Below are 144,179 nucleotides of genomic sequence, written 5' to 3' on the forward strand. Positions count from 1 at the left end.
GGATTATTTTTACTACCGGTTCGGCTCAGAGACGCGCTACACACACATACGCAGTAGTGAAAGATTGCTTCTGCGCATGCACAGAAGCAAAAAGCAAGATGGCAGCACCTACGACACCACTGATAGAACTGGTCCAGAGGCGTGGACAGCCGAGTTACTATCTCCTCAGCCGAACCAGTTTGAACTAGTAGTAACCCACCTCTGGTTCTGCTTAAAAGACATTGCCTCTTCCCCAGTTCCACTCATGTGCAAGAACATCCAGACACTTGAACTACTTAACAGCCTTCCCCAGAGCTGCCTAACATCTTCTACAGCCATGACACACCTAGATTTTCAGTGGAGACTGACTGCGTATTTTAAAGTGTTGTTTTTGTCTATTTATCCCCTTTCCCTTGTTTATTGTGAGCCACCCGGAGTCCTTCGGGAGTGGGCGGTATACAAGACAAATAAACTACAAACTACTACAACTACTACTATTCAGTAGAATAATATGAGTAGAGAAGCATACAAAGAAACATATTTTCACTGGCTTCAAGCAGGGAAACAAGCCATTACAAATAGGTCTTTTCTGGGTTGGCTTATTTTTTTATGAATGATAAGACTTAAAAAAATGCTGGTAAGCTAGACAGAATCTAACAACCGCAACATCCTTGTTAAGATATTTCAGTTTAGTAGCTGGAGCAGTGGGGTTGTGCAGTGAGCCAGAACACATAGTTGTGATTGATTGGTACCAGAGTACTGGCTCCTGTGTGAGGCAATCTGTGCTGTGATTGGTTGCTATGGGTGTGGAGGAGGAGTTTCCCCCTTTCCTGCCTTTTTTTTCTGTGTTCCCTGTGCTCTGTGATTTTCCAACGGTGCTTCGGTTGCCTGATTATCTACTTTGCTTGCTGTATATACAGATGTTAAATATATTTATTTATATAAAACTACAAGTTTCAGTCAGCATCTATGACTTCATTTGTACACCTGCTGCACAATTTCACAACCCAACCCCCCCATGACCTGACTTTCACTCCTTTTACAGCATGTAAGGAATCATACAATAAAAAATTGTGCAGGAGAGAGAGCCTATGTTCATGCTTCTTCTGGTCAGAGCACATGGCTTTGTTATTATCCTCAGACCTGCAAGATGAATTCATGGCAGAATGTCTATGGCTTCAGCCTTGCAGATGTCTGAGACTTCAAAAATCTGCTGGGGCTCTTTAACCCTTCAGCCAGCTCCTATGGAGATGGTGGACCTCACAATATAGATCCCGACTGTCTGTATGAGACTTTTAACTGTCTTTGGAATGCTATAGAGACAGGTTTGCTCGTATTTTAATAGGAGAAACTCCAGAGCTCTCCAAGGTACTGTTTTTATTCATTTGTGCTGTGTGGGCTACCTGTAGAGAGCTTTAGATATTCAAATTGGTTTGGGGCATACGCTGAGTTCATCACTCCAGATAAATGTGTTTAAAAAGGGACAAACTTTAACAAGTGAATTCAGATTTTGAGGGGATATTTTATAAAGCTTATAAAGGTACTTTATATCTGCTCCTAAATGCCCTTTTCATAGTGCCCTGGACATTAATTGGCAATCATAAAGAGTCGATGTAGTGCAGTGGTTAGAGTGTAGTATTGCAGGCTACTGCAGCTGACTGCTAGCTGCAGTTTGGCAGTTCAAATCTCACGGCTCAAGGCTGACTCAGTCTTCCATCCTTCTGAAGTGGGTAAAATGAGGACCCAGATTGTAATATACTGACTCTGTAAACCACTTAGAGAGGGCTGTAAAAGTACTACAAAGCACTATATAAGTCTAAGTGTGATTGCTTTATAAAGGGGGATATTTTCCCCCTTGTGATTTAGACCAAAACCTGCCAACAAACTGCAATAAATCTGATAAAGCTATTCCTTCTTTGAAAAAGATAAATATTTCCCAATGTTTGTACATTAATTTTAGAATCAACAAATAGAACAATTACTCAGGAAGTGTGCTCAGGGTTCAGATTTTCTTCCATATATATGTTTCCTAACTGGAAAGAGACTCACACCAATTTCCCCCCCTGTAATATTAAATCACACACCAAGTTGAAATCTTAACTGACTAAAAGATAAACAGCAGTCTAAATTTATCAACGTCAGAAAAAGTATGCCAAATAAATACTTAAATGGAATCTAAACATATTTGCAAGTTGATATTATGGAGATCCCAAGCTTCTTTCAGGTAGCTCATGGTCTGCTCTATTATTTTATCCTTGCAACTTCTTTCTAAAGTGAGTTTGAAGGCGATAATGAGTGAGTCAATCTTGTTCAGTGAGTTTAATTACTGAATTTAATTAATATGAAGGGTGATTTGAGCCCAGAATTCTTGTGTAAATCCATCTAATTATAACAATTATTAGAAATTTAAAACTCTTGCAACTTTTTCAGGTAACAAATATAAATCATTTCATTTCCAATGTTGAGGAAACTGTCCCCCCCCCCCACATATGGGTATTTGCTTTTACCAAAAACAATTTTTGTCCTGAAGTTTTGACCATATATTGTTTTGTGTAAGCAAGTTCTATGAATAGAATGCCTTTTATAATTTCACATGATAAATACTTTAATGTGCCCTTTTATCAATACATTGTTATGTATCATTTGGTGCTACATCATTCAGGAACAGAAATTTTTCAAAGAATAATTGAGTTTGACTGCATTTATTGGTCTAAAAGTGCAACATTAGATTAATTTCCATTAAAATGAGAAACCAATGATTTCCAGCTGATGTCTTGTAAGTGAGCCAAATGGCATTCAAAAGATGCATAGATGAAGCCACATGGGGTAAAAAGTAAACAAAACTTCATAACAAGCTCTTCATAACTCTACCCACTACATGAAATGACTTTACAATTTTGGGTTGTTTTAATCAATTTCTGGAACGGATGAACTGCTCAATTGGATTTTTAAAATCAGTTTCCTAGAATGCAGTTTAATCAGTTTCCTATTGAGGTAGACATAGTTAAGAATGTTAGTTTTTAATCTTGATGGTTGCGTCACAGGATGCAGAGTTATAAAATGTGAAGAAATTCCAATTTTCTATCTTGCGATTTTTGGATATGAGTCTTTGGATTGGAAAATGTAATTTTATACTCAAAAAAGAAATTCTAACCCCCAGTTCTGATTTCTATCCTACAAAGATCTTGCATGCCTAAAGTATCTCATCATTAGTCACATAAAATAATTTGCCATTCCAAACTTAAACTTGGAATGAGTTCCTATGCAGTTAAAAAAATAAAACAATTAAAAATTAAAAGATACAAAATGAAAAAAAAATGAAAAAAATCCTTAGGTCTCCGTTATCTTAATTTTTGCTTAAAAATGTGTTTGTCCCTGTCTCCATCTCCATCTCTGTATGTGTTCACACACCCACACCCACACCCACAGAGAGAGAGAGAGAGAGAGAGAGAGAGAAAGAGAGAGAGAGAGAGAGAGAGAGAGACTTTTGACTTTGTCCATGGTATTTCTCTTTTATTTGTATTGCTATGACTGATTTGCTTGCTTTATAATATGATGGTTTTAAATTTCCTGGAATAAGGATCAAGTTTATAATCTAATTTGAAATTTATCTGTTATGTATTCTGGTCCAAATCAGATAGAAGATAACATTTGATTTTACATTTGTCATAATGATATGAAAGTCTTAAAAAACAACAACAACCCTAACCTACTTTTTTAAGTTTTACAAGTTATTTTTAAATAAATATAATGGGACTCTTGGGGCTGTCAATTCCATGAGAATGCCTGAATAGGAAAACCCGATTTGTCATATTTCTCCACTGTCACTTGTTTTTTTTTTCTACATTTGCATATTATATTTTGAATTTCTAATGTCACAAAAACAAAGGAAACTGTTGGATTCTCATCATCATAATCTTGCAGCTTGGACCTGGGATAGTTGATGTTATTGCTATCTTATTGCTGAAATTATATCGTCTTAGTACCAAAATACCTTTTTGTACCCCGTCTGCCTCTAGTTGAACATTTCATTTCCTGGTTGCTGCAAACCATTTAGTTGTGAGGTTTGTATAATATAGTTCTTTTATCAGTGAAACAGTTATAGAATGTTCAACTGCCTGATTACAGTAAGAATTACTTCCTGCTCTTTGGCCTTTATTTGAAGGCATGTAGCAAGACCTCTTGAGGAAAAGCTCTAAGAGGATTAATTGAAGAAACTTGGTCTATTCAGCCTGAGGAAAAGAAGACTGAGAATTTTCCAAGGAACATGTCAGGGACTATTTCTATTGCCATAGAAACTAACTAATAGATATAAGTTACAGGGCCCTTAATTTAGCCTGAAGGTAAGATCTGTACAACAGTGAACACTCTACTATCAAAGCTGCAAGCTCTCCATTTCTGGAAGTTTTAAGAAAAAGCTGAACAAATACTAATGGTGAATGCTAATAAATATCTAGAGAGAAAATATTTTGACAAAATCAAGGGTGGCACCCAAAGCTATTATGTTACAATAGTATTGAAAAATTGGAAGTACTATAAAAATCAGAATAAAGGTAAAGTTTCCCCTTGCACACACATATGTGCTAGATATTCCTGACTCTAGGAGGCAGTGCTCATCTCCATTTCAAAGCCAAAGAGCCACTGCTGTCTGAAGACTTCTCCGTGGTCATGTGGCTGACATGACTAAATGCCGAAGGCACACTTAACGCTTTTACCTTCCCATCAAAGGTGGTACGTATTTTTCTACTTGCATTTTACGTGGTTCCGAACTACTAGGTTGGCAGAAGCTGGGACAAGTAACAGGAGCTCACTCCATTACCCGACACTAGGGATTCGAACCGCCAAACTGCCGACTTTTCTGATCGACAAGCTCAGTGTCTTAGCCACTGAGCCACCACATTCCCTAAAGATCAACATAGTTATTACCTAAAAAATAGCAAAATGAATAATAACAAAACATGGCAAAGGCTTTTGATTGCATTCCTCAAGAAAGAAACAGGAGGATTAATATTTGCAGCACCAAAGCAAACACTAGCAACAAATGCCACAAAAAAATCAAACAGCAATCCAGATAAATGAAAATGAAAAAATTGTGGCATGCTATTCTAAAAATGGTTGGTTGGTTAGTAGGTTGCGTATCACCCTCAGTCCTATTTTCAGTTACGAAGCATCAATTTTCAGTAACATGACTTTGGTGTATTCCTAGGAAAAGATGGTAAATGTGTTTTAACTGATGAAGGTATTTCCCCATTTTTTAAAAAAAAAAAACTTTAAAAATCTTATGGAAAGAAATGGTCATTGAACATTTTTGACATTACATCACTTTCCTATCCCACAACATATTGTCACCGTATAACTATCTCAGGTCTGATGATCTCAGAAGATTTTTTTCCCCAGTTCATTTGAAAAAGGAAAAGTGTAAGGACTAAGCCACAGCTTCTTGTCTCTAACTAAAACTTTAGCGGACTTGTTTGGGCTACAGGTTTTGCAGGGTCCTAAGAGCCTCCAGATTTTTATGGTCAGTCCAGACTTCGAACGGTCTCTTCCTCCCTTCCAGCAGGTGGTACTAGGTTAGCAATACCCATCTCACCGTGAAAGCCTCTTTTCCTGATGTGGCCTATCGCCTCTCTGTGTCCGTGGTGTAGGCGCAAGGCTGTAGGTTTCCTTGGCTGTCTCTTTGGAGTAGCGCTGCTCCCACTGCCACACCGCTGGCATCTGCTTAGATAACAAAGGGTTGCCCGGGGCCAGGAGGCTTCAGCACCGGTTCCTTTGTGAACAGTTCTTTTGATGTTTTGGTTTTAGTTTAGTGCTTAATGTTTTAGTGTTTCTCGTTTTTTCATCTGCTTCAATGGAATTGTTTAAAATGACAACTTTTTATGTCATAACATCTATTTCCTCACTTTCAGGAATGGTTAGGGTTAAGCTTTCATTCAGATATCTTTTTTTAAACCTTAATTTCAAAGTCAGCTTGGCTAAATAATGAAGAAAAGCACATGTCTTGTTAAGTATGTTTGCTAAGCCCATCCTCCAGCTTAGTAAGAAATTTTACTCTGAAAGGAGTATAAAATTTCCGTTTTAAGCAACTTTACTAATAAAGGGTCCTCATCTTTGTCTTAGGCGCTATTTGCAACAGACTGTAGCACACTGAGAAGTAAGAGGAGCTATTTCTTTGCTTGTAACGTAAGCTATCACATTAGCACCACATTCCTCCAATTTTATGAAGCATTCCTCTGCAGATTTAGCCCTCATTTGGTTTGACTAGTTAGTTCCCTGTTTTTTGTCATGGCTTAGCTATGTTTTGAAAGTGGTGCTAAGCTGGCTAAAAACCAAAACCTTGTTTTCTTAAGCACTCTGTGCTTGCATTGAAGAGCTGCAGAAGCTAAAAATTGTGTCTGTTTCTTCGTTCTAATGTCTCAATCAATCAGAGCAAAGCTGGAAGGGACCTTGGAGGTCCAATTCCCTGCTCAAGAAGGAGACCCTATTCAATTTAAGGCAAGTGGCTGTCCAGTCTCTTCTTAAAAACCTCCAGTGATGATGCACCCATAATTTCTCAATGCAATCTGTTCCACTGGTTAATTGTATTCAGCGTTAGGAAGTTTCTTCTTAATTCCAGGTTGCTTTTCTCCTTTATTATTTTCCACCTATTGTTTCTAGTCTTCTGAAGCTTTGGAAAATAGGTTGACCCCCCTCTTCTTTGTGGCAGTCCTTTAAATGTTGGAATACTATAGTCATGTCAGGCTTAGTCCTTATTTTCTCTAGATTAGCCATGCCTAGTTCCTGCAGCCATTCTTCAAATGTTTAGTCTCCAGGCCTTTAATCATCTCTTGATTAAATTTAAATTTAGGTTGATGCATGTCTGTTACATGCATCAACATATATAATTATTAGTCATATCGGAATCCACAAAAAATCCCAATGATCACTAGATGCTTGTCTCTCTGCTGTCATCTAGAGGTTATCTGGGTACCCCCTAGAGCTGTGATGGCAAAACTATGGGACACATGCCATAATTGGCACACAGAGGCCTCCCTACCGGCACGTGAGCTGTTGCCCCAGCTGAGCTCCAACACACATGTGTGCATGCCTCCTGCCGGTCAACTGATTTTTGGGTCTCTGCATGATGTGCTGTTTAATCAAAATGCAGTTAAAACACTATACAAGCCATCAAGAATATCACTATACATTCAACAAGAATAGGAAGTGCCTCACAGGAGCAGATAGAGGTAAATCCTAGAGAGGCAGAAAATGGATCACTGAACAATGGAGATGAATGCTAGAGAGGAATAAATCTGCATACAAGACCGACAAAAAACCTGTAATAGTGTGTGCATGCACAGGGCGGGGGGAGCACAGGATGGAGGAGCTCCCCCCGAGCTCAATTTTTGGTCCAGGAGGCTTTAGGGAGGCCTGCTAGGCCCAAAATGGGGTGGGGTTTTTTACACATGCATTGTATTATGGGTGTGGGCATGCGCATGTGCACTGTCGCCCATGCCAGCACGCTTTCGGAACGCGAGGACAAACAGGTTATGATTTCCTTGGAACCATCTGAATTTACCAATTTAAAGATCACATTATTAAATTCTGTACTCTTTCTTTCCTAGACTCATAAATCCCTTTATTATTAAATTCAAATTATAAGGAACTAATTATTTGGAGTATAATAAACATAGACAGTGTAGAAGTATTTACTAGAGAGTGAGGCTGAGGGTAGAATTATCTTACTTACACATTTCATTTATTTCTTCCCTCTAGGAGCTCGAGGCATCATTTGTAGTATTCCTTTCTCCAATTTTGTTCCAGTAACAACAATTATATGACATATCTTAATCTTACATATAATTAGGCTATTGGAATGAAAAATAGGGACCAGCACACAGTCAACCAATGAGCGTACTTGACTGAGTGCGATGAATTTGGTCATAGTCCACAAATATTAAATAGACAGTTGGGTCTTCTGTTTATTTCAAGCTACCTTGATTGACTCACAGATGTATGCATGCACGTTTATTACTGATCAGTTTTGGCTGTACCAAAAAGATAAGGTAGAATGTGGTTATAGAAGAACATGAAATCAAAGAGCTAGCAGCAAGACTGGGAAGAAAAAAAATCTTGGAAAAGAGAAATAGCAACCAAATCTTTCTATATTATTGTTAAGAAACACACATCTGTCATGAAGGAAGGAAGCACAGTTTAAAGGACTTTTTAAAATTTATTGTCTTAGAATAAATGTGCATCTTGTCAGGCCTGCAGCGGTTCCTTTAAGATTCTTTGGCCCGCCACACTCTCATTAAGGGAGGGAATTAGCAAGGGGTAGAATGTGTTGTTTTCAAAATAAAAAAATCCTCTCTAGAAGCTCAAGGTCATCTTTTGTCTCCCAAACCTTTGCACCTGATCGGAAGCAGTTGGGCGTAGGTGCTAGCGTGGAAGAAGAAGATTGGACCATGTGATGGACTGTGGGTGTGGGGACAAGATCATGAACTTTTAACTGGGTGGGATTCTGATGTAACTTCCAGAATTGGGATCCCATAGCACGATGCCAACATGCCTGTCTTATTAAATTGGAATTTTAAGGATAGTTTTGCCTTTGACTCTGATTTAATTCTGCATGATATTTGGAACCCTGACACATCTCTCACAATATGCTGTAAGCATATTCATTCAATAAATGTAAGCCAAAGTCCTTGACAGCACTCCATATTGTTTTAATTGGAACACTTCTGCTTTATACAGAACTCACAAATATAAATAACTATAGCAGCAACAGCGACAATGACTGCCTGTTTAAACTAAAATGTTATTTTTTATGTGTTAGTAGTTTGTCCTTGATGAATTCCCAGTAACTCCAATAACAGTTGGGTATTCAAAAATCACATAAGGCTAAAACATACTGGATGTACATGTTCAGTATCGAATGCAACAAACAAATTCCAACTTCTCATATGACCCCTTGCGTATGTGTCCATGTGTTTGTGTATTTGTGAAATTGCCCAAGACTAAATTTAGTTTCAGAACATGAATGTAATGTGTTCCAATGCAAACCAATTCATGGTTTGGATCAATAAAAGGCTCAGCGATAAGCTTTAATGGAGGAGACGTCTACTGTTAAATGTCTGTGGAGATTCTCAGTCAACCAGCTCCTAGTTGTCTCAAAGATGCTTTTTTTTTCTTCAAAAGGCAACTGGATTGTTTTTATTCTTGAGGAAAAAAAAGATGAAAATGTTTTGCTTCTCATCCAAGAAGCTTCATCAGTTCTGATGGTGGGGGGATGGGGTGGGTGGGGGACGGAAGGATAGGTACAGTGGTGGGTTCCGGATCCTGTTGCAACCCGTATGGTGAAATGGGGCTGGTGTCCACCACATGAACATGCACAGCACTCACGCACATGCATGCAGCACACGCATGTATACTTACCACCTGCAATGCTCCGCGACACCTCCGCGATGCTTCAGCTGCTCGGCAGAGCATCGCACTGGCGCCATATGCTCTGTGCATGTGTGGGGAAGCCCTGAACAGCTCAAATACCAGTAAGGGGTGCAGGTGGGCGGGTCAGCCTTCCAGAGCTCTGTACCAGAACGGTACCTGGTGCTCCTGGCAAGCACCGGTACCCCCGTACTGGGGTGTACTATTCATAACCCACCACTGTATAGGTAGGTACTGACAGTTGAGACTGGAAGGTGGGGGGATAGAAGGATAGGTTCTGAATGGATGGGGGGGGATGATGGAAGGATTCTACTTCTTTGCAGTTATTTGGTCATTAGCAGTCTCTGAGAGCTGTTGACACCATTTGGTGGTTTATCTGTGGTCTCAGAGTCACCTAAATCAGGGTGCAATTGGTTGTGGAATCTTCTTGGACTTACTGCAAGGGCTGTGTTGTCGACTGCAGACAGGTGATGTCTTATTCCTCACCCTCGGTTGAGGGAGCGGTGTTCAATTCTAACATAGATGGATTCTTTTACCCCTCTTTCAAACCAATGGTCCTCTCTATCCAAATGTTACTGTCAGCCCTGCAGCCATCTTTTCTTTTGGGTCTTTGGCCTGCTACACTTCCTATTATTCTGCTTTGCATTTTCTATTGTGGGAAAATGGGAGGGGGGATTATATGGAGTTGGGTGATAGGTAGCCACAACAAAATACTTTCTAGAAAGCCAAGGTCATCCTTTGTCTCTGCACCTGGCCAGAACTGGATGGGTGGAACTGCCAGCATGGCAGTGGGAGATTGGACCATGTGATGGACTTGTGGGTGTGGGGGAAAGATCTTGAACTTTCAACTAGGTGGGGAAAACTTGGAAGCTTTCAGATTCCGTTTTTTCCAGATGTGCCAACATGGATCTCTTAATAAATTGGAACTTTTAGCAATACTTTGCCTTGGACTCTGATTTACTTTTGGATGCTATTTGGAAACCTGACAGTTACTTGCCTACTGTTACTTGCAGATTTTCAGCTAGATTTATTTAAGTTTCACCACAATACATTTTTGCAATAAACTGCATTTGAATCAGGAAGTGTATTACTCAAGTTAAAAGCTTTCCCCATTTAAAAAGTAAACTCCCACTGAAAAGTAGAGAGTCCATTATCCTCAGACCCTTTACTTTTCTGTCAGGCTGGCCTCTTGGCATGAAACATTGGCCACTTACTTATGTCATTATTAAAGACTCCTTTGCATAATTCAACTGTTTCTCAGTATGTCTAAATATGGAAGGAAATTGCAACAGTTTGAGATCTGTAAGTTCAGATCTGCACCAGAAAGTCCATTAATCTTCAAATTTCCTTTCAATTTCTCAGAAACGTTTGGGTGACACCTGAACTGACTCCATGAATTATTTCAAAAATTCAAGTCAAATATTTGTTCAAAGAGGTGGTTTGATTGATTCTCTTTTGAATCAAACCACCCCTTCAATCTTTTTCTCTGTGTGAGAATGAGTGAGTGTGGGAAAGAGAAAGCGTCAGCTAGATACTAGTTATTGCATGACTGTCACCCCGTTGATAGATAGCCCACAAATTGACTGCACTGCTGTATCTTAATTGATTTGATAAACTTGCTCCATGGAAGATTAAATCAATCTCATTTCTGCTTTATTAAATGCATTCATCACTTACTGCCACTCTTTTTTGATTTAAAGTATCACACAAATTTGTTCTTCCCTGTCGTATCATAATTCTCTTAAGGATGCGTGTCTTTTTTTGTTATTCCACTTCAGTCACTAGTTATTAATTAAGAGTTCCCTACTGATATTCATTCAGCTTGGAAGCATTATATAGGTGACAAGATATAAGTGAGGTATGGTAAATGTAAGTTCCTCTCTACCATGCATGACAGGGCTGAGAGAGATTTTATCAGAGCCCTTGTCATCATCTTCCTCCATATAAGATAGCTTAGGAATTATATAAGGGAGGAAAGGAATGAATCTTCATTAAATGTTACTTTTCCCAATGTCCTGTTAGAAGAAATGTCCATCTGGGTTTAGTTCCAAGTGGGGAGAAAAACACTGGAAACATGGTGGCTGTTTGGAAAGATGGTTAAATGGTGGACAGGATCACAGGCCTTGGAGCTCGTGGATTAAAAAGAGGATCACTTGCTTCAAGATGTTGAGTGAAGAAAGAAAAAAAGGGGTGAGATGCTGTGAGTGCCTGAGTTTTATACCCTCTCCTGGGCCCCAACTTAGATCTTCTTGTCCCGGTGTAAGCAATGTATTCTGATTGGTTGTCAGACTACCAGGGGGCGTGGGGTGGGTGCTTTAGCTAACTTTGTATGCTGTCCTGAGACTCGAGCTTGTTTGAGCCTTTCTGATGGATGTAATATTTTCAGCTGCCATGTGATGAGATGAGTGGAGGGCTAATCCTGTGTTATGTAGAATAGACTGACTCGGGCCTTAATGCTCCACTGACAAAGGGGTGGGGAAGCTGCAGAGCTGCTTTGTCTTTAAAAACACATTTCTCCTTTCCTCAACCAGGGAAATATAATATTCTGCCTTTTTAATATTTCCTAAAATATTTCATTTTTCTAGGAGAGGGAAGGGTGGGTGCTAACCTCCTACAGTACAAACCTGGAAGAAGGAATTATGGAATAAAAAAGGGTATGGAAACTAGTCAAGTGGATCTTGAAAGCAAAATAATGTTCCCCTTGAAATCATGAGACTTAGCCCAAAATGTAGAAGAGTGGACACATCACACCTTTTGTTCTGGAACCTCTCCAATATCCACACATACCCTCTTAAAAATACCTGCCTTAATTTTATTATTATATTTTTGGCCCGGTCTTAGCATAGTTCTTGCTGGGTAAAGAACTGCATGTGTGCTCCAACTATATCAAATGGATTGCATTCTCAAACAAAGTCTATAAATCATGTTGACCAACTGAATATTTAAAGGAGCTATTTATATATTGGTATATATTGAGTTGAGGTGGCATGGTAGCTTAGCAGTTAAGATACTGTACTTGTTGGCTGGAAAGCTGGAAGCCCAGGTTTGAGGCCTGAGCACCACGCAACACGGTGAGCTGTCCTCACCCCAGCTCCCGTCGTAGTTCAAAAGCATGTAAGTGCGAGTAGATAAATACGTACCACTTCGGTGGGAAGGTAACAGTGCTCCATGATGTCAGCCATATGATTGTGGAAATGTCTTTGGACAGGGCTGGCTCAATGGCCTTGAAATGGATATGAGCACCGCCCCCTACAGTCAACAATGATTAGCAGAGTAAAATATGCAAAGACTCCTCTTTTTTATATATATTGAGTTAGAATCAAAATTCTCTCTCTTCCTTAAGTCTTCAAAAGAGTCAGATGGTCTTGGGAAGTCAACAAGAAGTGAACATAATATTCATCATGTTCTCTATTTCCTCCAGCATCTTTTTCTAAATATGAAAGTTGGATGTTTGGTTATTGTGAATTCTAAACTTCCACCAGCTTCTCTGTTTGTTAAAATCCACTTGTTGCAATAGGTTCCAAATAAGTATTTTTATGGCACTAAACATATATTTCCATATATGCCTAAGGTACACAAGTTAATTTTTGCATGTTAAAGCTGTTTCAACTTGAGATGTGACAGCTTAATGAACTATACTCCAAGTGATTTTTTTTTCTTCTTTTAAGGTATGGAGATATAAACCTGGACTTTCCCCAAAACTATTAACCATGCAAATATAATTTTAGGTATCATACATCTGGAATGGATCAAAGTGACTGAGGTTAAAAGAATGCACACAATCAAACCCAGATGTTAAAATACGGCAGTGCCTCATAGGCTCAACAGATCTCAATGGGTAACAAATGAAAGATAAATGTTTGAATGTAAAAGGTCTAAGTGGCTTTAAATTTAGATGGCTTGGAGGTGATGGGGATGGTGAATAGCTTTATATCAAAGTAGGTGTGAGGTCCAAGAATTTTAAAAACTCCAGTCAAGGTCTTTTTTTAAAAACAGACTTCTTTTTCTAAAGGCAGGATATTAAGTAAACTTTCCATAAGGACAACGACTAGCAATCTCAGCTGAACCTATGTGGTTTAGCAAATTAATTTATTCTGTATTTATCACATTCCATTCCTGTTCTTCGGCTGAGGATTTCAAAGTCTTGTGTGTAAGGTTATCTTCGCAACAACCCTATCAAGTAAATTAGGGTAAGAACTATGATTGATTTAAGGCCACCCTGTGTGCTTCATAGCAGAGGGGGAATTTGAACCCAATGTGCTATCTGCTACATCATCTTAAGTCTCAACAAAATTGCTTTTGTAGTTTGGTAAAAACAATTATGCCACTTTTTAAAACTGCTTTTCACATCATAATAACTTGGACAGGACCAAGAGGTATTTTTGTCAGGAATTTATAGCTAATCCATCCAATCTGTCCCACAGGTTTGGTAAACATAGATATCAGATGGATATAATGCCAAATAAACTTTTCTGAACCTGAGTTGCTTAAATATGTTAGACCTTCACCTTCCAGAATTATCAACCAGAGTTAGAGTTGCAATATACCCACTAGTTCCCAAATAGACCTGCGTCATTGGATGAAAGTTGGTTAAAGTTTTCTTAGATAATAAAGCTAATTAGATCACCATCTTCATCACTGATATGATTATTGACCATTTGCTTTGCTGGGAGTACTTCTACTCCATGGCATTCTATTTTAGAAGTAGAAGTAGAAGCTTAAAGAGGGCTGTAAAAGTGCTATGAAGCGGTATATACCATAAGTCTAAGTGCTATTGCTATTGATATACATATACACATACCCTACGTACATGCATACATGCATACATAACTATATATCAGGGGTGGGTTTCTCGCCCCGTTCCAACCGGTTCGGTTGCAATCAAGCTCAGAGACCACCAAGGACTCCTTATTTCACTACAGCATTTAAGGACATAAGCAACAATAACTTGTACTAACTACTTAGCCCTGAAGGGGGGAAAAATGAAATGCAAGTGCAAATATAAAAAAAGCAGAAAAAATCCCCAGAGGAAAATGGGAAGAAAACAGAGACTGAGGATATGATGAAAAAAAATTACATGGAATTTTTCTGTCCTATGTTTTCCTCAGTTCCTCAAACAAGATTGTCTGCAAAATTACTTGTGGGTAACAGACTATGAAAACATGACACCAGCAAGCTAGAGAATGAAAATTATTTTATGAAGCTATTTTAGTATCATGTGGATTACTTTAATATCTTATGGTAAGGAAGAATGTTGAGAGTTGAGATGAAAGATCTAATGTCCAGTATAGCGGGGATATTCAACAGAGGAGAAGAAGGCAAAAAGGTCAGTTGCGGTTCTCTGCTAAACATAGATTCTTGGACAATGGAAATAGGTTTAACATTCACATCTCCTTCTTGTTTACCATAGCCTATCACCTGAAAGTTCAAAAATCAAATGGTTATTTAAGATCAGCAAACATCCGGAATAAAGAAATGTAAGCAGAGTCTGTTGTCCAGCAATCACAATGATTTTTTTTTATTTTAATATTGACTTCCATAATTTTCTAGCAAAGGATATATATATATATATATATATATATATATATATATATATATATATATATATATATATATATATATATATATATATATAGATAGATAGATAGATAGATAGATAGATAGATAGATAGATAGATAGATATAGATATAGATATAGATATAGATATAGATATAGATATAGATATAGATATAGATATAGATATAGATATAGATATAGAAAGATAGAAAGATAGAAAGATAGATAGATAGATAGATAGATAGATAGATAGATAGATAGATAGATAGATAGATAGAGATAGAGATAGAGATAGATAGATAGATAGATAGATAGATAGATAGATAGATAGATAGATAGATAGATAGATAGATAGATAGATATAGGTATAGGTATAGGTATAGGTATAGGTATAGGTATAGGTATAGGTATAGGTATAGGTATAGGTATAGGTATAGGTATAGGTATAGGTATAGGTATAGGTATAGATAGATATAGATATAGATATAGATATAGATATAGATATAGATATAGATATAGATATAGATATAGATATAGATATAGATATAGATATAGATATAGATATAGATATAGATATAGATAGATAGAGATAGAGAGAGAGAGAGAGAGAGAGAGAGAGAGAGAGAGAGAGAGATAGAGATAGATAGATAGAAAGACAGATACAGATACAGATACAGATACAGATATAGATATAGATATAGATCTGGACGACTTAGAACTACGCCACCTACGGTTGGACTTAAGAGTAGTACAAAAAATTATCCACTACAACTTCCTACCAGTCAATGACTACTTATGTTTCAACCGCAATAATACAAGACCACACAACAGTTACAAACTCAATGTAAACTGCTCCAAACTTGATTGCAGAAAATACGACTTAAGCAACAGAGTGATCAATGCTTGGAATGCACTACCTGACTCTGTTGTTGCATCTTCAAATCCCCATAACTTTAACCTTACACTGTCTACTATTGACCTCACCCCATTCCTAAGAGGTCTGTAAGGGGCGTGCATAAGTACACCATTGTGCCTACCAACCCTGTCCTAGTGTCCCCATTTATTCGTATCCATTTCATTCATACTCATGTTTATTCTTATATCTATTATCTTGTAAACGGTTGACAAATCAAAATAAATAAATAAAATAAAATAAATTTCTCTTTCTGCTTCTCCCTCAGTGCATGTAAGTGTTTTTGGGAATACTTACATGGACGCTCAGCACTCTCCTATGCTTCCTCCTGAAATGTAGGAACCAGTCGATCAACTGGGATCTAGTAAGGCTTTTCAGTGCTACAATCTATAAAGCCACAGAGAACAGAATTCCTTAGAATCATCCAGCAAAGATATGCAAGTTTTACAGTATAACCACTTTGACTCAATGCTGTTATTTTATAAGAACTAAAAGCATGCTTCACACAAAAGTCCAGAAGATGGTCATTTTAAACTGTTTTACAGGAAAAAAAATGAAAGCAGGAAGCCCTCAGCAGTGAGATTTTCACACTGGAATATTTGAAAAAGGAAACACTCTTGGCACCCCAGTCCCATTAGTTTGTTCTAATTAGAACAACTAGCCATGCATATATGCTCTGTACTAAATTTAAGAGGGCAACCTTACAAGACTTTCTTTAGCATAGGTTTCCAATGAAGTTGTTTCCTCCCCCTCCTCCTCCCCCTCCCCCTGCCCTTCCCCCTCCTCCTCCTCCTGCAGGACACCCTGTGCCATTCTGGCCAAATGGCTGCCGAATCTCTTCTTAAAAACCTCCAGTGTTGAGCACCCACAACTTGGCAATTTGTTCCATTGATTAATTGTTCTTACTGTTATAAAATTTCTCCTTAATTCTAAGTTGGCCCTCTCTTTGATAATTTTCCTGTTACATTTTGTCTTATCCTCAGGCACTTTGGAGAATAGGCTGACCCCGTTTTTCTTTGTAAAAGCCTCTCAAATATTGGAATATTGGTATCATGTCACCCCTAGTCCTTCTCTTCATTAGACTTGACCAACCTCTCTCCCTCCCGCTCTCCCTCCCCCTCTCTCTCTTTCTTCCCTCCCTCCCTCACACCCTCTTTCTCTCTCTCTTTCCTCCCCTCCCTCCCTCCCTCCCTCCCTTCTTTCTTTCTTTTCTTTCTTTCTTTTCTTTCTTTCTTTCTTTCTTTCTTTCTTTCTTTCTTTCTTTCTTTCTTTCTTTCTTAAAAAGAAGCTCACAGTCTCCCTTGGACTGAAAAATGGTCCAAGGCTCATAAAGCTTTGCTTGCTGTTAAGGAGGAAAGATGTCCAAAACAGTATCATGTCTGTCTAGTGAAGTTAAAAAGCTTGGACCAGTCAGATCCCGAGCGGCAAATGCCTAAGAATGTCATGTTTTTTTATCTGTAATTTCATAGCAGAGGGAAGGATGGAAGCTCAAGTTACTTAATAACTTTTTATCAGAACCCAAATCTGCTATTGTTCTATTTTGTCACATTTTGAATACTACAATAAATCTCTTCTTTATTGCATGTTATGCCTCACCTTGGAGTTGAAGTCCTAAGCATGACCATTAAGGGGACACTTCCAAGTGAAAACCTATAATTTGAATAATCAAAATATACTACAGACACAATTTCCTGGTACAGGAATTGTCTTTTGAAATCCCTGCTCTGCAACAATTATATCTTTGCAATACCCTGGAGACTGAGAATTGGCTCTCACAAATGCATAGTTTTGACATATAACAAAAAGAGGAAAAAAGAAACATGTGAGGATTAGAAGCATAATGGATCAGAAGACACTCTTCTGAGTTAAGAGTAAAAAGGCAGACTCGATGTTTATTTTCACTAATCCCTGACTAAAAAAAAAGATACAGCAGTGAAGGCTGCGTTTAAGACTTTTTCCCCCCATTAACCGCTTTTTGAGATTTTGAAGGCTTCAGTTGCTGCTGTCTCACACATGACCTACAACGAGATAATATTCATGTGGAAAACAAGCTGTTCGTTGACACTTATGATGAGTTGTGTATTTATTTTTCTCTCAGAACATGATTTTAAGAAGCCTAGATCTCCTATCTTTCCATTTTACCATGCTTTCACCATTTGTCGGGAACCACTTAAATTCCAACTCTGTCCCTTCAGGCCAGCAAAACAAAATGTCTCAGTTTTCCATTTCTGCTCATTTATGAACCAGATTGCCTTTATGGTTTAATTATAAAAAGTGTGTGTGAAAGTACGCATGCATATTTGCCTACTTAAAGCTTTACAAATTTCGAAAGAATGAAACTAGTAATGCTTTCCATTTATTACCTCTCGGGCAAGCCTGTCAAAGACATATTGTTGAGTAATCACTTCATTCCAGTTTCTGTCGACTTCTTCTCCAAGATGGGAGTCATCTGTGCGCTTAAGCTTGATTAGAGCAGAGACCTGTGAAATATATGATTCCTTACAGCAGTGGTTCCCAAACTTGGCAACTTTAAGACTTGTGGACTTCAACTCCCAGAATTCTCCAGCCAGCAGAGCAGAGCTGGCTGGAGAATTCTGGGAGTTGAAGTCCACAAGTCTTAAAGTTGCCAAGTTTGGGAACCACTGCCTTACAGTTTACAAAAGCAAATATTTATTTAGCCAATTGCTAGATTGCCCAGCTTCAAAAATGACTCTGAGCAACCTAGAGAAACTAAAACCAAAATATGTATATTCTTCTCTCTCAATTGCCACTCAGGGCAGGGGCAAGACAGCTAAGCAGACAGGAGTGGATGCCCCATTGTCATTAGTCCTCTCTAGGACATTGTGTCAATATCAGAATAAGAAACTCAACCAATACCTATTGAACAAGATCTGCTTGGAATTAAATTTAAGTCATTAATTGGTGCAGATTAGAGCGCTCTTATGACAACCCAGGGTGACTCCTACAAATTCCTTGAAAATAACATGCCATTTAAATTGGGGGCAGGTATCTTAATGTCCTCCAGATGTTTTGGATTAGGGTTTCTACAATCCCTTGCTATTAAGTAAACCTAAGACTAATGAGATTTGAACTACAAGTATCTGACGATCATAAGGTTACCTTTCTATACTCTAAATCATACATTTATATAATCTGTACCTGAGCAAGAAATTCTTCTTCAGACAAATTCCGGAGTCTTTCCTCAAAGTGGGCGAAGAATTCTTCTATTTTTTTGTCAACATATTCAGAGCTAAAAACATTTAAAAGAGATAATATGATCTTCAATGTTTTTAATGCTACTTATACAGTATTTAATCTTGCCTAGGTTCAGTTATGGATTTTAGTGCAGTGGATCAAAGTTCTGTTGACTGCTAGCAAGTATTTTATTTATTTATTTATTCATTTATTTTTGTCAAGCGTGGATTAGATAACAGATATAAGTGTAGACATGATTATGAATACATGAAATGAATACGAATACAAGGGAATACTAGGACAGAGATGGTTGGCGCGCTGGTGCGCTTATGCACGCCCCTTAAAGACCCCTTAGGAATGGAGTGAGGTTGACAGCAGACAGTCTAAGGCTAAAGTTTTGGGGGTTTGGGATAGAAACCACAGAGCCAGGTAGTAAATTCCAGGCATTGACAACTCTGTTCCTGAAGTTGTATTTTTGGCAATCAAGTTTGGAGCAGTTTACTATAAGTTTGTATCTATTGTGAGCTCGTGTGTTGTTGTGGTTGAAGCTGAAGTATTCATTGACAGGTAGGACATTGTAGCAGATAATTATATGTACTACACTTAGGTCAGATTGAAGACAGTGAAGTTCTAAACTGTCTAAGCCCAAAAATTTCAAGTCTGGTGGCATAAAGTATTTTGTTGCGAGCACTCTTCTCATGAAATATCTCTGGACTTGTTCAATTGTATTTGTGTCTCATGTGCAGTGCAGGTTCCAGACAGATGAGCTATATTCAAGAATTGATCTAGCAAGTTTTGTATGCCCTAGTTTGCAGTTCAATATTACCAGAGAAGAAGTTATGCAAGATTAGGTTAACAACTCTTAATGCCTTTTTGGCAATGCTGTTACAGTGAGCTCTGGCACTTAGATCATTTGAGATGAGTACTCCAAGGTCCTTGACAGAGTGGGGTTCATCTACGAGGTCATATCCACCCAGCTAGTATTTTGTGTTCTGATTTTTCCTGCCAATGTATAAGACAGAGCATTTGTTGGTTGAGATTTGAAGTTGCCAATTGTTTCCCCATTCTGACACATAGTCAAGGTCTTTTTGTAGGGTAGCAGCATTGTTGGTGGTGTTCAATAGTTTTACATTATCAGTAAAGAGAACACAGTTGCTTATAATATGATCGCAAAGGTCATTTATGCAAAGTATAAATAAAGTATAAAGTAAAGTCATTTATGTAAAGTATAAAGTATAAAGTCAGGAGATGCTAAAAGCTAGATCCCCCACCCCCAGCATTAACCAATAAACATACACAGTAGTGATCCTGGAAAAAAATTGGAATCCAAGCAATAGATTGATTTGTATTTAGGTGGTCCAATTGTATTAAAGGAGGTAAGCCATGATGGGCATCAGATACTCATCAGAGTCAAATTAAAATTACAGTAGGTTTCAGCAATTTTTCCCAGTGAAATAATTCCATCCATCTGTTGAGAGGGCAGGGAATGTGACCATCTCTACTAAACTGGTTACCCATCTCCCCCCCCCCCCGAATCTAAATAGAGGTAGAATATTATGAAATTTGAAACAAAATGTATCAATGGTTGGAAAGGAGGAAAATGAGTCCGAACAGAATATACTGAGGATTTGCAAAATTGGAACTGGATAAAACATAAACAAATATACAAAGGTGGACAAGGGATATATTTATAAGATCAAAGTAGCTATGTATGATAAGTAGAAACTGTATTTGTTGTTATATTAAAACATATATGGAAATGGCAAAGCCAGAAAGGTCCAATGTTTTAATATATATATATATATATATATATATATATATATATATATATATATATATATATATATATATATATATATATATATATATATATATATATATATATATATATATATATATATAGATAGTGTCACAACCCCTGGTAAGCCCCAATTATGGGAGGAAGCTAACTGCTTCCATCATCTGTCAATCGGCTCGTCACAAGAGTCCATCACGATGCCTAAGATGCAATACAGCACAGGTTCGAATCCCAGTAAGGATATGGCTAGCCGATGAGAGCTAAATAGCTTGAAATAGATCTATACTAGTCTCCCTTTATTTATTTATCAGCACAAATAAAACAAACACACACACACACACACACACACACAGACACACACACACACACACACACACACACACACACATATATATATATATATATATATATATATATATATATATATATATATATATGTATATATGTTGCATTTGTGCTGATAAATAAATAAAGGGAGACTAGTATAGATCTATTTCAAGCTATTTAGCTATCATCATACCCTTACTGGGAATCGAACGAATACACACACACACACACACACACAAAAACAGACACACACATACATATATATACACATGCATACATACATACATACTCCTTGACTTAGACCACAACTGAGCCCAAAATTTATGCAAAGTGAGACATTTGTTAAGTGCATTTTCTCCTATCTTAATGACCTTCCTTGCCATACTTGTTAAGTGAATCACTGCAGTTGTTAAGTTAGTATCACAGTTGTGAAGTAACTCTGGCTTCCCCATTGACTTTGTTTGTCAGATCACATGATTCCTGGGCACTGCAACCATCATAACTATAAACCTGTTGCCAAGCGGCTGAATTTTGATTACATGACCCCGGGGATGCTGTAACAGTCTTAAATGTGAAAAATTTTCATAAATAACTTTTGTCAATGCCATAGTAATTTTGAACAGTCACTATAAATGAATTATTCTGAGACTACTTGTATTCTTGTTTTCCCTTTTGTGTTGCTACATTATGTATCAAGACTAAAAATAGGGGAAAAAATAGTTTACTTTTAGAAAATAATATCCAGCCAAGAGACCAATAATTATTTGCCTGTCTCTTCTTGACAAGTTTTAAGTCCTTGGCAACTCTTATGTTCTTAATATAATCCAATTAGCATATTGAAAAGCTGCGTGTCTAAGGCTGCAGTTTAGCACATTTCTAAACAAGACTCATATATTTGTCTTTCTTTTTCTGGCGAATGTTCAACTCTCTTTCATGAAGCATTTATTTTTAAAAACCTTGGGTTGTCCTTAAATGGACACCTCTCTGTGTGTTTTTGTGTGTGTATGCACATTACACAATTATGCATATATAAAGATCCTTCTTTATTTAAAAAAGAGAGTGGTAAAAGTAGTGAATTTTATCTGAAAGATTTGCCATCTCCCTAATTCAAATTCAAGTTCTATGCAATATGCTTGGTCTTTGTGTAGATAAGATAGAAATATGCTACCCTCAGATCTTCTAAATTGATGATGTAAAAAAAATTAAGGCTGACATGTGGATTCAAAAGTAATTTATGAAGCATAGGACTGTATAAGATTATGTTAAACTAAAGTCAATTTTCATTTTTAGAAAAAATCCTAATCCAGCTAAAATTCAGTGAAGGTATGTTGTGGAGTTTAATTTAGTAGCTGCTATGAATCGGTAACTTTCGTTTTAATGTACCTGAATCTGAGCCATAAATTTGATACACATTCCTGTCTCTTATAGGTCAGACAATTAAGTAGGTAGGCTTGTTTTGGAAATATATCTCAGCAAATACATTAAACCTCTCAGTTTTAAAAGAAAGTAGCAGAAACATTTGTAATGGAGAATTAGCAGTTTTAAACATCTCAGAGTTTTTCAAGAATGATTAGCTATTAAGACTTCCAGAACTCATAGTGTTGTAGGATGGAAACAATAATATGACATTTACTTGGTATGAGAAAAAGAGAGACTTACTTATATTTGGTTGCCTGTGTTGTTACGGTAACAGAAAAACCCAGGATCCCAGAAGTATTTCTTGTAGCAGGGTAGACATGGTAACTAAATCAAATGAAAAGAACAATATTCAGAATCAAAAGTCATTTTATGCAGACTATTAATTAGGGTGTATTAATATACATTCATTTTCCTATTAAACTCATTCTTCCATATGCTTATTGAAACTTCATGGAAGCCAACAGTCAGTGATTTACTAGAGTTACAGCTTTGAACCAGAGATTTAAACAAAGGCTTTCTATCTCCTAGACTTCAAGGGAGAGGAAAAAGACAGGGATGGTCCACTCCATCAGTAGGGTTAAGTCCAGCTGTCCCTGATTCTTTTTCCAATGTTAGATCATTCCCATTGAGGCTGCAACATCAAACATCTAAAAGGTACCAGATTAGAAGACACTTTGTTAGGTATTTCGTCTTCTGGGCTAATATCCATGATGGTAAACTTATTCATTTAAAGACCTAATTCATAGAAGGGATGGTGGAATGCCCAAAGCCAAAATTATGGCATTTTTTAAAATCTGCCTTTTCAAAAGCGGGAGTAGGGAAATACTCTATAGCAGTGTTTTCAATCTTGGTAGCTTTAGGATGTGTGGACTTCAGCTTCCAGAATTTCACAGCCAACAAGGCTTCAAACTGACAAGATTGAAGGAACAATGATCTTATAGACTTGTTTGATGTTTAAAAGCAGTTATTTCAGATGAACAGGTACTTTTAAGTTAAACATGGATAGATTACAGTTTAGGAAGGGAATAATTAGGTTTTTCACATTGTTTCCTAATTAATAACGATTATTTTGGGGTTTTCCCACTATTCTTATAAAAAAAGTTTTCCTTCCTTCCTTCCTTCCTTCCCTTCCTCTCTCCCAGAAAGAATACCAGAGACAAAAGTCTGTTGGTTGCAAGTATCTATTGAAATGTCTACATTGGCTTGAGGTTTGTCCATCTATAAAGGAACATGGTGGCTCAGTGGCTAAGACACTGAACTTGTCAATCAGAAAGGTCGGCAGTTCGGCAGTTCGAATCCCCAGAGCCGAATAATGGAGTGAGCTCCCGTTACTTGTCCCAGCTTCTGCCAATCTAGCAGTTCGAAAGCAGGTAAAAATGCAAGAAGAAAAATAAGAACCACTTTTGGTGGGAAGGTAACAGCATTCCATGCATCTTGGTCATGTTGGCCACATGACCATGGAGACGTTTTCCGACAGCGCTGGCTCTTTGATTTTGAAACAGAGATGAGCACCGCCCCCTAGAGTTGGGAACGACTAGCACATACTGTATGTGTGAGGGGAACCTTTACCTTTTGTCCATGTTTTAAAACATTTTTAAAATTTCTGTCAATTATATACTAATGCTAGATCTTGATAATTTTTTTTGCCTCCAAAGGTATTATCTGGAGAGTGGAAAAACTTGCAAATCTTTACAGAAATACATCACATTTAATATAAAAGGCTGTTCTGTTTGTTTATATTTAAATACAAAGATACAGGAGCAAGAGAGAGGAACCAATCCTATAGACATAAAAACTATAAAAACTATAGTCTTTGATACTTCCACAGGACTAGAAGTGGAGAACTCACCCCAGTGTATTCTTGGTCCTCAGGAAATCAAAGCATGGCTCCTCCATGTGCATCTGAAATTCCAGAGATTTAGAAGTTAAATAATGTAGTTTGCTTAACTCATACATTTATAAAATTATACATGCCGCTGTATGATTCTATTTTTTGTCCTTATAAAGAGGATAAGATGTTAAAAGCTTTACAATTGTGACTTTCTTCTGAAATGTATCTAGAATTAAATGAAGAATCTGATAGCACTTTTGCTAAGTAACACATTTTTATTAAAAGGGATAAGCTTCTGCTTCATTTGATGAAGTGAATTTCAGCTCACGGTATGTTGTTCAAAATTTGCTAGTAGAAACAAATGCTATCAAACTCCTGAACTCCTATTTCTCCATAGATTGACAGATTTGCTTCTCTAATGTTTTGAATTAGAGCTATAAGGATGAGGATAAGTACACTTTTTAATAACAAAGAAGTGGTGAGAAAGCTTACAAAGCAGTTGAAAAAAATACAATAGTTCTTCAGCCTATGAATTAAAAATTAAGCACACCAGGGGGAGTATGAGGAGCCATGTTGCGATGTTACAACGTGCGGTCTTGATACTCTGAGACCACCATTGACACTTTTTTGCTGGGGAGTCCATTGAGACCTAAACCGTCCCGTAGAGATGGTGATCAGGAAGACAAAGCCTTGCTGGTCTCAGGGATATCGCAAAATCCCTGATAGACCCAAGGGAAGTGCTTCAAGCCCGCGGTGAACAGGCAGCCCCAAGGCTGATGAAGTTGGGACGTTCCGGAAGGAAGGAAGTGAAAAGAGAAAGTGAGTCCATCTGGTGAGGTATTTTTTCCATTTTGCAAAAGACTGCCCAAAGAAATTTTTCTTTAAAACCAAATTTGATCCTTAAGCAAAAGAATTGAGTGGCAAAATTAACCCTAATTGGATTGCTTTGGAAAGCTTTTTTTTCTTTGTAACTATTCTTTGTGGATTGAAGTGCTCGCAAGGTTTCTCATTTCTCCTCTTAAAGTGAACGGATTGATCTTTTTTCTTCTGCTTCTTGTTGCTTTATTTTTTGACTTCTGGATTAAAACCTTCCTTTTTATTTTAACAATTCTTCCTACTATTTGTTATTAAATCACACTAAAAGCAATCTAAAGAACTTTGTTTCCTACAGAAGGTTAAAATTAACTGCCAGTCGGAGTTTTTTTGAAACAACGTATCTCTTTCTTTCTTTGACTTCACTAACTTTGCAGCTGAAGGGTTTGCAACTTGTTTACAGAAACTGATAAAAAACCAAGGGCAGGAAGGAAGGAAGGAAGGAAGGAAGGAAGAAAGAAAGAAAGAAAGAAAGAAAGGGAGGGAACAGAACCCTTCCCCTTTGAAGAGCATAAAAGAACTTGTGTTTAAGTCAACTTAAAATAAAAGCTAAGAGAGGCCTGGAAGACTAGACTGGCAGTCATTATTAGTTGTTTTTTTTCTTTTTTTCTCTCTCTTCTGTTTTGGAAACACGGGTCAATACTTAGATGAGGAAACCTTAAAATTCCAAAATATCTTGGCTGGAATTCAAAATCTATTGGAAGGATATGGGAGAATTGAGAAGAAGCTAGAAAGACTAGTCTTCGTCACAGCAAAAGATGATGGGGTTGGAGCCCCCCAAAATAAAGGGGAGAATGAAGATATAGAAGATAAAGATAAGACAATAGATGAATTTATTAATGGGGCCCTAATGAGAGGAGATGGGGCATAAATAGTAAATGATTTTTAGCCAATTATAATAACAACAAAGAAATGTTAATGTTCATTGTTTAACAATATATACATGCTATAGTATTGGCCAAAGTAACTTAGATATAACTTTTAGTCAGTGAGTTGGAAAAAAAGGGGGGGAAAGACTTAGAAATCTTATTTATTGGCATTTACTTAAAAGATGCTATAAAGGTGTAATGTTATTGGACGATTTTTTGAAATAACTAATGAATGCCATTATGTGGTTGTGTCTTTAAGTATGAATGATTTGAGGTAAAAGCATGTTCAAATAACTGTAGTCAAATAAGAATTGTGGTACATTGATAGTAAGATATACGAAGATTTTTGACTTAAAGTGTATAATCTAATACGAACTATAAGTAATGACTGTGAAAGAAATGCACGAAAGTTATCTGTAACCAATCGACACGTTTTCTGCAAGATGTAATGAAGGATGATTTTTTTTTGTTCAATTAAAATAAAAAATTCAAAAAAAATTAAGCACACCAGGACAGAGAGTGAAGAGCAGGGATGAAATTCAGCAGGTTCTGGAGAATCAGTAACAGAAATTTTGAGTAGTTCAGAGAACTGGCAAATACCACCTCTGGCTGGCGGCAGAGTGGGGAGGGAATGGAGATTTTACAATTTCCTTTCCCCAGAAGTGGAGAGGGAATGGGGATTTTGCAGTATCCTTCCCCTGGAGTGAGGAGGGAATGGAAATTTTACAATATCCTTCCACTAGGAGTGGGGTGGAAATGGAGATTTTGAATATCCTTTCCCCAGGAGTGGGAAGGGAATGGGGATTTTGCAGTATCCTTCCCCTGACACACCCACCAAGCCACGCCCACAGACCAGTAGTAAAAAAAAAATGAATTTCAGCACTGGTGAAGAGGAAGCAGAAAGAACAAACTTGGGCATTAGTTTTTAAAGTTACAGCACTAGAACTCACCACAAGCAGTTCTGTGAGTGTATAGTCTTTTAATTTCTTAGCTCCGGTCTAAAAAAATAGATAATAGTAGATTAATTATTTGTCTAGGTATATGGTATACCTTTCAAAATGAAAGTGTACCATAAGAATGCTTTTAATTTGTTCTTGCTCTACATTTTGCTAAAGAACTCAGGTCTCTGGATCATCAAAGCCTACAATCAACTTGGGTAAACTATTACTATTTTTTCCCTGCAGTGCTCAAATTGCCCATTTGAAGGAAGGGTTTGGGAGAAAAACACTGGCAGTGTTTGACAAGAGTGATGTCAAGAGATATCCAACAGGCAGGTTGAGAAAGTCACATTGATGGTCATAAATGTTGGACCAAAGACACATTTTTTTTGCAGATAATAAATGTAAAAAAAAAGATATGAAGTCTTGATTACTTCTGATTATCTATCAACCTTATTTTTCACTCCATAAGATGCACTCCCTCCTAAAAAAAAGTAAGTAGAAATGTCTGTGCGTTGGTGCCGTTCCTTTGGTGAATAGCAGCCGGGGTGCGGTAGTGAGGTCCTTTAACAGTGCTGAACCCCATCTTTTCTGTCTTTGTCATTGCCTGCCTCTTCTGTCTCTTTTCCACAGTGCAGGAGTCAATAGGCAGAGCTGGCACATGAGAGGACACCTATCTGTGGTCCTCTCAGGCTCCGCCTGATATTTTTGTTCTTATTTTCCTTCTCTAAATCTAGGTGCATCTTATGGTCAGGTGCATCATAATAGTGCAAAAAATATGCCAATCTATTACTACTGATTTCTATCACCATCATGGTTTTGGGGCAGTGGTGGGTTTCAAAATTTTTTAGAAACTCTTCTGTAGGTGCGGCCTGCTTTGTGGGAGTGGCTTGCCAGCCTTGTGACTGAGTGGGCATGGCCAACTTGTAGAATGTGATGAAACTCACTTAACAACGCTCTTGCTTAGCAACCAAAATGTTGGCTCAGAAACTCTGGCATTTGAAGCACACAAGTCTTAAAGCTGTCAAGTTACAAGACACTTGCACCCCTAACCCTTTAGAAAAAAAAACCCAGGGGTGTTCAAACTTGACAGCTTTAAGACTTGTGGACTTCAACTCCCAGAATTCCTCTTCTCGTTCTTCATCTTGATGTGCGGACGGGCGGGGGAAGGGAGCTGGAACCAGTTCTAAACGGCACTGTAGATTTGTGGAACCTCTTCTATAGAAGAGGTTAGAACTGGCAGGAACCCACCCGTGTTTTGGGGGCTCTTTTTTCTGATAACCCCTTCTTGCTCTATTTGATAATCACTCATTCAAAAAGCTTATTTTCTACCCTTTCCTTAATAATGCCATTTTATGCTTGAAAAGAAATAGAAAAAAGACACTTCCAATTTCCTTTGCAACAAACATAAGCACAATTACAAAATGATCTCTTATTTTATGATTGCAAACAAAATCATTTTTTGTACTATCCATTTTTTAAAATAATCAAACCCACAAATTATAAAGTGCATTTTTTCCTGCCTCATGTAAATCTATAAGGAGTTTCCAGTTGTAAATTATTCCAGTAATAGACTAAGAAATGTGGGATAGGTATATGGAATAAGTAAAAGATGACTATTATGTTAAAAAGTTTCTCCTTAAAAACTCAATCATAGAGTAGAATCATAGGATAAATTATTATATAAACTTATTATTTTCATATGATGCAACCATTTTAATTTATGACTAAAAGACAAAACATAAAAAGGTACAAGTGTCATTTTAAAAAATTGTCACATGATAAAATAGCTTAACAAGTGCAATAACTTGATATAAATCATTAAACACTTTAACATCTATTTCAAATCCTGAGGTAAAATTCACCTGGTAATAGACTGTGACATCAGTGTTTGCATCCCCAACGTGAAGAGATTTCACTTTACATAGGATGTGACTATTAGGCAACTCCATCACTCGAAACTGAATGGGACATGGGTGTATTAAAGGATGGAACTGCAATTTTCTGGAGAAGGAAGGAGACCAAATAAATAAATAATAAAGCAGCTCATATGGAAAAATTATTCTACCATGTTTCCCTGAAAATAAGACAGGGTCTTATTTTCTTTTGACCCCCAAAATAAGCACTTTGCCTTATTTTTTGGGGGGAGGGGTGTCATTATTTTTGAGGTGCAGGAGGCAGTGAGTATGGTCACCTCATGGCTGCTGCTGTGTTGCAATATTTTTGGGAAGGGCTTATTTTAGCCCATGCGCTCAAAAGTCCGATTGGGCTTATTATCTGGGGAGATCTTATTTTTGGAGAAACAGGGCACATACTAAAATCTCCCTAAAAACAGCAGTCCAACTCCCTGATTATGATTTTTGATATCTCATTTTTTTCATTGGCAGGTGGATAATCACAGCAGCATCAAGAAGATGAGGGGGCCTTGGTACTATCTGAGCTTAGTTGGTTTTCTTGCAGATGTTTCATTACCCAAACTAGATTAATCATCAATGCACTAGTTACCTAGTTTGGGCAATGAAATGTTTGCAAGAAAACAACCAAGCTCAGAGAGCACAAAGGACACTTCAACCTTCATCTACAAATATTTCCCTGTATCGGTATAGGAGATTGTAGCACTTTGAAAGCATCTTTTTCCTGCCAAAGAGTCAGCACATTGGTAGGTAAAGAAAACCTGCTCAGCTTTCCTTTGAAAATGCAACCAAGGAATGAGGCAGAAGTCAGATGCATTGTAGGCAGTCAAAGCAGCAGAAAAATACAAACCTCTTTGACTCCAAGTAGTTGTAGATACAGGGAAAAGTTCTAACAGAGGAGAATTCCTATTATACATAGTATTTCTAGCAGTGGGTTGTTTTCTAATGGCAAGCTATAGCATTCAGTCTGCCACACTTATTTAGAATCTCAGAAATCTGGTTTATTCAGCAGCAGTTCTAAAAACACCTAAGTTTCCATTCCCAAGGAAGAAAGACTGAACTTTCCTACAGTCTCATGCTTCTCCATCTTTCAGTACTCTGGCTTTTGACCTGCTGTCACTCTTTTGGACTGAGATGGTGCTTGGGGGTTTCCTGTATACAACCTAAGGCTTCAGCTACATTGGCAGAAAAGACCAGTTTTTCTCCATCTGCTCTGTTGGGTTCTGTCTCTTAGTCCATATCAGTCTTCAAATGACCCTGCCCTACAATTGCATTACTATGTCGTCTGACAAAGGCCATAGTCGAAGATATGTTTATGTAAAAAAAAATCCACAATGCCCTTTGAAGTTCTACGCAATGAAATCTCCTTGCTTCCAAATATTAGAATGGGATGACTGCACCATCTCTTCTGTATAATAAATGTAGTGCAGGATTTGATTGAGGCTTATACCACCCAGGGAGCAAAGCTCCCTGCTATGGTGATACGGAATTTACTTTGCTGGTGTATAGTATAAGCTCATGGAAACCAAAGGTGGGTTGCTGCCAGTTTGGCCCGGATCGGCCGAACCGGTAGTCGCGGTGGCAGGAGGCTCCACCCACCGGCCCAGACACTTCTACGCATGTGCAGAAGTGGTGCATGTGCAAGCACACACAGGAGCGCACCCAAACCAGTAATAAAGAAATTGGCAACCCACCTCTGATGGAAACAGTAGATGGCTTTACAATTAATATGAAAATTATGCTGGAATTTTAAACTGGCCAGTTGGTCTAAATTAATACAAGGTGACATCAAACAATACATAATAATATTTATAGTATGAAAAAACGCTGGAATTTCAAAGCTTTTTTTGCTAATTAAGATCACTGATAGAAAACAATTTTTAAAATAAATATAGATATTTAAACAAGCGCTATAGTAATGTAGGTGTTCTTAAACAAATGCATACAAGCCTAATACATCAATAATACTACACAAATCTACTAAATGTATACTAAAAAGGCTAGTAACTATAAAGAATTAGGTTTCCAATGCAAATTATGGCTAAGTGTTGTGAAAATAATACCAACTACCATGCAGTTCTAGCAAAAAGAAAAGAAAAGCTGTGTCTTTTATTCAGTAGGGAGAATCAAACTGCAATACTTACCCAGAGATATAATTCATAAACTCCTTTGACTCCTAAGAAATAAATTGTGAAAGGTAATAAATTTGGGGGAAAAAATAGGCAAAGTGATTCTGTCCCAATATTCAACAGTTTTTGCATGAAGATAATGAAATCCCAAGACTATAGGCTAGATTAATAAAGCTATATCAGAAAATTTATAATATATTGATTTCATTATTTTTATTTATTTATTAAATTTGTTTGCCACCCATCTCACCACAACACGGCTCTGGGCAGCTTACAACATTAAAATAAAACTATAAATACATAAAAACATATTAAACAGCAATAGCACTTAGACTTACCATATTTTTCGGAGTATAAGACAGATCTTTTTCCCTCAAAAAAGTGGCTGAAAATCTGGATACGTCTTATACACTGAATACAGCATTTTTTTGCCTCCCGAAACCCCGTGCCTTTCACCAAAATGGCTGTGTATACCACTTCATAGTGCTTTACAGCCTTTTGTGAGGAGTTTACAAAGTCAGCCTATTGCCCCCAACAATCTGGGTTCTCATTTTACCGACCATGAGAGGATGGAAGGCTGAGTCAACCTTGAGCCTGCCAGGATCAATAATAAAGTCAAATAAAACAATAAAATACAAGTTATAAATAAAGATGGGGTTTATTGTTATTAAAAAATTGTTATCGTTTAATAAATATCTAGTACAAGGGTGTCAAACCCAAGGCCTGCAGGCTAGATCTGGCCCATGGGGTGCTTAAATCTGGCATGTGGTGCCAGCCTGGAAATATCAAAGCACCGGCCTGCAGTGCCTATGTTGGCCAAAAATGGGTCATGCGGCAACCTCATGAGGCCCCATGTGGCCAGTTTTTGGCCTCCCTGGCCTCCAACAGTGCACTATCAGCCAAAAATGAGCTGCACAGAGGCCTCACAGGGCTTCTGCACAGCCAATTTGGCCAGGGAGGCCAAAAATGGGTCTCATGGGAGCGTCACAGGGCTCCAGGTCCCGTTTTAGCCATTACTGTGGTGCAGGAGGCGTCTGTCCCATCTCCCCCATTCCCCCCCACCATCCCACAGAGGAGAACTACAATGCTGATCTGGTCCTCAAAGAGATCCAGTTTGACACCCCTGATCTAGTAGAACACATAGTTTGTTAAAGGGTATAAAAGGGAGTCCTAATTCTTGCTACCAGCTGATGACCTTCATCATCCCATAACTAAGTGGATTTTGTACTCACATTTTTTGTAAAGTTTCCTTGGACAAGTCCTTCTATCCACAGGTTTGATTTGAAAGCACCCACAAATTTTGTCAGAGACGCTATAGAAATACCATTGATCAAAGTTTGATATTTCTCTATTAATGACCATCTGCCATGCTCCAATATTGTTAGTCGTATGTCTCTGAAAATTCCAAAATGAAGATGTATCAGTAAATATGTATCGATCCTAGATTCTTAGGGTTTTTTTTTAATGCTGAAAGCATCATAATAATCTAACTCCATTCATATGTCATTTAATTAGGTATTGGGGCAAATTGTTCCCACTCCTCTCCCAGTGTCCCACCACTAAACATGTGGAACATCTATATGTGAACATCCACTTACTCATAAGAGGACCAAGCAAAATATTTGACTGCAGGGGTGTTTCATGATTATAGGGTTCCAATGCTAGAGAAAATGCACCTCTATAGCAGAAGGTGCATAATGTGAACTCACATTTCTCTACTCTAACACATTGGGTGATGTTGTTCAGAACCTTTCCAAAATTGATCACCAATTTGTGACAGCCTTGATGTGACAAACAATTAAGTATATGAGAAGTCATACATTGAGAACTAATTGCCGGAATATACTTTTAATTCAAGAAAATGAAATCTAGTTTTTGTTCAGTTATTGTTCAGATTTGTTATCTTGATTCTAATTTTCGAAGTGCATCTTCTGGTTTGTTAATTTGTTAATTTGTTTATTAATTCAAGGCCAAATGTTTCTTCTAGCATGGGGATAATTATAGATTGCACATATTGTCTATGGCAGTGGTTCCCAAACTTGGAAACTTTAAGACTTGTGGACTTCAACTCCCAGAGTTTTCCAGCCAGAAGAGCTAGCTGGAGAATTCTGGGAGTTGAAGTCCACAAGTCTTAAAGTTGCCAAGTTTGGGAACCACTGGTCTATGGATTCAAACACTACCACACCTCTTTAAACTCATAGGCCTGAAACTAGTTTTGTTGTTATTTGTTTTGTTTTTGTTTGCAGTGAATTTATATAATTAAGCTCCTACACAGTCTTAAAACTTAAAAACACTCACTTGGCCAGTGTATCTGTTTTGATGAGATAATTAAAATATGATCTTTTCAGCTGCTCTGTTATTATCTGAAAGTTTGAAGGTGTGATGCTCAGTTCAGATAAATTATTGATTATCAACTGAAACAGCAACTAGAAAGAAAAGCAAAGATCAAGTAGAACAGCAGTTTATGAAATAAAAGACAAAAGCACCTCACAACTCTTGGTCTAAAACACAAACATATCAATCTATATTCTGGATAGTGAAGAATCTAAAATCCAGCATCTTTGATGTTCAGTTAAAAGAATCTAAAATCCAGCATCTTTGATGTTCAGTTAAAAGAATCTAAAATCCAGCATCTTTGATGTTCAGTTAAAAGAGGTGGAACAGAGAAGGTTAAATAATATCAACCCTCAAATATTAGTAAGGCCACATTTTGTAAAATTAAGCAAGCCTCTAATAGGCCTCACAAACTTTCAGAAATCCGAATCTGCTCCTTGAAGTGAAGAATAAAATAATTCAACCCACCCTTAAAATGTAAACATTCAAATCAACTCATTAATTTATTAAATAGATACAATCACTGAGCTAAACATTTCCATCTGCCATTCCTGGTGACATTATAAATTCTTCCCTCTATCCCATGAAGGCATTGGAGCCTGATGAGGTACAATAAATGATTGCCTTGTTTTGGTCTATAATGGCAGAAAGACACAAAAACAATGGAATGTTGATATTTATATAGTTCAGTAAACATTACATGAATCAGGAATAAAATCTCAAGAATAATTTCTTTCTTCTGATTCTTTATAGCTAATTTGAGGATTGCAGTATATGATTCCTATGCATGGAATTTAGGAAAGTCAAACATCCCAATTTCCAGCTAGACAATCTCAGATAAGAGGATGGAGAAAGAGTTGTAGCCAGACAACAAACCAAGGTAACAAAATTTGATTTAGTGTTCACCAATGTTTCTCAACCTCAGAGCCTTTAAGATGGGTGGAGTTCAGTTCCCCATGCTGCCTGTGGAATTCTGGGAGTTGAAGTCCACCCATCTTAAAGGCAACAAGATGGAGAAACATTGTGTACTCCTTCTTATGGCACAGATTTATGATGTCTTTCACCAAGGATTAGGTAAATAGTAGCAACAGGTAGTCCTTGACTTGTGACTCAAACTGGAAATTTGGTTGCACATAGTTACAATGATAAATTGAGGAATCCATCTGATCAGGCCTACGTTTTTTGACATTTTCCATGATGGTCATTAAAAGAATCACATCATCATTAAGCAAATGGTAGGGTCATTAAGTAAACATATTCTTCCAAAAAATGGGCAAAAAAGTCACATATCATGCTCACAGAATGCTACAACTGGTTGTAAAGGCAAGCTGATTGCTAAGTACACCAAATCTAAATCATGTGACCAAAGAGGAGGACAAGCAACATTTTACAATAGCTGGAAATACTTCATGTGCCATAAAACACCTGTTCTAGGCTACTGTAAATCTAAACAGTCTTAAAACAAATGGTCATAAGTTGAGGACTACCTGAACTTCCATGTCTTATCCTTTCATTTCAGATAAGTTGTCCTGGGGATGATCTTTTTTTTAATCTTTACGGTCACTGGAATGGAAGTAGATTATGAAGAAGTAAGGATCACTCACAGGTAGCTTGTGGTTAAAGCCTTTCACTCGAATGGTCAAGCCATGCTCTTTAGCCATCACTTTATATTCCAACTGAGCAACATCGGCTTCATATGCTGGTTCAGCAAGGTTATGGCTGAGGATGCTTACAAAAGTATCAAAAAGCACCATGCTAGGTGAGGAGAAAATGAAGTGAATTAACAGAAGTTGAAGTGGCAGCATTGTCATGTCTTCATATTTCACAGGAGAAACTGAAAAGTAGCTGCTCTAAGACTAAAATTACAGATCGTCATTTCCATGGGTCAATTTCCCTTCGACATAATACCTTTGGGAGAGTTAAACTGCAATGGGAAAAATACAGTCATTTTCAAAAGTTACAGATAGTTTTGTCCCAAAGGTACTTTTTCAAGAGCCAACTATCCAGTTGCCTCTTGAAAAAGTACCTTTGGAACAACCATGACCTGCATGACTGAGAGTCTCCATAGACATACCAACATTTTTACATTGATGAGCTTTTTCCATCTTCAAGATGTAGAATGTAAGGTATAGAAACAATTATCCTTCCCTTTATGCATTCTAGTGCAAAACTTCGGAGTGGTGGCTTCACTACAACAGAGATTCAAACGGATTCCTTTAAACTCCAGAAAAAAAAAAAAGACTATGAAAGAAAACTGAGAGAAGGCTTGGGTAAGTTGTGCAGATCAAAGCATCTCTCACCTTCTTTTGCAGCATTGGTCAAAAGGCTTCCAAGCTGGATGACTTTGGCAAATGGCACAGGATTCCTGGCTCTCTGTGTCTAAAGTGACAATCTTAATATTTGTTGAGGTTCTTCCAGATCAGCAACTTCAATGAATCACGCAGTGTGCACTGAAGCTAGCAAATGTGGAGCCTTTTCCTGATTGCTTGTTAAAGGTCCTGCCAAAGTAGATAGCTCTGAAAAGTGCTGAGGACAATCTCAAAGCCATGCAACCTGAAACCCCCTTTCCATGTACTGAAAGGTCTTCGGATCTCAAGGCTTTGGTGAACACTGCACCAATTCCAAATCCATCTATCCTAGAAAACTTAGGCTAGTGTTAAGGTAGAGCTTCAAGGAGCCTTCTAACCACAATATTCTGGTTCAAGGTCTTTGCTTAACCAAAGCAAATCTAAATCATCTCATTCAAGGCAGAATATGTTTTATTGCAACCTAACACTAATCTTATCATTTTTTAAAAACTAATTCAACCAGTCAATTATAAAAATGCTTACTTCAGTGCTGACTGTAATATTACTGGTGATACCAAGTAGAAACAGATAAATCCTGGAGAAAAATGAATACATTGGAAAAGCAATAAGAATGTAAACATTGTGCTGTTTATGTACATACATCTATATTTTTAGTCACTGAAATCTCTTCTACACCAGTTGTGGGTTGTTCAGTTAGATCAAATACCACAATTTTGAGTTTTCTGAAACCATTACCTTCCATACTTGAAGATCCTCATTCTGATGATGATAATCATCATCATCGTGGTCATCGTTGTTGTTATTATCATCTTAATGTTTGTTTGTGTCTGTCTGTCTGTCTCTATCTCTCTGTCTCTCTGTCTCTGTCTCTGTCTCTCTCTCTCTCTCTGTGTGTGTGTGTGTGTGAGAGAGAGAGAGAGAGAGAAAGAGAGAGATGGAGAAGGAGGAGGGAAAAAGGCAGAAAAGGAAAGACAAATGGAGACACATAAACCATCTTCCCTATCCCCAACATTGCCCCCAATAGTAAACACTAATCAATGGGTAGAGTTGACTGTTAACACAAAGTTTTAATTTCTGTTGGTCAAAATGGTTGTTTCAGGAATTTATAGGAAGCAAATGCACTTTAAATATGTCAACTCTTTGGGTAGATTTACCTTAAATCACCTTCTTGTCAAGCATTTATCCTAAGTTCTTTTCAAATCTCTTTCCCCAAAGGATGCATTGAGGAGAGATTTTCCGTGACAACCTTCTTCTCAAAGTGCTGATTGCTTTGAGCAATTAATTAAAGAACACTAATACCTTGATGAGATATCTTACTATACCTTTCCTATGGATGTAATCTAAGAAGTATGATTCATTTGTATTTATACAATTTACCTTTGGGGACACCAAATTTATTGTCTTCCTTGTACCATAGACACCCTTCACGTGTGTTTATTATTTTGGTAGGATATTCTGGAGCACGGCTATCTGTTTCTTTCACAGAGAAATCTGTGGCTAAAATAGGGGATAAAAGTGGCAAATTACTATACTGAAGATAATATTTATTCAGGGACTTGTTTGCCTGCTAAATTGCTGCATAAGATCTTCATAAACTTTGTATGAATCTCTGGACATACAAACTTCTATAGATACTTCCTAAAGTCTTGACCACAATTGCCAAAATGCACACATAATTTATTACTATTTTCAGGCAAAAGCATTACAATCTGAGACTTAGATTAATTGAATTTTTTTAAAAAAAAAAACTCTTGTCCCATAAAACTAGATTGGAAAGCATCAAGGGAAGAAAAGGAAAATCTTGGCTTATGTATCCAACTCTATTATTTGTTATTTATTATATTTGTAGTCCTTGCTACCCAAAAGATATTAAAGCTACCAATGTGTACAATAATGGGTTAATGGTTTAACTCAGTGCCATAAGAAGAACATTATTAAACTGAACAAGACTATGTGGTTGTAGTACTAACCTATATATTTATTTTCTTGTGGCAGATGTAAATCTGGATTGAGGGGGAAATCAGTCCTCCACAACGTGCTCCAATATGAGTCAATGTCTGCGAATGTAACACAACTCAGAGTGAATGCTTTAGTAGACCTCAAGATAAGAATTAGCCTTAGATTCAGTGGTGCACAGAATTTAGCTTAAACTAGACTCAAGCAGGGACACGGTGGCTCAGTGGCTAAAACACTGAGCTTGTCAATCAGAAAGGTTGGCAGTTTGGTGGTTCGAATCCCTAGCACCATGTAATGGCGTGAGTTCCCATTATTTGTCCCAGCTTCTGCCAACTTAGCAGATCAAAAGCATGTAAAAATGCAAGTAGAAAAAATCCTTTGGTGGGAAGGTAACAGCGTTCCATGCGCCTTTGGGGTTTAGTCATGCTGGTTACGTGACCATGGAGACATCTTCGGACAGTGCTGGATCTTTGGCTTTGAAATGGAGATGAGCACCGCCCCCTAGAGCCGGGAACGCCTAACATATATGTGCGAGGGGAACCTTTACCTAGACTCTAGCAATCTCTAGTTTTCTTAAATTTAAATCTATAAGCTTTTAAAATTGTGCATACCACCCTCCCTCTCAAAGGGCAGCTAGACTCATTTAACACCAGAAACACCACAGGAAAAGAAGAAAGCTGTCAATTTTGTTTCCCAAATCTCAAAACTTTTTCTGCATCTTCATTTCATCTAATTTCATTTGTTTAATCATAATCTGTGACTTTTGTTCCTGGGTTTACTTACTCTTGAACCTTTGACTTTTGGATTGGCTGACTACTAGACTCAGCACTCTGGCTTATGGATCATATTTGGATCACTCTCTTGCTGCTTAAACTTCAAACGGACTTATTCCGATAAGCTCTCTTTGCACCGACTCTGATTTATGGTATTGTCTACTGTTATCTGCTTAACACCACAGAAACTTTCTCTGCCTGTGTATGTTTGCAAACTGAGACAGGACACAGTCAGCATGGCGAATGCCACAAGACACCAGGAGCTGCCATGCTCCACGCCCTACGAATAAAATGCAAACTCTGAATTCTACAGGGAAATTCTTGTAACTAAACAATTCACCTGGAAGCTGATGCAGCAATTGGCACCATTAGTAACATCTCTGCTCCAAGATGCTATTTTTGAAGCAGATTTTGACAAACCAGTAATAACACAAATGGCCACTTTACCTAACATACAATATTGTGCCCCAAACCACTTTTCTTTCTTGGAGCATTGTCCCTCGTGGGAAGGAGATAAGAGAAAGATGTTTACTTTTTCAGGAGTGAGATGATTAAGGGCATCAGCAATGATCTGCAAATATAATAGATACAGGAATGAATCAATCCATTCTCTGTTAGTCAATGTTTCACAAAAGTTGCCTCTTTGTTCTTAAACTGACGTTATTTTTTATGCCACGACATCAGAATTATTATGGGAGATGGAGGATGGGATATTATCAATCCATTGAAACTCACTGGCTGGTTGGTTAGAACCCTGGTACCTACACAATAGAAAATCAAATCTTACCATTGCCGCTAAAGCTACACTTTAAAGAAGCTTATAGTTATAGTTATAGTTTATAGTTTTATTGATTTGTATGCCGCCCACTCCCGAAGGACTCCGGGCAGCTTACAATAAAACAAGGGAGGGGGAATAATACACAAACAACATTAAAATATACAACAGTCACAATCTCCGGGGGGCTGGATATTTCGAGAGCCCCCCGGCCTGCTGGAGCAGCCAGGACTTAACAGCTTTGCGGAAGGCCGGGAGGGTAGTAAGGGTCCGGATCTCCACGGGGAGATCGTTCCAGAGGGCTGGCGCTGCAACAGAGAAGGGTCTCCCCCGGGGAGTTGCCAGCCGACATTGGCTGGCAGATGGAATCCGGAGGAGACCTAACCTGTGTGATCGAATTGGTCTATGGGAGGTGATCGGCAGGAGGTGGTCTTTCACTACATTTTGGATCAGGAAATGTACACAAATATTCTAACTAAGCAAAACACTTTTTGAACTTAGTGTTAATGTTTCTAGAGCAGACTCTTCAGCTGAGGCCATCTAGGTACCTCCAATCTACAAAATTTAGATATCTGAGCTATCATAAGCTTTTATAGAATTCTAAGAGTGGCAATCATATATCTGGATGGTGCCAGAGTGGGAAAAGTGATTCTAGAGTGATTTTCCTTTCACTTTTTTTCAGACATATGTGGACTCCACTTACCTCAGCATTATATTCAATCAGTAGTTGATCTCCCGTTAGTAAGTCTTCCTTTTCAAAGAGGTGCATATTTTCACATATATTTTCTACGAACTCAATTGGGTCCGTCTGGAGATATGGAAAACACGATGAAGAAATAATAAAGTCAGAAGAGTAGAGTTTCCTAAAACTTAGTCTTGAAACACAGCATAATTCACAAGAGTTAGAATCATTTGAATTCCATTATCTAAAATAATGTGCCATTATTTCCAGTGATACTGCAGGCTTATTGGAAACTGGAAGCAAACATATACCTGTTCCTGGAAACAAAATTCATTGGCTTCAATCTTCTGAATCTCTTCCCATATTCTGTAAAACAAGAAGTTGTGACCATTATCACATAGGGCAGCTGTTCCCCATCTCGGTCTCCTTGAAATGTTTGGCCTGCAATCCCAAACATCCTCAACAGTATTTGTAGTGGTTGCATTATTCTTGGACCTTATCTATACATCAGAAAGATGCAAGTAATCCTTGAATATGCCCAGTTTCTGTTGCTAAGCAAGACAGTTGTTTAAGTAACTTTATCCCATTTTACTATCTTTCTTGCCATCGTTGTTAAGTGAATCACTGCAGTTCTTAAGATACTAACATGGTTGTTAAATGAATCTGGTTTCCCCATTGCCCTTCAGAAGGCCACAAAAGGTTATCACATGAACCTGGGATACTTCAATTGTCATAAATATGAACCAGTTGCCAAGTGTCTGGATTTTGATCATGTGACCATGGAGTTGCTGCACTCATCGTAAGTGTGAAAAAATGGTCATGTCACTTTTTCAGTGTCATTGTAAATTTGAACGGTCACTTTAAAAAATGGTTGTAACTCAAGGATTACGTGGGACTGGTTGAAATTGAGGGCAATTTTTCTATACTACTATTCATCAGGTGATAGAAAATTACATATAAAATGTGAGCTCAACATAAGCAAAAATTGAAGCCTGCTTTTCATGACTATAGAATAAAAACACCTTCATTCTGGGTGTACTGAATATGCATGAGAGAAAGAAAGATGGCTTATCATGACAGGTTACAGTTTTGACCAATGGATGTTTAATTTATTGCCTGTACAACCCTCACTTGTTAAGACTGAGTTATGGACTCTCAGAAGTTATGGGCTCTTCAAATAAATCTGCATATTTTCTGAATTACCAAGTTGGTATTCAAATCAACTCTTGTACTTCGCTTACTAAGATTTATTATAATTATCTTTCCCTAGATATATAACCTAGAAAAAAAAGAAGTGCCCAAATTTTGAGCACTGTGAAATGTTCCCCGTTGTTTTCAATGCTAGATAATATAGTACTTTTGGGGAGCTAAGATCCAGTAGAAAGTGTATTGGAATCATGACATATTGATTACCTCCCTTGTTTTAAATAGGTGGTCCTCAACTTGTCCCAAAGGTGCTTTTTCAAGAGGCAACTGGACTTTCTTCTTTTTCTTTCAAGACATTTTGATTCTCATCCAAGAAGCTTCTTCAGCTCTGACTGGGTGGTGGAGGATTTATATTCCTTGCAGACAGCTAGTCATTTGCATTCTTTTAGAGAGTAGTTGAGGTCATTTGGACCTCACACTTAGCTCACACTTTAGCTGTGTCCTCAGGGTTACCTGAATAATGCAAATGGGTGTGGTGCCTTCTTAGAACTGCTGAAAGGACTGGTCATTTTGAGCTACACAACTTACGATCACAATTGGGACCAGAATTTCCATTGCTAAGCAAGGCAGTTGTTGAATGAATCATGTGACTGTGAGAAGTTATGACAATCTTAAGTGTTAGGACCAGTCATAAGTCACCTGTTCTTTGTAACATCAAATGGTCACTGTTGTAAATTGAGGACTATATGTATTCTTCCTATCTGTCACTCTTGTAGGATATGAGAAATAGAGACATATGTTATGGTTTTGAACAGATGACTAAATATTACATCAAATGAAATTTCACTTTTGTTGGAAAGAATGCCTTTTAGAGATCTATTCCTTGTTAATATGAAACCTTATATAATTATTTACATAGCATTGTTTATTACTGCTGTCAAAGAGATTATCCTGCACATTTCAAATATTATTACTGAATATCTTGCATATGTTGATTTGATTTGATGTACAAAACATGATGATTTGATCTGAAGATTAATATGTTTAATATGCATTCTTAAACTCTTTGTTCTTTACAGCATTAATTACAATATGTACTGAAAATGTATTAAATACAGAATTAGAAATGACTAGCAAAGTCATAACATTTTTAATGTATATTTATATAAATACCTTTTCTCTGGCCCATTTTTTTGCAACATCTTTAAATACTGAAATATAAGATGGATAACCTGAAGATAAAGAAATGGATGCAGTTATTTTTGAGATGTATTTGACTACAAAATAGGGCAGCATTCATAATTAATAAACCAGGATTTATCCTCCCGATAAACAAAGTATTGTTTAGCCCTAACATCTGATAATTTCTGATATTCTATGGTTCTGGCATCCCCAATCAGAAATTATTTTCTCCATAAGTATTATCTCACTTAGCTTTGATTGGTAGTACAAATGGACTAAGAGTCTTTTCTGAGATTTTAGATATTTTAGTATGGATGATAGCCACTGAAATTGCATGCCTGCTTTGATGATATGCCTAGTTAATAATGGTTTAATTCTAGAATTGGAAGAGAAAAATATTATTTTGTGGGATTTTTGCCTGGACCCCATGGAATTTTCATGAATCAATTTATGGCTCGAACAGACCATAAGTATATAGACTATTGATGAAGACTTATGATATGGAGGATCTAATAAGCAGAACTGATTTTAGAAGAATTGTCCATTTCCTCTTCTTCATTACTGATAAATATCTCTAAATCCCCAATGAACTCTGTAAAAATAGTGTTACTCAATGATTCCCAAAAGTATAACTAGTCACAAAATATGAATCTTCACCCTTTGCTTCATCCTCTGTAGAATTGTCCTACACTAAGCCATTTATAAATCTCTATTAAATGCAATCTATACTTAAAGATGACAGAACAAACATTTGGAATTTAACCCATTGTATAAAGAAAAGAAATACTAATCTTCTATTCCTTTTCAAGTTATTTCATTGATCTTTGTGCAATTTACAGTACAATAATATATTGGAATAATAATAGTAATAATTGACCTCATAGAAATATTTAAGGCCTTCATCTGTTAAAGTCACTGAAATGCTGAAGATGGAATAGGTAGAGTTTTGTTCGAAACCTGTTTCACCATTTCCTCCATATAAGGCAAGAGCCCAAAACCTATTGTGAAAGTAAAGCCGTGATTAAAGTAAGTAAATAAATATTCAAATTGTAAACAGTGAACATTAACTAAACATTTATAAAAGTGAGTTCTTGCAAAGTAGGTTTTCAAAAATATAAATATGATAAACAATATTGCAGGCCCTTTAATATTCTCAAAAAGATATTAATAGCAAGGATGAATTGATTAATCAGTATACATTTTTTTTTCTAATCAACTAAAAAGTAATATATTTTCAAGAAGCATTTCTTGATAACTGCAGAAAGGTTGGGGTTAGGATTAGAGTAGAGGTGTCAAACTTGATTTCATTAAGGGCCACATCAAGGTTATGTTTGACCTTGGGGGCTGGGTGGGTGTGGCTGGGGTGGGCATGGCCAGCTCAATGTTAATTGTGTCAGGGGCACCCCTCCCAATCTCCATTTTTTCTTGCAGAGTGCTGCAGGAGGCCATTGCAGCTGAAAACAGACTGCTTCCAGGGCAGCTCTGTGGGCCAGATCTAACCACCCCTGGGTTAGAAACGTGGTTTCAATCTTTGACACCCATAACTATTTTACTTTGCGACAATTTTTTCCACTCTTAAATTATAAAGGGGAGGTGGAGGCGCTAGAGATCATTGTCGAAGTCTGATCTCTTGCAGTGGGCTTTGAAATTATACTGTACTGTGATATAAAAAAATTTAAGACATACTTCTTCCTCAGAATGGAGAGCACACTTCCGCTGCCTTCATGTCCTATCAGCCAAGAAATATAATGCAGTGGCTTCACCCTAAAAGTTTTGGGGAAAAACATTATGCATCAACCTATTTTAAAAGAGCTTGTTTAGAAGAAGGAACGTTTCCTTTATTTAAAAAAAAAACTGTATTACTTTTCTGTGCATTCAGTAAATACTACCTTATTTCAGATTAGAAGGTCACCTTGAAGTCCCGTGGACAGAAAGAACTAAAATTCTAGTCTGTTCTGATAATAAATGCTATGTTAGGGAGGATTAACACTAAATTTAAAAGCTGTGTCATTTAGTATAATTGGAAAATATAATATTTTATTGAGCTTACAGTAGGGCAGTGGTTAGAGCGCAGTACTGCAGGCTACATCTGCTGCTTGTTGGCTGATTGCAATTTGGAAGTTCAAATCTCACCAGGCTCAAGTTTGACTCCTTCCACCCTTCTGAGGTCGGTAAAATGAGGACCCAGATTGTTGGAGGTAGTATATAAGTCTAAGTGCTATTGCTAATATACAGATAGCCCTGAACTTACAACCACAATTGAGCCTAAAATATTGTTGCTTAGCGAGGCAGTTGTTAAGTGAGTTGTGCTCCATTTTTATGACATTTTTGCCACAGTTGTTAAGCAAATCACCGCAAATGTTAAGTGAAGCCTACAGTCGTTAAGCGAATCTGACTTCCCCTGTTGAGTTTGCTTGTTGGAAGCCTGCTGGAAAGATTACAAATGTTGATCACATGACCTGCGACAGTGCAACTGTCATAAATACATGTCAGTTTCCAAGGCCCCAAATTTTGATCATGTGACCATAGGGATGCTGCCACAGTTGCCACACTTTCACAAGTGTGAAAAATGGTCACAAATCACTTTTTTTCAGTGCCATTGTAACCTTGAATGGTCATTAAAGGAATGGCTGTGTGTCAAGTACTTCGACCAATTAGATCACACAGATTAGGCCTCCTCCGAGTTCCATCCGCCAGTCAGTGCCGACTGGTGACTACGGGGAGGAGAGCCTTCTCAGTAGCAGCTCCGACCCTTTGGAACGATCTCCCCGTGGAGATTCGCACCCTCACCACCGTCCAGACCTTCCGCACAGCCCTTAGGATCTGGCTATCCCGTCAGGCCTGGGGATAAGATTCTAATTTGCCCCACCCGAATGTTGAATGAAAGTTGTGTTTTATTGTTTTATTTTTATTTATGCACTGTCTTGTGTTTTTGTTTTGCACCCCCCTTCCCATGTATTGTAAGCCGCCCTGAGTCCCCTCAGGGAAAGGGCGGCCTATAAATCATAATAAACTAAACTACAAACTACAAAGTACTACTTGTAGACACATTTAAAGTTACCACTAATTAAAAAGCTAGGAGGTTAGGTTTGATTACTGGACTTCTATAAAAGTATATAAGAAGAACATGATGGTCTCGTCTTATGCTCTGCTCCCCCATGATCAGGTAGATGCCTCTGGGAAATGTTTTAGGTAATTGTGTGGTAATAACAATGTTCTGTTGTTCCACAGCAGTTTTGTACCCCTCCCAGAGCGACTGACAATGTCAAGAGGACATTGTGAAGGTTATACTTCAGACACATCTAGACTGTGGCCATAGAAACATGCTGTTAGTTGACAAGTTGTGTCCGACCCATTGTGACCCCCATGGACAATGTTCCTCCAGGCCTTCCTGTCCTCTACCATCCACTGGAGTCCATTTAAACTCAGGCCTACTGCTTCGGTGACTCTATCCATCCACCTCATTCTCTGTCGTCCCCTTCTTATTTTGCCCTCAACCTTTCCCAGCATTAGACTCTTCTCCAGTGAGTCCTTCCTTCTCATTAGGATAGAAACATACATAGTGTTTGAAAGCTTTAGCTCTGTCAAGGTTTTTCTAATATTGTCATCAAATGGTTATTTTTAATCGGAAGGAAACCATTATTAAATACATGGGGGAACACATAAGATTTCAGAAGTGGTTTGCCATTGCCTCCTTGATTCATCTGAGAGAGAAAGTGAGTGGCTGAAGATCACACAGCTGGTTTTATGCCTGAGGTTGGACTAGAACTCATGGTCTCCAAGTTCCTAGCCTGGTGCCTTAACTACAATATCAGATTGGCTCTACATGTGGAGTAGTCCTGTGTAAAGGCCTCTTTGAGATGACCACAAATAAAATATCCTTGGCAGAAGTGCAGAAGTGGCTTGCATTGTATGAATTTTAGAAAGCCATTTAAATGCTAATTAAATTTAAATACTTGACTTACAACAGTACATTTAGTGACTGAAGTTACAATTGCACTAAAAAAGTGACTTATAAACAGTTTTCACACATTTGTGTGACATTTTTCACACATTTTACAACCTTTGTAGCATTCTCCATAATCATGTGATCAAAATTAAAATGTTTGGCAACTGGTTCATACTTATGACCATTGCTATATTCCAAGGTTGTATGATCTCCTTTTGCAATTTTTTGACAAGCAAAGTCAATGGGGAAATGAGATTCACTTAACAACCAGGTTCCCACCATATCAACTGCAGTGATTCAGTTAACGACAATAGCAAGAAAGGTGCAAGACTCACTTAACACACGTATCACTTAACAACAGAAATGTTGGGCTCCATTGTGGTTACAAGTCGAGGACTATCTGTATAAACCTACCTTGAAATAAATAGCTGTCCTACTCTTTAGAGAGTGGCCTGTGGGAGGCCATTCAAAAACATGAGGCTCTTAGTCTCACTCTGATGCACAAATGCCATAGACTATAAACTCATCCTAGACCTCATTCCATAGTGGATGTGATTCCTAGTGTGAACAAAACCATCACCTCTCCCTTCACATTAGATTTATTCAAAGCTTTGAATGGTGCAACTGCATCTACTCATTTGTCCCAATGCATTACAAATATACACTATTTAGAAACAAGTAGCCATGTTAAACATCAGAACTATCATGAGACAAAGGCCTTCAGATAAGAAGACAATGACAACTCCATCTGTACAGCTTCTGAGTAAAGAACATGGACATATTCATATAAGTCAACAGAATTTGAACTTGACTCAAGGGGCACCTAATTGATAGAGACTAGTGAAACTGTTACATCATACAATAATATGAAAAAGGAACTCATATTCACGGGGTGTTCTAATCAAAAGCAGGAGGCATCTGTCAGTTCTGGAAGGACTTCAGTTAGGACTGCTCATTTTTACAAAAGACCTTCTTAATATCTTATGATATCTCTACTTATTCTCTTGCCCTTTCCCAAATCATGTTTCCCAATGCACATAATTGCCCTCCAGAGATAGCTGATTACTGACTTGATTTGGAGTTTATTAATCTATTATTTATTCACTGCATTTAAAATGAACTGGATATTCATTTCACTGGGACCATACATCCTTAAAACCTGTTTATTTTGCATTGGTCAATGACTAATAAAGAATTGAACACAGCTATTCATTATTGCTTTGTATAACAGGTTGGGGAATGGAAGGACTCAAGACAATAGAAAATAATATCCTTAATTATGTGATGGATGCTGATCGGACTCTTTGTTACTGAAATATATAAATGGAAGATTGTCTAAATTCCATTCCTTACTTGTAATTCTTTTCCTGTGGGGGAAGAGCCCAAGAAAGGTTCAGAGAATGTATTTCTTTCACTGGAATAACTGAAATAGAATAAAGGGGTTAATATCATATATTCAAAAGGGTGGATGCTCTTGAATTTTTAAAAAAATGGGTAAGAAGCATAGGAAAGATTATGGGGAAAAGAAAGCCAACGATCTCTGCTGACCAAGGGATCAAAGATCTTTGGACATCTCTTACTTTCTAAGAAGAAGATTATGACAAGGTGAAGACCAATCATTATATTTGTTAGACAATGAGGACCTCCGAGGAATTTCTTTTTCTCCTGAAGTTGTGCACTGAGATTTTGCATTGTTGAATTATTTATTGGCCTTGCACCACATTAACTCTTTTAATCTGTTATCTGAATAAACGTGATCCAGAGGAAAAGAGTTATTCTGCTAGATGGCATGTATGGATAGATAGGAACTAGAGAACAGAGTATTAAAAACATGATTGGCTTATTTGGAGATCAAAGAATTAATGAGATTTGTAAGCCTTTGCATAGAATAAAAATCTGTTTTGAATGTTGGTTTACACAAAAGTTTATGCAATGAACACACACAGGAAAGGAATCTAAACTGAAATCATGACTAGTGAAAGCTACAATGATGATGAATGGTTATGAATATGAAACAGAACAATTTTTGATTGTGTAAATACTATATATTGTGTAAAAAAGGAAATGCAGTAAAAAGAGATATGTGAAAGAAACTATTATCAGAACTGTATGATGGTATGAACACAAAACCCACATCATATTTGAAATTGTATTAGAGCATAGATTAATCTCCCAATGGGGTAAATAGAAAACAGATGTACAAAAAGAAAATGTAGGATACAGCCAAAAAGCGAATAGTGTCATTAGCATTTTAAATTACATTTAGCTTTTGTTGTGGCATCACATAATGTTTTAACCTGTCAACTTTTGATAATGTAAATCCCAACATGTTAATCAAAAACTCATTGCATCCACTAAATATAAAGGTGCACACCTCCGCGTTTAATGCTACATTTTAAGAGTACAAATATATACTATATGGTGGCCAGCTGTTGATTAATCTCTTTTTAAAAAACCTTATGTGGAGCATTCATGCTATGATCTCAGTATTGTGAATACAAAATAGTCATAGGTGGAAGGTGATGACTTGTCTATGACATATCTATCAACACCTGATAAGCTATGAGTGCAGTTCCCAAGATTTCTTTCTGGAAATCATGCTGACTGGGAAGTCCAGGAGATGATGTCCCCACACATTTGGCAGGAACTGGGCTGAAGAAAGATTAGCCTAAAGTGACAGGCTAACATCATACTAAGGCAAAATGATAAATTCTTATGCCAGAACCTCTCAAGGGGGTCTGCAAAATCAAAAATTTTGCCAGATATGGAAAAATTTGCAAAAATGTAAACCAATGACACGCTCCCCATTGTTATTTTTTTATTAAAAAGTATATGGCTTTTTCATTAAAAAATATTTCATTTATGTTAATATCTAATGGGTTTAATATTGTTATTCCTATGTAATTCAATCAGCAGGCTGTGAATATATTGAACACTAGTCAATAACCAGGCATTGCCTGGGTATTTATTTATAGGGGGGAAATGTCTGGACCAAAAGTAATTTCTAATGTTGGATTTTCCCCCTTACCAGAGAGAGTCCCCTTCTGGAGTAGTGTGAAGCTGTTACCATGGCAACTCCACTGCACTGTACAGTAGAAGCCAGTATGATAGTAGAGAACAACATGCTGTATCTTAACAGAACACACATCACGAGGGGTGTTAGGGGTGTCTTACCTCCACAGTATTTTTCTCTAGAGAGTAAATCATCTATGTACCAGATTTGGTTGAAATTGCTTGAGATGTTCCAGAGTTATGATGGAACACACACACACAAGGCCATTTATATTTATATAGATTTAGTTTTAATGTTTAATATGATGAACATCAATAAAAATAACCCCTACAAAACAAAAGCTCTTTTGGGGTTCCTCAAAGTTGGAAATGCATACTCCTTAAAAAAAATACCATGTTACACTATACTAGGAAATGATATTTTGATGCACAATTTCCATCCAGATTCCCCAAGTTAAAAAAATAATCAGAATCACATCTACTTACTTTTGTAAACCATGTGAAATTCCGGTGTATCAAAAGGATTCATCAGATGACTAAAATCCGGTCTGGGCAACTCACTTAAAAAACAAACAATCAGGAGCATTTTATTTAAGGCTTCAAGTTTAAATTCTACTGCCATCTCATCTCTCTGGTGTTCCTATACAAACCCTGACACTGTAGAAAATCAAAAAGTCTCTTAATATAAGACCTCTATGACCCCATAACTGAGTTATGATACTGCCATTCCTTAGAGATTTATCTTTGCGTCTACTCCCGAGTTTTGGTGTCTACTCCGATTTATATCTACTGTGGCAAGACCTACTTTCACTGGGAAAAACTTACTGCATCTCAGCCTACATCAGCTTTGTTAGCTAATTCAGAATGGAACTTGTTGCCCTAACATCTGGATATTATATTTGGCAAAAACCCAAGAGTCCCAACCTCCTATGCAAGAGCCTGTGGGAATATTGCAGGACTGCTTTGCTCCTCTCCTATCAAATGTTTCTTTTTTTCCAACTAAACAATGATGTGTTTCCCCAGAAAGTTTTCTGTACTTAATCAGCATGAAGTTTAAACATGATCTGTAAGGGAGCTACTCCTGGAGAGCACTGCAATTTCTCATATTTGCTTTTTGAAGCACCTCACTGGGACTTTTGTTACGCATGTAAACCAAGGCTGAATCACACACAGTCTTTCATGCTGTAAACCGCTCAGATTTGCTTCAAAATGACATGGGTGGCCAAATAAATAAATCTATTTATGGGTTCTCTGAGGTTGCCTAAATCGGGCATTGATGTCCCATGGCTTGATGACAATTTTCAAGCATTACTTAAAACTATGTTAATTTTTAAATGGCTGCATTCAGAATCTGAGCAATTTAATGTATTTCTATGTACTTATGTATAGATCAGAGGTGGTATTCAACAGATTCTGACCAGATCTGAAGAACCGGTAGCAGAAATTTTAAGTAGTTCAGAGAACCGGTACATACCATCTCTGACTGGCCTTGCCCCCATCTGCCTCTCAAGTCCTAGCTGATCGGGAGGGAATGGGGATTTGCAGTAACCTTCCCCTTGAGTGAGGTGGGAAAGAAGATTTTACAGTATCCTTCCCCTGCCACGCACATTAAACCACATCATGCTCACCAAGCCACGCCCACAGAACCAGTAATAAAAAAAAATTTAATTCCACCCAAGGAGTATATATCTACTCCTTACAGCAATGTTAGATTCTCTCTATTCCACATATCCCTAACCTCCAATCTTTAGACTGCAAAATAGAAGAAGCAACTTAGAACTAAGGATAAATTTCCTGACAGTGAGAACAATTAATCAGTGGAACAACTTGCCTCCAGAAGTTGTGAATCCTCCAGCACTGGAAGTTTTTAAGAACAGATTGAGTAACCATTTATCTGAAGTGGTGTAGGGCAGTGATGGCTATCCTTTTTGCCATCGAGTGCCAAAAGCAGAGTGAGTGCAGAGGGTCATGCGCGGGGGTGCCCACATGCAAAATTCTATGTGTGTGACCCCCCCGTGCATGCACGCATGACCCCCATCCTCCCCCCACTTTTTGCACACAATGGACCTTTTTGTCACCCTTCCCAGGCTCCAGAGGTTTTCTCCGAGCCTGGGAGGGTGAAAACAGCCTTCCCCGCCCCCCAGAGGCCCTCCAGAAGATTCAGGATGGTGAAAAACGGCCGAAAATGAAGGCCGAAGTGAGCTGATCAGTGCACACATGTGCACTGGAGCTGACAGGGCAATGCCTTGAGTGCCCTAACAAATGGCTCTGCGTGCCACCTGTGCCACATGTGCCATAGGTTCGCCATCATGGATGTAGGTTTTCCTGCCTAAGCAGGGGTTGGCCTAGAAGACCTCCAAGTTCCTTTCCAACTCTGTTATTCTATTCTACTCTAAAAATTTTTTTTTCAACTTCTGATAGTTTCCTAAATTATTGGGAAAGAGGTTTTTTTAGAAAGACTCTCTTCACATTCAACTGTACCCATCCTCAGAATAGAGGAATGGTCAGCTGTGATCTAGCAAAGAATGTGTATTCTGGTTGTGGTTTTACATCTTTGCATCTTTTTCCTGGAGAAGATCCAGGGATGATTTTTTAGATAAGCATTAGGATTCTGTCCTTGACAGTTTTATGCTTTTGACTGAGATTGATATTGCTTTCTTTAGTTTTAAACAAATTTCATTTTGTTCCTTTCAGAGGACCAGGAAAGAGGACTATTATTGAGTTTTTATAAAAGTCATAAATGAGCCCAGAGCTTGTGGCAGAAGAGAAGTAATGGATGTGTTTGGCCCGTTTCTGCTAAAAATGCATTTTTTAAGAGTTCATTTCATAGTTTAGCAAATACTTGAAGATGAAGAATCCTCTGCCTGCCAATAAATAGGACACTTTTACTGTATTTTGGTTTGATTTAATTCTCTTTGGGAACCAAACAAATAGTACACTATATTAGTTAATGAATATATTACCATTTGGTTCCTAACCTGCGTTAAATGATTAGTATTCAGGTCAGAAATTCTATTCAAAACTCTGAATTGAATGGATTTTTGAAACTGAATTGGAAGATTAGTTTGAATCAGTGAACTAACTCAGATGTCTCCAAATTCATTTTGATAATTTTGGATACTTTTGCCTATAAACAGAATTGTTTTCCCAGTTCTAAATTCAGAGCTATTAATGAATTCAGAGATATTAATCAAACCATGTCACTGTGATCTGAACATTTTAATTGAATCAAATTAATTTTCTAAATAAATTTAAATTATCAGATTGACCCATTTTCAAAATGGAATTAATGGTTAAAATGTGTGTATTTTTGATATTAAGTTCCAAATATTGTCTGCACTTCTGTTTGAACAAACATCAAAACACACATTCATATAAAATCATTTATGTGTTTTAAACTGGGCAGATAACTAATATTGACCAATAAAGGCAAACTTAAAAGAAATCATGAACCTTCAGTTTCCATAACCTAAAGGTAAAGATTTTCTTGTCCAGTCATGTTCAACTCTAGGGGATGGTGCTCATCTCCATTTCTTGGCCGTGGAGCCAATGTTGTCCAAAGACTTTTTCCAAAGGTGCATGGAACTCTGTTACTTTCCTACAGAAATGGTACCTATCAATCTGGGTTGCAGGCAATATGCCCTGGTACAGGTGTACCGGAGCCTGCCGGAGCATCAGATACCGGTCCGGTCCGGTGCCCCGGAGGACCCGCCCACCTGCCCGAGCTCCTTACCTGTCTTTTAAGGCTTCCGTGCTTCCATGCATGTGCATGGTGCATACAGCGCCTGCGCGATGCTTCCCTGAGCAGCTGGAGCATCGCGGAGGCTCGTGGAGGTGGTAAAACACATGTTCGCTGCCCGCATGTGCGAGCGCACTACACATGCCCATGTGGATGCCGCCGGGCCCATTCCAACCGTACCAGTTGGAACGAGATCTGCAACCCACCACTGTTTCAAACATTTAGGTGGGCAAGAGCTAGAATATGGAAAGGGAGCTCAACCCATTATGTAATGCTCATGTCTTGAACCCAGGTGTCATCTTTTCAGCTGAACCACTGCGCCCCTTCCATAATCTATCTACAAATTTCAAATCTTTAATTCCCCACCCCCTCTTATCCTTCTGTTCTTTTTATCCTTTGGTTTGAAACTTTATAAAACAGAAAATTTCCTATTATTTATAGTCCTACACCATCCATCTTTTTAAAACAGAAGAAGCATCTTATGGTTATACTTATGGAATGTATAGTTATGTTTATGGAAGTTTTATAATTTAACCAGAATACTTCAGTTATTGGGTGAATTAGAAATTTTAAGATTAAGAATAACATTAACAGAGTATATTCTTTCACATTGCTACTTCTAATGGAACATATGGCGTATAAAGAACACTTAGCTCTTCCAGGAAAAAAAAGAAAAGAAAAAGATAAACTCACTTATTTGGGATGTGTGAGAAAATTTCAGTCACCCATTTTTGCAAAGTATCCAGGGTTTCTAATCAGAAGAATATTTAAAAAAGGAAAAGAATCACAACATGTAGAAAATAGAGAGAATAAGGGGGAATTGACAATTATGCTATGAAAATGAACTATATATTGTAAGGTAAAGGTAACGGTTCCCCTCGCACATATGTGCTAGTCGTTTCTGACTCTAAGGGGTGGTGTTCATCTCAGTTTCAAAGCTGAAGAGCCATCTCCGTGGTCATGTGGCCGGCATAACTAAATGCTGAAATTGTACGGAATGCTGTTACCTTCCCACCAAATGTGGTTCCTACTTTTCTACTTGCATGTTTACATACTTTCAAACTGCTAGGTTGGCAGAAGCTGGGACAAGTAATGGAGTCCACCCCATTACCTGGCACTAGGGATTCGAACTGCTGATCTTTCAATCGAGAAGCTAAGCATCTTAGCCACTGAGCCATGTATCAAATTCCTATGCATGTTTCAAAGTCTTCAAATGGCAGCTGTGCATTTAATCAAAGATGGAATTTTCTACAGCTTAGTGACTAACTATGAACCCACAAAAGAAGTACACAATATTCTTCCTTGAAGAACTCTTGAAATCTCTATTCTTGACAGGAACCAGAATCTTTTGACACGGGGACTCTTTTTTCTTTTCTTTTCTTGCAGCAAGGATAAAAAATGTGCATACTAACCACATTTCAGTAGTGCAATTTTTAAATAAAAGGTTAAGGAGAAGAAGGGAATGGGAGACTCAAACAGATAAGTCTCTCCTGTAGTCATTCTTAGTGCTGATAAACCCCTGAAATCTTCCTTCAGATTGGTCTGAGGAACATTGCAATTAAAATTTCACATTTAATTCTCCATGCAAAGCATCACATTTTGGGCAATGATGCTAAACAATCTGGTGGTCCATGCCAGTTGGGATGCCTTACACCCTCCCTCAAGTGTGCTTAAAAGTCACTCCTTACTCAATGCAAAAAACTCCATTTGCTGTATTGATACATTTGCACAGAATTAACCAACCAGTGATTCTTCCAATTAATTCACTAACCATTAGATGTTCTAGTATAATTGTGTGTGGGAAGAAAAGATGCTGCCTAGAGAATGATAAGATAAAGAGGTGGGGGGAGAGAGATCTAAATACCCCATGGGTCAGATATGGCTCCTGGGCCTTGAGTTTGACACTCCTGTTTTAAGGGGTTGGTGATCTTATGAAGTCATTCTGATCTCTGATTATTATTTTAATTTGGGTGAGCCTCAAACAAAGTTATATATGTCAGTGTCCATAGGAACAACCCCCTCCTTTTTTTGCCAAACAACATATGTGTGCCAGATGACCCACCATGTACTGATACAACAATATGAAACTTGCATACAGATTAATATTACATGCTCAATTTTCCAGATTAAAAGCAAAGAGATGGAATTCTATATTGTCTCTCAGTAGCATTAATCATATCTTTGGGAGATGGTAAGCAACAAAATATTTATTTTACTCATTTACTTAGCTGAACCTAGATGTTCTTCTGCCTGCTTACCATGTATCTATCATGTATTTACACACACACACACACACACACACAGTATCTATCTATCTATCTGTCTGTCTGTCTGTCTGTCTGTCTGTCTGTCTGTCTGTCTGTCTGTCTGTCTATCTGTCCGTCCGTCCATCCATCCATCCATCCATCCATCCATCCATCCACCCACCCACCCACCCACCCACCCACCCACCCACCTACCTACCTACCTACCTACCTACCTACCTACCTACCTATCTATCTATCATCAGAGTAAGGTTCTACATTTAGGTAAGAAAAACAAAATGCACAGGTACAGTATAGGAGGTACCTTGCTCAACAATAGTAACTGTGAAAGGGATCTTGGAGTCCTAGTGGACAACCATTTAAATAGGAGCCAGCAGTGTGCAACAGATGCCAAAAAACCCAACACAGATCTAGGCTACATAAACAGAAGGATAGAATCAAGATCACGTGAAGTGTTAATACCACTTTATAATGCCTTGGTAAGGCCGCACTTGGAATACTGCATTCAGTTTTGGTCACCACGATGTAGAAAAGATGAGGAGACTCTAGAAAGAGTGCAGAGAAGAGCAACAAAGATGTTTAGGGGACTGGAGATTAAAACATATGAAGAATGGTTGCAGGAACTGGGTATGTCTAGTTTAATAGAAAGAAGGACTAAGGGAGACATGATAGCAGTGTTCCAATATCTCAGGGGTTGCTACAAAGAAGAGGGAGTCAAACTATTCTCCAAATCATCTGAAGGCAGGACAAGAAGCAATGGGTGGAAACTAATCAAGGAGAGAAGCAACTTAGAAATGAGGAGAAATTTCCTGACAGTTAGAACAATTAATCAGTGGAAAAGTTTGCCTCCAGAAGTTGTGAATGCCCCAACACTGGAAGTCTTTAAGATGTTGGATAGCCATTTGTCTGAAACAATATAGGGTTTCCTGCCTAGGCAGGGGCTTAGACTAGAAGACCTCCAAGGTCCCTTCCAAATCTGCTATTGTATTATTGTATTATCTGTCTGTCTTCTATCTATCTATCTATCTATCTATCTATCTATCTATCTATCTATCTATCTATCTATATCCATCTATCCATCTATCCATCTATCCATCTATCCATCTATCCATCTATCCATCTATCCATCTATCCATCTATCCATCTATCCATCTATCCATCTATCCATCTATCCATCTATCCATCTATCCATCTATCCATCTATCCATCTATCCACCCATCCACCCATCCATGTATCATCCATCCGTCCGTCCATCCATCCATCCATCCATCCATCCATCCATCCATCCATCCATCTATCCATCTATCCATCATCTACAATCTATCATAATTATGCGTAATTTCTACCTCTAGACTGGACAACCAGATTCATGTAGTGAGCCGAGTAGTATCGTTTTCTGAAATCCCTCAGTCTTGCGTAGGTATCAATTCCTTTCTTTTTGGGTGCATATTTCAGTGTCTCTGCATTACCTGTATAATTTATGAAGAGGTTTTCTTATTGATATTAGTATTAATTTTCCTATAGTCTTGTACTTTAGTTCTATATGTTTTCTCTGTGACAATGCAGATTTTGTTTAACTTAAAATAGCCCAATAATACCAACTAAACAGTTTTTAACACATATGTTATCTTCTATGCTTCTATTATACTGCATATGATATTTTTTTAGAGTAAAGAGCAAAAGGGAGATTAGAAGAATGATTTTGGAAAGTTACAAATAGACTAAAGGTGCAGATGGATTTTAAGTAAGATTCTAATATTGCAAAACTGCTCCTGTGGGGGAAAAACTGTTTGTTTGTTTTTTAAATGGTCTTCAAAGCTTGGACACTAATAGTCTTGAAAAATTAACAATTACAATTAAAAGAGAAGAACAGGTATACTTGATTTACTAATACAGAATGGAGCAAAATACTTCAACATTAGGCAGTTTTTTTAAACAAGGAAAAGCCAAACATCTGGGTTCTAGCACCCATGCATGCCTGTCGATCAGCTGGCTGAAGTGCATGCGCTCACCAGTTTTCAGCACTGCTGCACATGTGAACAACAGTTGATCATTGCGGGTGCATGCATGCCAGAAACCCAGAAAACAAACAGGCAAAGCTGTGCATGCCAGGAAACATGGCTTCGTGTGCTACTTCACGTGTCATAAGTTCGCCATCACAATTCTAGGCCATTATTTGACTGGATTAAAAGTCAAGATTGTTAGAAGTAAAAGGAAGGTATGTAATATTGGTTTACTTGATTAAGGTTAAATAGATATGTTGTTATCCATGGTAATCCTTAATGGAGTTTTGCTGAGGACAACTGACAAAGCTTTAATAATTTGTTTATAGATAAAAGATGGGATATTGGAAGAGAAGATTATTTGTTGTCCTTAAGAGAAAGAGATAAGTCAACAAAATTATTTATACTTGTGATGAAGGGAGTAGCCATTTTTTATATATGTTTTCTTTTTCTTTACTATATTTTTATTTTTTTTATTTCTTCACTTTTCTTTCTTTCTTTTCTTTCCTGCACTTTTTTCTTTTTATTCTTTTTCACCTTTTTAATTGTAATTTTAATGAAATTACTATAAAAGAAAAGTGTCACAAAATCAAACAATTGGTTGATTTTGCCCTAGACTTAATAGTAGAGACTTTGGGCCTAGTTTCAGGAAGGCAGATGTTGTGATTGAATTTGGGGACTTCTGCAGAAAGAGGATGTGTTGCAACACTAAGCTAGAGCCTAGCCTTTTCCTCCATTATTTTAACTTAGACCAGATGATAATTGAATGCCAAGCAAATACTTTAAGAACCTGCAATTCAATACCTTGACTACTCTATGACTGGAGCCAAACATAGTTAGACAATTTGTTAATTATGGTTATTTGAAGAAGCCACAATTAGCCAAGTTTTACAAATAAAAGGTCGGAAACATGCTTTAAGAACCAAAATAGCTGAGTTTGTCACATCATGATACAATGAACATGGAATTGTTCTAGGCAATCTATTTTTCCAATCTATATTAACATCATGACTTCAAGATTTATCATAACTTTGGGGATTACCACAGGGGTGGGTTCCGGCAGTCATTACTGCTGGTTTGGTCATGTGCATGCTGTGTGCGCACTTGATGCATGCTGCATGCACATGCACAGTGCAAAAAAATGTTTCTGGGCAGTGAAAAACAAGATGGCAGCGCCTACGGCATCGCTGGGAGAACTAGTTCAGAGGTGTGGCAGACCTGGGTCTCTGCACGTTCCAGCGACGCAGGCAACCAAACCACTACCGGTTCGGCCAAACTGATCCAAACCGGTAGGAACCCACCACTGGATTACCACCTTTTTAAGCCTACAGGAGTGAGAGGCAAAACTATATCTAAATCTTAAATCCAGCACTTCATCTACATGGGTTGTTCCTTATTCAAAACTAAATCACTCAAAAGCTAAAAGAAGACTAAAAGTAGTTTTGCCTTCTATGGACTAATGTAAAACAAATATATTGACCTGATTAATGTAGAGATAATCTATTTGGATTCAGAGGAATACATAAGAGGAGAGTTTCACATAATTTTACCATCGATTCTCTGCTCACCAAAACTGTGAGCGCACCCCTTCTGCGCATGGCCTTTCGTGCATGCGCTTTACTCATGCATGTTGCTTGTATGTATGCATGCATCTTAGAAAGCATGGCTAAGTGGGACAGCATAGAGCCGGGGTGGTGGGCAGGCAGATAGTCACTACCAGTTTGCCTGAATCGGACTGAACCAGCTGAATACCACTACTGGAATACACGTTTCTACAATTTGATAAACCACATCAAATTTAACAATGTCTTGTAGAACACAAGATCATTGTGGCATACAAAGTTTATGTCATGAAGCTTGTTTGAAGAATGACATACCCACAACTTTTAAAAGTAAAGAAAATATATTACATAAAGTTTCTTTCAAATACAAGCTCCATTAAAGCCCATCTGCTTCCATCTCAGTATACTTCACTTACCCCAAAAGAATTTTCTCATAGGATGTCCCGGTTTTGCAAGACTTCCAAGCAGGAGTTCTCTTCTGTTAGCATCAGAGGGTTTTGCAATCTGATATTCTGTTTATTTTAAAGTACACATTAGACATAAGAACTTAAGTAAAGAATTCCAGTGATATGATCACTTGGACAAGGCGAAGAGCATAGTGCACACATACATGAAGCAGCAATGAAAAGTGTCATATTCATTCGACACATGCACTGGATTTCTAGTTTTGTTGCAGAAATATCATGGGCTCCATCGGGGATTGCTAGTTCTTTAGAGAATGAATATTCCTGATAAGCTCTGCCTATTTATCAATGGTAATAAAGCCAGAATCTCAATTAAAAATAGGATAAATGGAAGTTCTGTTGCGAGAGTTAGGGTTAGGGTAAGGGTTACGGTTACCATATTACCATACAACCATGACATACATATATGCGGACGATACGCAATTGTATCTGTCCGCCCCGTGCCAACTCAATGAAGCAGTGGATGTGATGAACCAGGGTCTTGAGGCCGTTAAGAACTGGATGAGTGCTAACAAACTGGTACTCAACCCGGACAAGACCGAGTGGCTGTTGTGTTTCCCTCCCAACAATTTGGCTAATGTTCCATCTATCAGGCTGGGGGGTCAAATTTTATACCCCTCAGATAGGGTTCGTAACTTAGGAGTCCTCCTGGATCCACAGCTGACCTTCGACCATCATCTGTCGGCTGTGACCAGGGGGGCATTTGCCCAGGTCCGCCTGGTCCGCCAGTTACGACCCTACCTGAATCGGGAGGCTCTCACAACAGTCACTCGAGCCCTTGTGATCTCTAGGCTGGAATACTGCAATGTGCTCTACATGGGGCTGCCCTTGAAGTGCATCCGGTGGCTGCAGTTAGTCCAGAATGCGGCCACACGAGTGATAGTGGGCGCACCGCGGTTCGCCCACATAACACCCATCCTCCGCGAGCTGCACTGGCTACCTGTTGATCTCCGGATGCACTTCAGGGTCCTGTTGACCACCTTTAAAGCCCTTCATGGTAGTGGATCTGAGTACTTGAGAGACCGCCTTCTGTCGATTACCTCCCTCCGACCGATAAGATCGCACAGACTGGGCCTCCTCCGAATCCCATCTGCCAGTCAATGCCGACTGGCGACTACACGGAGGAGAGCCTTTTCTGTTGCAGCTCCGACCCTGTGGAACGATCTCCCCGTCGAGATACGCACCCTCACCACCGTCCAGGCCTTCCGCGCAGCCCTTAAGACCTGGCTATCCCAACAGGCCTGGGGATAAGTCTTCGATTTGCCCCACCCGAGTGTGAATGTTGAATGCAAGTTGTGCTTTTTATTACCTTATTTATTTTGTGCACATATTGTTTGTTTTGAATTTCACCCCCCCCCTAATGATTGTAAGCCGCCCTGAGTCCCCTCAGGGAAAAGGGCAGCCTATAAATCCAAATAAACTAAACTAAACTAAACTGGTGGGAAGAGAGAGAGGTCCTTGATTGCCTGGTGGTTCTAATGGAAACATAAAATAATCTTCCTTCGGGATATCTCATTATTAGTATTTATTTCTATACCTTAGCGCTTTCCACTGCTCTAGGCTTGAGATTAATATAATGGTGTATCAAAAACTGGATTCCAAAACCAAATTTAGAACTTCACAGGCTAAGGAATGATCACTCAGAGCTGCAGCGAGGTTGAGAGTAAAAAAAGTGGCCAGGTTCATCATGAGGTCTCCAAGGAGGCCACCAGAGTTTAGGCTGGTTCACATCTTCCTTTCTTCTTTGCTACCTTCGTTCTTAACCCTGTGCACAGGAGTGGGCTGCTATGGGTTCGCCCGGGTTTGGGAGAACCCATAGCTAACGTTATGGCTGGTTTGGAGAACCTCCAAATCCCACCCATGGCTGGCCCCTCCCACCCTTCCCCATTTTTTTAAAAAAGGCATGAATAGCCTTTAGGGGGCTTGCAGAGTGCTCATGAGGGGTGACCCCCCAAATGAGCAAAAAACAGTCTGTTTTTCACAAAAACGGGCCCGTTTTTGGTCAACTTTGTTTGCATGCATAGCGTTTAGGAGACTTATAGAGTACTCCTGGGGGCTGGGGGGGGCAAAATTGAGGAAAAAAACCAGCACGTTTTTCACTCATTTCTGCCCTCCCCAGCTGCCAGGAACTCTCTGAAAGCCTTCTACAGACTCTACACAGCCATTTTGGTGAAGGGGGTGGGCTTCGGGAGGCAGAAAATGCTGTATTCAGTGTATAAGATGCACCCAGATTTTCAGACTCTTTTTTGAGGGAAAAAGGTGCATCTTATACTCCCCAAATACGGTATTTTTTCTCAAAACTGTGCACGTGCACGCAGCAAAGCACACAATCACTGAACTGGTTGTTAAACTGGTAGGATCCCACCACTCACTAAAACGTATTGCCTACAGTCCAGTGCAAAGTATTTGTAATGCAACTGATTTAAAGAGATTGAATTTAAAATATACTGTATACTTTTTCTATAATTTTTTGGGATGAGACAGCTCATCCAAATTTCACAAACACAAATGCCTCAAAAAAATAAGGTGAGATAGTTTTCCGCCCTCCAAGAATTGAAAAAATATAAGCAGTGAATAACCCATTCATTAGTTTTACCACTATCCACAGCTTCAACTTCACGGTCAATAGCATCTTTAATCATCAGAGGATGAATGAAGAACTGTGCCCATCTACAAATAAAGTAGAAGAGAAATACAGGTGTTTGCTATTGAGCCTTGAAATATGTGGAATAATAATGACCTATTTCCACAAAAATGCTTATGAACTAATGTTATGGCAAAACAAAATTTGATTTTTTAAACCACGATTTCATTTTTTATTACATCTAGGCAAGATAAAGATTTATTTTTCTGTAATTACCGGTACTTGGAGGGAATAAACACACAAACAATCAAACAAACACTGTATTTGAATGTATAATTATATCTCCGGAAAGCCTGGATTTTTCATGGCTTCCCAAATTTCAATGAAATGCTATTAAAGTAAAGGTAAATGTTTTCCTCACACATATATATGCTAGTCATTCCTGACTCTAGGGGGCGGTGCTCATCTCTGTTTCAAAGCTGAAGAGCCAACTCTGTCTGAAGATGTCTCCATGGTCATGTGGCCGGCATGACTAAACACCAAAGGTGCATGAAACTCTGTTACCTTCCCACCAAAGTGGTCCCCATTTTTTAACTTGCATTTTTTTTTAATAAAACACATTTTTATGAAACATTTTTACCTTTAAAAACAGGAAAAAATGCAACAACAAAAAAGAAAGAGCAAGACAAACATAACAATATAAAAAATAGTTATACAGCCTTCTGTATCGACATACATGTTTAGCCTTTGAAGTTCTCCAGTCTCCATTGCCTTCCTATCAGTTTTAACCTCTGTAATAATGTAATAGTTGTACTAACAATTATAAGGACATTAATTGTTTCTATCATGGTGTATTTACATTGTGATAATACATTTATGTTTGATAGTAATTAGTAATTTTGATTAATTTTTATTCAGTACTAGTTTGGAAAATACAAAAACAAAGACTTCTATTTCCTCTTTTGGCTTCTGTTTTCTAGCCACTTATAAATTTTCCATGGCTTCCAAATTTCAATTAAATGCTATTAAGATAAAAGTAAAGGTTCCCCTCACACATATGTGCTAGTCATTTCTGACTCTAGGGGGCAGTGCTCATCTCTGTTTCAAAGCCGAAGAGCTAGCACTTTCAGAAGATGTCTCCATGGTCATGTGACCAGCATGACTAAATGCTAAAGGTGCACGGAACGCTGTTACCTTCCCACCAAAGGTGGTGCCTATTTTTCTACTTGTATTTTTACATCCTTTTGAACTACTAGGTTGGCAGAAGCTGGGACAAATAACGGGAGCTCACTCCGTTACACAGCACTAGGGATTTGAACCGCTGAACTGATTGACAAACCTTTCTGATTGGACAAGCTTAACAGCCACTGAGCCAACGGGAGCTCACTCTGTTACACAGCGCTAGGGACTCGAACTGCCGAATTGATTTCTGTTCTTTCCATCTTCCTCTAAGATTTCCTTCAATTAGAAAGAATTTTTTTAAATTTTCTTCTAGCAATTAAAGTCTGAATGGCCAAAAGTTAAAAATGATGGTATCTGGACTCAGCAATAGCTGCAAGACCTCTGCTGACCCAAATCTTAAGCAGAGCACACAAATCAGTTACTGCCTGGTGATCTGCAATAAATTATATTTATGAATATGGTTAATTTAGAACAGTGCTTCCCAGACCTGGATAAATTACCCAAAATTGGGTAAAAGTGTTTTTTCTTTGCGTAATTACACACAACCCAAAATATCGCAACGGGGATATTTAAATTGACCTATAGATTGCCTTGTATGCTAAAATATATTTTAAAATCTCCAAAAATAATTCCTATTAAGATGAAAATGAATCACATTATGGTAATTTTTGAAATGAGAAAAAGTTATTTCAGTGATATTTTTATAATGCAAGTAGTCCTCAAGTTACAACTGTTCATTCAGTGACAATTTGAAGTTACGACCAGAGATGGTATTCTTCCGGTTTGCCCCAGGTCAAGCGAACCGGTAGTGGTGGTGGTGGGAGACTACACCTACCCACCCAGATATCATCATGGATGCTCTGAGCATGCGCCGAAGGTTCGGTGCATGCACAGAAGTGGCGTACATGCTCCCAGTTCTGAACCTGTAGCAAAGGTAAGAGGATTTCATGTCTGCTTACGACTGTGCTGAAGGAAGGGATTTACGATCAGTCCAGAAACTCTGATAAGATTTTCTAATAAACAATTTGAGGTAATGAAGGAGGAATCTGGGAAGCACCGATCTAGAATGTACAAGGTATAGAGTGACTGTAGTCTTCAAATGGTCATTGTACTGATGGACCTCTTAAGTCTTTTAGCTCATTTTGCACTCCTAAGTTACCTTTCAAGAGCATCTTTGAAATATTTCTTTTGGATATCAAACTGGAAAATAGTTCGTTCCGTGTCAGTCGAAGCATTGTCTGACCCTCCATGCTTCTTTAAGAACGTATCAAATCCATTTTCATCTGGATATTTCTGGCTACCCATGAACACCACTAGGAGAAAGCAATCAGATAAATTGGCTGTGATCAGATACAGGCACAGATTTCAGTCTATTATCACTCATGTTCACTGATATCATGTGGTGCAATGGCTCCATACAGTAGCTCTAAAGGGAGAGGGGGGAGACAAATCCTTACTTAGGGCTACATCAATTAGATTTGCCAGATTAAAAATAGGAGATGATTCCAGAAAATTGGGGTTGTTGCTGAAAAAGCTCTGCTTGATAGGTGAACTAGTGGCTATATATTTATGTGGCTGTAATCATCCTCTTTTAACGACCCCATAATCTCTTGCAGGGTGGAACCTAGGCAACTGAATGGACCTGAATGTTTACTGGCCCGATGCCCTTCCTGTTGCCAATGTGGAATTTTTTTTCCCAGTAGATATATTCTCAGTGTGCCCAGAGAGAGAAATATCTGCCGCTACCTAGGATGAAACTCACAGCCTCCTGATTGTGAGGCATGAGCTCCATCTCTAGGCCACTGCACCACTCATCTCTATGGCTGTAATGATCTTACTGAAATGTGTCAACCAGGTTTGAACTGCTGATATTGTCCAGACCCTTTTGGACCTCCTGCCTGCCTCTGCCCCATGCCACTGGCTAACTGATGTCACTGGCTACTGTGTATAGGAAAGTGTTGATGTGGTTTTCAGTTTCTAACTATCAATTTCCAATGGAAGATAATGTATGTAGCTCTGGGTAGAACTGTGGCGTCCTTGCTGCTCTTTGAGCTTAGTTGTTTTCTCATAGACATTTCATTACCTTACTAGGTAATACCTTCAGTTCCAGAAGGGAGTGGGATTAGCCCTCTGTTTACGTACAGTAACTTGCTCTGTCAGTGTTGGTGGCAGTCAGGGGTGGATTCCGGCAGGCACTACTGCCAGTTCGCTCATGTGCGCTTTGCATGTGCGTGCTTGGTGCATGTTGCACACATATGCACAGTACAATCAAAATGGTTCTGTGCATGCACAGAACTGAAATACAAAATGGCAGCATCTATGGTGCCACCCGGAGAACTAGTTTGGGGGTGTGGCAGGCCTGGGTCGCTGCCGGTTCCAGTGACCCAAGCCGTCAAACCACTACCGGTTTGGCTGAACCAGTCCAAACCGGTAGGAACCTTCCAGTGGTGGTGGTGGTGTTTTCTCCTTGGTAGTTCCTTGTTTAGGCTGCTGTTTATTATTTAATTATTTGACTAGTTTAATTCCTGTTTATCTGAGTGTTGATTGTTGGCAAAGAAATGCTCTGGTCTTTTTTTGAACCCTTTCTAGCTTCTTTATTATCTGTTTTGAATAGTGTGCAAATGTTGTTTATCTCTATGTGCTTGTAGAAGCCATTAACATCTGCAAGAGAGTATCCAAACTCAGAGAGTAGCACAGTATCAATTTCCCACAGTGTTGTGCTATTCTTGGCCGCTGTGGAACATTGAAAAGAGAAATAGATTTCCATACTTATCCAGTACCAGTAGTTCAATTAGATTGCGATTTGGGGAATCGACAAGGAAGTACTTCACTTTCATATCCAGCTTTGTTTTTGCTCCTTTCCTTGGAACATCTTATAAATGTTAATGTCTACGGAGACTCTTCGTCATTCAAGTCATGGTTTCCCCAAAGCTGCTTTTTCAAGAAGCAACTGGAGTTTCTTTGTTTTTCCTTGAAGGCATTTTGCTTCTTGTCCAAGAAACCTCTGAAGTTCTGAAGAAGCATCTTGGATGAGAAGTGAAATGTCTTCAAGGAAAAATAAAGTTGCCTCTTGAAAAAGCACCTTTGGGACCTACAATGCAAATAGACTTCTGGAAAGGTATTGATTTATCTGCCTTGTTTATTTTTTTATTGCTTCCCGTTACTTTAAAAAAAAACACATAGTTTGACTGATTTTAAAATAAAGCTAAGAGCAGTTTAAGTCTGTAAAAGAAAATATTTAAATAGTACTAAGGATGTCAACATAATTTGGTATTGAAAGCTACACATTCCACAGGAAGAGACGGAATGTCTCTTTGTTAATTGTTCAGTAGATAGACTTGAGGTTTTACATACTATGCTCCAAAAAATGAGCTAATCCAGGTAAATCATCAGGGTCACAGAAACTCCCAACACCAATAGCCAGGGCAGCTGCAGCCTGCAATCAAAATAGAAAGGAGAAACAGTGGGAAATCATTACAAGACAAAGCCAAAGAACACAGCCTTCTTCCAGCATGAAAGGAATCCTACTTCTGTCAAAATTCTATTCCATTCCCAACTGCAAGCATTGTCCCTAAGAAAGCAAGCAGATACAATCGCTGTTATGTTTCGCTCTTAAAATGTTCCTTGCGGGCAAACATGTGTAATGCACGCAGCAAAATGAGCCCTTCAAATCCTGCATTCAGGCTGCTTCAAATAATCCCATTTGCTTCTGGCTCTGTGGTAAAATAATACCTTAGCTTTTTAAAATTATTACAAAGTTGTAACTGAGGAATGCTGATTATCATTTTATTCGTTTTGACAGCAGCATTACAGCCTCTGGCCCATGGGTTGCAGATGTACTCTCCAAGGCCATTTTTGAAGTCATCAAGGCATCAGAGTTCCCCTACCCAGACCCTTGCTTTTTTTCAAAAAATTTCTATTATAAAGAAAAAATAGGTGTATTAAGCTTATCCAGGGCTTAACACATACATTACTTTTAAATTTATTTGGAACAAGCACCAAATAGTCACGTTTAGAGTCTATATAACATCTTTGCCAGGGGTGGGTTCTGGCTTCTTCTACTGCCGGTTTGCTCAGGTATGCGCTTCGGGTGTGCATGTACTTGATATGCATTTTGGGTGTGTGCATGCTTGATGTGCGCTACACGCACATGCACAGTAGGTTAAAAAAAATGATTCTGCGTTTCAGGGGCATCACCGGCCAAGTTACTACCTACTCGGCTGAACCGGTCCGAACCGGTAGGAACTCACCTCTGATCATTGCCATTTGAGCTCTTAGTCTTCAAAATGTGTTAACTATGACATAATTAGGGTGTACCTACCAGCTAGAAAACTATGCATTGCTCACTGTGATATAACATAATTAATTCAAGCTACCGTCTCAACAACAGTGCTCATTCTGAGGTGAAAATGGGTTTACAGCAGTGGTGGGTTGCAGGCGGTATGCCTCGATATGGGCGTACTGGAGCCTGCCCGGAGCACTGGATACCGTTCTGGTACGGTGCTCCGGAGGGCCCACCTGCCTGCCTGAGCACATGTGCGCACACGCCGCACAGGTCCATGTGGGCGATGCTGGGCCCGTTCCAACTGTACCGGTTGCAACGGGATCCGAAACCCACCACTGGTTTACAGATAGTGCTTGCTTAATGACCATAATGGGGACTGGGAACTCCATTGCTAAGTTCATTAAGTGAGACATCAAGTGACTGTGCTGGACTTACAATGTCACTTTCCCCCCACAGTCATTAATTGAGATATCACATGACCAAGATTTGCAGTTTCGCTGCTGGATTCTTCATTAACTCTGCTTGTCAGACGTTGGCTGTGAAGCACCCAAATGGAGATCTTGTGGCTGCAACAATCTTAAAAAGGCTGCTGGTTGTAAAGCAGCTAAATCTTGACTACATGATCATGGGGACATTATGGCAGCTATGAGTGTGATAACCAGTTGTACAGTTACTTTTTCAAATACTGTTGTAACTTTGAATGGTTGCGAAACACAGACGTCATTACTTATCTATTTCATTTAATACTACACTTCATCAATTGACAAGTAGCTAAGCTATTTTATAACATACCTGCTTTTCTGTACTGCCCATCTTATTTTCATCTTCTTGTTTCACCAATTCTTCATATATTTCAGGGTCATCATGATCTTCCCTCACCTCAGGATCAACTTCGACAATACTATCACTTCCAAAACCACCACTTCCTTCACTTCCAACTTCACCATCCAGAGATCCATCCTCAGATTCCTTGATATTCCGATCATTTCTCTCAATTTCTCGAATTTTTGTAGCAAGATTTTCTTCCTCATCTGTTCCAGATGATATTAGGAGATCCTCTAGTTCAGTGTCCGATTCATCAGAAGAAGTGCAATCATCAATGGTCCAGTCAGAAATCAACAGCACATTCATGCCATTTTTTAAATTGATGTACCTGTAAAAATAATGACCGAGCTGTGTTGTATGTCTATGTGCAGTATAAACAGGCATCGTTCTAGGCAGCTATTCTCATAACCCCTGCGAATATATTTGAAATATATTTTATGGTGTATTTAGTAAGAACTGTCCGTTACATCGAGGGACTCAAAATACCCATTTCTCAGGTCTGTACAGAGAGAATGAATGTTGTGAATAAATATCTTTTGACTGGTGAATGGTGAATCAGACAAAATGTCTTGTATTACAGAATTTCTTTCCAAAAGAAACAGGCTCTTTCATGCATGCATGCTCTTTTAAGCATTTTGCCTTAAAGAACAATAGAAAATTAAGTCAATTCCTTCTGGCTTCCCTATTTTTCACACCAGGGCCACAAAAGTGGGTGAAGTGATAGTTCATATTGATTATTATGTATCAGCATACAGATTAATTGGTCAAGGAAATTATTATTTTAATTCTCAATCTTATATCTATTTCTTATTGTTTAAAAAAAACCTTTTTCCAATTAAAAGAAAGCCTGGAGTGTGATGTCTAAGAACCAAATTGATGGTATGATAATATCTCTAACACTATCAAACAACCACATCTGCCTATCCCAGGTCCTTGGGAAGGACTCGATAGGTGGATAAAAATGTCAAATCCAGTCTGAACATCTGGCTAACTATGCAGTGAACAACTATTAATAATAATAATTGTGAAAACTTTCAACCTCATGGTGATAGTAGTCACATGTCAAGTGGTCTTTTGAAGGCAACAATAATAATGATGCTGATGCTGGTTTGGAAGAAAACAAGTTGTCCATGCCAACTTCTTCTTCTTGTGCCATATCCATCATCGGATGTTGGTGATCATGTTGGCAATCCTATTTTTATCAACAGCCCCAGAAAAAGTGCTTGAGTTTTATCCAAACCAGTCCCTTAAATTTTGAAGCCATTATGTTTTTCTTCTGCCTGGACCTTGTTTGCCTTCAATCTTTCCTTGGAGGATTAAGTGAAGTATGCTGTATTTTTCTGGGTGTTGCCTCACATATCCAAAATGTTCTAACTTTCACTTTTTTATGGTTTTGATGATTTCCCTTGGCTTTCCCAGGCAGCTTATCACCTCCTCATTTCCGATTTTGTCAACCCAACTTATAAGTAACAGCTGCCTGTAAATCCACCTTTCAAATGCTTCTAGTCCAGTGTTTCTCAATCTTGGCGACTTTAAGTCCTGTGGACTTCAACTCCCAGAATTCCCCAGCCAGCTATGGAGGACTTAAAGTCACCAAGGTTGAGAAACACTGTTCTAGTCTCTTCAAGTGGCTTTCTGTCAGAGACCAACTCTCCACTCCATACCTACTGTCATCCCATAATTACCTGTATTCCTTATGGTCACTGGGAGATTTTACGATATCTGGGTCTCCCTCATTTTTCTTGGCTCGACGCTTCCGAAATTCCTCTGCACGTTGGGACCTTTCATTACGGCATCTCTGTGGCCTCTGCTGCTGTGAGCGTATAACTGGACAATTTTCTGTTCCTTTGGTTCTAGTCTCCCCCGACATTCTGGAGCCTCCAAGATGATCTTCAAAGAGCTGGCCAGCTGACCTACTTGTCTACTAACTATATAGCTCAGTCCAAACCAAATAAGTATCCCATCCATCAGCTAGCTCCCTTTTTATCTCTTCCTTCTCATTGGCTGACTAGAAGCTTTAGAAATAATATATGTTTATGACATCAGTGAAGAAGAAAACCAGGATTCCATGAGAGTTATTAAAGAGGGAAGAAAGGACATAAGAAACCCAGAAAGCAGTATATTGGACTTCTAGTTTTGGTTGTAGGCTAGATGTCAATCAAAGAGTTAGGGCATGCACAAATAGTAAAGGTAGGCTTTTATTAGAAACTTACTTTGAAGAATGAAAGTTGATGGTTAATGCATTTTGAAATTATCCAAGTCTTATGAAATATGAACCTGGACAGACATTTGTTTGATGGTATAGGGTCTCCTGCTTGAGCAGGGGGTTGGACTAGAAGACCTCCAAGATCCTTTTCAACTCTATTATTTTATATTCTGTTTTCTACAAGCTCTGATGCATCTTCCTGCCCACATTGAGCTTAATGAGCTACTTAGAGTTAAATAATTATAAGTAGTAGCAAAAAGCTTCTTTCTCACGGGGCAAATTAGGAATTGGGAGGGGGGATAAAGAAAACTAATATAAAATATAATCTGATCATTATTTTTGAATTTTTAATGTTCTGGCTGGGAAAAGAACTGAACTTTTTCAGTTATTTCATAAGTTCCAATGAAAATCTGCCATTTGTATATTAATGTTGGGGAATATGCCAGCTTGGATAAGCATAGTTGACCTATACATTTGTTCTACAATTAATTTAAACTGAATCTGTGCCATTTCGCAGGAGATAGGAGATTGTATGTTTTATAACATTTCTATATATAATGGTGTTTTAGCATTTGCTGGTTCCTTCGGGATCTGTTACAACTCTTGAGCAGCTGTATTTTTGTAGCGGCCCAAGGTGGCTGAAGTTTGAATGATAACAACAACAATCTGGATAGTGAATGTCTCAGAATCTGGAGACAACAAAATAGGAAAGAATGAAGATAGCAAAATACACAGACCCGCTAACAGTGGCAAAATAAAGCAAAGTTATACCAATAGGAATAGGGACTTTGGCTGCAGTCCCAAAATAAGTGGAGTATCACCATCAGTCAATTGCAAAAGGTGGCTTTACTCAAAATAGCTTTACATCCTGCGAGGATATCTATAACACCATCAAACAGACACATCTGCCTATCCCAGGTCCTTGGAAAGGACTTCATAGGTAGTCAGCAATGCCAAATTCAATCTGAACATCTGGCTGACTGTGCAACGAACTATAATTACATTTTTTCTTTGAGTTTTTAAAAATTAATTAGGTAAAACCAACAACAAAAATATACATGGATAAAGCTAGATAGATGATAGATAGATAGATAGATAGATAGATAGATAGATAGATAGATAGATAGATAGATAGATAGACAGACAGACAGACAGACAGACAGACAGACAGACAGAACATACATGCATACACATAGACATACACATAAATACACAAACATACAGATAACTTTATCAGTAAGCTTAATCTTAGACCTCTAAGCAAGGTTTACAGTAATGCTGGATCTCCTTCCTTACACAAGCAGGATCACCAACATCTTACTTCATGTAACCTTCCAAGCTTTGAGCTCCAACAACCCAAGCTGTATTCCCCACTTCCACATATGGATGTGGAGGGTTTGCAGTGCAACTTGCTACCATGATTGGGGCTATTGTAAAAAGTGCCTGAAGGCCAACTGCCAGTGGACATTCCAGTCTTGCTCTTTCTTCCAGAAGAATCATCCTTTTCCAGAAGTGTGTCTTCCAAAAGATGAAGATAAAGAGATTTGTGATGTTCTGGATATCACCCAGCATCGAACTCAGCTTGAGATCTAGGAGAAAAACATTTGGGGGGAAATTGGAATGCAGAGTTTTACACATTCTTGCTACAAAGTAAGGGAAGAGGTGGAAAGAGCCCTAGATTCCTCCCATTTGAAAGCAAATTTTGAATAATGGAAGGATTCAAAGAACTAAAATTATGATGAAGCATAAGAGAACATAAGATATTTGACAATAGGGTAATTCTATGAAAAAAGGGGTTATTCTGCATTGATGAAAGAGATGTGGTCTAGAAAAATGAATCAAAGATATGGTTGAGTGTTTCTATTATTAAGTCATTGGCAGGATAGGAATAGGAAAGAAAGTTCCATATAATCTATAGTGAAGATATTTCCCCCCATAGGGGACAATTAACATCTCCCTTTGAAATATTGGACTGGAGGTTATAACTATAAGTTTGCAGCAATATAGAGTCTACAATATCATTCTTGTACCATCCAAGCCTATTTTTGAAAACCTCCAGTGATTAAGCACCCACAACCCCAGTAGGCAAGCTATTCCATTGATCAATTGCGCTCTCTGCCAGAAAAAAAAATCCTTCTTACTTTTAGGTTGGATTTGTCTTTGACAAGCTTCCACCTGTTACTTCTTGTCATTCCCTCTGTTTCCCTAAAGAACAAATCAATCTCCTCTTTTTGTGACAGCCCTTCAAATACTGGAGGACAGCTATTATGTCCCCCTCCATCCTTCTTTTGATAGGCTAGAGATACCTAGCTCTCTCAACTGTTCACTGTATGATTTAGCCTCCAAATCCTTTCAACATCTTTGTTGCTCCTCTCTGCACACTTTCTAGAATCTTATCAGCACAGTATAAAGTCATACTATTTCTTCTTGTTGACTTGATGCTATCTCTTGATGCATCGTAGGATTGCACTGACCTTTTTGGCAGCTGCAGTACACTGCTGGCTCATTATTAAGTGGTGGTCCACTAGGACACCTAGATCCCTCTCATAGTTACTACAGTTGAGCCAGGTACCACCTATATCTACCTATGGATTTGGTTATTCCTGCCTAAGTACAAGGCCTTACTTTTCTCATCACTGAACCGCATCTTATTGTATAGGGACCGATGCTCAAGTCTACCAAGATCCTTCTGGATCTTTAGCCTGTCTTCTAAAGCATTCAGACTCTCAGTATATTACATTGAGCTTCTACTTGCTTGAATTGGCACAACATTATTTCCTTCAGTGGCACAGTGGTTAGAGTGTAGTACTGCAGACTCCTTCTGCTGATCATCGGCTGCCTGCTGTTTGGCAGATTAAATCTCACCAAGGTTGACTCAGCCTTCCATCCTTCTGAGGTTGGTAAAATGAGGACCCAGATTGTTGGGGGCAATACAATGACTCTGTAAACTGCTTAGAGAGGTCTGTAAAACACTGTGAAGTGATATATAAGTCTAAGTGCTAGTGCTATTCCATTCATTTCAATTTTACTATGGTGCAGCTGTTCCTGGATCAGGCATTGGTTGAAGAAAAATTGTCCAGTTTGCAGAGATGTGAATTAATAAAATAAAGTCAAGAAGGCACCTATTATTTTTGAATTGCCTCTGGTTATATTCATGCTAAAGTACCGAAACTACTGAATTAAAAAGCATTAATATAGCTTCTTATTCACTAAGGATCTTCCAATAATTTATCAGTGGTCATATCATGATGTACTTTTATTAAACTTATTAGACTTTTCCCCTCTTTCCTATCTAATTGAAGACAGTATCATCCTCTTCCCCTCTATATTTCAGGAATATTACAGTATATATTTAGAATGTATGACTAAAACCCTGTTTCCTTTTTTCATCTTTGAGCCAACTCATTTCTATAGATGTTTGTGTTACATGAGAAGGGCTATGCTCTAGTAAATAGGGGGCTGGAAAAGGGGAATTTCTACAGCCAACAGATGTCTTTGAAAGGTGAACCAAGGAAAGCTGGAGATTAACAGCGATGTGTCTCTAGCATGGATTTCATGAACAAGCAAAGATATGAAGACAGGTTATCATAGGTAAAGATAAAGGTTCCCCTCACACATGCATGCTAATTGTTTCCGGCTCTAGGGGGCAGTGCTCATCTCCGCTTCCAAGCCAAAGAGCCAGCACTGTCCGAAGACTTCTCCATGGTCATGTGGCATGACTAGATGCCAAAGACACCCGGAGGACTGTTACCTTTCCACCGAGGTGGTTCCTATTTTTCTACTCGAATTTTTATGTGCATTCGAACTGCTAGGTTGGCAGAAGCTAGGTCACTTAACAGGTGGCCACTCCATTATGTAGCGCTTTGGATTTGAACCGCCGAACTGCTGACCTTTCTGATCGACAAGCTCAGCGTCTTAGCCACTGAGCCACTGTGTCTCTCATCATAGTTATTATAGTGCTTAGTTATTGGAGAAAAAGTAATACTGAGAATTGATTCAGGAGACACAGCCAAAGGAGCCAAATATCAGACGAGGAAGTTTAGTTAGTAGGCAAAAAGGATAATCTCTGGGTATAGAAGGGTCAGCAATTAAAACAATAAAATCTTATTGAAACAGACTCCACACTGTTCATCAGATGTGGGAGCAATGTCTGACTCTCAAATACATCTAGCAATCCTGAAGAGTTCTATGTAACTAAATACTTTCTGACTTCAAATCCAAAATAATATTTGTGTAACCCTATTGGATTAGGGCTGGGATTAGGGTTACTCAACATTTTCTGTGAATAATTATCACATTTTATTGTAATTGTTATGTAGTGAAAGATCTCGGTGTCACAGTGTAAAGTGCTATTAGACATGTGGATTGTGATAATTGTCATTATATGACACGGTAAATAGAAATCCACACATGCTGATTTGATTTTTCAGGGTCGCTGTAGACACATTTTATTTATCTGTTTTGCAGTTTTCTTTGAACTAATGCTTGCCCTATTTTAGGTCTTCACACCTTACAGTGGATATTAACTAAACTCTACCTGATCTCAGCTGTAAAAATTTGGGCAACCACAAGATGGCAACAGAAAAATACAGAAATTTCCACTTCCTGCCACGTAATCACCATTTAAAACAAGGGTGTCCAACTTTGGCAACTTTAAGTCTTGTGGATTTCAACTCCCAGAATTTGCATGGGTGGCTGAGGAATTCTGGAAGTTCAAGTACCCAGGTCTCAAATTTGCCAAGACGACAATCTTGATTTAGTTTATTAGTTCAGCTATAGTAGCCATGACATTTATTCATCTTGCTTTCTTCTGACCATAAAAGTATGAATAAATGAAAAAAATTGTTGAAATTTGGCCATTCTTATCTTAGAAAGGAAGGTGGGAGGTGAGAAAATCAGATTCATACTTATTATAGCTGACTTTAAATAACAGCTAATGAAATGTAGTGTATCAACACTTAAAGAGAGACTCAAAGCAGCTTCTGGTTCACCAGATTATGTTGCGCAGAATAACTCCCTTGGATATTGCTACCTTTCATGTTTTCTGCAGGGACTAATAGAATAATTAAATTAAATAATTACATTATTTCTTCCTATGAGCAGATGTTCTGTTATGATTCTTATTTTTTATTTAAAGAAATACCTGATCTCTTCTCAATTTAATTCATGTACATATAAACTGACTTCCTTCAAATATTTCAAACTATAAGTCCCACAATGGCTTGCCATTGCCATCATCATTGTCACTGGATCTGATGAAATTTTAAGTTCTGAACATGAGGAAGACATAACATTGCCTACTCATGATATTACAATACAATATACAATACAATAGCAGAGTTGGAAGGGACCTTAGAGGTCTTCTAGTCCAACCCCCTGCCTAGGCAGGAAACCCTATACCGTTTCAGACAAATGGCTATCCAACATCTTCTTAAAGACTTCCAGTGTTGGGGCATTCATGATATAAAGATTCGATGTTTCTAAAGGTAGCTATAAAACACAACTGAGAGCACTAGGATGTCATTTAAATCTAGGCTACGTCTAATGTTGTTTATTGTGCTGTGCCAAAATAAGTCTTCCAATTTCTCTGTAGGGGCCATAAAAATACATATTTCATTATAGCCATACTTAGAATTTTTCTGGAGTTTTTTCAGCTTGCCTTTCAATTGTAAAATGACCAAGAATGTGATGTATATTTTCATTTCGAATACACATATTGCTACAGTATGTTTCAGGGTCTTTGGCTATCTTGATCTTCTGATAAAAATAGCTGAAGGGGAGGAGTTATTCCATTATATTTTCTCTGGGATGCAATTGGAGTATAGAATTCCAAGAAGGGTGGACACCGCTAGACTGAGATTTGTCAAATGGAAGACAAAATATATACACACAAACAAACATTGACCATGAAAAGCTGTCATACACCCCATTGAAAGTTATCTCAGTTTTTCTTTCACCTTAAAAAAGTCTTTAAAACGTCTTTGTTTTCCAGTTAAGAAATGTGCATATGTTAAGAAGAGACTTGGGAAAAGATTAAAAACATCCAAACGCTATGAATTATATTACAAGTATTATCATTAAATAGTTCTCTGACTATTTTTTTTTAGTATTATAGAAGATTTTTCTAGAATCACAGAAGATCAGGAAGTGTGTTCAAGTGAGTTTTAGCTCAAGGCATTTGTAATTAGAACAAATACATATATTTGCCACATTCTTGCTTTTTTTTGTTTATTTGATGATAATCTCCCAAGATGATCTTTTATGACAAGTTTCTACAATGGTGTCAAAACTATTTGAAATGAGGCTGTTTTCATTTTTTAGTCATTCTCTAAACAGTTGGCTGACTGTGGAGATTCTCAGTCATCTAGGTTATGGTTGTCCCAAGGTGCTTTTTCAAGAGGCAACGGAACTTTTTGGTTTTTCTTTGAAGACGTTTCACTTCTCATCCAAGAAGCTTCTTCAACTCTGACTGGATCAGAGGTGGGTTCCTACCAGTTTGCACCTATTCGGTAGAACCGGTTTGTCAAATCTACTGAACCAGTTAGAAGAGGTTCTACCAGTGGACCCAGAAAGCAGGCCACACCTACAGAAGAGGTTCCAAAATTTTTTGAAACCCACCACTGGTCATTGGATATGATTATTCTACACTATCATGCTCATATTTATAAAACTCAGTGCCTCTGTGAAAGGTAAGGATGACTACTGCGTTTGTGGTGCAATCAGAACATTGCATGTGTTGAAGTTGTTTTAACGCAAACCAAAGATGCCTTTTAAAAAACAAGTTTACATCATATTCTTATGCATGCCAGTGCTGTGTGTGAGGTAATTTAAGGTGGTTCTGACAAGTGTCGTCGGCATCTTCATATCCGGTCACATGGGCAGCAAGCCACTCCCATCTGGTCACATGGGCGGAAAGCCACTCCCACAAAGAAGGCCACACCCACAGAGTAGGTTTGAACAATTTTTGAAACCCACCACTGGACTGGATGGTGGGCAATTGAAGGATATATATTTCTTGTATATGATCTGCTGTCTGCATCAGTAGTGAAATTCATTTTTTTTACTACTGGTTCTGTGGGCATGGCTTGGTGGGCATGGCAGGGGAAGGATACTGCAAAATCTATATTCCCTCCCCACTCTGGAGCTAACCGGAGTTTCCAGTTCTCCGAACTACTCAAAATTTCTGCTACCGGTTCTCCAGAACCTGTCAAAACCTGCTGAATTTCACCCCTGGTCTATATCCTTCCACTTCCCACCATCCAGTCAGAGCTGAACAAACTTCTTGGATGAGAAACGAAATGTCTTCAAAGAAAACCAGAAAGTCCAGTTGCCTCTTGAAAAATCATCTTTGGTATAAACAGTTGGCTGTTTTCCCAGATGATACATTGATCCATTCTGCTGTTTAATTTTATTTTTATTTTATTAGTTTGTCAAACATGTAGAAGATAGCAGGTATAAGTATGAACATGGACATGAACAAAGGAAATGGGTACAAATAAATGGGGACAATAGGACAGGGACGGTAGGCATGTTGGTGCGCTTATGCACCCCTCCCCCCCTTTATGGACCTCTTAGGAATGGGGTGAGGTCCACAGTAGACAATTTAAGGTTGACGCTGCGGGGGTTGGAGGATGTAACAATGGAATCAGGTAGTGCATTTCAGGTGTTGACCATTCTGTTACTGAAATTGTATTTTCTGCAATTGAGTTTGGAGCGGTTTACCTTGAGTTTGTATCAATTGTTTGCCCGTGCATTATTGTAGTTGAAACTGAAGTAGTCGTTGACAGGTAGGACATTGTAGCAGACAATTTTGTGTACTATGCTTAGGGGTGACCACAGACAGCACAATTCTAGATTGTCCAAGCCCAAAATTTCGAGACTGGTGACGTAAGAGATTCTATTGTGAGCAGAAGTGTGGAGTACTCTTCTTGTGAAATACCTCTGGACTTGTTTTATAAACTGTTGTGCTGATTCATTGAACTAGACTTCCTTTATTGGCCTTCAAGGTAATCTGTCATCACCACCACTACCTCATTTTCAGAAGGTAATAGAGATCTTTTCTTCATATATTTGGCTATGAACCTCAAACTTAATACATATGGATAGGATAGGATATAATTCACAAATGATGTTGTGATTGGAATGGCATAAAAATATTCAACTAATGGTGGAGAATGTTTTTATTTAAGGATTTGATTGATTAAATGCCATTTTATTTAAGGATTTGTTTGATTAAATGCCATCAAGTCATTTTCCACCCCTTTCCACATAGAAAGATTTTCTTCATGAATTTTAAGGACATGCTATCCAGATTATTCGGGCTCTTGTTTGATCTGGCTGAAACAGTCCACAACTCAGTCCAGTCCGGCCATAAAGTATTCCACTTTATGACACCACCTTATGATCGCTCTCTAAACTCAGTAATGCTAATCAAGTTCTTCTCAGTCTGCTGTGAAATGTGTGATATCAGAATTCTTAAAGTAACCCTAGTTTGGTTTAAAGTAACTTACTGGAGGAACTCTCTTCCCAAAATTGTCCTCTGAGTCTTGAGCAGCCTCAATAGCTACTGAATACCATGGACATTTTGGCAGGAGTCGTGTATATAGCAAGAGAATTGTGTTGAAGTAGTGCAGGTGAAATTAAAGTTGTGCCAGAGATAGTCTTCTAGTGTCTCAATTTTCCTCTAATAAACAGATTTCCGTTTTTCTATCTTACTCTCCATTTCCTGGAAATGGTCTTTCAGATATTTGAATGGTGGTGTTCAGGGGTGGGTGGTTCTCAGCATTACTGCCATTTCTGTGCGTGCATGCACATTTGCACAAAAATAGGACTGCACATGGGCAAAATGTTAAAGAAAGAAAAAAATTAAATTTGTGCAATTACAATTGTCCTGCATCTGCGCAGAATCGAAAATCAAGATGACTGCCCCTTAGGAGGACCCGTTCATGGGCGTGGCAGGCATGGGTTGCTGCCGGTTTCAGCAACCCAGGCTGCCAAACCACTACCAGTTTGGCCAAACCGGTCCGAACTGGTAGGAACCCACCTCTGGTGGTGTTAGTTGTAATAGTGGATTCCACTAATAGTGGTTTCTGTTCTTTTTTCCAACACCCTGAAAATGTTTAAGGGGAGAATGCCATTATTAACCCTTGTCTTGAAAGTAATGAAAATCTGGGAAGCAGGGAGGCTGCAGATCACTGCAGAGATTTTAGTACAGTAAAATATGGGACATTCACCCATACCACCTAAGCTAAATTAATGCAGAAATACTTTACTACCTATAAGGTTTTGTTTTCTTCACTGAAACAAATGTTGAAGTCAATTCTCTCTGTAGGAGAAATGCAACACTGCAGATGAAACAATCTTTCATTGTTTGTTGGTTCTGTTTGCAAAAGAGCTATGACCTCAGTTCAGATTCCAGAAGAAAATGTAGGTAATCAAGCCACATTCCTGCTGCTTAATTCTAAGATGTTCTCTCTTCCAAAACCACTATTTTGCACTTGAATGATTGTAGATAATGAATCCCAACGTCCTAATATAAAAGAAAATCAGTCCCAGGAGCCTTTTTGCTGTAACTAAAATATTTTGGAAAACAATAAACTGGCTGACTGGAATGGTGAACAGGAGGACAAAAGGCGGGGGACATTTTGTTGACTGCAACCAAACAGTTTGGGATATGTGATTGTTGCACCGAGCTTTTGCACCTATAAAATACTTTGCTAGAGACACAAGCCATTCATCGAAGGGAAATTAAGGAACTGAGTTCTTTGTGTCAGAAAAGGTTACAGAGGGGAACTAATCTGCCTTCTCTCAAGAGGAAATACGAAGAATTTTGGGCTGTTGCCTCAAAATAGTTGTTAAAGTATGTATTGCAGAAAGCCTTCTGTTTGAAGAATAAAAGTGCAGTCAGAAGGACACAGCTTCTTTCTAAAGTAAGTATGCCATATGCATTTGTGCTTATGATATAGTAAATCATTTCAATTCAGGAATGTTTAGGCAGCTTCATATCAACCTTTGAAATCCCTCCTTGACAGGTTTGACCAGTGTAAATCATGTAAACATCCCAGAGTCACTTGATTGGGTTGAGCAGCTATAGAAATTTAACAAATAGATGGACGATAGAGATAGATAGATGATAGATACTGTGCTTCCTAAAAAAAATAAGAACCTGTCTTACATATTTTTGCCACCAAAAAAGGCACCAGGTCTTATTTTCAGGGGATGGCATCTACTGACTAACCTCACTTGCGTGCATCACCCCCGGCCTCCTTTTATCTGTCAGAGGCTTTCAGGAACTACTACTTCTGCAGCTGGCAAGGCTTTCCTGAAGGCCTCTGCAGCCAATAACAGAGCTCTGGATCGATCCAAAGGTTTGTTTTTAGCTACAGAGGCCTTCAGGAAAGCCTTGCCAGCCTTGCCAGCTGCAGAAGAAATAGGCTGGCGAGGCAAGTGTCAGGGTGTGTGAAGCCTGGTTACAACTGTCCAAAGGTAAGTAGTAGGGCAGCTCCACCCCCCCATCTCCACCCTAGCTTAATTTTTACCCATGCACTCTAGAGTGGGTGGAATCTTTGTTAAGCCTTATTTTGGGGGGTACGGCTTATATTGGGCTCACAAGCTAGGACTTACAGTAGATATATATATATATATATATATATATATATATATATATATATATATATATATGTGTGTGTGTGTGTGTGTGTGTGTGTGTGTGTGTGTGTGTGTGTGTATGTATGTATGTATGTATGTATGTATGTAGGTAGGTAGGTAGGTAGGTAGGTAGGTAGGTAGGTAGGTAGGTAGGTAGATGGGTAGATGGGTAGATGGGTAGTTGGGTAGATGGGTAGATGGTTAGATGGGTAGATGGGTAGATGGGTAGATGAGAGAGAGAGAGAGGGATTACAAACTAAATTTAAGTTGACTTCATACATGGTGCAATGCTGTAGCTTGCAGACTGCACAAAGCAATGTAGAACAACTTTGTTGAAGCAGTTTGAACCATGGAGATGATGGAATTTACACCATCCATTTACCTGCAGTGAAACAATTTTGGCAGCCTTGATCTTCTTGAGGCCAAAGCTGTCTGTAGCCAAGATAAAGTTTGTCTTCTTATTTTTATTGGCAATATATTTTGAGATGAAACCACAAGAATTTATGAGGAAGAAGCTTATTGTCATTCACATGGGGAATAATTCGTTGAGGATGCATGGGGCTGGGCAGGGTTTTGTATTCAAAGAGCAAAAGGTCCTTCAGAGCATTCTTACCCCTCTTCTTCAACTCCTTCAAACAAAGTCTTTCACTATGATGACATTGCAGCTAACATGGTGGCCACATAATCCTGAGAAAATACATAGCTACTTTAAGTAAGAAGAATCAGGAGCACATCTCAAAATATCTTTCATATCTTTAGATCTAAAGCCCTGAAATGAGTGCTTGCCACCCTTACATTAGATTACATCTGTTGACTCCTGATTTTGGCCTCATTGTCAACAAATCATTTCTAGGAAGATGATACTAAGAGTAGAATTGCCATTGTTCTGTAACATTATGTCAGGTGCAATGAACTGGAATGACACTGGTGATTGATCAGAATGGTATGTTTATTGCTACTCACTTATTGACAGAAATCTCACCAGACTAATGTTTTCACTAGAGACACTATTAGATAAACAAGTATCTAGACACTGCAGGTTTACGGATTATCTGTTTCCCCCCACTTTCTTCCCCTTTAGCTATTGCAAGCTAGCAGTCTCTTCATTCCTTCCCTCACTTCAGCTCCAAATCCCCCTTCTAAGAGCCAAGGTGGCGCAGTGGTTAAATGCAGCACTGCAGGCTACTGCTAGATCAGCAGGTCAGCGGTTCAAATCTCACCGGCTCAGGGTTGACTCAGCCTTCCATCCTTCCGAGGTGGGTAAAATGAGGACCCAGATTGTTGGGGGCAATATGCTGACTCTCTGTAAACCGCTTAGAGAGGCCTGAAAGGCCTATGAAGCGGTATATAAGTCTACTGCTATTGCTATTACTGCTATTCTACCTGCTTATTTTCAGATCAATTTGCAAAGTGGTTATTTGGGGTGGGAATCAATGTTCCCTCTAATTTTTTTTCAGTCTGTGCGGAAAAGTATAGTGTTTAAGCGGCACATTTTCATGTCTGAGCACCTGAATTTTTTTCACAGATGTTTCACAGAGCAATTGATTTATAGGATCTGAATTGGAATGGAGAAAAATGGTTTTGTGCATGTGTGTGTGTGTGTGTGTGTGTTTGAGTGAGCGAGGGATCCAGTAAGGGTACTGTGCCTATTTAGAAAAGAAGGTAAATTATTGCAAACATGATCAGTCGAAGATAAGTATGGGGACAGATTGGGCGGTAGAGAGAAAGTGATAAAAGAGTAGAAGAGAGGAAGAGAGGAAGAAAAAAGAGGGAAGAGAGACAGAAAGAGACAGAGAAGGAGAGAGAAAGTGACAGAAGAATGGGAAAGAAGGAGAGAGAAAGAGAGACAAAGAGAAAGGATGAGACAGAAAGAGACAAAGAGGAGAGAGAAGGGAGAAGGAGAGAAAAAGTGACAGAAGAATGGAAAAGAAAGAGAGAAATAGAAGAGAGACAAAGAGAAAGAGGATGAGAGAGACAGAGAGAGAAGAGAGGAAAAGGAAAGAGGAAGAGAGAACAGCTCATTTCAACCCTGAGGTGCAAATATTCTCTTTGATTGGTAATTTTATCTGCCCATTTACTATCCAATACTCTCATTCCTCCTTAAGTTCATCAAGAATTTCCTTCTTTTTATTGAATTTATCACAATACCTTGAGAACAACTTTTTCAGCATAGCTTTACAGCTATTTAAAATATATAGAAATTTAGGTCACGTTTTCAGAACATTAGTCTACTATTTATAAGTCACTAAGTCAAAGAAACAGAATTCAGAAAGTTGGCTTCCCTTTTTGTAATTGCCTATTGCCTGCTTAACCTTTTACCTACATTTTTGATAACTGATATTCACTGTTGACCCAAGAAGCCCATCGTAGAAAGAAACCCTCCATATGAACTTTGTTTGGTTTCCATGGAATGAAGTTGGTCTTTTTCTCAACCATACAGTAGCATATTCTTTCTTAGGAGGATATAATCAAGATAGTCCATAATTGCCTACCAATCTAAAAGTATAGCAATTGACAATCTCTTTATATTTCAACTCTAACTCTTTCAGTCTTAAAGGTTTGGTGAGGAGAAATCCAAAAAAAATTTTAAAGAGGAAAAAAATGCTTGCACAATTGCATCCATGGAGACATGTATATATTATGCACAACACAGAGAGAAACAAACTTAACAAAGTGCTAAGTCTGCCCACCAACTAACTAACTAACTAACTAACTATCTCTCTCTCTCTCTCTCTCTCTCTCTCTCTCTCTCTCTCTCTCTCTCTCTCGTGTATCCCTCCTTCCTTCAGCCCAACACTCTCGCTGGCATCCCAGCCAGACAAGATGGACTGCAGAGGGTCTCCTAGAGTCTAGGGCAGTGAGTCATTCAATGGGAAAGTTGCCTCTTGGAAAGAAGGACCCGGATTGGCTTCAGCTTTCGATCTGCCGCCCAAAGACCGAACGGAGAAGCAAAGAGGCAGGAGAGACGAAGCAGGAGAGATGAAGCGGGAGCCAATCCGGGTCATTCCTTCCAAGAGGCAACTTTCCCATCAAATGACTCGCTGCCCTAGACTCAAGGAGACCCTCTGCAGTCCCTCTCATCTGGCTGGGATGCCAGTGAGAGTGTTGGGCTGAAGGAAGGAGGGATACTCTCTTTCTCTCTCTCTCTCTCTCTCTCTCTCTCTCTCTCTCTCTCTCCCTCCCTCCCTCCCTCCCTCCCTCCCTCTCTGGCAAATCTGAGCCCGTCCCATGCCTTCTCCCAACCCCCACACCCCTTCTCTGAGCTACTTACTTTCTGCCTTGTGGATCTAGAACTGATTGCTGTCTCCAGGCTGGCTCTCTTCTCTTATTATGGTGGAAGGCGTCTCACAAAAACCACTGCGCTGCAGTTGGAAACTGCTGCACGGTGTTTTGTTGCCACGTGCGTGGCCGCGCAGCCGCACAGCTTAGAGGGAACAGTGGTGGGAATAGCAATAGCACTTAGACTTATATACTGCTTCATAGTGCTTTACAGCCCTCTCAAAGTGATTTACAATGTTAGCAATCTGCATCTTCATTGTCCCTATCCCAGAAGGATGGAAAGCCGAGTCAACCATGAGCCACTCAGAATTGAACTCCTGCTGTACTGCATTCTAACCACTGCACCACCATGGCTCCTCTACTACATTATACTTTAAAGGTTTAAAGCAGGCAGGACCATAGACAAAGTTTCATATTCCATAACAAGAATAAAATATGGGTTTTTACAGAATATTGCAGATGATAGCTAGATAACTATCTAGACAGCTGCCTACATAGCTAGATGGATAACTGGATGGATGGATGGATGGATGGATGGATGGATGGATAAATAGGTAGATAGAGATAAATAGAGAGATAAAAATTAGGAAATACAAAATGAATTAACATTTTTATAGGACGAAAGGAATGACACTCAGGCGAATAACCACTAAATTGCATAAATAAACACAATTTTGGTATCTTCCCAAACCTTTATTATCCATCACAGATTCAAAGAGAAAGTTAAGCCGAATCTATAAATGTCTGTAACTGTTTCCAAAGGAAAAATATGGCCCAGTTTTACAATAAACCAACTGGAGTTGCACTGAACTTAACAGTTTTATCACGGGTGACAGTTTATACATTGAAATATTATTACAGTAATAAACCAATATATAGCGCCTTATGGTTCAAAGCTTAAATGTCAGCCTTCTTTTCTTTAATGGTTAGATCTGTTTCTGTTGCAAGTGATCCAAAAGAGAAAATGCTGTGATTTTATTGGACTATTTAAAAAGGAATAGCTTTCTTCCTTGGTAATTTTGCTACATAGAATTTATAGCAAAATGCTGGGCCAAGAAGAAGGGTATGAAATGAATGGATGCTGTCATCTAGATTTCAGAATAACTTTAAAGAAAAATTAATGTTTCCTTGCTTATGATTGGGAAATACACTGTGGCTTTTAAATTTGTAGACCATTATTATCTTTTAGAGTGCCTAAAATATATGTTAATTTCTGATATTTAGCTGCTTGGCATCCTGCTCTTTTGAAGATATGTTAAGATGTTGTGTTTTATTACAACTGTGCAACCTATCATAAAAATAAAATATTTAGAAAGTTCAGGGCACTAAATTAAGTATTTTATTTCACTGGGTGCAAATACACAGTATAAACAGGAAAACACTGGGCACATATTCAGCTAAAAAGACCTTGAATAGATGATTATGATTTCACCATCAAGTTGGTGTTAACTCTTTGTAACCACAAAGATAGTTTTCTTTCCTGTGATGATGTGTCCACAATCTCGTTTTTCATATCTTCCAGCATTATTCAGATCACCTCTGTAATTCAGTTCATCTACCTTCCTGCCAGTTGTCCCCTTCTTCTCTTCCTTCCACCATGCCTAGAAAGGAGAAAGCCTCCTTAGACCTTTCTCCAGAGAGCTATACACATGATATATTTGAAGTATGACAATTTAAAATGTTGTGTCTTAAGTGAGAACTCAGAACTGATTTGTCTGATGATCCATTTGTTTGTTTTCTTTACTCATACAAGCATAAAGCTGAAAACAACAGCCTGAAGATGGTGAGTGAGACCGCCGAAACGTTGCCAAGACAATCTCAATCTTACACGGGAAAAGACCCAAATACAACAAGACCAGTACACCTACACCCGTGAAAATGTACAAAAACATAGATTTTCACAGGTGTAGGTATGCTGGTCTTGTTGTATTCGGGTCTTCTCCTGTGTAAGATTGAGGTTGTCTTGGCAATGTTTCAGCAAGGTCCCACTTGCCAACTTCAGGTGGTGTTTTCAGCTTCGTGCTTGTGCGAGTAAGGCGTAGTCAGAGCTGTTGTCTTTCTATAAATCTTGGTGGGGGTGTGTGGAGTGTTGGCTTTGTTGCTGTAAGTGAGTTGATTGGGTGTGTAGTTGGATCCTGATTTGTAGATGGAGTTGATGTTTGTAGATTGGTCGGCTGTTTCGTATCATCCTGTATGGGTGAGGTGCTGGCTGTGTGTCCGTTGTTCTTTTGTGTTGTAATGACCTGGGTGGTGGGTGGGGTTCATTTGTTGACTAGGGCTGGTTTCCAGATGTCTGGTAGGTGGGAGGTATCATCGCATGTATTCATGTTGTGGGGGTGTTTCTCTATTTCGATGGCAATCCCATCACCACCCTGCACATATCAACTCTGTAGCCAAGACCCTCATCACCAGAACCAAATGCCTAGCTGACAAAGACCACCTGAAAACTGAATTACACACTCTCACAAACATATTAATCTCCAACGGATTCCAAAGAAAAACAATTGCTAACCTAATCCAAAGGGAGACTCCCCCCAAGAAACAAGACACAGAACAGGACAACAGCATCGCCCTCCTCCCTTACATCAAAGACACCACAGATAAAATCAGCAAAATTCTCCACAAGCACAATATCAAGACAGCCTTCAGCACTGACCAAAAAATAGTCAGCATCTTAAGAAATCCCAAAGACAAGATCCAGCTAGAAAACCAAGGAGTCTACGAAATACCATGCAAAATCTGCCCTGCCACATACATTGGACAAATTAATAGGAGAATAAATGCATGTATTACAGAACATAAGAACGCAGTCAGAAAAAAAGAAAAAACTTTCTCCCTTTTCCAGCACCTTAAAGCAACAGGACATGAAATTGATTTTGAAGGAACCAAATTAATCTCCAAAACAGAACACTTCAACAAGTGAATAATTATGGAAGCCATCGAAATAGAGAAACACCCCCACAACATGAATAAACGTGATGATATCTCCCACCTACCAGACATCAGCAGGTTCTGGAGAACTGGTAGCGGAAATTTTGAGTAGTTTGGAGAAACGGCAAATACCATCTCTGGCTGGTTCCAGAGTGGAGTGGGAATGGGGATTTTGGAGTATCCTTCCCCTGCCACGCTCATCAAGCCACACCAACAGAACCGTTAGTAAAAAAAAAAAATGAATTTCACCACTGATGCAGATGCGAGTAGATTAATAGGTACCACTTTGATGGGCAGGTAACAGCATTTCTTGCACCATTCTGACCACATGACCATGGAAATTGTCTTCAGACAACGCTGGCTCAGAGATTAGCACCATGCTCAGGAGTTGGACATGACTGACAGGGAAAGCTTTACATTTACCTTATTATAAAGCAATAATTTAAATTTGATGTACTTGAAAACAGCATACCATTCCTGGTGACTCAGGCCTCAAAGCCAATCAAGAGAACCACATCTTTATCATTTTCCTAAATTTTAAAATTGTGGAAGTGATGGAATCTGAACATCATGGAGATTTCTGCCTAGAACCTTGTTGAATTGAAGCTGCCTTATCATATATTTAGCTGCATACATTAAATTGGGGGGGGAGGGTAGAGAAAACCCCCTGCATTTTCTTTTTTCTCTTTCTTCTAAGATAAACACATTTCCTCTTTAGCAAGACACTTTTTAAAAACCTCTTTTATGCCAAAAAAGGGGGAAGGACAGGGTTTTTATAAGAGTAGGAGAAAGAGAGGCCAGCAGGGAATTTCTTTGCTATTTCTTTCAATACTTCCTTTTCTATTCTCCCAAACGATTTTCAAGAAAAGAGTGAAACAGAACTGTTCGACAAAGATTTTAATGTATAATCTTAAATGCAATTTATAAGGTGGATGTGTTCCAAGAGCTAGGGAGATGGTTTATTATATGGTTCTTTTATTTTTAAGGCATGATTTTAACTGACTTCGTGATTGTACATGTGTTCTAAAATGCCGGGAATGTATATGAAGTCACCATTATAGAAATATTATGAATACATATTTTCCTTTTAAAAAAATAAATAAATAAATGAATGCTCTCAGCAAACTGGCCATAGTTGGCTCAAAAGTCTAGGAACTGCACATCCAATATATTTGTAAAATACCATTCTGAAAAAGGCTAATGTAGGTAGTCTAGCTCAGGGGTCTCCAACCCCCTGCTCTGTGGTCTGGCAGCAGTCCACGGCACAGCAGAAACCGGGCTGCACAAACAAGTGAAGCCCCATCAACGGGATGCAGGCAGCACATGAAACCACGGCGCTTCCAATCTGTGGAAAAACCTCTCTCAACGTAACTGGTCCCTAGTGCTCAAAAGGTTTTGGGGCCACTGATCTAGCTTTGTGGAACATTTATATTTTTTTACACAAGCTCAGACTATCAAATCTTCATCAAAAGTTATCCCATTTGGTTAAGATCATCAGTATCACTGAGAAAAAAAGACACTGAGCTTGTCGATCAGAAGGTCGGCAGTTCAGCGGTTCGAATACCTAGTATCTCATAACGGGGTGAGCTCCCATTACTTGTCCCAGCTTCTGCCAACCTAGCACCTCAAAAGCACATAAAAATTCAAGTAGAAAAATAGGGACCACCTTTGGTGGGAAGGTAACAGTGCTCCATGTGCCTTGGGCGTTGAGTCATGTTGGCCACATAAACACAGAAATGTCTTCAGACAGTGCGGGCTCTTCGGCTTAGAAACAAAGATGAGCACCTAGATGTGGAAAATGATTAGCACGCCTGTGCGGGGGAACCTTTACCTTTAATCCCTTAATTAGGGGTAGAGTCAGGGCTTTTCCTGATATCACATGGAGTTCTCAGCAGACACTTTGTGCCTTGAGAGGAACATCTGTTGCTACCTTCTGAGAGGGAGGTGAGTATCCTGACCACTAGACCACCACACTACTTATATCATCAGTATTGCTGAAGTTTGTGATTTTTTTTCATTTTACATCTGTTCCACTTGCCATTAAATACATTTTCAGGAGAAGCCATGGTTTGATCAAAATATATTGTGTGTCATGGCATCATCTTGCACTTGGGAAAATATGTACTTGGGTCATTGGTGTGATGGCACATGTACAGCATCATTTCTCTTCCCTCCCAAATCTCTACCTAGTAGAAACCAATATGCATAAAAGCATTTTAAACAAAACCTAACTGATTATGCAAGGGCCACAGTGGCTCGGTGGCTAAGATGCTAAGCTTGTCAAATCAAAAAGGCTTGTCAATCAGTTCAGCGGTTCAAATCCCTAGTGCTGCGTAATGGAGTGAGCTCCCATTATTTGTCCCAGCTTCTGCCAACCTAGCAGTTCAAAAGCATGTAAAAATAGAAGTGGGAAAATAGGAACCACCTTTGGTGGGAAGGTAACAGCGTTCTGTGCACCTTTAGCATTTAGTCCTGCTGGCCACATGACCATGGAGACGTCTTTGGACAGCGCTGGCTCTTTGGCTTTTAAACAGAGATGAGCACTGCCCTCTAGAGTCGGGAATGACTAGCACTTATGTGTAAGGGGAACCTTTACCTTTAAACATTTAAAAGAGAGGTGGGATGGCTCTTCAATTTCTCTGTAATAAATGCAAAATATTTAAGGGAATGAACATAATAGAGGGGTGAGGTGGCCTAGCGGTTAAGATGCTGAGCTTCTTGGCCAAAAGATTGGCAGTTCTAGACCCAAACACTCTGTGATGGGGTAAGCTCCCTTCTTGCCTCAGCTCCTGCCAACCTAGCAGTTCTAAAACTTCCAAATGCAAGTAGATAAAAGATGAGAAAATAACAGCCTTCTGTGCACCTCAGTGTATAGCCATGCTAGCCACCTGACCATGGAAGCATTTTTGGACAATGGTTCCCTTGCGAAAACGGAGATGAGAACTGCTCCCTACAGTCAGTAATGACTGGACAAGGGGAAACTTTAACATTTTAAATTTAATACATGCTACTAATTTCTAGAGAAAACTTCATTTGAATAACATTCAAATTGACTGCTCAGAACTAAGCACTGCAAGATAACTTTACTTTGTCTAAAGATGTCAGTAAAATGCTTTCCCCCTCCCAAACAGAATTCAAAACAAACTTATTTTTCAAGAAACTGAATATTTTTATTTATTATTTATATAATTTATATTAATTAATTAAATATACTATCCCAAGTTCATCAGAAAGACTTGATGGGTGGATAAGATTGCCTAGTCCAGTTTAAGCATCTGGCTGACTGTGCAACAAACCAAACTAATAATAATTGCACTTCTATCACCGTCACAGCAAATGAAATAGAAAGAAACTGCCTGGAAGCCCAGAAATATGGATGGTTACCTCTCACATTTTGTCATGTCTGTCTGAATTCTCATGCTCTAGATTCCACTTGCAATCTTACAATCAGTTATGTTGACCAAATTCTGCAGAATCCAAAGAGACATAATCTTCCTGGCAGAGTCAAATATATAAGACCACAGATGAAAAAATAAAAATCTTCTTTTCCTGATAACAGTAGTGCTTTAAAATTCCTCTCTGGGCCTGAGAGAATGTTAATCCTTTTTTCCCCCTTTTATAATTCCACTGTTGCTGCCAGATCTATAATTGGCATCTTTTCTAACAAACTTGCCATGCTTTTCTAAACTCTGAGATAAATCATATTTGTCACCATGAAGCTAATGATAATGTGTTTGGCCCACATGAGGAACGACATGATGCAGTTGAATAGCTTGCTGGCATGGAAAAAGCTGGCAGTGGCATTTCGTAAAGAATATTGAGCTCAAATTGTTCCTCACAAACATGCAATTGTTATGTGCTAGGGGCTTGGTGCATCTAGCAATGTAAATTCTAAATACAATTTTCAAGATTTCACATTCATTTGCATTTGATGAACACGGTCAGATCTACAACAGGATTTGGCTCTTTCTCTAATCAAAATAACACTGATGCTAAAGTTGGGATAAACAGCAGCAGCCAAATGGCACAAGATATGATGTGTAATTGAACAATCTTGTTACTCAGTTCTAAACATGTTTATCTAGAAACAGAAGATATTTCTAAGTTTAGACTATTACCTTTGGACACACATAGACTACTGTTTTCTTGTAGGGGATTTTGGAGAATTAATTATCCAAATGGAATAAAAACTGAAAATCAGGAATGTAAGACAAGTTTGATATTCATGGTCTGTGTAGAATTCTACTTTGCTGGTTTAGCTGAATAGATTCCTTTGGGAGATCAACATTATCACTTCCAAAATCTAACTTATTCCCCACTGTATATTTACACACTTCAGTGAAGAATACCAGTTTTCAGCTTAGTATAGAAAAGTCAGAAAAAAATAGCATGGTTATTTTTATGGATTCATCATATTCACAAAAATGTATTAAACAAATCTTTTGTTTCTCTTTGGAGATTGTGCATAATGTCATTTTGTAATTACAGTTGAAACTTTTAAGCATTTATGTAAATGCACACATTTTAGAAACTGCAAAATAAAGATACGAAGCACAACTTTTTGTGTTGTTGTGATTGTTTAAATTTCCATCCCGCCTGTATGCACAGATGAAAAAAATTGGTAGAATAATCAAAAGTTGTCCCTTACTGTATTTTTGGTAGTCACCAACTAGCTATTATTCTCCATTATCATTGAATCACTGATATCTTTATATTCAAGGCAAATTTATCAGATCTCCTGTGCTATCCATGGTAGTAAATGTTGCTATTTATCTATAATTCTGGATTAAATACAGAAATGAGGGGTAACACTGATGATGTTCTCTAGTTTTGGTAATGAAACATCTGCAAGAAAACAACCAAGCTCAGAGAGATTGTTTTAAGTTTCCATCCTGGATGGAAATTCTGGATTAATTTGGATTAAATACAGAAAATTATATTTCTGAAGGGTCCTTGGTGCTCTCTGAGCTTGGTTGTTTGCTTGCAGACGTTTCATTATCCAAACTAGATAACATCATCAGTGCTACCCCTCATTTCAACCCTGAGCTATAAATATTCCATTTTATTGGTAATTGTATTCATCTTTTCTTGCAAATGAGTCCTTAATCTTGCCTTTAAAAGGTTAACCAATACTTTAATTTTATTATATTAAATTTCCTTGTAACGGAAATGTGAGCATCTGCCTCGTGTTAGATCTGCTATTAGAAATGGAGCAAGTGCCATTCAGATATGTTTTTCCTACTTTGATCACATATTTCCAATTCCTCATTTCAATGGAATTTAAGAAATCAGTAAAACACAGCTGGAAATGAAATAAGGGACACAAGCAATCATCACCATTTATTCAAAGAATAACCCATGTTTTTATATGAACTTGTATGTGTACCCCAGGGTAATATCGATTCCTTACCACATCAGATTGAACCATAAATATCTTTTTTAGAAATGCTCTGAAAATAAGAATAACATTTTAAAATCAACGGCTCAAGAATAATATTGCACAAAATGGATTTTTATCATATAATCTTTAGCTGCAAGAATTCTTCAATTCTTTAACCATCATCTTCAGCTGGCTCAAGCCATTTGTGGTCCAGGAGAAAGATGGCCAATGGGGGCTGTTGTGATATCCTGATTTGGATATTCTGATTTTATATCGTACGGTAAAGTTAACATTAATGCAAATCTTGAGAATCATTGTATGCAATATTGAGAATATGGAACAGACATAAGCTCAGATTGATATATCTTTATGGATCTCAGCACAATAAGTAATTTACAGGACAAAAACAGTAGGCAAAATGGTTAATAAAGCCACCCAGAATCAGTTTGCAGCGTGATATACTGTAGCAACAGCATTTAGGTTCATATACCACTTTTCAGTGCTGTACAGCCCTCTCTAAGTGGTTTACAGGGACAGCATATTGTCCCCAATAATTTGGGTCCTCATTTTACCAACCTCAGAAGGATGGAAGGCTCAGTCAACCTTGTGGATGCATATACATTTAATAAATAAAGAGCATACTGAATTTCTCCCTACTCTTTCTTTGGCAATAATCATTATTTTTTGCAATATCTCTTTTGGGGTTAAATAGCCTTTTCCACTCAAGCAAAAGGGAAAATCCAAGTACCCCGATATATCTACTATGCCTAATAGCAATAGCAATAGCAGTTAGACTTATATACCGCTTCATAGAGCTTTCAGCCCTCTCTAAGCAGTTTACAGAGTCAGCATATCGCCCCCACAGTCTGGGTCCTCATTTCATCCACCTCGGAAGGATAGAAGGCTGAGTCAACCTTGAGCCGGTGAGATTAGAACCGCTGAACTGCAGATAACAGTCAGCTGAAGTGGCCTGCAGTACTGCACCCTAACCATTGTGCCACCTCGGCTGAATTCCTCTGAGTAAGCAGTAGCTTCAAATCAGAGTGAAGAATAAATGGTCTTTGGAAATTTTCCACGAAATTTGGATGGAGGATTTCTCCAAGGGAAAGAAAGAAATCCAGTTTTTCACTCCAGTTTTATTCATTCCATAATTTATGTTGTGCCTCAATTCAAAAGATTCTAGGAGGCTCACTTAAAATCAAAATAGCAGTAAATAAATAAATAAAAATTAAAAAGTACAATTCCTGAAAGGAATTGAAGCAGAGTTACAGAAGTCACAAAAGCTTAATTTTAAAAGTGTGAGGAGCATTTTAGCTTTGACCAATGGGGACAGGGGACGGGAAGTAAGCTCTTCCAAAGAGATGGAGCTACTTATTAAAAGAGATGCTTTTAGGGAAGGGTATCAAACTCAATTTCATTGAGGGCCGTATCAGGGGTGTGTTTGATCTGAGGGCCTCGGGTGGGTGTGACCAGGTGGGCATGGCCAGCTCAAAATCCCTCATATCTGGGTACCTGTGATGGCCCAAGCACGCTGCCAGAGAAAACAGAGTTTATGAGGGCCTCTTGCAGCCCTCCTGAGCTTCATTTCCAGCTGCGACAGCCTCCTGCAACTCTGCCAGCAAAAACGGAGATCATGAGGACTGCACACGGCCCTCGGAAGGTCCATTTTCAGAGGTACTGCAGGCTGGTCCTTTGCTGTTTATAGGGAAGCTCTGCAGGCCAGATCTAAGCACCTCAAGGGCTGGTTTTAGCCTGTGGGCCTTGAGCTTGACACCCCTACTATAGGGAGAGGGAATGCAAATCATCCCCCGCCACCAAAGAGCTAATTGCGCAAACTAGGCAGATTCTGTTATGAGAAAACAGCCTGATAGATCACAGGGTCCCAAACTATACAGTACTTCACCATCAAAACCAACACATTGAATGTTCATGCTCAGAAACACATTGTCAATCAATTCAGCACCTGCAATGTACTGTAGATGTCACACTGCTGAAGCACTGTCAGCCCACCATCTGCACCAACTGAAGTTTTCAGATGGTCTTCAAAAAGAACCCAAAGTAGATCACCTTATGGTAGTCTAGCCTTGCAATGATTAATGCATGAGTAAAAAAAATGTATGTATCTGCTGAAGCTTGCCAAAGGCAAGGACTCTCCCTATAAATTGGGCAAAAGATAAATCCATCCAGATTCATCACAGAGAACAACAAGAAGGCAGATGACTTTTGAGCCAACAGTAACTTTAGTTTCTAGAATTCACTTTTATTTGTATTGTCCGTCATCTTTGAGTTCCAGCGATTGAGAAGATTTATAGTAGACCAAACTCTTGTTGAGCAAACTCCCAAGTACCTGCTGAAAAACCAATTAGGTCCTTATCTGGGACAAACAATTTTAATTTCTCTTGTAGAAGCTGATAGCACACATGAGTAAATATATTGACCAGGAAATGATCTATCAAAACAAAGCTTACCATCTTCAGATTGCAAGCCAACCATTCCAAAGAAAGGACTAGATTCAGCAACTGTATGCACTGGGACAGTTATCAAGTTGGACAAGTGAGATCGTGAATTCCTGAGCTCATTCAGATACTACACTCAGAATTGAAATTTGCCCAGGCCTAACAACTTGGAGGAATCCAGTCCCAGCTCCTTAATCAAATCTAGAAGTTCAGATCGAAAACTGCTGAGCAGCAGAATCAGCAACTTACACATGCAGTTCAAGTTCAGATCCACATACTTATTTAACTGCAGAACAAGGTGTCTGTTTGCAATCAAGGTCTCATGCAGAATCCTTAAACACTGAAAACCTGAAAGGCATATTATATAATGGATCACATCTCCATCCCAATTAGGCCTGGGTCATGCACGAACGCTTGCTCTTTCCATCTTGATCAAATTATGGGAGGACTGGGCCTTATTACACAATGAGTCCAGCAATATAATACCCATGATTTAAGGATGAGATGCTGTAGTTGGATTAGAAGAGGGGACTGACCCCAACTTGTCTTAAGGTACTTTGCTTAAATAAATCCCAAACCTCCCATTTGCCTCCATACTCACTGGTGAGGTCAATGTATCACCGTGTTGTTCTTTATGCCCTTCAGCGGTGACATAAATGAATGAAAAATATGCAACCTTTTAACTACAGGGAAGCTGCCCACAGTTGTAATGAGATGAACCTTCGGCAGGGTTGAACAAAAGTTGAGGAAGCCCTAAGGCATATCTAGTCTGTGACTCAGTAAGTTTAATATACCTTGGTGAGATAAAAGTGAGACTTGGCATCTGTTGTACAGAATTGTTCAAGCTGAGCTGTCTTTTAAAAAGCAAAATTATGAGGATGATAGACAACTTCTACCACCACATGGGACCACAGCCTGCAAAGAGAAGAAAAGAATAAGCAGGCCCACAACACTATCTGGAATGTATGGGAAACAAAAAAAAAAGTCATAGAAATACATAATCTGTTGGGGGTTTTCGGCTCATGTCTGCTTAGCTACAAATTCATCTTGTGTGTTCTGTGGAAATAGAAGGAGCCAGGTATGTACAGAGTCCATTCTCCTGTGTTTGAGTCTGAATCCATGTTCTGATTCACTTAGGTACAAAAGAAGTCAATCAATTTCAATTAATAGTTGTGTGGAAGTTCACCAGATTTTTTTGTTAAAGCAGTTTATTCATTAATTTAATGGGCAGTTTGTTTGAATGTGCCTTTGACACATACCCTATTTTTTTGAGTATAAGATGCACCTTTTTACCTCAAAAAAGAGGGTGAAAATCTGGGTGCGTCTTATACATTGAATCCAGCATTTTTGGCCTCCCGAAACCATGCCCCCTTTGCAAAAATGGCCATGCATAAACTTTAGGAGGCTTCCAGAGTGCTCCAGGGGGTTGGGGGCAGGGGCAAAAAAGCAAAAAATGGGCTGTCTTCTGCTTGTTTTATCCTCCCAGCCCCAGGAGCACTCTATAAGTCCCCTAAAGGCTATGCATGCCCTTTTTTTGACAAAAAGGGCCCATTTTTGTGAAAAACGGGCTGTTTTGGGGAGGTCTGCAGAGTGCAAAAAGTTTTTTTTTAAATTTGCCTCTTCAAAATCTTGGTGCATCTTATACTCCGGTGCATCTTATACTCTGAAAAATATGTTATATTTTCTTTTATGTAAGCAGAGTTTAGATAAAGAAGGGAATATTTTCTCTAGTTCAGAGAAATACACACTTATAATGCTGACCAATATCCTGCTGTCCAAATGCTCTCTAATTGTTGCATTTGATGATTGAAAAATATTTCGGCAAGACCTCAGACACTAGTATTTTTAAAGGTATTTTATTAATATAGATGTGCTTACATTTTTAACTTCATTAGGGATATGTCTGTTACATTTCTTATCATGACATAATGGTTTCCCAGTAGGAGGATTGCAGGGGTTCAGGAGGAACCTCTAGTTAAGATTCTGTGCAGTTCAGAGAACCCACAAATCCCACTCCTAGCTGGCCCCACCCACCCTGCTCCTCCTAGGAGTCCCCACATGGCTCATTTTGGACGCAGGCAAGTGCAGGGCCCGCACGGAGGCTTGGGAAGGGCAGAAAATGTGCCCACCAGAAGTTCAGGAAGGTCTCCAGAACCTGGGGAGGCCATTTCCGCCCTCCTGGAGGCTCAAGGAAAGCCTCCGGAGCCCAGGGAGGGCAAAAATTCCCCACCACCATGGTGCAGGAGGCAGACTAAGGCCACACCCACCATGGCCACACCCACCCAGCAACTGGGCAGAGAACTCCTTGCTAAAATTTTTGAAACCCACCCTTGCCCTAAATGGCTTAAAATGGTGCATTGGCTATAGATCTCATATTTTTCAGACTGACACTTGATTTGGAACAGAATCAAGGGAAGGACATTTATAAACAGTTTGGATTACTTTCATTGCTTTTCATTATAATTGGATTTACTTTTAATTATGTAGATGGAAATGTTTCCTCTCTGGAGACAGAATGTTCTATTATTCTGTACCAAGGTGATCTAGTTCTTCTAAGCCAGAGTGATGCTTCTGGAAGTAAATCTGTTTTTTTTAAAGTGGCTTGAGGTGTTCCAGTTGTGGATCATGGTATTCAGAGTACTATGAACTACCTCCTGTCTGGAAGTTTGGTCCTTGGCAAACTGCCAAACCATTTCTGGAACAGCTGGTTTAGCTTGTTATGGAAGAAGAACATGTCAAACTTCCAAAAATATTCCATCTCTGGAGACAGAATGCTTTGTAAATATCTATTTTTTTAACGGAAGCTTTCTGGTGAAACTTTTTGATGAATGTTTTTGATTAAACTGTGTCTAATATTTTGGATTCTGAAGAAGTAAAATAGTAAGGAATATTGACACCTTTGAACTTTGGAGTTGGGGAATACTTTGGACAGCCAAGTACACAAACCAATAAAAGATTGAATAAACAAAACCAGAGTTTTTACTTGCATCACAGATAATCAGGATCAAATGATCCTACTTTGGAGATATTATGCAAAAACCCGCTTCTCTGAAAAGGAAATCTAGAAGAAAAGAAGAAAATAACCATCACTAAGGGGATGGCCTCAGTTACAGGACTGAGTTACTATTGGTGACTGAGGTGATGGAAGTTGTCAGAGTGCGCACAGTGTGATTACTATTTTAAGACAACCCAGGAGCAAAATTCATGACAAAATACAGAGGTTTGTCTTACAAACAGTGGTTTATATACAAGACTTCTATATACAAGGTGTGTGTACACACACACACACACACACACACACACACACACACACATTCTAGGCACAGCTAGGCAAGCAATCACTCTCCAACTCTACATGGAGAACTACTATGAAGATAATACACAAGGAGAGAGATACACTAGAAGAGAGAGGTGCCTTCACATGGCCTCTCTTATATAGACAGCTTCTTAAAGCAGCAATACCTCTGCTGACTCATCCTCATTTCATCATCTTAAATTACAGCCTTACATTGGCTGGTCAGCTTTAAATCATCATTAGCCTGACAGAAGTACTGTTAGGAGACTCAAAATAACAGATTAGAGATCTTGGAGACAATCTAACTATGTGGTGGCTAGGAGTCAAAACTGATGTATTCAATCAATTGAATTTAGAATTATAGCTTGCTATTTGCCTTACTTAAACCAAAATTTCAAGTAACCAAGCAGCTTTTACTGTTTCTATTATTTTTGTTATCTTATTATTTGTTCCAGTTGTAAATAAAGAAAAAAACATTTTAAAGCGGTAAAAACTAAGAAGGTTAAAGTCTCATTTAAGCACAATCTGATTCCAGGTGACTTAATGGGCATGGGGGTTCCCTTCCTCTTTTGTAGCAATGTAGAAAAAGTTACTAGCTTCTGCAAATTATTTTGGTAAATAATTCTTTGGAATTTGCCCATCCATATATTAACCAGACCCAATTTTGCTTCCTTTCAGAACCCAGACAAATTTGGCCAAGCCAAAGATTCTCATTGCACAATACATTTAAAACTATTTTTAAAACATTTAAAAATACATTTAAAAAAACAACCCCCAGTCCCCATTTTTTTTCTCTTCCACTTTCTCTCCTTTTTGTTTCCTGCTTCAGTTCCTATGAATGTGGTAGTAATTCCTCCATAGAATTTCAGCACAGCCCAGTTTAAAAAAATAAAAACCCGCAACACCTTTAGATAAGTTTTGTAAGTTCTTTTTTGTCATATGTAAATAAAGATCTATAAGCAGAAAGTCAGCATTGCATTAAACAGAATGAAAATGCATCAGGCAGCATATACTAAGCGGCCTAAACCACTTCCCTGGTTTGGAGGCCCGTCCTATATAGTCACACAAATTAACAGAGCTCCCAGTTCAGATTAACACCTTGGGCAGATAGAAGTTTTCATCATGTTCTTTGCCTCCAGCAGTAAAAAAATCTTAAGGAGGTTCTCCCCTTGTCTTATTTCCATACAATGCTTTTTATTTGAGAAAGCTTATGCTGCAGTGATTGTGTTCATCTGAAGATTCCATTGCTATTTTTGCAACTCTCTGGAACAACTGTTGTCCTGCAGAATTCAGCATTCACTGAACTCAGTTTACAATATCTTTCTCCTATGCTATCTAAAGGGTTAGAAATACAGATTTCCAATCAATTGGAGACTGACTGATTGACTCTGTCTCTCTCTCTCAGCAATCAATATCCTTCACAGAATCTATTATTGTCAAACAGTTCTCCAATACATGCACACTTGCTCTGTCGTATGTTATATTTTGATGGCATTTCAGCCGTCAATATTTATGAAATAATTCTTCACTTTGTCATGGTGAAACAATTATTTTGGTCTTGATTGTTTTGTAAGAGGCCCACACACTATCCAACCTGAGTTGAGTCAATGTGATTCTGGATTCCTGACTAGATTGTCATGTCAACAATAAATCATAAACCCATTTAGCTTTCAACAGTCAAATATCTTTCTGATTTGTGTTTTTAATAAAGTCACACATCAAAGCTTTGTGCCCTGATTGGAATGCGCTTGGATGAAGAAGACTTTTAAGCAAAGCCAACTAAAACTCAACAAACAATATATATTTTATGATCCAGTGGGATAAATGTTTGGAAACACTTGTCATTTGATTAATAATGTACATATTGCTTTGTTATCATAATTGCCAATAACAACAACAACAACAACAATAATAATAATAATAATAATAATAATAATAATAATAATAACAACTCCGCCATTGCCGGTCCCAAGCCCGGATGAGAAAGGAGGAAGGTTGGGATCAGGTTGGCATCTGGTCCCGTAAAAAAACCCCCGCCAACCCATACAATATGGTGAAAAAAACAAATAAGAATTCCATACCGCATCGGTCGTCGCGCGGGTTAACAAGGGCCGCGGCGGATGTTGGGGTCCCTGGACATCCGTCGACAAGTGGGCTACAAGTGGACCAGCCAACAAAACGACAAAAATATAGTGCAGATGAAAACCGTGCCATAATGGCCTGTTACTACAACTCAGAGCCAGAAAAAAGAGGCTATTTAAAGCGAATGTATGAATTATGGAAACAACAATATCCAGATTCAAATGTTAGTGAACAACGACTAGCAGATCAAAGGCGATTTATTATACGGAATAAAGTGTTTAGTGAAGTTGAACATGAGGAAATTCAGGCAAATTGCAAAACCCAAAAAACAATATCACAAGCGGAAATAACTGATATTCAAGACACAACTAAAGACATTATAGTAGAACTCCCAGAAGAAGCTCTTGGGGAGGAAATAACATCACCACCACTAGAACCAGTTATCACTGAACCAACTGATGAACTAACTCAAAAACAAAAAGAATTGAAGGATAAGATCATGGAGCATTTTCTGCTTAATGAGGAAAGGCAACGTTTACCATCACTAAAAACTGTGCCAAAGAAAATTTTGGCCCCTATCATGAAAATGGTTAATGCAGTGTTTTCAACAATTGAACCAGGATCCATCTTGGAAACAAACCAGTTAATGTACAGCGCAGCTGTAATAGTCACTAATGAACTAGGCATTAAAATTAAAGTACCTAGTCATACAACAGAAAAAGCATCAAAGCCAAAGTGGAAAATCCGTTTAGAACAAAAAATAAAAAAATTAAGGGCAGATGCTAGTAACTTAAAGAACATGCATGAGCAATGGCTTAAAAACAACAAAATCATAGATCGGCTAATCAGGAGATATAGATTGGATACAAGAAACATCAATGAAGCTGTAGAGATTGTAAAACAGCAGATAACAGCAACAGCTAGAAAAATTGAAAGATATGAGGCACGAATCATCCAATATAAACAAAATCAGCAATTTCGATCAGACCAACGGCGTTTTTATCAAAGTCTTAATGTAAATGGTGACACCAAAAGTGAAAAACCAGAAAAACAGGCCACAGTTGAATTCTGGAAAGAATTGTGGGAAAATGCAAAGGACTACAACAAGGAAGCAAAGTGGATACATGACTTTGAGAAAAGCATTGGCAACAAACAAATGCAAGTATTAGAAATAACAACTGAGATGGTAAAAAATCGAGTTAAAAAGGTAAAGAATTGGACATCACCTGGAAAGGACCAATTACATGGTTTCTGGCTCAAATATCTGACCAGTTTACATGCAATATTGGCCAGGCAACTGAATGAAATTTTACAAAAGGGCCAAATTGATGAATGGTTGACAACTGGAAAAACATACTTGATTCAGAAAGATCCAACTAAAGGAACAACACCTGAAAACTATAGACCAATAACATGCTTACCAACAACCTTCAAATTACTCACAGGCATTATTGCAGATAACATGATGGATTATTTGGAAACAAACAACATCTTGCCAGTAGAGCAAAAAGGCAACAAAAGAAGGAGCAGGGGCACAAAAGATCAGCTTCTAATTGATAAAATGATATTAGAAAATTGTAAGAACAGAAAAACGAACTTGAATATGGTCTGGATTGATTACAAAAAGGCATTTGACTCACTGCCACATAGTTGGATCATAAAATGCTTAGAAACAACTGGCATTAGCAAAAATATTACATCCTTTACTGAAAAGGCAATGAAACAATGGAGAACTGAGTTGACAGTAGTGAATGAGAGCTACGGAATGGTTAATATCAAGCGAGGAATTTTCCAGGGTGATTCACTTTCACCTCTTCTCTTCATCATCGCAATGATCCCACTATCAGTAATCTTAAAAAAAATGAAATTAGGCTACCAAACAGCCAAAAAAGCTGAAAAAATTTCGCATTTTCTATATATGGATGATTTGAAACTCTATGGAAAGTCAGAAATAGAAATCCAATCATTGACAAATACAGTCCGAGTATTCAGCACCGATATTTCAATGCAGTTTGGCATGGAAAAATGCGCCACTGTATCCATAAAAAGGGGCAAAATCACTGCATCTGAGGGAATTGAAATGCCCAATGGCCAACTAATTAAATGCAAAGAAAATGAAGCCTACAAATACTTAGGCATTCTGCAGTTGGATAACATCAAGCATGGAGAAGTAAAAACTATTGTCAGACGAGAGTACACCAACAGAGTTAGGAAAATTTTGAAATCTAAATTGAATGGTGGAAATACAATCAAGGCCATAACTACCTGGGCAATACCAGTTATAAGATACACAGCTGGCATAGTTAACTGGACACAAGCTGATTTGGACCTTTTGGACCGAAAAACCAGGAAACTAATGACAATGCACTACAGTTTACATCCACGTGGTGATACTGATAGACTTTACCTGCCACGAAAATCAGGTGGCAGAGGATTATTACAAGTGAAGCAAACAGTTGAAGAAGAAAAACATGCACTGGCTGATTATTTAAAAGAAAGTCAAGAACATCTATTAATCGAAGTAAAGAACAAAAATCTACTGAAGGCCCAACAGACAAAACAAGAATACAGAAAAGATGTGATAAAATCAAGAATGGAGAGTTGGCAGAACAAAGCACTACATGGTCAATTTCTGGAAAAAATAAAAGATAAAGTGGACAGGGAACAAACTTGGTTATGGTTAAAAACAGGTACATTAAAGAAAGAAACAGAGTCACTAATCCTGGCTGCGCAAGAACAAGCTATCCGCACAAATGCCATTAAGGCCAAAATCGAAAAATCCTCTGATGATGCCAAATGCAGACTTTGCAAAGAAGCTGCCGAAACTATTGATCACATACTCAGCTGCTGTAAAAAAATCGCGCAGACTGATTATAAATTGCGGCACAATTCAGTAGCACAAATGATCCATTGGAATTTGTGCAAAAATTATAATATTAAAACAGCAACAAACTGGTGGGAACATCAGCCTGAAAGAGTCACAGAAAATCAGATGGTCAAGATCTTGTGGGATTTCCGTATACAAACCGACAAAATACTGGCGCATAATACACCAGACATCACACTGGTTGAGAAAAATAGGGTCACAATCATAGACATCGCAATACCAGGTGATAGCAGGGTCGCCGAGAAGGAACATGAAAAAATCGCAAGATACCAGGACTTAAAAATCGAAATTCAACGACTATGGCACAAACCAGCAGTGGTAATTCCAGTGGTAATTGGCACACTGGGTGCTATTCCAAAAGCACTGGAATTACATTTAAAACAGTTAAAAATTGACAAAATCACCATCAGTCAAATGCAAAAAGCCGCACTGCTTGGATCTGCACGCATATTGCGAAAATACGTTACGACGTCCTAGGCCCCTGGGTGGGGCCCGACTAGTAACCAATGCCAAATCCGGCGAAACAACTGGCCGCTGTGATACAATTGTATAATAATAATAATAATATATATAATTACAAATCTGAATTGAAGGAGAGTATGACATAATTTAACATGGATTCTTTTTAGAGGGTCACTGAAGCACTTGGAGGTTTATCTGTGTTCTCAGGGTCACTTGAGTAGTGCTCCTGGTTTCTGTAGTCTGAGATCTTTTTCTCTGGAAATCCATTCCTACTCCCACACCATTCAAAGGGTGTTCAACCCAAATTGCATAGCTAAAAGTCTGTAAAGATTCTGTCATCCAGGCAGTGGTGGGTTCCTACTGGTTCAGACTGGTTTGCCTGAACCGGTAGTGGTTTGAGGTCTATGTCGCTGCAAATGGCAGTGACCCAGGCCTGCCATGACCCTGAACTGGTTCTCTGGGTGGTGCCATAGGCACCGCTATCTTGTTTTTTGTTTCTGCCCATGCGCCGAGCAATTTTTATTGCACTACGCATGTGCGCGCAGTGCACCCACAAGCTAATCGGTGCTAGCAATTGCCAGAACTGACCCCTGCATCCAGGTCATGGTTGTCCCAAAAGTGCTTTTTCAGGAGGCAGCTGGACTTTTTTGGAGTTTTTTTTTAAGAGGTTTCACTTGTCATCCAAAAAGCTTCTTCAGCTCTGACAGGATAGTGGGGAATGGATTGTTATTTTAAGAATCTTTGACTTTATGATCAACATTAACACTCTACACTGATGCTAACTATCTTACATGCAGGCCAGGATTCTATCACAATGAGGATTGTTATATAGCTTATTCTAAGTAGGTGCAGGAGGCTGAGATGCTTCCCCTTTGCTTATATGGTCTTTGGTTGGCAGGAATCTTCTCAAGAAGACCTCATCTCTTTATTTTAAAAATTGTGTCTAAAGTGTGTCAAAATTGGACGATGGACATAATCCAATGGACAGGGAAAAAGAGAGCATGAAAACAATGAATGAAGACAGGTTTTGACTTTAAAAAAATATGATAATCCAGTGTTGATTATATCAGTATTACATTGTCAAACGCTGCACATTTTTTTTAATGTTCAAAGGACATTATCTAAACAATGATATATTCCAGTGAATTGAAAGTAAATGATATATTCCATAGGATGAGAAAGTGATCCTTTGCAGATTTGACCTGTTTGCTTCTATTATAAATAAAATAACTGGAAGGAGAAAAAAAATCTAGTCCAGCACGGCATTCTTGGAAACATTCTTTTCTCCATGGGAAATAACCCATCGGATGGTTTGACATTGTTTTGATGTGTTGCATTAATCAGAACAGAAAGACAATGTTTGAAAGATTATAGAAATGAAAGCCCCCTTGGGGAAAATAACAAGTTTAATGTACTTTATCTTTCTTTTTTTCTTTCTTTTTTCTTTTTTAAAGAAAGTCTTTCATAAGTTTACTCCTCTTACAGGAAATTTGTCAAAATGGTACTGATCTGGGGAAAAGGCAATGTTCTCATTAAATACTCCCCAAGGTTTTATATAATTTCCTCGAATATTTGCTACAAAGCAGTCCTTCTGCTGCTAATTATAATCCCATTGTATCTGTTCATTATCTCTCTCTATGGTAGTCATTCCTTGCTACTTTATTTTTCAAGAATCATAGATAGAATATTATAATAATGCAAAGAAACAAAGAAAAATGTCAATGAAGGCACCTGTGTCTGACAATGTCTCCATCTTTCCAAGATATATAAATGCATTAATTTCTAATGTTGGATTTTCCCCTTTACCAGAGAGAGTCCCCTTGTGGAGTACTGTGAAGCTGTTACCATGGCAACTCCACTGTACAGTAGAATCCATTTTACAACCGTACAGTATAAGCCATTTTAAGGCAAAACAGGCAATATCTTAACAGAACACACACCCTGAGGGGTGTTATGGCTGTCCCCCACAGTATTTTTTTCCAGAAAGTAAATCATTCATATATATATATATATATATATATATATATATATATATATATATATGTATGTATGTATGTATGTATGTATGTATGTATGTATGTATAATGTATATGTGTGTATATATATATATATGTATATATATAACATATTACATATACACCTACACACACACAAACATATATATATATATATGACTTACTTTCTGGAAAAAAATACTGTGGGGGACAGCCGTAACACCCCTACACACACACACACACACACACACACACACACACACAAACACAAACATACATACATACATACATACATACATACATGGGCGAGGACGCCGCCGCCCTCTTTCCAACCAAACTGGTTGGAATGGGGCAAGAAACCCACCCCTGAACAGAACCCACACCCCGAGGAGTGTTAGGGGTGTCTTACCCCCACAGTATTTGTCTCCAGAGAGTAAGTCATCTGTGTACCAAATTTGGTTGAAATTGCTTGAGGCGTTCCAGAGTTATGCTGGAACATACAAACACACACACACACACACACACACACACACACACACACACACACACACACACACATATATATATATATATATATATATATATATGTATGTACACACACACACACACATATATATATGTATATATATATACATACATACATACATACATACATATATATATGATAGATAGATAGATAGATAGATAGATAGATAGATAGATAGATAGATAGATAGATAGATAGATAGATAGATAGATAGATAGATATAGAGAGAGATAGAGATAGAGATATTGATTTTTTTTTGCATGTTTTTATAGTTTTAAATTGTTTCAACTATTTTATAGTTATAAAATTATAAGCCTCCCAGAGTCACTTGTCTGAGAAAGGTGGCTATAGAAATGAATGAATGAATGAACAAATGAATGAATGAGTGATAATACATTTAGGCCAATGAATCCAAAGGATGTCATTTACTTTGTTAATCCATATCCTGTAATTTTCTGAATTTTTGGAATTTACCAACCAAAAACATATTATCTGCTAAACAATAAGACATCTCTTTCCCCCCTCCCCCCAAAATTTCCTGGTCTTATTGATTAAAATTTGGTGGACTTTCAAATTGTGTCTGGAATGTCAAAATGAAACCATTTACTTTCTCCAGCAGGATTTGAATTTATACTTATTTTAGTGCATATTTCTAAAAACAATATATCTAATTTCTCTCCAGGAGAATAATATTTTCTTATTTGCTTGGAACTTTTTTCTCACCACTGAAATATCCTCTCTGTGAAGAAAAAGGAAGTTAAGCAAAATGATGGATTCCTGTTAAACAAGCATTACTGCTAGATTTTCTCTATTGTCTTCAGAAATGAATACATTAAACATAAAACTTTTAAATACAAAATCCTTTACTGGACTGACTGTTTTTTTTTCAAGCTGTTTCTTGACTACAGTCTGAAAGTTCTCTGAGTTATTTATATCTGGGTTTCAGAAGCAAATTTTTATCTACCTTCCTTGTGAATAGTAAGCAAGGATTTACATGTTCATGGAACTTTGTGGCCAGTAATTCAACACTTCCTTAGTTCTCAAGATGTTGGCACCATAGGTGAGGAATGATGGGGGATTTTCTTGGGATTTTTGTGGGAAAATAATGCAGAGAACATTGATTGCTATACATAGCCTTTCATTCATTCATCAATTTCTTGTGACCCGCCAGTGACCTGGCAGATCTGACAGCAGATTTGGATAGTGAGGAGGTTGGAGAGGAACATAGGCCAGTTCTGGAGTCTGGGGAAGGCTTTGGATGAGTGCTCTGCATCAGAGGCAGAGATAAGGCCAGGGCCATCAGACAGTTATCAGCTGGCTTCGGAGTCAGATATCAGTGGGGCAGAAGAACAGCTGGATTCTGTTCTGAGTGTGCACCACGGGTGGGTTTTTGCTGGCATTTCTGCTGTTCAGTGTATGCACAATTTGCCTCTAAAAAGGTCTGCACATGCACAGAATGTCAAACAAATATGTCCAGTTTGGCAAGCATGTTGTCCCTACCGGTATGGAGACCCAGACACCATTTCCACTACTGGTTCCACTGAACCAGTGCGAACTGGTAGGAACTCACCACTGGTGTGTGCATACACAGAGCTGCCAAGGAGCTAAGGAACAAGGGCCGACTCAGGAGTAGAGGCACAGGTGGACAATGAATGGCCCCTCCCATAGGGAATAAAGAGGAGCGAAAGGGGAGGAGAGTTTGCCGGAGACAATTAGTTCAATTCTTTTGGGTGAAGATCTGTTCCTGACTTCTTGCCAAGTAATTGTTGCTACAGTGTGGCAACTGGCAACTCTCCAAGCCTGATACAGGTCTGTAGTTGTGAAATCTCATGAAAGACTGTTTGCTGGGACTTTGCTGGAGAGGAATTCCCTTTAACCTAAATAAAAGAGGTTTTATCGGGACGAGGAGTGTGCTTCATGATCTTGGGAGGCCTTGGTCAGAATAACATTATTTTCTAGAACATTTTATCTAGAAATGTTGTTTCCCAATGTAACTGATAGTTTCGAGCAAAAAAATCCTCTAAATCTTATGTTTATGTCTATGAAGAAAACGCCACATGATGATGGTTCTCTACTTAGAAGGTTTTTCTAGATGTTCCCTGTAGTATTTTCAGGTTGGCCAAGACAGAATCTCAGAGAATCAAGAAGAGAGGTAACCCAGAACTAAGGAGAAATTTCCTGACAATAAACCAGTGGAACAGTTTGCCTTCAGAAGTTGTGGATAGTACATCATTGGAGGCTTTAAAAAAGAGACTGGGCAGCCATTTGTCTGAAATGGTATAGGGTCTGCTGTTTGAACAGGGGTTTGGACTAAAAGACCTCCAACTCTGCTATTCTGTTAAGATTAGTACTTGAAAGCTGAAATAAACAATTAAGCTCCTGCCTCAAAATATATTGCTTTGAATTTGGTTTTGGACTGTGCTCATCATGGCTTTCCAGCCAAAATGAATTATTGTGCTATAGAGCAGAAGGGAAGCAATAAAATCATGTATTACCACTACTGCCTTATCAATGGAAGATGAAACAGATGGCTTTCACCAGGGGGAGCACATTTCTTGGTCTTTCCCACTGTGCAAGGACATTGCATTCATCATTAATCAGTTGCAGTGTCTTTCTCGGCAACATGTCAGTGAAATGCCTGCCGAGAAGGTTACTCAATCCAGAAATAATGAAATACATCAAATGTAATCTCACTACTCTGTTTTTTCCAATGTGCTTGCCCAACTCTTCCTCACCCCCAAGGCTGATTGAACTTTAGACATTTGCCTTCTACTGTTTGGGATGTAGCCATTGGGTTTCATTTCCCATATGTAATATCTAGAATGCTTCATGCGTGTCCTAAATTCTTCTAGTGTCGCTTGACCATTTTTTAGCAGCAGGTAAGATGGCCAAATGAGAAAGAAAGAGATTCTGATAGGGGGGAAAAAATCAGATGATATCAAAGAGTTTGATTCCAATGGAAAAGAAGACTTCTTCCAAAACAATGACACAGAACAAGATTTCTCCAGTAAGAAAACAATAAGGCAACAGCAGTTACTGCAAAGTTTATTTTACTTATTTCCTGCCTTGAGTTATATTTTTCCCAGTTAAAATACATCTCATTCAGCCAGTTCATACACATATATTTCATGGTTGCTGTCACGTGACTTTTCATGATGTTTTTTTCCCCCTTTGCAGAGCTGGAGTGGGTGTGGCCAATTTGACACCCCTGCCCTACACCATCTCATTAATACACACCCTGTTATGATAAATTCAGTGATAAAATACTTAAATACTTAATGTATCTATACAATTACCTGCACCAAAAAGTCTATTCTCCTCTTAATATTATTAACATTACATAACATGTTGTTATCATAATATTATTTTTATAAATAATTACAGTAATATTGAAACAAGGACAAATTGAACCTGAATATTTTTCCATTCTAGAATTACCACACTGCTATAAAAAGAAAACTAAATCTTTCCCCTCCAGTTATATAACTTTAAAAGACTGAGGTCATATTAGATTTTGTTAACAATATGCAACTCAGATAAATGAGCTTCTTTTTGTCTAGTTTTTGTTTTTATATGGAAGGGAGATTATCTTAATTTAGAGTTGTCTTCCTCTCAAGTAGAAATGATAATTAGAGCAATTTTCTTCGTTAAAGCAGAATGAAGATGTTTGGAAAGGTGAAAAAGAAGAATAGAATGAATGCAAAACTATTTTCAGCCTCAAAGTAAGGTTTTTCTTGGTTCAATTTTATGTCTGGAGACATGCTCCATCAACCAATTTTTCAAAGTTGGGTCATGCCACACTTTTTAAGATTTCAAATAAACAAAGTTATCTTTTTTATGCTTGATCCTTTGCTGTTTGCCTTTGATTCTACATGGTGGTAGACTTTTGATTTCCTAATAGAAACATTTGCTAGTAAGTCTAATCTAAAGACTCCAAGAAGGAACTACTTAGAGATGTGGCTCATTTCCAAAGTCTGATAGCGATAAGGTTAACAAAACAGGCAGTCCTGCTGATCTGTGAACTTTCATTCTTTAAAAAATATTATAGGCAGAAAAGTAAATGACTGCTTTCTCCCCATATTCTTTTTGGATCCTGAAAGAATTTGCAGTTTCCAGCTGTTGCTGAAGTACAAGTTCTAGCAGTCAGTTTGGCCAGGAGGGCAAAATTCTGGCAGTTATATTACAATAACAGCTGGAAATCCAAAGATTTTCCATTCCTAACAGTCCAAATATCTTGATACACGTATGGGTTGAAATGTTAGTGGTTCATGAACATGTACTTGTTTAATGTCAATAAAAGTGTTTACATGAATCATAAAAAGTCAACAAGGAGCTCAGTGCAAAATCAAATGATTTCTCAATCAAAACTTCTTCAGAATGATAAAATACCTTTTTGGATTTTATTGTATATTAATCTGATGTTTCCAATACTAATGGTATATCATACTAACTAACTGAAGCTCATGTGCTTTGAATGCTCCTAAAGGTAGAAATTTCCTGGTTCACTTATTAGTATTTGCAGGTAGGGTTGTGGCTGACTCCTGTGACAACCTGAGGTCCATCAACATTTTTGAAGTACTAGCAACATTGTAGAAAAGGACACTGCAAGAAGAACAGCATAAGTTTAGCCTTAAGAGGAAAGTATGGAGAAGGGGCAAGCTTCAAATAGTTTCAGGTCTGTCATCTAGAAGACAATCATAATTTACTGTCATCCCTGAAACCATTTTGGAAATCTTCAGGGATGCCACAGCAAGGCTGGTTGCAGTTGTGGGAATGTGAGATAGTAAGGGGGAAACTATAGCCAAAATAAAATTCTTTCTTGTGGGAGCCAAGAACATTCCCATCAGGTGATTGGAAGGTGTGGAGCAACGGCTGCCGAAGGAGGACCATGACCTGATTGGACCATGTGATGGATGTGTGTCCTGGGGGCATGAACTTTGGGTTTTGATTTGTGTGGGGAAAACGTCGGGTCCTTCAGAATCTGGTTCTCACCAGCTGTGCTAATGTGGCATTCCTAATAAATTCTTACTTTGGGGAAACTCTAGGCTTCAGAGTTTTGATTTCATTGGGTCTGTTACTTGGAACTCTGACACTTACTTTATACCATTGCAGAAGTCAGATCTGGAGGTGGATGACCTTAACAGTCTGGTTAGTTATGGATTGATGAGTACTACATCTGGATTCCTGCATATAGCAGAGGATTGTACTTGATGACCTAAATCATTCCTTTAGAAGTGGCACATTCACCAGTCCTCCGGGATTGGGTGCCCTATAAATAAAATTAAACTCAAACTCAAACTAATGCTTTCTCATTAGCATTTCTGATTAAGATAATGGAAGTTGGTAGCTGCAAGTCCCCCTCTGGCCCAATCTTGATATAGGTAATATTAAGTGGGAGAAAGCAATGGCTTGATTCGGTATGACTGCTTTCCATTCTTTGCACTTAGGTTACCATGACTTAAAATGTTAATGCAACTTACGGCAATTTTCTTGCTCTGCAAAAGAGATGCAAAACAATGGAGTCTGTGTAGTTTTTACTTGCAAGAATGAAAAATTGCCCTCCGAGGACAGGAAATGCTACTGACTCTCTTCAGAGTACCAACATTCTTTTCTGACTTGACATGCCAAATAGGCCTACAGAGAATGAACTTTATATAACGATTGTGCAATAGATGAAAAGGATACAAAACCCTCCTTTTAATTTTCAAGCATACTGACCTTCGACTGAATTGCAGTCTTAAGCAGGATTATACAGGATTCTTCCACTTTTTTTTAAAAAAAACCAGCAATTATTTTCAATAAAAGGACAGATTTCAACCAGGAGTATAATGCTTAGCCAATTTAACACTTCCCAGTTGGTTTAAAAACTTGGTAATCAATGATAAAACTGTTAATCACATAAATTAGACAAAGAGATGTGTGTGTGTGTGTGTGTGTGTGTGTGTGTGTGTGTGTGTGTGTGTGTGTGTTTAATTCTATTTGTTTTCCTACATAGGAATTGTTCTTGTTGTTGTTAGTTGTGAAGTCCGACCCATTGCGAATCCATGGACAAGGTTCCTCCAGGACTTCCTGTCCTCTACCATTCTCTGGAGCCCATTCAAGCTCACACCTACTGCTTCGGTGACTCCATCCAGCCACCTTATTCTTTGTCATCCCATTCTTCTTTTGCCATCAACTGTTCCCAGCATTAGGCTCTTCTCCAAGTCCTTCCTTCTCATTAGGTGGCCAAAGTATTTGAGTTTCATCTTCAGGATCTGGCCTTCTAAAAAACAATCAGGATTGATCTCCTCTAGGACTGACTGGTTTGATCACCTTGCAGTCCAAGGGACTCTCCAGCACCATAGGAATTGCATATGTTCATTTAGGCGAGGGATTGGCAAATACATTGACGTATTGGATGTACCACAGTATCCTGAAATTTTGCTGTTAAACTTTGGTGGAAAAATTACAGCACCAGTTTTTTGATCGTTTATTTTTGGTTGAAAATTACAGTTTGTAATTGAAGCAGGACAGGGAATTGTTTATATCACTTTGCTTAAATTACTCACTCCACCTCCAGTGTTCTGAGATTGACCTTCCTGAACAGTGGCAGATTTTCAGATGTGCTGGGGATTAAGGATCAGGATAGGAGCAGTCTGTCACTCAAACACCTAATTTCATTGCTACCCTTAAACCTTAAAGATAAAAGCGTCAAACTCCACCACTTCCGATGACATCAACATATTTTATTTATTTATTTATTTTGTCAAAGATGTTAAAGATAACAGGTATAAGTATAAACATAAATATGAACACAGTAAATGAGTACAAATAAATGGAGATAGTAGAACAGGGATGCTAGGCAAGCTGGTGCGCTTATGCACGCCCCTTACAGACCTCTTAGGAATGGGGTGAGGTCAACAGTAGACAGTCTTAGATTAAAATTATGGGGGTTTGGGGATGTAAAACAGAGTCAGACAAGGCATTCCAGGTGTCATCTTTCCGAAAGATGCCCTAATTAATTCATTAGCCTTGAGCCAAGTTTCAACTTTATGAGTTGACACCAGGCATTGACCAGTCATATTTTCTGCAATCAAGTTTGGAGCGGTTTACCTTGAGTTTGTATCTATCGTTTGCTTGTGGTTGAAGCTGAAGTAGTCATTGACAGATAGGACATATTGACATATGAGACAATGTGTTTGAGTCTTCAAAAAAATAAGGGGAAAAGCTGTAGCCCACCTAATAGTACTACAATGCCCTGATTAGTACTTTGTATCCATGAAAAAGGGGGGGGGATGGTGCGATGACTCAATGATTAAGGACACTGAGTTTATCAGTTGGAAAGTTTTGGGGTTGAGACTTAAGCATCACATGATGTTGTGAGCTCCCATCCTTGCCCCCTCCTGCCCACCTAGCAGTTCGAAAGCATGAAAATGTGAGTAGATAAATAAGTACCACTTCAGTAGGAAGATAACAACAATATACCTTGGCTTATAGTCATGCTGGCCATATGACTATGGAAATTGCTTTAGGACAATACTGGCTCCTTCAGCTAAGAAACAGAGATGAGCGTGCACACTCACACCAAGTCAAGCACAACTGTGGAAATCTTTACCTTTTATATATATATAAAAATATGTACAGGTTTCCAAAGGAGGAGGAGGAGAAGGAATAAGGAAAATGATAAACAGTCCCCCCTCCAATCACCCTATTACTTCAATTCTGCATAAAAAGGATAGTTGTAGTGTAATTGTAAGGCCAAACAGCACCCTCAAAAATCTTGGGGATATTTCCCAGACTTTGTCTAACATTTCCTTCCAAAACAATAATAATTGCATATCACAAGTACATAAGTAGTTTTTATTGATTTATTTAATTTAAATAGTTAAGCTTCCAAGAAAGCGCTTAATATTTGGCAATATGTATGTTCATTTACTCTACATATGTGAGTCAGAATAAAAGAAAAGAAAAAGAAAAAGCTTAAATTAGTGTAAACTTCCCTGTATGCTAATAATTATTACCCTTAATGAACATTGAATTCCTGAATGCTGTGCAGATGCTTTAATAATTAACAAACATGAATATTATCAAAAATTCCATCACAAAACACTGATCATTAAATTCATTTCTTTATTGGAATATTTTTTGTATTTTAATCAGTGTTTGTAAGTGTGGGAAATTGTTCAGGATAAAAAAATAGATATTACAACAAAGAATTTCAACCAGGGATACATTTACATACATTTATGCCATTCTCATTAGAAATACTGAATATGGATGTTGAAGTTGTTTGAATTTCTCCTTAAGGCTATGGTATACTACCAATTCTTATTCTTTTTTTCTTTGTTTATGTTTCTTTCAATTCAATTTTGTTTATTTCATGGATTCCTTTTTGTTCTTATTCTGTATTTTTAAAAATATTAGTTTTTGTTTTACAGAGTTAAAATGAAAAAAAAAAGTGCTTAAAAATGCAAACAGGACAAAATATTTAGTCTGACTTTAGTTTTGACTGGAATCTGACCTTGGTTGCATTGATTTGCCAATCAGTTAGTTTCATTTACATTTGGAAGTAAATAAATAAATGGAACTACGGATTTGAAACTTTTAGGAAAAATAAGCTCTTCACTAAGATGCTAGAGCCAAAGTAAGAAAATTGAGAAAAAAAGGTTTACATTTAAGAGAGGAAATGACACAGTATTTTTTTCTCCTTTTTGACAGGTATGGTTGAATTAAAAGGAAAGTTAGAGAAGGTAAAAAGGTCATGAGGTAATATTAGAGTGAAACTGTGATAAGTAAGCACTGGAAATCATTATTTAGATAAAGGCTACTTAAAAAAGCAACCAACAACCAACAGAACATTATCAAGTTAATCCTCATAAGAAACAGATATTTGAACCTCGTAACTGCTTGTGGCATATGTGTTTTTTCACTAAGGAGCATTTACTACTATTTAAAGACCAGTGTTTATGCTGACAGTATTTACAATGCAATGCAATGCAATGCAATGCAATGCAATGCAATGCAATGCAATGCAATACAATACAATACAATACAATAGCAAAATTGGAAGGGACCTTGAAGGTCTTCTAGTCCAACCCCTTGCCTAGGCAGGAAGCCCTATACCATTTCAGACAAATGGCTATCCAACATTTTCTTAAAGACTTCCAGTGTTGGGGCACTCACAACTTCTGGAGGAAAGCTGTTCCACTGATTAATTGTTCTAACTGACAGGAAATTTCTCCTCAGATCTAAGTTGCTTCTCTCCTTGATTAGTTTCCACCCATTGCTTCTTGTTCTGCCCTTGGGTGTTTTGGAGAATAGTTTGACTCCCCCTTCTTTATGGCAACCCCTGAGATACTGGAACACTGCTATCATGTCTCCCCTAGTCCTTCTTTTCATTAAACTAGACATACCCAGTTCCTGCAACCATTCCTTATATGTTTTAGCCTCCAGTCCCCAACCATCTTTCTTTCTCTTCTCTGCACTCTTTCTAGAGTCTCCACATCTTTTTACATCGTGACAACTAAAATGGAATGCAGTATTCCAAGTGTGGCCTTACCAAAGCATTATAAAGTGGTATTAACACTTCACATGATCTTGATTCTATCCCTCTGTTTATGCAGCCTAGAACCGTGTTGGCTTTTTTGACAGCTGTTGCACACTGCTGGCTCATATTTAAATGGTTGTCCACTAGGATTCCAAGATCCCTCTCACAGTTACTACTATTGAGCAATGTGCCTCCTATACTGTACCTGTGCATTTCATTTTTCTTGTCTAAATATAGAACCTTACTTTTCATAAAACTATTGCTTGAATGCCAAAGTTGGATCACAGCTGGGGTGAGTCGCTGCCAGCATTACTGCCAGTTTGGCGTGCAAAAAAGGTTTGTACCGTGTGCACATGCACAAAATGTTAGAAAAGGAAAAAGATTACATTTTTGCAATGAAGATTGTTCTGCGCATGCACAGAACTGAAAACCAAATGGCGTTGCTGCTGATAGAACCGGTTCGGAAGCGTGGCAGGCCGAATTACTACCTACTCGGCTGAATCAGTCCGAACCGGTAGGAACCCACCTCTTGATCACAGCTCTTTAAAACACTGAGAAAGAGGGATTTCTATGCTACCTTGTGGGAAGAAGGAAAGGGTATGGAAAGAGAGAATATCTGCTGGAGATTAACCTGAATTTTAGGATCATTCCACTTTTCAGCAGATCTGCATGGAACAGAATGGAGCCTGCAAATAATCTATACAGCATGGAGGTGATGTGTTTGTGCCTCTCCTTTCACCTGCACTATCGCCTGAAGCAAATTGTAAGTGCTTCCCCCAATAAATTTCTCCTGCTGAACAAATCACTGAACATTGAGACATCCATGAATGATAAAATGGCATTATTTGATTTACTCAGAGACATTTGGAAGCACTGTAGGCTGAATAAGAGGATTCACCTTAATCACCCCCACCATCGACACAGATAAAAAATAAGGTGCATGCTGAAATGTGTCTTTGATTTCATCAAGAAGCCCATTTAGTACTGGAATGTCTGTCTGTATATATCTGAGATAAGAACATACATTCCCAGTATTATAATTGTTAGATATATCAACCCCATTCATCAATTTGTTTTCTTTCTGGTTTGGAGTAGAAGGGTCACCCGAGGTGCTAACTTCCAACTCTATTCTGCTGCTGTCATGTACAGTATATAAAAGAATTAAACTGGAATAACCCAAGGTAATTCCCTTTTACATCTGAATTGTCATGATTGTTGATCAGGATTCTGATAATTCTGATGTTTGATCAAAGGGTTCTTATGTTGAAATGACAGAATTAAAGTTCAGGCCTTAACTGGCTTTTGGGCCTGTGGACATAGGAAAACACAAGCCTTTGGGTTGAACATGTAATCAAAACCACATAATGTATGCATGAGCATTTTTAAAATGTATGTAAGGTGTGCCAAGTTCCTATTAAGTTTCTCTCCCCCCTTTCTCCCTCCCTCCATCTCTATCTATCTATCTATCTATCTATCTATCTATCTATCTATCTATCTATCTATCTATCTATCTATCTATCTATCTATCTATCTATCTAATCTATCAGCTTCAAACTGCATTCAGAGTTCTTCCAATCTTATGGGAAGACCCACCTTTGTTCAGCTGAATAAACGTGTCATTTAAAGAGAGAGAACCTGGGCTTCATCTCTTTGTTCACACCAAGCCCCACCTAATCCCTGCTTAGCAATGATAATTAACAGTTACATTGTTTTCAGTGTCTCTGGCATATTTCGTGATATACAGTAGGTCATGTAAATTGTTGCCTGTCTCCCTTTCTTCCTGTTTTTGCCTGTCTGTTAGCCTGCTTTTGACGGTTAACTCTTTAGATGTTTGTTGGCATTTGTTAAATACATATCAAGTCATATTTTTGCTAGCTAAACTGAGGGGTGTCTGTGCATGTTCTGATCTGGTATGGAATGGACTGGGAGTGTGCTGGTTGCAAAGCTTGGAAACCAGCCATGGTAATTTTCCAACAATAATATTATGTGTCTTTTTTTTTTTTTTGCAAATAGCCATTCTGTTGCAAAATTCTGTTTTTCGTAATGAAAAACATATTAAAACATTGGAAACTAAACTATTTGACTGAGAATTATGAAATAGCATTTTTGTAACCTCATTAGAGAAGGAGGCCTGATGATTTTGTTTTTCACACAAATGAGGGGACTAGAAGCATTAGCAGTATTGGATGGTTTTGTCATAAGCCAATACTCGTGCAGACTGACACATCCATGAAATAGAAGTGAAGATGATTTTGCATTGCAACGCTCACCACTGCGTTATGCCCTTCACACATTCTCCCCTTTGCGAATGCCCCTGGTACGCGCCTCTGATTTCTTTTTCTGCATTGTGACTCTGTTCAGGCCATTTGCTTCACACAGAAGCATGAACTACCATGTTTATTCATTAGACTCAGAATAACTTAGAATAATAACTTTATTGTCACTTTAAATGTATACTAATCAGCATACATTAAAAGGAAGCTTTATTGCATATACAGCTGTCAAAGGATCCCCACCTACAATATACACTACATAAACATGACAAGAAAATAAATAAATAAATAAATAAATAAATAAATAAATAAATAAATAAATATTATGCAGATACCCACATATATGACACAGAGAAACAGCACAGTCTAGCTCAGATGTATACTTGTACATGGCAAGAAAAATGAATTTTGTGAGTTTATCAGATGGATGGCATAGGGAACTAAACTGTACAGAATCTGGTAGTCCTGGTACAAATAGTCCTCCCAGAAGGGAGCAACAGAAACAGACTGTAAAGTGGGTGTGTAGCGGTCTCTAACAATGCTTTGAACTCTAAGCACATAGTGCTTATAAGCAATATCATTATATAATGATACGATATTTATACAATATTAGGTAAAGGTAATGATTCCCCTCGCACATATGTGCTAGCTGTTCCCAACTCTAGGGGGCGGTGCTCATCTCCATTTCAAAGCCGAAGAGCCAGCGCTGTCCAAAGACATCTCTGTGGTCATATGGCTGGCATGACCAAATGCCAAAAGTGCACAGAACGCTGTTTACCTTCCCACCAAAGGTGGTTCCTATTTTTTCTACTTGCATTTTTATATGCTTTCGAATTGCTAGATTGATAGAAGCTGGGACAAGTAACAGGAGCTCACTCTGTTTCACAGTGCTAGGGATTCGAACTGCAGAACTGCTGACCTTTCTGATTGACAAGCTCAGGGTCTTAGCCACTGAGCTATTGCATCCCTTTGATACAATATTAATGATACAATATTCATTAACACATTTATACATTTAGGAGTCAATTCATTTGACTCCTTCATGGATTGTCTGTGATGACATTTGCAGCCTCCCAGGAGTCTAAGGACTACAGGTTGAGAACCACTGCCGAGACCATTTCAGACAAATGGTTCTCCAATCTTTTCTTAAAAATTCCCAATCATGGTGGACCCACAACTTCTGGAGGCAAGTCATTCCACTGATTTTTAGAACAATTGTTCTTATTGTCAGGAAATTTCTTCTTAGTTCTTGGTTGGTTCTGCTACAAGTATTTCCCCCATTTCAGACATATTTCTGTATCCCTCTGTTAGAACTCGGCAAAGGTGTCACCTATTGATATAAGGCTATATGGTACCTCGTAGCCAGGTATAGTTTTAAAAATCACAGAAGTCAAAGCAAATTTGTGTCGTCAAATTTGTGTTTATAACTATCCAGGATTGGAAATAATGAGCTATATGAGCAGCTCCAGTCTGATTCTCTCAGATATATTGGACAGAGAGCTTCCAGATTTTATAGCTCACATGACCAGTAATATGTGTGCTTGCACATGTATATGGATGAAATAGTCATGTGTTTTTAATATAGTTGATGAATGTTTTTAATATTTTCTTCAAACCTTACAAAAGGAAACGTCGCATAATGTTGGTGTCAGAATATTCATGAACTGGAATAGGACATAGCAATAGCCAATGGGGACTGGTTGGAATAGCACATGGTAACCAAATCAGCCAATGTATAGGCATGGCAACTGGGTCAACCAATGGGAACTATTTGGTGACTGAGAGCCATGCCAGACAACTCGGAGCCTGGACATGGCTTACTTATGTAGCTCTGAATCTGTGCAAGAGAATTAATCTAATCTGCTCTCTGAATTGAAACTGGAAATCAATTTCTTCTCTCTACCATGTTGGAAGAATCTGCTGTTGGTATTGTTCATTTATTCATGTGTTATTATGTATATAAAGAAGTTAATGAATCCTGCTGAATCAGTTATCTATGTGTTCTTTCTGGATTTGATTTTTGTAGCAAACTCTGACAGTCCCTATGCTATGAAAAGTTTCAGGGTACTGAATTCTGCAAAACATATTGCTATAAAGAGCATAATAACAGCTATTTTAATGATCCATTGGCAATTTTTTAAATGAGCTTTAAAATGGAAGGCTGATTGCCTTTTTTTGGTTTAAAGAAGCCACACATGTACGTTCTTCTGTAAGACTCATTCTTATTATTCTAAGAGCAACCAAACACTCCAAGGAATTCTGTGACCTAATACAAACAAGTTTTCTTTAACCTCTTTTATTCCAAGATCACTTTGTGTGTGAGGGGCAGCAAATGTTCATTAAAAAAAGGAATAATAACACTTTACAAACCTATTTAAAATAATTCAAACCAGATAAATGGACTTGTTGCTTTTCTGTTTTTAATAAACCATACTTTATAAAGAAACAACTATGTGGACATGATTACTTGAGAGCTATTCTTATTCCAAGACACTATAACTTTTTGTCCAAACTGTCATCTAATGACTCATTTCTATTTTTTGCACAACATTATGTTAATAATTTTGTTCATTACCATTGTTCTCCACATCTTCAGACAGCTTTCTATACACTTTATTTTGTAGAAACAAATCCATTACTGTCCAGTGTCCTGATGTTTTTTTTTAATACAATTTCATATATAATATAGCACAAAGTTTCATACAGTATCATATATCCAGTTCACTTTTTAATTATTTTAAGAAAACAGTCTGAGAAATTGAACAATCTGTAAAATAAAAGAATTAAATTAGAAATTTGGAACCAAGACTGAAGGTGCCCACAGTCAAATTCCATTCAGTTACAAACTTCATTGGATTGGATCGGTCCAATTCCTACCAGAATAACATAGTTGGAAGGGACCTTGGAGTCCAATAAAATTCTATACCCGTGATGGTGAACCTATGGCGAACCTATGGCCCACCATGTCTCTACAGCATCCCATTTAGCCCCCCTTTTTGGGCAAAGTGCATGCATGGACATGCTCACATTTGCGAACTAGTAGGGAAGGTAAGTAAATACCACCCCTGATCCAGGTGAAGCTTCCTTTAACTTCTCTCCTCCCAGAACATTTAGAACTGAAAGGTTTTATTTTGAATTGGATTTGGAAGCACAGCAGGTTCTAAGGAGAAGAAATAGACTTGAATGCTGCCCAGAAGGATGCTGGAAACTGGGAGAGTCTTGGGCAAGTATTTTGTTTAAATTACAAAATGAATTCCCACTGCAGCTTTCCACAACTCATGTCTCTAGATGTATTACAACTACTGAATGAATCTGAATGATTTATGACATGCTGATTGGAAATTCTGAGAATTACTTTATTAGTGGATCCAAGAGAATCAGATTGATAACAGTTACCTATTATAAATTCTGAACACAAAGAGTTGTCTATGTGGGTGGGAAGTATATTATAATAATCAATATAAGTTGCACTTGGATAATATATATTCATATTCTACTACGCCTCTCCCATTATCTTCCAGATTAGTTTTCCACGGTTTTTCAAAGTCATCAATATACTGAAAATATTTGATAGCTTCCCCTTTTCAATTAGCACTTGTGCTAAAATATACTCAAGACTACTTATATGTCTAGTTATCATTACACTGTTTTCACTTTTTATCTGAACCAAGAATTTAAAAGCTGATGTACTGTGTTCCTTAATTTGTTATATGTCATGAATCAGTCCACTGTATGTAGTTCCTTAGTCACTTTGGGTCTTTTCCCACACATTGATATCAACAGTGCACTGCAGTTGATGAAAATGTATAGATTACTGAATTAGAAATATGCTATTATTCAATGTAAATGAATCCATTAGTGACATACTACAATCTGGAAGCAATGGGTTTTTGCCCTTTTTAAAAAATAACTGTTGCCCTGTTAAAAGGTTTGTTTGTATGTTTGATTATATTAAAAAGATTTTGGCTGGTTCTAGTGACAATATTAGCCTAACATAACTAATAACCTTAAACAATATTATTTATTTTAAATGCACTTTTTAAAATTATAGTGTTTACAGTTATACAAGAAAATTTATAGTAAATAAAAACAACGCAAGGATAGTTCACTTAAAAATCCTGAAATAATTCAGTTTATTTATAGGTTCAGTTTGTCTGAAAGATGTTAATTCATATGTTTCTCAGTAAGTGGCAATAGGAGGCCCAACTTGGCTGGCCTTGAAAGCAAAAAAGGCCAGGTTAATATATGGATGGGGGATCCAAAAGAAAGCAATGGCAAGTTACTTCCACACCAAAAAAAACCAAGAAACTGGATAAAAATCCAACAACAACTATAAATAAGGTCTTATATACTATATAATAGTGGAACATGGTGGCTCAGTGGCTAAGACACTAAGCTTGTTGATCAGAAAGGTTGGCAGTTCGGCGGTTCGAATCCCTAGTGCCGCATAATGGAGTGAGCTCCAGTTACTTGTCCCAGCTTCTGCCAACCTAGCAGTTTGAAAGCAAGTAAAAAATGCAAGTAGAAAAATAGGAGCCACCTTTGGTGAGAAGGTAACAGCCTTCTGTGCACTTTTGGCCTTTAGTCATGCCAGCCACATGATCATGGAGAAGTTTTTGGACAGCGCTGGTTCTTCAGCTTTGAAACGGAGACAAGCACCACCCCCTAGAGTCGGGAACGACTAGCACATATGTGCGAGGGGAACCTTTACCTTTATATTACTATATAATAAGCTCAATTGGGTTGTCCACCAACAAAACCAGGAGCTCAGTTCAGTTCTCAGCACAGGCTTAAGAATCACCTTCATTTTAGATTCTGAACAATTTGGAAAGATTTTATTGTTGACAACATGTGAATGGGTGACAGCTTATTGCTTATAGATGCTGATCCACACTTTCCTTCAAACTCCTTGTACAGGTTCTGCTGACATTTCTTTGTTGGGTTGCCATTACAAATCAAGTCTTCTGCATCACCTAGGCTTTATTGGTTATTTCTACATGTCAGACACAGTAGATGTGTCCTATGACTTGGCAAAAATTTACCCCCCCCCCCCTCCAAAATGGCATATATGTCACTGAAACAAGTAGCTACAGATTGTGTCTCTTCTGTCATCATTCTGGTGGTGTCTGGAGTTGTGGTCCATAGCTATGAAGACCATTATCGTTGGATATTATTTTATATAATCCATATGAGAGATATTCTAAATTAGGTGTGCAAGTTTTAATTCCTCATTTTGGATGGGAAATGGAGACCTCTTACAAGGTTCATTTCAGCCCAATTTTCTCGGCTGATGTTTTGTTGGACTTTTGGAGATATTTGGAGTTCCTATTTCATGGTGCTGCCAGAAATTAATATCTGAATGTTTTGCAGTTTTATGTAGGGAGATGGAAGACTGAGTTCTAGTCCTGTTTGTGCACAAAGCCAGCTAGGCGATCTTGGGCCAGTCAATTTCTCTTCTAGACCTAAGAAGGAGGTAATGGTAAACTATTTTTGAAAATATCTTCCCGAGAAAATTGCAGGAACTTTTCCTGGCAGTCTCCAAGAATTGGAATGATTGAACAGAAGAGGAAAAAATTAAATAAAAATTTAAAATTAGAGAAGGGAAGGGAGGGGGAGGAGAGAGGGGAGGAGAGGAGAGAAGAGAAAAGGAGGGAGAGGAGAGGAAGGGAAAGGAAAGGAAAAAAAAGGGTTTTTTTACATCTTCATTATATCTCTTTTAAAACAATAATGGGAAAATATAGCACAATGACAGCCAAAGAAAGAAGAGTTTAACTAAATTAATATAGAAAGTCTCCCTTTTCCCTTTCTCCATTTCTCTCTCTCTCTATAAATGTCTATATAAAATAAACTTTTCACTTTCTTTTGGGTATCTCAGATTTGTGTTTTTGCTGTCCCCAATCACTGAATTATCTGGGGTGTCAAGAGGCCTTTTATAGCAAATTGGCAAGTTTAGACTCTTCTATGAGGAATCTTCCTAATGCTAGCCTTGGCAGGATGACAGCTTTCATCATTTCATTTCATTATTTCATTTCATTTCATTTCATAAGGTTCACAGGACAAAACCTGACCTTTTCTGTGCTGGAAGGTTTTAAATGTAGTCATTTTTCTGTTTTTCCCTCCTTCCTTTCCATTTCAGTCTTTTCTCTGTCAGATGCCAATGTTGATCCAGTTACAATTTAAACCAGATTATGTTTGGATGATAAGGAATGAAAAGTAACACATTATTGACACATTTCATTGCTTCCAGCTGAGTCTGAAATATCTAACCATATAAAGAATAAATTCACAGTTTAGGAGATTTGAGGGACAAAGGAAAGTCACATTTTACATGTAATCATGTCATGCTTTTTTTAAAAAAAATGTTTAAATCAGGTCTTTTGAAGAGAATGAAACACTACTTTGTTACAGGTATTATTTGTTATAGAGATTATTACACACAATATGACATTCAATGTAGGGAAAAGATCTACAAAGCAAATTCTTCTTTTTTTGAATATATGTTTTATGGGTGCACTTTTTCATGAAAAACATAAAAAAAATCCCATGTCTATCTGAACAGTGTGTTGTCTGGGCATAATTAACTTTAAGTAGAGCTACAACGATAACCATAATCATACTAGTAATCTTAATAAACATATCAATATTAATCATAAAACAATTAAACAATTAGTTTATCCATCCTGCAATATTTTCAATAGAGATTTTTGTTATCTCTTTGAATTATTTTTAAATTATAACCTCTGTTTTTGTTAGTTAACCATTAGTAAAATATATGAAATAAAATATGCGAAGCAAATTCTTGATTTGGGCTTTAATATCTATCTATCTATCTATCTATCTCTATCTCTATCTCTATCTCTATCTCTATCTCTATCTCTATCTCTATCTCTATCTCTATCTCTATCTCTCTATCTCTATCTCTATCTCTATCTCTATCTCTATCTCTATCTCTATCTCTATCTCTATCTCTATATCTATATCTATATCTATATCTATATCTATATCTATATCTATATCTATATCTATATCTATATCTATATCTATATCTATATCTATATATTAAGAATTGGATAGAGCCAGAAGAAATAATGGGGTTGGGAAAGGTGTTCTGTGCCATGAAAAAAAAATCAGTTCCAGTAACTGAAACCAATTCCTATGATGTAATTTTAAGGTATGTGACAATTCCTAAGGTAAAGGTAAAGGTTCCCCTCGCACAATTGTGCTAGTCATTCCCAACTCTAGGGGGCGGTGCTCATCTCTGTTTCAAAGCCGAAGAGCAGTGCTGTCCGGAGACGTCTCTGTGGTCATGTGGCTGGCATGACTAAATGCCAAAGGTGAACAGAACACTGTTACCTTCCCACCAAAGGTAATCCCTACTCTTCTACTTGCATTTTTTATGTGCTGCTAGGTTGGCAAAAGCTGGGGCAAGTAACGGGAGTTCACTCCATTATGCTGCGCTAGGGATTTGAACTGGCAACCTTTCTGATCAACAAGATCAGTGTCTTAGCCACTGAGCCACCATGTCCTATGATAATTCCTACAATTTCCTAAATAGCATGCTGGCTGTGGAATCTTAGGAGTTGAAGTCCAGACATCTTTAAATTGCTGAGGTGGAGAAAAAGTAATCTAGACGATGGATTGCAGACACAATATGGGCTCTACTTCCCAAGGACTGACAAAATTACTTGTTGCCCAAGCATGACAATTTAGATTAGGAAGTCTTTAAACTGGGAGGAAAAACAAAAACCTTGAAGTGAGGATCTCAGATAAGAACATGTGAACTATTGGAAGAGATAGTATTGCTTAAGTAGAACTTATTAAACCATTCAGTCAAAAATCAAGAACATTAGTTTCATGTTCTTCATTGTTTATCCAATAGCGTTCAGCAGACAAGTACTCTTGGTACATTAAGGTAAATGTGATTTAAAAGATATAATGAAGATATAATGTGAGAATGATTATGCAGTTGAAGGCTACAAGTTGTCCAAAAATAAACTAAAGCAATAGAAAGAGGTGGGGAGTTGCCCTTTATGTTAAAAATATCAATTCCTCTTGAAAATTGAAATGATGACTTGGCAATGCTGTAAAGAGCATCTGGGTTGAAATAAATGGAGGAACTGATAAAAACAAAACTATTGGATTCTACTAATGCCTGCCTAGACAAGAAAGATATGGATTATATCTTCCAAAAGCAAATTATAGATCTTTCAAATAGACATGAAGTCAGAGCAGTGGGAGACTTTAATTTCCCTCAAATCTGTTGGGAGACATTCAGATAAGCATGGTTATTCTAGAAAATTCCCGATCTGTCTTGCTGACAACTTTCTTCTTCAGAAAGTGGAAAAATGTGTAAGACCCTATCTTTGACTTGGTACTAATCAGCAGAGAGGATTTTGATGAGGCACTATAAATAGCAGAAACACTGGAGGACTAACCATGAAAGATTAGGGAACATTTATTTGCTAGCCAAAAAAATAAAAATAAAATGAAATGGTAATGGAAAGAGAATCAGATAAGAAAGAAGACCATGGGCCAGGCTAAAGTTGCTGTTAAGAAGTGAAAAGTCAGAACAAATTGCAGTTAGTAAAAAAAAAATGATAAAATAAATAAGAAATAGGCTTATTTAGATGCATTGAAAATAAAAGGGAAAAGATCATCATAACAGCTGGCAAGTTATGACAACAAAATACGATTGCTACAATATTTTCCAGCAAAAAAAGCATTTCCTTTTCCCAGAAATTGTGAGGAAGAGGATGAAAGGGCAGGTCTGAAGCCTGACAGGAATATAGTCTTAATACGAATAAATTTAAATATCCAGGGCCAAATTAATTGCATTGTTGAGCATTCAAAGAAGTTGTTATGGTCTGGCCAAATCTTTATGGGTTATCTGGGAAATCCTGGAGAACTGATGAAGTACTAGTTGATTGAAGGAAAACAAATGCCCCTAACTTTTTTTTAAAGAGGGGAAAGATCCAGTAATTTATAAACTAGGCAGTCTGACATCAATATCTTGCAAGATTCTAGAGCAGATCACAGAATGATCTATGACATCTAAAAATCTATGCAGTAATTATTAGAAGTCAGCACGGATTTCTCAAGAAGAAATGTTGCCAGACTAATTTGACCTCAGTTTTTAAAACAGGTTTTAATGAATTTTACAAATACAAAGGTAAAATATGGAAAGAAGACAAAGGGGGGGGGCAGAGGGAGGGAGATGATGCCTTCTAGTCACTATTGGTTTCTGGCAATTGCCTGGAGAAATCCTTGCGGTTTTCTTGACAAGATTTTCTGAAGTTGTTTGTAATTGGCTTCCTCCTTGGGCTGTGAGAAAAGGACTGGCTCAAAATCAATCCACTAGCCTCGTGTCCAATTGAGGACTAGAACTCATGATCTCCCAGCTTCTAGCCTGGTGTCTTAACCAATACTCCCCACTGGTTATCTGACTATATGACAGCACTCTTCAAATACCTGAAAAGTATTCTTGTAGAACAGTGATGGGTTTCAAAAATTGTTCGAACCTACTCTGTGGGTATGGCCTCCTTTGTGGGAGTGGCTTGCACCCATGTGACTGGATGGGAGTGGCTTGCCACCCATGTGACCGGATATGAAGATGCTGACGACACTTGTCAGAACCACCTTAAATTACCTCACACACAGCACTGGCATGCATAAGAATATGATGTAAACTTGTTTTTTAAAAGGCATCTTTGGTTTGTGTTAAAACAACTTCAACACACACAATGTTTTGATTGCACCCCAAACGCAGTAGTCATCCTTATCTTTCACAGAGGCACTGAGTTTTATAAATATGAGCATGATAGTGTAGAACAATCATATCCAAGGATCAGTGGTGGGTTTCAAAAAATTTTGGAACCTCTTCTGTAGGTGTGGCCTGCTTTCCGAGTCCACTGGTGGAACCTCTTCTAACCGGTTCAGTAGATTTGACGAACCCGTTCTACCGAATAGGTGCGAACTGGTAGGAACCCACCTCTGTTGTAGAAGCAGATCAACACCTATTGTCTGTGATTTAAATATATATATCACTACAGGAAAGCATGTTCATGTTGAATTGCCTGTGATTTCCAGGTCTCACTAGGTATTAGACACTTCCTGAAAAAGAGAGTAGAGGCCCAGTATCCTACAAGGATTGCTTTTGTTCCTGATATTATGTAATGAAGAGATGGTGTTATGTTCTGGGTGAAGAATGGAGGTGAGGCCAGAGTGATTTCTAACAGCTTTTTATTCAATACTGCTTGTGAGGCAACTGTTGCTCCCTGGCTGACCCAGCTCCTTTTATAGGGAAGCTGATCAGCCCACAACCAATCAGGAGAGAGTATTTTCCAGCTCCAACAGAGGACCAGACTGAGAACTTCAACTTACAACTATATACGATACATAATAGACAGTATAATAAAGAGTTGCCTTAAAAGATCAGAATTATTATCACATAGAAAATGGAATACTTCTGATATTACTATTAATAGTAATCTCTAGATGAAGTAGATATATTTATCTACTTCAGTAGTAGCACATAAATCAAATCAAATCAAATCATTCAATGTATGAAGAAAGTAAATTTCAACATAGTGTTTTCTTAATAATTAAAGTGTTAGCAATGTGACTTCTCTCTTTCTGAAGAATTTTGCCCAACATTAGAAAGTAATGCAAGTAGAAGGTTCCCACATAGATACACTAGTAAACTCTCAATGCTGCTTTCCTTTCTAAAATCAGATAATCCCACATTTGTTGTTGCAAATGTTTTGATTCTGTTTTTTGGTCCTCAGAGAATAATAATCCAGGTAAAAAGGAAGCCAAATGTATGGTATGCATTTTCATTAAAAAGGAAGACAAAATAGACATACCAGTTCAAATTGAAAAAATACAGGAAAAATGATGAGAATGTTATTCCTTTGTGGAAAAGATCTCTGAATAAGGATACAAATAACTATAGTTATATGCTACTCCTTGAGCTGAAAAGTACAGAAATGCTAAATGGAAACAATAAATATTTGAGGGAGAAAAGTGTAAACTATGCTGAGTTTGTTTTGTTTTTTGCTTTTTGGTTTTTATTCACTACCAACTCTGTTGTACAACAATGTTTAATGATAGCTGATATAATTTAGGAAATATTGATTTCATCAGGTCAAAAGCATATGCTACTTTTAAGCCATTGGAAAAAATAGATAGCAATTTATAATCTTTTTTTAAGTGAAGGTTTGAAGAATGAATATTAAAGGAATGATCACAATCAAAAGCATAAGAAATTTTATTGCAGTATTGCAGTCTTATATTGCAGTAACATAGCCTAAAGTATATTAATAATAGTACAGTTACACATTATATACATTGCAGTGATTAAAAATAAATTAAGGATAAGCAGCAGAGAAACTAAGGAAATATTAAATAATATCAATAAAAATAATCCAATTTATTATTAAAATTAGATTATACAGAAACAAATTGCTCCATCATATGATTTTTAGAATGTTGTTATTTCCCAAATTAATAAGGAATACATTTCTTGAATCAATTCTTTAACATTATAGTGCAGATTTCTTTCTGTTTTCATTAAATAAATCTCCTTGCCAAAGCCTAGAATCAAGGAAGAGAAACAAAGGTGATGTTAGAGACAGGAAAATTTGTATTTCATTTGTATGTTAGTAGGAATGATCAAAATTTTCTATTTTAAACATTATAGTCTGTATATTATTTCAGGTTTGCCCTGCTGAAAATTTTATTTAATTCAATTCCAGAAATTATTACAAAAATGTGTGGATCCGGAAAAATATGCCTGCGTGTATGTATGTATGTATGTGTATATTATTAAGATAAATGCCTTTCAAATAATTTAATATTCCCTGATACTCCTTTTTCTTAAATTGATGTATAAATCAAACAGAATGAAGAAATTCAAACTGAAGAGAAAGAAGCTATTGGCTCATTCATTTATTCACCTGTGTGTCAAATAGGAGGCTGTTCTTTGTTGAATTCATTTGCAGTTATTTTAAAAGAAAGAAATCATGTTAAACTACAAAACAAAACAAAACAAACCTGAAACAGATTAAACTGAAAAATGAAGTTATTCCAAATGTGATAAGGACACCCTTTAGTGTTTTCTTCAAAGGATTTCTTCTGATATTCCTAGTTGTTAAATAGAAAAGCAACACAAAGAAAAAATGTCAATCTTCTTGTAAATAAAGAGATGGATATTGTAATGGGACAAGGATAGGACTAGTTTAACAGATTTTAACAGATTAACAGAGTTGGAAGGGACCTTGTGGGTCATCTAGTCCAACCCCCCGCTCAAGCAGGAGACACTACACCATTTCTGACAAAAGGTAATCCAATCTCTTCTTGAAACTCTCAAGTGATGACGCTCCCACAACTTCTGACTGCAAGCTGCTCCAATGGTTGATTGTTCTCACTGTCAGAAAGTTCCTACCTGTTTCTACGTTGAATCTCTCCTTGGTCAGTTTCCATCCATTATTCCTTGTCTGGCCTTCAGACATCCATTATTCCTTGTCTGGCCTGCTTTGGAAAACAGCTTGACCCCTTCCTCTCTGTGGCAGCCTTTCAAATATTGGAACACTGCTGTCATGTCTCTCCTGGTCCTTCTCTTCACTAGACTAGCCATGCCCAGTTCCTGTAACCATTCTTCATATGTTTTAGTCTCCAGTCCCCTAATCATCCTGATTGCTCTTCTCTGCACTTTTTCTAGCATCTCAACATCTTTTTTTTATAGTGTGGTGACCAAAACTGGATGCAGTATTCTAGGTATGGTCTTACAGGGCTTTATAGAGTTGGTATTAGTACCTCACTTGATCTTGATTGTATCCCTCTGTTAATGCAATTTAGGATTGCATTGGCTTTTTTTTTTGTTTTTCTTACCTAAGTGTAGGACTTTACTTTCCTCCCACAAGTTAATTTGTGATATTCACAGAGACCCTCACAGGGAGAAGAACTTAAATGTACCAACTGTACGTCTTCAGCTTGAGGTCCAGCAGTTCAGGAAAAAACCCCATCTGCTAAATGTTCCCACTGGCCTTTGTAACAGCTTTTGACATCTCAGAGACGCAAAGTGTTATTAACAGACCATTTCCCCAAATTACTGGGTAGCCCGCACAGGGCAAAGGGCTTTTGTTCAACAATGGGCATCAGCTTTGCAGAGCGAAAACCCATTGTTTAGTTTTCAGGTTGTGCTGGGAAGATTCCAGTCTCCTTTCCAACGCAAATTTCCCCAGGACAAAAATTCCTGCTCAGTTTTGAGGTTTCACGATTAAATACATGCCCAGCTTTGGAAAGTTTTGCAATTTGGATGGAGATTGACGTGGATTTCTGACTGAATAAAAATGGAGATAAACTGATCTTAAATTCTAATTGATGTCACAATTATGTACCCTTAGAAATCCATAGTACATTATTTTTATATGTTCTCATATGTTTCAATTGGAAAATATCTGAGTCTTCAGTAAAATTTACTGTGTGCTCAAGAATCGCTGTACAGACCATTATAGTCAGCCACTGAGGCTAACTACCACTGAGTTCCACTGAATTTATTTATTTTGGATGACATTAATTCTTTATTTCTTCCTTCATTTGAAAACATTACATCCAGTTGTTTCTTTATAAAAGGAACTCAAAGCAGCTGACACCCTATCCCGACAAGCATGATCCACATTATTAAAAAATAGTTATAATAAAAACAGTTCAAATTACTAAAAACAAATCCATATCTTAACATCATGAGCAACAGAAAACAATTCCCTATCAAAACAGGGAGACCAGATTTTAACTTCTATTCCACTCAAGGGAAACATAAATACTTCAGCAGCAATTTTGAAATTTTGAGAGGATTAAACCCAGTCCTCAAGGAAGAGAATTCTATAACCCAAGGTATGTTCACTAAAAACAGAGAGAAAGAAAGAAACAGGGTGCCCAGAATTATATTCAGAAATAGTTTCTATATGTTTATGTTTTGAATATTATGTTTTCAGATATAATACTAAAGAGTTTTTTTCCCCTGCAAATGATTTAAATATAAGATTCAACAATAATGTAAATATGCACAGTATTTCTTTCCATTTTTTGAGTTTGATATTTATCTTTCCATAGGTCTTCAGAATATGCCCATTACAACCAGAAGGCCAGACAGAGGAACACTACAATTGCTGCCATCTGTCATAAACCCAGGCAGATAAAGTTTGTGTTAAGTGTGAGTCGAGTGAAGCGGCAGGACGCTCAGTTAGTATAACAGCTGTTTATTTGGTAGACCGATATCTACAAGTAGCTTAGCTGTCCGGCAGCTCCTTCTTTTAAAGGGAGTTGCCTGACAGCTTGGCCACTGAGATCTCTTGAGTTTTCCCGCCTGTAATGTGAACCAATCAATTTAAACCAGCAGACTTCCCGCCTGACAGGCGGACCAGAGGGAAACCTGCTTACCATATTCAACAGAGGGTTGAATTAAATGTTAAGATTGTGCAGAACTTTCAAATAAAAATGGTGGTGCTGAGGGGTTCTATTTAGTATACTGTTCTTTAGATATTAAAAAAAAAAGTTTTTCAAAAAGAGAAATAAAAATATACCCATTTATTTTAGATTACAATAGATTTTTCTTTAAAAAAATCTATATCTCTTATCTTGATCACCCTATCTACCAACATACATACATACATATATGTATACATGCATACATACATAAATACATACATATATACATACAAACACACACACACACACACTGCACGTGTGTGTGTAAGAAAGTTGCTTTCATTCTTAACAACAGAAATGTTGGTCCCAATTATAATGTAAGTGAAGCACTACCTATATTTTGTCTTTTGTTAAAATACATTTCAGAATTGATTTGTGGTTATTATGAAATTATAGCATTTCCCCCCCTCTCTTTCCCTCCTTCCCTCCCTGCCTCACTTTGTCTCTCTTTGTCTTTCTCTGTGTGCATGTACTTGTGTTTGTGTCAGAGAGTATGTGCAGCCTTTCTTAAAATGTAACTGAAACTTTTTTCTTCTTCTGTTCAGTTGTGCTCAGTCCTCAAAGGCTGCCTAGACAAGGCCCTGCAATTTTTTTGGTGAGCTTTTTTAGAAGTTGTTTGTCATTGGTTCCTTTCTAGGGCTGAGCGAAAGTGACTGGCTCACAGTCACCCAACTGGCTTTGTGCTCAAGGCAGGACTAGAACTCACAGTCTCCCAGGTTCTAGCTTGATTCCTTAACTACGGTACTATACCAAACAGGATCTCAAACTTGTTCATAAATAAGGCTAGCTAAAGCCATAAAAATTTCATTCCAAGCAAAAGTGATGGAGATGCCAATCTTATTGATTTCAGTAGAACTAATTTAATTCTAGTCTATTGTTTAAATTTACCTGAATTGGTTTAGATTTATTGGATTTACATGCCGGCCTTGTCCCAAGGACTCAGGGCAGCGTACAACATAAAAGAAAACACATATTACAAAAATTAAAAGGGACATTAAATAAATTATCCAAAAAAACCCCAATTGATATTTACAATAAAAATTTAAAAATAAAATTAAAATTAACAACCAAATTAATCCTATATTTTAGTCTATTCAAGCCAGGCCAGCTTGCTGGAAAAGCCAACTTTTTAGGGCGTGTCGGAAGGACCAGAGGTCGGGGATTATGCGAAGCTCTGGGGGCAGCTCATTCCAGAGGGAAGGCTCCCCCTGGGGGTCGCTAGCCGGGTAGATAAAGTTGGTTGATAAGATTCACATAAAGGCATCCAGGGATTTAATTTCCTGAATTTCCTATCACTTTTAAGATCACCTACTAAGTGTGGCCTTAATTGAGAATTGAGTCAAATAACCTTTGACTAAATTTAGGAATTTAAGATCTGAAACTTGATAACCTCCATCTCGATTATTAAAGATAATACTGAAACAGATACCAGATTTTGAAATTGGAATTATATATAATTTATTTATTTATTTTTGCCCCACTCATACTTTTAATTGCACCCAGGGGAGATTGTAGATTTCCTGAAATTAACACTCTGCCAATATGAACTTTTTCTATTTAACTGTGACAATGAACATATAGGACTTGTGGTTGGAAGCCAACTTATTTGAGGTAGAAAAGAGATGTGATTGGCCAATTAACATCTAGTGTGTCTCAATCACCATCAGTGCAACAGAGTTTTCTTCTTCATATTTATAGGTCCCACTCCATTCCTTTAAAGTACAATGGAATGAAATAATTAATTCATAAGGAAAGAATTATATTTGATTTTTAAAAATCTTTGTATTAGTTAATGTTTATCAAACTTTCCCACATCTCTTTTCTATATCAATTCATCAGAATCAATATGGAATATGTATACTACCGTTTCCCCCCGAAATTATGACATGTCCTGATAATAAGGCCATGCCACATTTTTCTGGTGGGCAAAAATATATGCCCTCTGCTGCAAGTAAGCCCCCTAGACACCCCCCCACTTCCGGCCGGGCAGAGCACCGCTCACCAACCTAGAGGTATCCCAAAAGTGCCAAGCTGCGGGAACTGGGGGGAGGCAAAGGTGATCGTGCCTAGCTTAGCGCCTTTGGGATACTGCTAGGTTGGTGAGCGGCTCTGCGCCCAGCTGAAGAGTGTTGCGGGCAGCTGCTCTCTTGCAAGTGGGCTCCCAAAGAACCGGGCACAGCCTCATGGATGGATGGCTGTGTTGCACTGTCACAGCAGCGCAGCACAGCAGCCATGAAGCAACCACACTCATGAGCAGCCACCCGGCAAACCCCCTTTCCAGCCGAGCACAGTGCCATTCATTGACCTAGGGGTATTGCCAAGCCACATGACTGTCTGTTCGCTGCCGCCTGGCTCCCATAGCTTGGTGCCTTCAAAATGGCAGTAAATGGTGCTCTGCATGGCTGGAGGGGGATTGCACGAGCAGCTGTTCCACTCTTGCTCATGTGCTACCAGCCTCATGATATATGGCCCAGCTCTCTCCGCAGAGCCAGGGCACCTCCGCCGTCGCCTCTGTTGCTGCCGCTGCCGCATGGTTTTTGGCTTCCAAACCAAGTCTTCCAGCAGTGGCCGCTCTGGGCGTACACTCTATGGTTGTGGGCCAGCTGCTGGCAGAGCGTACAACCATAGAGCATACGCACAGAGCGGCCACTGCGAGAAGACTTGGTTTGGAAGCCGTAAAAAAAAGCCATGTGGCAGTGGTGGCGGTGGTGGCAGTGCTGGCAGCAGTGCCCTGGCTCTGTGGAGAGAGCTGGGCCATGCATTGTGAGGCTGGCAGGTGCGTGAGCAAGAGCGGAAAAGCCGCTCACGCAACCCCCCCTCCAGCCATGCAGAGCGCCATTTACTGCCATTTCGAAAGCGCAAGCTGCGGGAGCCGGGTGGCGGCAATCAGGTGCTCACGCGGCTTGGCGATACCCCTAGGTCAGTGAATGGCACTGTGCCCGGCTGGAAAGGGGGTTTGCTGGGTGGCTGCTCATGAGTATGGTCGCTTCATGACTGCTGGGCTGCGCTGCTGCAACAGCGCAACACAGCCATTCACCCATGAGACTGTGCCCGGCTCTTTGGGAGCCCGCTCGCAAGAGATCAGCCACCCAGCAACCCCAAAACAATAAACCCACCCCTCATAATAAGGCCCCAGCCATATTTTGTGTGTAAAAAGAAAATAAGACCCTGTCTTATTTTCAGGGAAACACGGTATATATTGAAAAACACACAAGGAGGATTATTCTATGCAATAATATCGAACAGTTCTGTCAACTATAAAGCTCAGTAAATGAACTGGAAGATTTCACTTAAGGTTAACTCAACTTATATGATATTCATTCAGCATTTACCTATAGATTATAGAGACTGGAGAAAGAGAAAATAGATTTCCTTTCATGAAAGTAAAAACTTGGGACCCTTGAAGCAAAACTGATTGGCAATTGTTTAATTCTGCATACAGTGCATTAATGAATGGAATTATTTGCTCAATTCAATTCAATTCAAACCTTTATTGTCAGAGTACAACATGTGTACAATGAGATTGACTGAGTCTCCTTTGTGCAACACTCCCCGCCCCCACAACACAATACAATTTAGAGTGAAAGAAGCCCTATAGAAGTGATTACTATTTAGTTGGGGTTATTTTTTACATGACTTCATTTGACAAATACATGGGAAATACTGTTCAACAGCTATTAATTGGGAGTGCAAGATGGAAGCATCCATTAAAAAAAAAGTTTGCTTTTTTACCAGTCACTGATAAGGAGGAATATATTCATTAAATTCAATTTTATTCAATGTCCTTTTAATAGCAATACCGCTTCATAGGGCTTTCAGCCCTCTCTAAGCGGTTTACAGAGAGTCAGCATATTGCCCCCAACAATCTGGGTCCTCATTTTACCCACCTTGGAAGGATGGAAGGCTGAGTCAACCCTGAGCCGGTGAGATTTGAACCGCTGAACTGCTGATCTAGCAGTAGCCTGCAGTGCTGCATTTAACCACTGCGCCACCTTGGCTCATCACTTTTCTGAATCACAAATTTATTTCAGCCTCAGTTCCACATGGATTGGTAATTTATAAAAGCAATAGCCTAGCCATTATACATATACATATCGCCAGCTAGGAGACCATGATGTCCAGCCTCCCTTAGGCATGAAGCCCACTGGGTAACTTTAAGCAGATACTTTCTTAGCCCTAGGAGGGAAGCAAAAGGAAATCACTTCTGAAAACTTGCCAAGCAAACTGCAGGGACTTAATCCAGGCAGTCACCATATATCAACACTAACCTGAAGGTACTATGGGAAGAAAAGCACGTCTCCAAATGTCAGCATGTTTGCATTGTCCTTTACTAATTTGTGCAATTTTTGCCACTCAGTCTATCCAACACAATGCTTTCCATTGTACATTTTTTCTTAATTAACCTTTTTCATAATGTTTACATTTTTGTGCATATTAACTACATTACTCATTATTCATGGATTTCAGCATGTGATTTGTATCTGCTATAGAAATAACTCAGAAAAATATGAACTGGATATAAAAATGTGGATAAAAATTTTGATTCCACACTTGCTGTTATAGGAGATTGGTTGCCCAGCTGGGAAATAGGATATAGACATTGGGTTTAATCCAGCAGGATTTGTTTTAGTTTATTTGAATGGTAAAAAAAAACCCTCATCTCCTGGATCATTTAGACTCCAACAGATTTCAAATCTTTTCTGATAATAATATATGAGCACTTGCTGGAGACAAACACTTTGGAATAAACAAAGTAATGCAATATTTCCTAGTGGAATCTCAGGTTTATCCTATCCATGACACTAATCTTTTAATTCATTGGCTAGGCAACAACAACCTTCCTTACAATTTAGATATGTTTAATAACCCTTCCAATGTTTTGACATCTTTGATAGGTTAAAGCAAATATTCTTTTCTGCCTGACTCCATCAGATTAGACACTGCCCATGCCAACAAAGAGGAATGGGATAAGCACAAACAGTGCATTAAGCCTAAGATCTGATATGTTTGAGTAGTTTTAAGCCATGGTTGCTTCAACCCCATTTTCCCCCCCATTGATCATTATAAATAGAAGTCAAAATAGAAAAACTCCAGGCCTTGTTTGTTCCTTGAGATCATTTAATGCAGAAAGAGAGGCTAAAAGTGTCTGAAATAAATGAACCCCAGAGCTCCTTGTGTTAGCTGGGAATCAGAAGTCAGTTAGCTGACTTTATTGTCATTGCATCTCATACAACAGAATTAAATGCCATCTTCAGTGTACATTATACATAAAAAATAAAACAAAAATACACATCCTTCACATTCTATACAGTTGTACTGAAAGCCCCTGACATTGCATCAATATTGCACTATACAGTAGAATTCAATATAGTTACTACTGGTAGAAGCTGTTTTTCAGCCTTTTTGTCCTTGTTTTTATTGTCCTGTACCATCTGCCAGATGGTAATCGTTAAAAAAAAAAGAGTGCCAAGGATGAGATGGATCTTTAAGAATGTTTTGAACTTTCTTAAGGCAGTGGGAGCTACAGATAGAATCATACTGCAGTAGATTCTTTATCACAGAAAGTAATGCAACATTTCCTGTTGTTGTTGTTGTTAATTGCGAAGTCATGTCCGACCCATTGCAACCCCATGGACAACATTCCTCCAGGCCTTACTTTCCTCTACCATCCTCTGGAGTGCATTTAAGCTCACGCCTACTGATTCAGTGAGTTCATCCAGCCACCTCATTCTCTGTCGTCCCCTTCTTCTTTTTTTTTGCAGTAACCTTCCCCTGGAGTGGGGAGGGAATGGAGATTTTACAGTATCTTTCCCCTGCCACTCCCACCAAGCCACACCCACAGAACCAGTAGTAAAACATTTTGACTCCCACCACTGGACCATACCTTCTGGGCTGGGATGCTATTCCTGTTTCAGAGTCTTATAAAGACTATGTATAAAAGACTATAGGAATCTTATAAAGAGCAAATATAAAAAATGATCTAAACCTGCTCAATGAACCATGTATAATTTCATTTCTTTTTTTTTGATGATAGCTCAGAAGTGTCTCCCACAGAGATGTTTTAGAACTTTAATCCCACCACATGCCGGATAATGTGAGCTCATGGATGTGCATTGAGTTGTCTATTCACTCAGTTACAAGCTGATATTATGAAGTGGAAGAAAGATTCATGAATGGGAAACACAAGAACTAAGGAGGTTTTTTTTGAAGCCTTTATATTAAATAAACTAAAAACATTACAGACACAACATTTTATACGAATACATATCTTCTGAGAAACTTCTGTTAATTTTCTGTGGCTAAGAAGAAACGCACAATTATATTGAAGTGTAAAACAACAAGCAACAATAGCAACTCACGATTCTTTTTAATGCAGTTGTTTTGTGCTATTTCTTTGGGTATTTTCATTTTGACTGCCCCATTGTGAGACTTGTCAAATGCAAATAAAGAAAGGAAGGCAGGAGCAATGGCTGCATGTTCTAGACGTTCATTTTCCACAAAATGTTTATCAAAGAAGATCATTATGTTGAGAGTCCCAGGCAGAATGCAAAGGTTATCTATGGCCTTGTGACCTCTGAATCCAAAGCTCTGTTTCAAACAGAAGAAAGAGAAAAGGTCAAAGAAGCCAGCTACAAGATCTGATATATATTAAGACAATGTCCAGCACTTGCTGCTTTGTTGCCATAACGTGAAACAGAATTCTCTCCAATATCACAGGGGCTGCCACAAAGAAGAGGGAGTCAAACTATTCTCCAAGGCACCTGAGGATAGAACAAGAAGCAATGGGTGGAAACTAATCAAGGAGAGAAGCAACTTAGAACCAAGGAGAAATTTCCTGACAGTTAGAACAGTTAATCAATGGAACAACTTGCCTCCAGAAGTTGTGAATGCTCCAACACTGGAAGTTTTTAAGAAGATGTTAGATATCCATTTATCTGAAGTGGTGTAGGTTTTCCTGCCTAAGCAAGGGTTTGGACTAGAAGACCTCCAAGGTCCCTTCCAACTCTGTTATTCAATTCAATTCTATTATTGTACGGCGCACAAAGACATCAAGGAGATATCTGAACCATTTTGACCTTCCATAAATCTCAGAGTATTACCAAGAATCACTCAAATTTGACACATAGACTTCATTCCTTTTCACACAAGAAGTCACTATTGGGAATTATTGTGATTCGGTAGTTGACTGGACCAGAGATATTTCACTTTAAGTTTGCCTGCAGTTTTGAAACTTTGCCAATCACCCTTTCACAGTCCAACCTACTTCTAAGCATTATTGTTTAAGTAATGGAAAAGGAAAGCCATGTTTGCTTCCACAAACTCTTTATATGGAAGGATGTCACAATAGAAAAAAAAGGCGTGCCTCTGCTAGAAATCCACTAAAGAAAGCAAAGACTAAGTAGTAAATCATGCAGAGATAAACAGGTATATTTTTCCCCAATTAGCTTGAGCTCCAGGAGGTAAGACAAAACATAAACTGAATGAATGAGTAAAAGAAATACTAGAGAAGAAAATAAAGGCTCAGGTTTGGATTTTCTGTAAAGCATGGTTTATCTCCTGTCTCATCTGAAGTGTTAGTGAATGTACATCCTGCTCATGATTATTTATGACCTCACTTGTGCTTGGCAGAAGACTCCATAATCCTTCCCAAAGTTGTGACCAAAATGCAACTTTAATGCTCTCGGGGTTTACAATGTCACGGTAAAAACAGCAACAGCATTAAAACAACTTACAATCCAAATTGCAAGGCCAGAGTAGGACACTAAATTAAGAGAATAACAAGAAGTCCAGGGTGACATTCCTTGACTTGAAAGCTCAGTGTTTAAGAACTTTCTAAAAGCTGCTAGGGAGAAGGCCAATCTGATCTCAGTAGTGACCCCATTCTCTAAAGTTTGTGTGATGCTATGGAGAAGTGTTGCCTTTTAGCTTTGCCTCCACTGACATCCTAGAAACATGAGAAAACAAAGGGCCCTTCTCTCAGCATGATTTAATAGGATGGTCTGAATCTAGTTGGAAGAAATAATCCTGTAGGTACCCAGATGCCAAAGGATGAAGAGCATTGTGAATTAACAGAAGCATGATAAATAGCAATTGGTAAAGTATTCACAATATACATGTAACATGCTTAAGACATTGCCTGCTATGTTGTTAATAATAAAACAAAAATCAAATGAAGCCAATTGAAACAATTTCTCCTCCTGCAAAATTTTTCAGGGAAAATTAGGGGCATTTTCTACTTTATCAAGTATGTTATGTTCAGTGGTGAGATGCTGCCAGTTTAACAACTGGTTCAGTGAGCGTGCGCTTTGTGTGTGGGTGCCTAAAACGCTTGTACGCAGCACTAAAAACGGAGCATTTAGAAGCTCAGCTGCTTACCTTCCAAGTCAGCAATGGTAAGTAGAACAGAAAGGGGTGGGGGAATCAGCTGTGCTTCATGATTGAGATGAGCTAGAAAGCAGGAAATAAAGGGCAGGAGAGGGCAGGGGTAGGTGGATGGGGCCAACAGATTGTCTGTGTTACCGATTCGCCCGAACCGACATGAACCGGCTGAATACCACCTCTGGCTATGTTGTACAATGATGTGAATAGGAATGAGAGCTATGGTGTTCCAGAATCAAAGATAGCTGGGGGACGTGTTTGATAGCCTTAGACTGATTTGGCTTTAGTCTTTTCTGTGTCATATAAAAATGCTGATTGACTTCACAGAAACAGAAAAATTTGTAGGAATTGCTAGATTAATATTCTAGAATCTATATCAGTGAGTCGCAACCTTCCTAATGCCGCGACCCTTTAATACAGTTCCTCATATTGTGGTGACCCCCAACCATTAAATTATTTTATGTTTTCCATATTTTTTTCAAAAATGTGGGTTTTCTGATGGTCAGGCGACCCCTGTGAAAGGGTCATTCGACCCCCAAAGAGGTCCCGACCCACAGGTTGAGAACCGCTGATCTAGATAATAACACACATTTGTTTTCACTGCTATTCCATATGCTAACAGTGAATTTATTCCCAAAGGATGGTTCAATATGTAGGAATTTTTTGTAGATTGAAATCAGGGGCTTTCTGCTTTGGGCATCAAATCCAGCATTGGAAGGGTGAAAAGCAGCTACAGACTGGTACAAAATCTGAATAAATATTTTAAACTGCAACATTTTATTTCAATTTTCTCCTGTGAAATGTGTGTGTGTGTGTGTGTGTGTGTGTGTTTGTGTGTGTGTTATACTGATGGAAAAGTGGCCCTGCATTTGGTTTTCCAGAATCTTGATTGGGTGTCTTGTAAATTGGCAATTCTTCATTGTTTGGAGTTCTAGGGCTATAATTAGGTTTACATATATAGCAAACTATACAACACGTGCATTGTGCTTTGTTTATTTGGGATTCTGATTTACAGTAGCATGTTGTATGAAACTGTACTTCGCTGTGTTTGTGATATTTTTCCACAGTCCTGTAATTAATGTTTGCCTTTCTTCTTTGTATATATTCAGAAAGAAAGAAAAAAAAATGGTTATATTTTTATGACCTTCCAGACAAGGCAGTGCTGGATGGACTTAATACATCTGTTTTCATTTATCGAATATTAAAACAATTAGGTCTCAGGAAGGCTAACACTTAATAATACAATAGACAAACACACATACATAATCCTCATGTCTGGTGGTAAAAATATACTTTAATCTGATAAACTGTTATGTTTTCCCTTTTGGAACTCACCTATGATTTTCTTATCCATCTGTGGATCTCCATTGTGACTTTTAGCATAGATCTGGGGTTATGGAAAGAAAAGATGTATTTTCCTATTTGAGGATAAACGTTTCTTTTTAACAGAATAACAAAGTTGGAAGGGACCTTAGAAGCCCTCTAGTCCAACTCCTGCTCAAGCAGGAAACCCTATACCATTTCAAACAAATGGTTGTCCAATCTCCAGTATTAGAGCACCCACAGCTTCTGGAGGCAGGTTGTTCCACTGATTAATTGTTCTAACTGTCAGGAAATTTCTCCTTTGTTCTAGGTTGCTTCTCTCCTTGATTAGTTTCCATCCATTGTTTCTTGTTCTGCACTCAGGTGCTTTGGAGGATAGATTGACACCCCCCCCCCCTTATTTGTGATATCCTTAGATATTGGAACATTGCTATCATGTTACTTCTAGTCCTTCTTTTCATTAAACTACACATATCCAACTTTATCTTCTGGTTTATTCATGATGGGAATGCATCTGATATGGAGAAAGAACTATCCAGCTTTCTTGAGGTTTCTTTTTTCCTTTACATTGTTCATGATATTCAATTGCCTTAATTTCAAGAGGACTTATTTATGCAGCACATTATCATGAGCACCTAGGAACAATTATTTTCTTTCCTAATTCAACTAGGTCAAAATATCTCTGTTAAGCATTGATATAATGCAGATATACAATGCATCCACAAACATGGTGCAAATGGTGGTGGTGGTGTGTGTGTGTGTATGTATGTATGTGTATGTATGTATGTATAAGATTTAGAGCAACTATGCATGAATTTGATGTCCCATCATCACAGTCATGTGACTACGCTGCAGAGGCTCGGCAACTAAATCATATTTATGTCCATTCATAGTGTTCCATGATCACATGACTATGTTTTATAATGGTTTTGCTGTAAACCAGTGTTTCTTTTCAGTTTTTGGCAAAACTGGTCCATAGCAAACAATTAGATCACTTAACAACTGTGGTGTTGCTTAATGATCATTGTAAAAAATGGAAAATTTGGTTGGTCATGTACCCACCAACCATAAAATCACCCACCATGATTCTATTTATAACCACCATGAGTTACGACTGGGATGGACAGGTTCCAATAGAACAGAACAGAATTCTTTATTGGCCAAGGAATTTGTCTTGGGTGCATATGTTCTCAGTGTCCATAAGGAGAAAAAAATACATTTATGAAGAATAAAAAGATACAACACTTAGTGATAGTCAATGTTACTAATAAGCTATCAAATCATATTAGGAAACAATAAAAACAATATAAATTGAAAGATACAAGCAACATGGTTATAGTCATAAGTGGGGAGAGATAGATACTAGGACGGAAGAGAAGAAAATAGTAATACATTCTGAGTAAATTATTGACAGTATTGTGGGAATTAGTTGTTAAGCAGAGAGATGGTATTTGGGGGGGAAAAAACTGTCCTTGTGTCTAGCTGTTCTAGTGTGCAGTGCCCTATACCTATTTTGAAGATAGAAGCTGAAACAATTTATGCCCAGTATGTGAGGGGTCTTTAGATATTTTCACAGCCCTCTTTTTGATTTGTGCAGTATACAGATCCTCAGTTGAAGACAGGTTGGTAGCAATTGTTTTTCCTGCAATTCTAATTATCCTCTGAAGTTTGTGCCTGTCTTGTTGGGTTGCAGAGCCAAATCAGGCAGTTATGGAGGTGCAGATGACAGACTCAATAATTCCTCTGTAGAAGTAATGATATCTATATACTAACCATGATTCTAACTATAAGGCTCTAGATCAGGTTTAACCAATTTGGCATCCTCCAAATGTGTTGATCTCAATGCTCAGGACCAGCA

General features: G+C 38.2%; 1 protein-coding gene across 1 annotated transcript; it reads right to left on the reverse strand.

Moving 5' to 3' along the window:
* Positions 1-14,622: 14,622 nt before the first annotated feature.
* On the reverse strand, positions 14,623-70,058 carry LOC116512599 (nardilysin-like). The gene is made up of 31 exons (XM_032223177.1): positions 69,874-70,058; positions 68,156-68,516; positions 66,433-66,514; positions 64,238-64,391; positions 61,909-61,982; positions 59,265-59,360; positions 56,630-56,752; positions 53,712-53,769; positions 49,766-49,839; positions 47,621-47,690; positions 44,005-44,082; positions 43,196-43,316; positions 42,310-42,368; positions 40,302-40,356; positions 40,012-40,116; positions 38,981-39,104; positions 37,775-37,861; positions 37,182-37,301; positions 36,327-36,378; positions 35,100-35,250; positions 33,460-33,587; positions 32,394-32,556; positions 31,177-31,208; positions 28,985-29,123; positions 27,132-27,179; positions 24,458-24,510; positions 22,849-22,932; positions 19,029-19,119; positions 18,233-18,349; positions 16,167-16,256; positions 14,623-14,817 (listed from the first exon to the last, which is right to left on the reverse strand). The coding sequence occupies exons 1-31, from the start codon at positions 70,056-70,058 to the stop codon at positions 14,623-14,625; spliced, it is 3,369 nt and encodes a 1,122-aa protein (XP_032079068.1).
* Between the last annotated feature and the right edge of the window lie 74,121 nt (positions 70,059-144,179).

This window comes from Thamnophis elegans, chromosome 8 (genome assembly GCF_009769535.1).
Source record: "Thamnophis elegans isolate rThaEle1 chromosome 8, rThaEle1.pri, whole genome shotgun sequence".
NCBI classification, from domain to species: domain Eukaryota; kingdom Metazoa; phylum Chordata; class Lepidosauria; order Squamata; family Colubridae; genus Thamnophis; species Thamnophis elegans.

What these genes read in the sequence shown, in the direction of transcription:
- LOC116512599 (XM_032223177.1), bottom strand. Translation starts at nt 70,058, where the DNA reads ATGTCGGGGGAGACTAGAACCAAAGGAACAGAAAATTGTCCAGTTATA. An exon ending in AAGGAAACTTTACAAAAAAT is followed by an intron (nt 31,209 to 32,393) that starts GTGAGTACAAAA and finishes TTTATTTCTTAG; the next exon opens with GAGTCAAAGGAGTTTATGAA. An exon ending in AAGAAGAATTTCTTGCTCAG is followed by an intron (nt 18,350 to 19,028) that starts GTACAGATTATA and finishes TATATTTCACAG; the next exon opens with GTCTCTGCTCTAATCAAGCT.